Source organism: Vidua macroura, chromosome 6 (genome assembly GCF_024509145.1).
Source record: "Vidua macroura isolate BioBank_ID:100142 chromosome 6, ASM2450914v1, whole genome shotgun sequence".
NCBI classification, from domain to species: Eukaryota; Metazoa; Chordata; class Aves; order Passeriformes; family Viduidae; genus Vidua; species Vidua macroura.
This window is the reverse complement of record NC_071576.1, coordinates 59,071,517-59,215,695: the sequence shown is the minus strand read 5'-3', so window position 1 is coordinate 59,215,695 and position 144,179 is coordinate 59,071,517. Positions and strand designations below refer to the sequence as shown.

Below are 144,179 nucleotides of genomic sequence, written 5' to 3'. Positions count from 1 at the left end.
CTAAGCACGTATTGGCTATGCCAATACCCAGCCACCCTGCTGAAATAAAGGTAATTTCTCCTTACCTCCCTCCTCCCATGGATCAGTGAGTACAGGAAAGCCAGAGCATTGCAAATGATGTTTGAGAAACCTTATGAATTAAAAAAAAAAGCCCAACATGCCACAAGATGCAAAACAACTCTTCACACAGGACAGTGACTACAAATACTCTTTTTAAAATTAAACTTTATCAAGTAAGAATTATCAGAAATGTGGATCCCATTGCCAAAAATAAAAAGGAAATGCAGGTACTCTTAACAGAGACTCTCCATGTGACTATAGATCTGTTTGGTAATTAAATAATTAATGCAAATGTTAACCCTTGTTTTGCTTCATTCTGATTGGGAGAGGTAATATTTACATTGCCAATACTAGTTTCTAGTAATTAGGTCCAAAATAACTTATGAGTGTTCATTTTAAATTCCCCAGATCTGGCAGAAAAGAGACAAGTGCTCAATCCTCTGGATATTCTTCCCAAAGAAATCAGAATCATCATTATAATAATAATAATGGAATCATCAGCCAAAAGGAAGAAAACACTGTTTTGACTTCACCTCCTCCTCCTCCAAAATTAAAAGAAACACTTATTTCAGCCCTGTGACTGGCAAAATATCCCAGCTAAATATTATACAACGGACAAAGCCCAAAAGAAATGTAGAAAATTGGGATTCAAAACATGAGGTGCTTCTTAGTATGACAAAGGTGTATTTTTTTTTTTATTAGAGGATATAGTCATTAAACCTAAATGTAGTGATGGCTTCCATGAACTCACCAGAGGCTCTGATCACAACCTTACAAGGCCTCTTGAAATCCAGCAGGAAAGTTGGGCGAAGTCATGAACTAAGCTGGCTTTGTAGAAGACCCAGTAACTCTCTCTTGCCCACACTTGCAATAAATTTTGCATGTGGGCTGGCCTACTGGCTGGATAACAACTGATTAGGGAGAGAGGCAAGGAAAACCCTGCCAACCTTTGCTACTTCAGTAAGCAAATAAAACTGAGAACTAGAGGTTCACATTCTTTGTTCACTAGAACTATTAAAGCAAAAAAAACCCTCTGATATATCTGCATTAATATTTACCTCTAAATTAAATCTTGTGTGCAAACGTAAATCTGCTATACTATGTATGTCATTCCTGCATTTATCTTGGAAATTAATGAACTAAGAGAGACACTCAGATAATTACATAGCTGGTTTTAGGAAGCCAATGGTTGGAAACCTCTACTGGCTTGAGATTTCAAAGGAGCCAAACTGCATCACAAACGTGTATCCTGTCAAGTTCTGGGTCAGAATCCACAAAACTTTACAACAAAAGGCAGGAGTTTCATATTGACACTGCTTTGCAGAACCACCTGACTATCCTAAAGGATGCACACAGGTGCTGCCTTAGAAAAAGCTGAGTCAAGAAACTCTGTCAAACACAGCATTAAGTTATTAATGTATTTCACTGAGTGTCAGGCAGAACCTTGGACTAACCTCTGTAAGGGAAGAGCATTGTGAACAACACACAAAAACATCTCACCTTGCTCTGAAACAGCCATAGAGTCCTTTTTGGTCTCTATTAATGCCTGATAAACAAAATAATTGGGAGACACACTTTGATTCCATAACTGAGTTTGAAGATGCTTCTACACACAACTTACTAATACCATCAATCATTACATCAGGTAGCAGCTGAAGAGGCAGCCATAGACAGCTGAAGAAGCAGCTATAGGTGTGGTGGTCTGTATCTAAATGCATAAATAGGGCCTTAAGATGTCAAGCTTCTGCAGTCGTCATGAAATAACATCAGAAATTCTGCTGGAACCCTCTAAGTGCATGCATTTGGCAATCCTGGAGCCCTCTGTGTGAATGCATTCAGCAAACAATCAGAACTCTTTCCTCTGTCAAAAAGAAAACAGAGAAAATAACACTGCCCTTTGCATTTTTGCATAGGTAAGTGTGAGATAAAAACCTCACGACCCTCCTTCCCCACATAAATACACAAAGGTGAATGCTCTACTGTGACTTTTCATTCCCAGGTGGGAAGGAAACCAAGAGAAACCCTTCTCTCTGAGTGAGGGTCCAGCACCCAGCTCTGCCAAGCTCCCGGCACCTGACACTGCTCCTGGTGCCTGTGCCAGCACTTGCTGCACCACATCTCCCAAAGCCACAACTCCCTCCCAGGGCTGCCAGCCCCAGGACACCCTAACTCTGCTCTGAAGCACAAACCTGCCCTGCCCAAGGTCAGCATCCTGCTGAGCCTCCTCCAGGGGAGAACCAATGCTGCCAGAGGAATTACTCTGTTCTGTTCTATCTTTAACCTGAAAGTTGATATGTGAAGTAGTAATCAGAATTACTCCACAAGGAATACTAAAGGCAGTCTTTTCCTCACGATGTGCACAAAGCTGGCCTGGTGCACATTAACCTATTTTCCTGTCTGCCTATTTAAGCATCCCGGCTGCAAATAAGATGTGGCTGAGCTGTGGCACTCCGTGGTTGTGCCTCCCTGCAGCCTGCAGAGCAGCCCTGCAGTAGGTGCTGGGGAGGGTTACATTACCCACCACCCCTGTGCTGCAGCTCAGATACCTACTGCCAGATATATCCCAGGGACCCAGGACAAGTCCCAGCACACCAGTAAATATTTGCACATTGTCTCCGATTCCCTTTGCCACACAGGGCTATTTATACACCGTGGCACACGGCGTGCCTCTGCAACAGGGCAGCATCACACAGTGCTGTGTGCCAGCACTGCAGGCAACAGATTCAAACCAATCCCTGCTCCTTGACACTTTCATGAGGAAGCAGGTCACAAACAGAGTAATACCCGCTTTGTGCACTGAAAAATGTGTGCTATTCACTTCCAGAAAATAAAGCCAACCACCCTAACCCTTCTTCCCTCTCATACACAACTGCCCAACAGAACAACAGAAGGATGGTTTCTTTTCTCTTTACACAAGCTTTACTCTTCCTAATGCATTTTTGGGACACCTAATGTTGACTTGGTGCAACGGCAGAGTTTCCGAGAGCGAGTACAGCAAGAGGTATTTGATTACATTCGCAAACTCCGTTTTTGAATGCACCAATAGTTCATATTTATGGAGCTTGTGTCCAAAGCCTTAACCATGTGCATGTTTCTGACACTCAGTCAACCACATTAATGTACTGAATGCAAATATTGTACACAGGGGTGTCAGCTGTTACTTTTAAAAATCCAGATAGACATGGGAGGAATTTACACTCTGCATTCACACTCCAAAATCTTAAAAATGGCTCCAAACTTCAATATTCTTCTGTCCCTACAGCCATGTAATTACTGAAACAATTTTCTGAACTGACAGAAACAGTTGGCTGCATAGGTGGCAACCATAAGAATTTGTAGCACTCAGTGAAAGGGGAAAATCAAATACCAAGCAGAAGGCCAGGAGATCAGACCTGAATGAGAACTCATTCACATAAATTATCCAAGCCCAAATATCACATTCCATCAGAAGTTCTTTGAGTTCACCTAGGATGGAAATGAGACCTGGAGAAGTAAGCTCTTATGTCAGGATGCTCACTCTTTTACTGCCTCTCAAAGGAGAAAAGCATTGGCAATTCAAGTGCACAAGCAGATCCTGTGTCTGACCCACAGCTGGGGTGAATGATGACATGGGGGTGATTAGCACTGACTGCATATTTACCACCACGAAGTCAAGCCCAACACAAGCCCATTTTTTCTTCTAATCAGCTCAGTTTGCTATTTTAAATTATTCCCCAGATCAGCACATGGTGCTATAAGACAATCAGTAAAAAACCAGCCTGATTACAAGCACGTACAACAGGTGAATCTGTAGGAAAGGAGGTCAAACTATGAATAAGCAGAAACCAAAAAGCACCCAGTATCTTGTAAAGTTCTCGTTTAACCAGAGGGTTTCCTCAGCTAGAAAGGGTGTCAGCAGGGAACACTGCATTCCGTTCTGAATTCCTCCCTTTGCTTTTAGCAACTGCCTTCAGAGCCTGCATTTGTTTCTGTAAATCCTTCTGTGCTGCTCCCTGCGTGCATGAGTTTAGAGGGCAAGGGTATTGCACATCCCTGACACCACTAACAGATGGGGCTCACCTCAGCCAATAACACAGATTATGGTCTTTGCAATACACTCTTATCTGATTACACACAAAAAAGAATTCCACTATCTGCCAAACATGAGTCTTCTCAAAGAGAGGGGGAAATTTGTCTTCTGCTCCACCTTCTGTTTTGCTGTTTATAAAACTGTTTTGTTGTTTGTTTTTTTTTTTCCCTGGATTCCATCATGCATGATTTGCACATCATAGGTTAGGAAAAAAAAATCTTGGAAGATTTAAAAACCTTTCAGTTAGCTATGGGAGTCACCTATTCAGGTATGAAAATGACAAAATATGTTACCAGAATCAGGTATTTTAATGTCCTTATTCTTCTAAAAGTAACACGATATAATAAAAATATCATGGTTCCAGTGTCTCACCATCCCCACAGCAAAGAATTTCTTCCTGATAGCCAATCTAATCCTGCCCTCTTTCAGTTTAAAACCATTACCCCTCGTCCTATCACTACCTGCCCCTGTTAAAGGTCCCTCTCCAGCTCTCTTGTAGCCCCTTTTGGTACTGGAAGGGTGGTCTAAGGTCTGTTGAATTACCACAGGACTATTTAAAGTTGATTACAAAGCATCCCTGCTTATTCCCAACAAAAATTTCGCATGGCTCCAGAAATTCTATTTTGATGCTTGGCGATGGCAGCAGTAGAGAACGATGAACTGCAGCACCCCTTTGGGCATTACTGAAGTCCAAACAGGCAATAAGCTGCAAGCTTAAAAGGACTGAGAAGGATTTATCGTGGACTAACGGGTCCAAAGAAACTGCTTTTGAGGAAGCTGAAACTGCACAACACACAATGCCAGGCACAGTCATTTTAAAAACTGAATTGGTAATGTCCCCTTGGTAGAATGCAGCAATTGGAGAAACTGCTGCCATTATTTCTCCAGAGCACGGCAGAGGAGATGCCAGAGCCAAGAACAAAAGTTTAGATCTAATCCACATAATTCCATCACACAATTCCATAAACCACCTGCTTCACCATCACAACTCTAGGGGGCCAAAAGCAAGAAAAAACAAACCCAAGTTTCCTCCTAATTACATCAGTGTTACTGGGACATTGAAATAAGAACAATCAGAATTTAACTAAACATAAGCTATGCCAGTAGTGTCTTTCTAATTTGTGCTGTGGTATCACCTACCTTTCCTAACACAGAATGGGGTTGCTCTTGTTCCTCTCCCACACAGTAAATTGCCCACAAAAAATTTGGAGGAGATAATAAAACCTCTGAAAACATAACTCCCACTGAACACAGGGTTATCAGCCCAGAGCAGAAAGAAGGCTTGATAGCACACACAGCTCAGATTTAGGGACGAGTCTGAATTTTTTTTCCTTTCATGGAACTAGGAGTCTAAAGATAATTTTGGGGAAGTTTTTACTTGCTTGTAAATGTAACTATGCATACATGAAAGCATTAGTCATCTTCTCCAGGTCAAAAATAAACACAGCAATTTTCAGAATGTGTCACAATACAATATTAACTGCGTATCTGCACAGTCACTGAATCAGTGGACACTTAATAGCCTTAATTTAGAATATCTATCAGTCTAATGTACCCTGAACTACTAATACCACTTCTGAAAAAGTCAGTTTGCTGTATAAACACCTCTAAACTGTTTCCAGTGATGAGAAACAAAAAGTGTGCCCTCCCAGCACAGCTGAGCTGCCAGACACAGAGTGGAGGCCACACTTTTCAAGTTCATGGGCTCCTCACACAGAAAGAGCTTGAACAGGAAAGGTGCAGCCAAGAATTTGCTCACACACAAAACGCAGACACCAAATTCCTATTATACAGGTACACATCTATTACACAGATGCATGCAAGCCAGGCTGCCAGCACAGACACAGAAAGCAACCCCTCAGCCTTTCTGTACTCCTCGATTCTGGATCCAACACGTGAGCAAACTGAGAAAACAGAAGGACCATTGGGAGGCAGATCTCAGTTTCAGACACCTGAAATTGTCTTCATTTTAAGGGAATCAAAACACACCATGCCATTAAGAAGCAAAGCCTCTTCCACTAGGGAAGAGAGCTTTTCTGCTGACACCAGGGGAATCACAGTGAGGCAAAGAAACAGACACAGGTTACCAAGCATTCACAACAAATGGCACAGCCACATGGGAGAGTCCCAATGGGAAACATTCAAAGTTTTCACTTTTTTTCTCCCTTTTCAAGGTACGAGTTATAAAATACCACAGCAGTGAGACAGCTGGAGCAGATACAAGGTATGTGCTAAAAGAGGTGAAAGACTTAAAGCATACTCATGAAGAAACTGGAGAGCAATCACCTCTCCTGTTTTAAAGAACATCTCCAGCCAAAACATTGGCTCTCTCACCTCCACAAGGAACAGGATATCAACAGGAGACTAAAAAACCCTGCTTCAGCATATCTTAATAAAAATAAAACCTTTTCAGATCATCCTTCTAGATTCTAGGCGAAACTGAAGGAAATCTGATCTCCCCACAAACAGCACCACCCTGATGTCAGGGATCTGGTAATGCCATGCAACTTCAGAGCAACACTGAGGCAATTAATAAAAACAAACAAAAAAAATTCAGGGTGAAACAGAGACGATTTCCCATTTTTATATGCTTTCCTTTATACTGATTTATTAAGAATTCACCTGATTTTACAGACAGAGCAAGTAAAGTCACATCACTTGCAGCAGACCACACGGCAGGAGGAAGTGGAATGAAGCATGCTCCAGTTTTCCTTCAGAACTTCGCTTCTCCACCACACACTCTAAGATGCATCTGCAGCATTTTTCCCTAGTACCGTGAAAAGAACAGCACTAACAAACATCAAACAGCGTTTTAGAAGGTGTATTTGTCAGGTATCAACGCCGCACGTCCATTTTAGCAGTGGGGAAGGACAATCCTGCAGCAACAATGCTGAAAAGGAGAACTGAATCAAACGTATGAGTCAAACGCCGTTGTCACAAAGCAGCCTCCGAGCACAGACCCGCCCTAGAGAGGAACCAACACGTAGGGAAAGGACTGAGAATTCAGCAACCCCAAGTTTTAGGTGACAAAGCCCGTGGTGCCGGAGCTGTTAGGGCAGGGTGCCCACTCACATCAGCTGATTTATGAATACTGATGTCTTCTGGTGTGTGCTAATGGTGACCCCATCATCCCAGACCCCTGCTATTGCCACTGCCAGGCTCTGCTATCTGCCCGAGGGGGAGGCAGCAGCGATAAGGAGGAGGTGGGGTAAGATTCAAGTCACGCGGAGTAAAGTGGCTAATTACTCCTTTGAGCAGCAAGTAAAACGGTTTAACAGCTACATTTTGCATTCTAAAGCTTGTATTTTCGAGAAGAGTAAACTTGTATGTTTTCTCTATTTCTAAAGAAGTAAAACATGAGAAAAACGGAGACTAAGGTAAGATTCAGGCGGAGTACGATTTAAGATCAGGGACATGCTGAGAGTTGAGTCAACAGGTTTAATTCTTAAAACCTTTACTGACCTCATAATACACAGAGAAAAAACTGTGTAGTATCTCTAGAGTTATGAGCAAAAGTCTGTTGCTGCTTCAGCGCAATTTCTCAGATGCATCCTCCAGAAAGGATAAACCCCGCCGTTTTTAGAGAAACATCCGGACACCTCAAACTAAGCATAAGTGGGCATACACTCAGAGTGCCTGTGTCAATGACAACAGACACGAATTCCAGTTCGGCTGTCAGACAATCTGTTTTCCACCCATGTAATATAATTAGCACCCAAAATAAAGTGGCGAAATGAGGGAAGCAAGATGCCCTCTTTTCTCTCAGATCAAGGCACTTCGTGAGCATCAATTAGATGTTAATGTCCCTGGGAGGCAAGCGTGACAAGTCTTATTAAGTCATTTTAAAGATTAGAACACTGAGTCACAGAGAGATTAAGAACTTCCTCAAAACCAAAAGCAGAGTCAGAGAGGGGGCAGCTACACCGCAGCTGGGACTGGCAGCAGAGGACTGCAGGGCTCCACCTTACTGCAAGGTTCAGAGTCTCTGAAGAGAAAGAAAGGCAGGGAAGGAAAAAAAAAAAAAAAAAAAGGGAAAAAAAAAGTTCACGCTCCCACGAAGTTTCCCGTCCTTGCCAACATGCCTCCGTTTTGACCTGCAAGGGACCATCTTTAAATACAAAAATGCAGTCCCATTTCCACGCTCAGATCTCATTTTGGCTCAAGGCACCAACAAGGTTGCCAATTGTAAACAGTTTTTAAAGTCGACAGAGACCTCCAGTTCTTTTTCAATAAGCTTCAGAGAGAACTTAAAACTTTTTGATACTGGCTCAACCTTACAGGCGTAGGGGCAAATAAATGTACAATCACCACTCCACGAGCCAGGCATCTGAATTCAAGTCACATGCTGAATTTACACATGAAAAAAGGAGCGAACACGACAAGACAACCACTATTAAACACTTCTAAGCGCAAAGAGAAACTCAGCAGATGCCATTCTCAATTAGCCCAAAAGGTGAGCAGAGAAGGATGTTACGCTGATTAACACACTCATTAGGACGCGTCCAAACCAACAGCCCACTCCAGCGTTGTAACACGTCTGGAAAGCGCTCGGCTGTCTTAATCGCAGGGTACTCACGGAGCGAAAAGATTATTTTACTTTTCTTGCGTGGCCGTCCGAGCCAGCGCGGTGCCACCGTCCGGGAGGGCTCCGGGAGCGCCACGCCCGGACCCGCCAATGGGGCACAGCTCGGTACAGCCCGGCACGGCACGGCTCGGCACAGCCCGGTATGGCACGGCACAACCCGGCTCGGCTCGGCACAGCCCGGCTCGGCACAGCCCGGTATGGCACGGCATAGCCCGGCTCGGCTCGGCACAGCCCGGTATGGCACGGCACAGCCCGGCACGGCACAACCCAGCCCGGCTCGGCACAGCCCGGTACGGCACAGCCCGGCACGGCACAGCCCGGCTCGGTACGGCACAGCCCGGCACGGCACAACCCAGCTCGGCACGGCACAGCCCGGCTCGGCACGGCACGGTCCGGCTCGGCACAGCCCAGTCCGGCTCGGCACGGCACAGCCCGGCTCGGCACGGCACAGCCCGGTATGGCACGGCACAGCCCGGCACGGCACAACCCAGCCCGGCTCGGCACAGCCCGGTACGGCACAGCCCGGCACGGCACAGCCCGGCTCGGTACGGCACAGCCCGGCACGGCACAACCCAGCTCGGCACGGCACAGCCCGGCTCGGCACGGCACGGTCCGGCTCGGCACAGCCCAGTCCGGCTCGGCACGGCACAGCCCGGCTCGGCACGGCACAGCCCGGCTCGGCACAACCCGGCACGGCACAACCCAGCCCGGCTCGGCACGGTCCGGCCGGCCCCGAGCGCCGCCGCCCGCAGAGCAGAGCCCGGCTCGGGGCGCTCCCTCCCTCCCTCCCTCCCTCCCGCGGAGGGACCCCCGTGCCCAGCGCCAGCCCGCGGGTCCCGCTCCCTGCCCGGCCCCGCCGCACCTGCTCCGCCTGTCCCGCGGCCCCAGCGGCTGCAGCGGCGGCGCCGCTCCTCATGCTGCCGGCGCTGGCTCGGCGCGGCTCGCCGGGCTTGGGGCGGGGCCCGCGGCCCGCCCGCCTCAGGCCCGGCCCCGGCCCCAGCCCCGGCTCCGGCCCGGCCCTTGCCCCGGGCGAGCCCCGCAAGGTGCGCGTCCCCCGCTGCCCCGAGCGGGGCTTCTGTGGGGCTTTTTCCCGAGGCCGTTCCGGTGGTTTTGGGCCCCGAGCGGGACGAAGCGGCCCCACCTGCCATGGGGGAAGCGCTGCGAGGGACAGCGCGGCATGGGGACCCCGGGGCGCTTCCTCTCGGCTACTAAAGTTCTGGTTTTGAGGAGGCATAAAGGTTGTCATATATTCGGCAGGTTTAAGAAGGTTCAGGTCAGCAGGCAAACAGGAAACCACTGGGGAGAAAGTTCAAGATCAGCCAGCAGCGCTGGCACTGTAACTCCCCGACTCCCATCAACAGTAACATCTTGCTGACGGCAGATGTGAAGTTGTATGGAAAAGGAATAAAGAAAAAACAATCAGGAATCACTTGGAAGTGCTGCAACAGAAAGGGCAAATGAGCTAACGCCCATATCTGCTAACCTAAAGCCCCAACAGGCCCACTTTATAGGTAACCTCAGCCAGTCATCAATATTTTGACGTGTGCCGCACAGTCACTACACCTAAGTGGTGCTGCAGGAGTAAGGGAGTGGGACCCTTGGCCTGCCATGACATGAGCTCTGACCCTTTTCACACTTGAGCCAAATTTGAAGTGGCTTTTGGATAATGTGGAGGGAAAACAAGTGTGAATGTGGCCCTTTTCATCCATGCACAGCTGAATGTAACATAATCTCTAGCGACCCAAGTGGTTTAGCCAACTCTCAAAAAAAAAAATAAAAATTGTTGATCTTAAGGCAAGAATTTTGTTGTAGAAAATACCTCTCATTTGGGTTGAAATTTGTCTTCTAGTTTTCTGCAATGTGCTTGGCTGAACCCAAGTTTTACTCAATGATTAACTTTGAATTGCAATATGTTTGTCTGCTGATTTAACTTCAGGAGATTAGCTGTACTTTTTCCTCCAAGTGATAAAAGCAACAATATAGAAAAAATTGTGCATACCATTTCCTTTTATCTAAAAGACTATCATCTTTAGCAGCCTTGGGGAAGGCAAGAACAAGGAATGAGAAAATCCTCTTGGCAAACTTCCAGAACAAAAGTGATCTCTAGTTAACAAAGGGGCATGGGTGTATGAAAGAAATCATATTTATATGATTTTTACAAAGTCTTGCTAGTTTCAGTCCACCACTGAGAGTCAGAGAACCCAGAAAATATAAACTCTGAAAGACTTTAGCCCCTACTGGGAAATATTCCAAAACTTCTTTCTTTAGGATAGATGTTTCTTTTTTTAGGAAAGATGCTTACGGCACCAATCTCCCACACGTCTGTTCACCTTCACAACTGTCCTCTTCCCCTCCATGCCTCTCAGAAAAATAAATAAGTCCATAAAAAGATAACCCTTTCCTGCCAAGTTCTTCCAAAACTTTTCTGCATCATCAGGGGCTGCATGAAGACCAGCAGGAACCTTGCTGTTTATTAACTACAATTAGTGTATTTACTCATTGTCCTTAACGTTTTGATCTTTGAAAGTGGCTGAAAGATGACTGTGTAATTCACACTAAACTATTATCACAACCATCTTTAAAAATTATGTTTCATTAGATGTTACTTAACCAGAATTAAGAAATTCTTTATTCACAGTCACACCTACCTCTTTGCAAAGGAAAACATAACTGAGATACAGTCTAGTCTCTGGGCTAAGATGGACACTCATCAGTTAAAGATTAGATTAATAAGCATTAATCAGGAGCCGCCAATCTGGCATTACATGGGACTCTGTGGGATATCCTAGCCCACCCTCCCTTCTTTGAGGTGTGGGACACACAAGCATAAAGGGAAAGAGTAACTTCCCTGGGTGCTGCACAGCCTTGCCTTCCTGAGACCAAGCTCCTAACCCTGTTTTTAACAGTGTAGCTGCTTTGCAATGGTTTTGTTCAATCCTAGCTTGTTCTCCTCCACTGAAAGGAGAATGGTCCGTACAAAAAAAAAAATCCAGCCATATTAACTGGTATGAAGCTGTGCCTGCTAACTCTCCGGTAGGATATTGATCCCTCTCCGTGGCTGGTGATGTGCAGCACTCCCTTTCCTGAAGTGTGGAAGCCTGTCTATTCAAATTCTTGTTAATGGATTCTTATCTACATATCCAGCACAATAAAAGCCCTTCTTGTGGCATTCAAACAACTTGTCTGATCCTTTCTGATGAACTGTGGGTGTCTTCAAAGTTAACTGAATTTTTCAAACAAGAGGGATGGCCTGGCTGTGGCCTGACTCTCAGGAGACGATGCTGAGACCATCCCTCCTCAATCATTTATTTTCTTTATGACTTGGAGAATTCATCATGCATCAGTTTCTGACCTATAGGGTGCAGGTAATAGGACTTCCTCCCCTTATGGGGGTTGTGAGGAATGAAACCCTGGTATGAGGGTAACATTCTGCTGCATCATGTGAAAGGCCACTATGGGTATTTTCCTGTTCTTGGTTTGAAGTTGCTCATCGTACTCATCTCTGGTGAGAATCAGTTTCATGTTCTCTTCCCTCATTAATGCTTCTCTAAATTTTCTTCCTTCATTAATGCTTCTCTAAATTTTCATGTTCTCTTCCTTCATTAATGCTTTTTGGTTTATATCAACATAGAAAGCCATTAGGGTGGTTCTTGTGAAGGGATTTTGCTTTATAGAGTGAGGAAAAGAAAACAGATCTAAGGAAAGGAAGCTGGATTCTTTACGTGGGAGCATGTAATTTTCCTGGGGCCTGGAATAGCTGGATTTTCTTACCACATGTGCAGGAAATAGCCCTTCCTACCCAGTCCTGGGTGTATCAGCTAATACCCTTAGCATATAAAGGAACTATTCCAGTGTGAGACACCTTCTAAACAACATTTGTGTTCAAGTTTCCAAGCACATTAACAGATTTATACAGGTCCATTGAGGCAGAGTTCAAAACACTTTGATTCATTAGAAAAAAGCAGACAGAAATACCTGTGAAGCATACACAGCTAATTTTCTAGCCTTTTTCCCACAGGAGGCTCCAAGATCATTTGCTAGGGAAGTTTGGGGATGGGTCCTTCATCATCCTGCCTTCCTCCTGTGAGCAGTTTCTCACACACTCAGTGCTGCTGCTGCAGAAACAGGAGCGGGGCTCTCCGGGCTGCTAGGGTTTGTGTTTGCCCTGTGTTGCCTCTGTCTTTTGGGAGCTCTGACAAGCCATCCCTCAGCACACCTGGTCAGTAACACACCCCCAGGCTGGTAGCATCAGTCCTTCTTCCCTCCCTGCAAATATTCTTGTTTGGGTTTTGGGCACGCATGGAGGTGGTTTTAGTTTTCCACTTGTATTTTCTCTGTTTTTTTAACAAACAGGAGTTAGAGCTTGTTTGATGCATGTTACTGACACAAATCTAGGAAATTTCACTCTTTGGGTCACACGTCTTTGCTGGCTAAATCTCCCTGAGGCTAAAAAGGATTTTGCTTATGTGAAATTTCTAACAATACACCAAATATAGGCACAGGACGATCTCTTGCTCCTGGTATCATTCAACATTAATCAATTCATTTCCTTAGACACTTTGCTAAATGCAATTTCATAGAGAGACAGACCAGCTAGCCAGCACCAGCCTCTTCAAAATCTTCAGCTCATGAATTAAAAAAAATCTTCCTTTAAAGGCAGAAGAAATTAATATTAAAATCTCTAGGATAACTTTAATTTTAGTAAAGCATGAAATAATGGTCCTGTATTTATTCCTCTAATGGAGTCACACCTCCATTAAAGTAAAATGACAAAATGAAGTGTCATTTTACTTCATTAAGGGACGATGTTAGCTCTGGTGATCTTGTAATTACAAATCCTGGAAACATTTTTTGAGTTCTGAAAAGCAACAGTCACAACCCTAAGATGTTTTAAACCTCTCATGGGGCACATATCATCTTGTAAGGTGTATTTGAATTTTGAGAAGATTTGATAGATAATCAAATAAGGTGGACATTATGAGGGGTGGAATAAACCATTATTAAAAAGAGTTGCATCTTTTTCTTTCCTACTTGTAGCCAGTCTTTTAGTCATCTCTTAAAAGATTTAGTCTTTCATAAGGATATGTTTTTATTATTACCCTTAAGAATACCACTAAAAGCCTTCATTTTATCAATGTTAAGTCATCAGAGTTTATTCCACAGATATTTTATATTTTCATTTCTGACACTTGGGTTTGTGTGCTTAAAAGAACGAAAAAAAAGCTTTTGATTCTGCTTTGGTTTGCAGAAGTCAGTACTCAGAAATACATGAGAGATATCAAAGCCATGGAGCTGCTTCTGTTGAAATAAAAGTCAACATCTCACTGACTTCAGAGAGAAAAGGATCAAGTAATTAAGTGTTGTTTTGCATGGATTCCAATGGGCTTTGGATCAGGCCTCATTTCCCCAGCCAGTGCTTGCAGCATTGCTGCTTTGGATTGTGCTGACAAACGACTCTCTGTAAAACTAACCCACCGAGCTCAGCAAAGCTGATAAGATTTCCTTCCTGCACTGCTGTGCTAGCACCTTCCCTGAAAATGTGATCTGACTTTGGCCATACTTGGTTTCAGATTAAGGCTTTGCAGAGAAAAATGAAACTTGGATGTGATAAAGTGATAAAGGAATTTAAGTTAACGTACACTCTTCCAAGCCAAGTGATTCCAGGCTATGTGCAACTGGGAAATAAACTCTGCTTTGCTGGGGTGCTAAAACACCTGCATGAGCCAGTAACTGCCAGCTGCTTGAGGGATTGTCACATTGCAAAACAGGCAGAGAGGGTTCAGATTGTATCAGGAGAAAAACACAGTGCTATGTGAGAGACATGTTGGGGAAATTTTGTGAGAAAAGAAAAAAAAAAAAAAACCAAACCCAAACAATAGAAACAACTCACACACCTGCATGGAAACAGTTCCTAGAATGTGGCTGTCAGTGAGTAAGGGGAATATTCTATAAACATATTCTTAATACAAATTAACTTTTCTATATGTGTTGTCAGCAAGAACCTAGATTATTTCTTGTCTGTGGGAAACCTTCTGTCAGAGACAAAGATCACTTTCCACCTCCTTTGATCTTAGCATATTAAATCTTAGCAGAGACTTTATTTAATTAAATGCTATTTATGTTTTGTGGGTGCTACTGAACAAAGACTTCCCTGAGTGTCATTAATGGAAGAGTGACAGAGGGTTTGAACCAGGGAGGGCCATCATGATAAGTCCAAATGCAGAGATATTTGAGGGAAATCACCCTTTCTCGGGCAGCTGAACACTCAAACACACTTGCCTAACTCAAGGATGAAACCACAACACTTCTCAGTGCCATCCTTGCAGTCTTCTTCATTTTTAAGTTAAACACATGTAGTTGGTCTGTGCTTCTGGAGTTGTTTCTTTAATTGCTGTGACTGCACATGCATGAGCGAAGCCGTGTTACGATGTCGGTGCTAAATCTCGGGGAAGGAGGTAGTTTCTTTGGCAATGCCAGAGTTTACTTTGGGAGATTCTGGTGACTGATCATTTACTGTGCTGCATTACACTGTGTCAGAGGAGAGGTGACCTCACTTCTTATGCTCAGGCAGGAAGGAATGGTCAGGAAGAAGATACGTTCTTTTTTAAAAATCATCTAACACAAATGTTTCTGACTTGCTCTATGGAGATAATAGAAAACAACCAGCAACTGCTGGGCATGAGTTTTGTCTGTTATACATTATTGTCTGTCTTGACAGCATAAAATTAATAAATTATATGTATTCAAACCCCCTTTGTTTAAAAAATAAGGTTGCTAAGATACAAGAGTTATGCACGTTTAATGCCATTTATGGTCAGAGGATCCTGTCAATAGGAGGGGAATAACTGAGGACCCATAGGTTCCACTTAAGTTTTGCTCATTATACTTGAACATACTTCAGCAAGAAGTGTTGATAATGATAAAAATTTGGTTTACCTATGGGTTTGCATTTCAGTATGATTTAAATATGTTTATACAAATAATTGTATATGTAAACTTTGTTCAAAACTGATCAGTTGTCATGGTTCAGGAGGTAAGTGGGTATGCCCAGTGAAATGTGCATATTGATATTTTTCACTACTATTCTTATCGTTAAGAGAGAAAATTCATCCAGCCTCCTACATTTCACTGGAGTGAATGCTATGCTCATTTAAACCAGTAACCAACTTCTCTTCTGAACTTGCTCACTGCCAAAAAAGAGAAAAAAAAAACAAAGAAAGAAAAGAAAAAGAAAAAGAGGAAAAAAAAAAAAAAGAAAAAAGAACAACAAATGGCAGCACAGCAACACAACTGCTAAACCTGAAGGTATTCCTGGCACTGCCAGGCTGCCCACAGTACAGACACAGAGGAGACATTTCCCCAAACCTGGTGTTATAAAACTGACAGCTATAGGTCTCTAATCACTACCTTAAACTTAGGAAAATTATCCTCAAAAGATTGCACTTCTTCCTGGGTAAAAATAAAACCATGTTCTCAACCTACTACTCAGGAATATGCTCTTCAAAGTTTAATTGCTTTTTAACTACTCACTGCAACTCCAGGCCTTTTTCTTTTTCAATTTTCTATCCAGCTACAGCACCACTGAAGATTTCTCTTTCTTATCTGATCACAGGGGAAAAAAATTAAAAAAAAAAAAAAAGCAGCTTATTCCTGCCTCCACTCTTTCATCCCTGATTTCTTAAATGGGGCCTAAAGCCATTTACCTGTTTAACCTTGTGGGATAATTAAGTTGTTCAAGCTTAGTCAACTTCAGTTTCCCAGTTAAACTGGCCCCCCGCCAGCATTGTCAGTTTTCCATGACCCTGTGGGGAAGGTTTACATAACATCTCTGCTCCCAGGGCAGCTCGGTGCTGCCTTGGTGATGTGCACAGGCATCGGCGCTGCCAGAACCCCTCTGCCGCTTTCAGAGGGGCTCAGGAGGGTGCAATCCCCTTCAGCACTGCTAACGACAGGGAAAGCCTGTGCCACAGCCCCCCCGGCACAGCCAAACAAGGGTTTTAGCGAGTGCTTGACAGCGTGTGTGGAAGGAATAAGGCCGTGGCCGTTCTCCTCCCGGTTGTGGTTTTGGGGATGCCGAGGATGCTGCGGCTGCTGCCTCCCCCAGGGACGCCAGGCTCTGCAGGACCGCATCTCCTGCCACCACTTGGCCATTAGCTCAGCGCTTGGCACAGCGGTGCCAGCCCACAAATTGTCACCAGCTCCCAGGGTGACGCCAGGGCTTGCTGAACAGCCTCCTTTCCCTTCCCTGGCTGTCCTCAAGCGCGCACGATCGCACCGGATCGCGGCACAAGCAATATTGTTCCTGACAACCCGCAAAATATTTTTATGAACTTCACCGTTTAGTGTTTAAACATGTCATGTTAGCAACTTCAAACAAACAAGCAGAGCTTACAGGGAGACCTTTTCAGACTTGCACCATCTGCCAGTAGCTTTCCTCTTAGCGCCAGCATTAAAAAAACAAGGGTATTCTCTAATTTAAAAAAAAAGGTCTCGTGCATCGTCAAATTTGTCAGCAGGGCAGATGGCATCCCTTCCTGCTCCTCAACACCCAGAGTTTGAAATAACAGCTCCCAGCTAGTGGAGGAAGAGCCTGAACACACTGAGAGCAAAACCACTTAGAACTGCCTGGAATGGCACCAGCAGCACTTGGGGAGAGAACAAAGCCTGGGCACAAGTGCGTTCCTCAGCAGCTGAAATGAAGACTAACAACGCCACATGCCCAGGGGAAATCCTGTTCAGCACAAGCTCCGTCCATCAGCTTGCTGCAGGATTGTTCCTCGTTGCTCACAGAGCTGACATTTCTGTAAGCGCCCTTCTTCTGCCAATATTTGCCATTCACACGTGGGATGGACCTGTGAAACTCAGCACAGCCCAAAAGCCTTCTTTTGCCCTTCTGCCTTCCTGAATTGCAAGCTCTTCTTTCTGCATATGAGTGCTGCTTTTAGCTCCCTATATTGCATCCTTGCAATTCCTTAATGAGCAGCAATTATGCTGCTCTTTCATGATACGCATCTGCCATCACCCATTCACCAACACAGTTTAGCAATGTGTAAGATAAAGACTAAAAGGCATTTTCAGAATTAAAAAAAATGTCAGTTTGAAATATCTCCACTGGATTCCAATGGTTTTTTTACTTCCTGGTGATCAAGAGATCACTGGCCTTTTACTTTCACTCACAGAGACAAATATTTGTTATCAGATGGTAAACAGAACTTTAGTTGTACATGGATAATTCATACTGAACTTCAGTACAATATGAATGCTATCCAAGACTGTTTCAGAGAATGGTTTATTGTGAAACTTCAGAGAGGAAACTTCCTTATTGAAAAAAAAAAATCTGCATTTTGAGCAGGCTCCCATTTTAATGAATTGAGTTAAAGGGCTGGTTTCCTTCATGCCACTTCTCTTATCATTTACTCTAGGTAGTGACAGAGTAGGACATTTTTCTTAGCGCAGTGTTAGGGTTTTTAGCAAGCACGTACATTTTGCTGGGTGCTCATGGAGAGAAAATTTGTATTTTTGTATTTTTTATTTCACAACACACCCAGACTTTGGAAACTTGCCAGGTCTTGCATTCAGTTTTGCCTAAAACATTAGTCTACAAATCACCAATAAGCATCTTAAACTAAATTAATGTCTGCATGTCATTACTTCTAGATGTGTAGGTGCTTGCCTGGAGGCAGAAGTGCCCATGATACTGCTACCACTGACTGTTATTTATATGTAGCCTTTTCTGGTTTAGTGTTTCTGCTGTATTTTTTTGTTCCAGATTTTCATTTTGTCTGCCCCTGATACTGCCTGCAGCTCCACTTTCACCCTAACAGCTCTGGTCAAAGGGGGTCAGCTGAGAACAAGGGCTTGGAGCATCTCCCAGGGCTTGGCTGGGCTCTATTACCAGCACTTCTGAGCACAAATATGCAAAGTTTAACAAAGTCAGTGGAAAGACTCCTACTGACTTTGGATTAGCTTTGGGTCCAGCTGTAAATTATGGGAGTTTGATTTTATTTCCATTATTTGTCCACAATATTTTTTGCCTGGGTTAACAACATAGATCCTTTTTACATGTTCTGGGAATCAAAAGCACAGGCCCTGAAAACAAAAGGACTGCTATCAAGTCAGTTTATTTTGAAGTTATAAAGTGATTACTCTCCTTACACATTCATCTGAATAAAATAAAGATGTAAAGAAATAGTGTTAAGTAATTGAAGGGATCTAAATTTTTTAAAAAAAAGAGGATTTTCATTAAGAATGCTGGTGGTGTAGAGCAGACAACGTCTGTGCAGTCATGTAGCAACAGACTTTGGTCTCTGAGTAACAATTTTCCCTCAGAACATGTTCTATTTATAACCCCCCTAAGCCTTTTGCAGTATGTTTCCTGTTCAGACACCAAAAAATGACTCAGCCAATCAGTCCAATCACTTCCCAAACATGGGATTCAAAACCAGGGAGAAAATCATGAGCATGCTCAAAACTTGACTGATGAGTCAAAATACTCTTTAAACTGATTCTTTTTTTTTTTTTTTTTGGTTTTAAAGGCACATGTTAGAAATTGTTCACCTTGTCATTAGGAGCACTTAGGTGCTTGTTCTCCAAGAATGATAATACTTTGTTCGTTCATTCACTGTGAAATGCTTTCTGTCTCTGTAATTACTCTACAAATATATTATATTTCAAAAGCAATGGGGACAAGTCTCCTGCTGCTCTTCTTCGGTCTGGGGTGGGCATTGTTGTGAAGAAGTACTTTATACTTATAGCTTCCATAAGTAACTATATTTGAGTTACAGACAACTGGTTAAAATCGTAATTTTCAGCTCTAGAATATGAGAGATGTTGCTACATTTTCTATGTACAAAAGTGAACACTATATAAATAATCATCCATAAAGCTCCTCCAGCAAATTATTCTGCAAAAAAAATTGGAGAAGGAACGGGAATACAGAGCAGAAACATTCCCAATTCTCCTTTAAAGACCAGAAGCATTATCAAAACCTAAGGATGGAGATCCATCCTAAAACAAGAACTGATGTATAACTGCAATCTGCATGATTCATCATGGCTACAACCACAGAAATTCTTCCACACTCCACATCTGAAAAAGAGAAGTATTTCCTTTTGTCCAGATGTAAAAGCACCACATTTCTGGCATTTCAGCCACTTAGCTTAAAGAGAGCATCACCTGCAAGTCTTGTCCTAATCTGTTTGCACTAAAATATCCCAGAATATTCCCGACCCTTTCGAACCTGAATAATGTCGTAGAGTTTATGAGACTGTGGTCTATTAATCAGAAGTACACACATGATCCACAGCTAGAAAATTGCCTTCATTTGATATCTACTTCAATTTATTTAGTTTTTTTTTTTTTTTCAGAGAGCCTAAACAGCCTTTCTCTAATGCCACTGTCTCTTGGAAGTGGCAGAGGAACGTGGTAAATAGCTACAAATGAGAGAGGGGTTTTGAAATTAAACCTTTTCCACATTAACTAAGTTGAATTCATATTGAGAGTCTTCACAGGCCATTTATGGGCATATGCCTGGCATGGCAATGGATGCCCCCATCCTGCACTGCCCTGATTTCGTGCCAGAAGTGGTCGGAAAAATAAGGATGCGGTGTCGCCTGCCTGGCAATGTCACTGTGATAAACGGCCGAGGGCACATTCCAGCACTATCACTGCTGCTCTTTCATCTGCAGGAGCTGCTCTCACTGCCACAGCCAGCACCAGCAGGGCTCCAGAGCAGATGGAAAGCGTGCAGGGATAACTACCATAGAACCATCAGGGGGAAAATCAAAATACCAGCAAGTTTTCAGCTACAAGTGCAGTTTCTCACGTGTTAACACCCATCTCTACTCCAAGCTTTGTCTCAAGTACCAACCTTTGCACATCACTGCAGGCTCACTGGGGTTTCAGTATGGAAAACTGACAGATGGGAGCAATGAACTTGCTCTTACAAAAGAGCAAGTGTGTGTCTCACTCTCTTCAGAATGCTGTGGCTTCTCCCATTTTTTCTTGGCATTTCAGCTTCCAGTTTTCTGCCTCAGATACCCAATAATATTTTTATGGCAATAATGAAACTGCTCATTAACTCTAGACATGCTTTGCTAAGTCTTTTAATCAAGAAAAATTATGTTTCTTAGGTAATATATACCTACCTTCCCTCTTTTTTTTTCTGAGCCCAAGTTCTTTCAACTGGTCCTATATGGGACAAGGTCACCTTGACTTCTTCTGAAAAATAACTTTTTTATAGCTTGACATCATGCACTTATTTACTGGGAGTGGACAGAGAGATGGGTCTGCAACATCATCACAAGTTTTGCTGCTGACCCAGGGCAAGCACACGTGACCCTCGCCCTATAGCTGCAAGAAGTTTTGATTTAAATTTTTGTTTTAAAATAGATTTGGACAGCTGCCTAAGTCTGAATGCCTGTGCTGCATTCTGCAACAGAGAGGAAAGAGGCAAAGAAGGTGGAAGGAGGGAAAGAGGGAGGAAATTGGATTAAAAGAAAACTCCTCAAGTAAACATAGGTGAAATAATTAAAGAGAGACCTTGGAAAATTCCATCTACTTTAAAATTCTTAGGAAATAAGGATTTGTAAATACAAGCAAGTCAGCCAAAGTATAATTAAATGGTTCAACAGTGTACTTTTTATTTAACAAAAAGTCATTATACAACTGCATTTTTCAGATTAGATGGAGCAAAATAAGTTGTGTGCAGAACAAAAAGTAACGCTGGGCATCAGTGTTACTTTCCAAGGCCCCTGTTTCTCTTGTGTTGTTAAAAAGTCCTTCACTCTCTTCTGTGCAGGGTAACTTGTCTAGTTTCTCCTTTGCACTTTCATACCATTCCCTGATATGATGAGTTTGGATGTGGATGCAAAGAGCAAACCTGCTTGAGTTCAGCTTGGTCACATACCCTCCACAGGCAATTCTGTGCACCTCTCCTGGGAGATCACAGAAGCAAACTTCATTGGGACAAGGCAAATTAAGATACACAACAAACAGCTGTTGATATAAATGTTTCCTGTCAGACAGAACAACTAAACCCCTCACCAAGGAACAATATATCAGCCGGCCTTCGGTTAAGAAATGCTTAAGAAGCAAGGATCTCTCAATTATGCCAGAAATAGTTCCAAAAGCAGCACAAACACCACAGGAGAAGAAGCCTTTACTGAGGTAGTGACAAGTCAGATTAAAGCCTTGTGCCTCACTTGCCCTGAAAGATCCTCACTGTCCCCTAACCTGCAGCTTGAGCACGTTTTTGCACACATGAAAAGTTCACTAAGACTAATTAACACCCATTTAGCCTCATCCCACTTCCACAGACTTCACTGCTGCAGGATCAGCTCTGCATCTGGGTGATGAGAAAATGACTTATGTTCTGACAACAAATTATAACCATTTTCTTCAGTGCCCTTTGGGGAGCTGGTCTCATCTGACAAGAAGGTGAGGCTGCAGATAGGACAGGCTAAATGATTTCAGAGCTCAGTTATGTCCTGTTGGCTGGGGGTTGCTGCTGCCACAGAAGCAGCACCTTATCCAACAGTAATGCAATTGTCATGCTAAGTAAATGGATCTTAAGTCATGCTATTTACTGAAATTGGACATTGGACCACTTAAAGTAATGAATTACTTTAAAACAATTCGCTACTTTACCAGTCGTGATAAAATTCTGCGTGAATTGTTTTATGTGTGTGTGAAATAGCAAATAGCAGGAATGGAGTCATGTCTTCTACCAGTTCAATACAGGTTGAATATACCCCTGATACCAGAGATTAGTGATAATCAGAAGGAAAATAGGACTCAAAGGAAGATACATACATAAATGAATACCTGAGGAAGTTTATCTTAATTTAATTTGATTTTGTAACACCAGTTGTTAATTTTTAACTATGTACCTTATGTATATAGCATTATAGTACCCCTTTTAGAAGTATCTTAGCCTTAATTAAAAAGGCTGAACTATTAAAGAGCTTCTGAATACCAAAGAAAATTGCACCAAGCGCTGGCTTGCCTCAGAATAAAAAAAAAACTCCTGATGCTGCAGGTTATTTGTAGCTTGAACATATCTAGTTCCTACTTCCAAATTTAGGGTGTTTCTTCTGCTTGATTATGGAGCTGACAGTCATCTTTCCTTTACTATCATTTAACCAGGTATTTAACATTGCATTTCTCTCTTCTTTTTTTTTTTTAATCAGAATGTCCAATGCTCTTAGGATAATTTAATCATATATTCAATTAACATAGGTGTGTTTATAAGCCACACTTACAAATACATGTTACGTGTCCATTGCAAGCTCTATCACCCATAAAACTTTGTCAACTCATACTGTTTATGTTACCATCAATTATTTATTTTCCTTTTGCAAACCATCTTGATTTTGGTCTGATTTTGCCTCTGGCAGTCTTAAAGTAACTATTCTGAAGTTCCTGATCCATGCCTTTTGTCCCAGTTTAAATACTGATATATCACCTGGTTTTAGTCCATTTTATCCTACAATTCAGTAAAAATGCTACTTGGTCAAAAAATTCTTTATTCATCCCAGCTATACCCCTGAAATATTGGACTACGATCAAAGCTGAAAATATGTTTTTGTGTATAAAATGAATTACAAGAGGGACAGGTCATCACACAGTGCAAAGAATCAATAATAAAATGACTTGAAAATTAAAAAATACTATAAATTTCTGCTGTCACTGTGTTGACTGTAGTAAAACCTTCTAACAGCAGTGACTGAGCAGGAAGTCTGGCAGGGCTCACAGTAATCCAGCCTGAAGTAAATAAAGGTGTGGGCAAGTTTCAAAACATCTCAGGTGGTGACAGGGTCAAAGCCTAGGACTCTCCTAAAAGTGGTGAAAAGAAAATGTTCAAATGCTTGAAATACTGTTCCTCAATGGGAAGATTAAAAAATAGCACAACAGCCTGAGTCCAAGAGGGTACAGTAGCTGAAAAGTAATTCCATATAAAGAAAAAAAAAATAAAATCAGTAAATTCAGTAAGTGGTTATATTTAGAAGGCCTCAGTACCAGATGGTTTTCTGGCAAGGAATTGTTGCCAACCCTATTCCTTCTAAAGATACGTGATATCAAAGAGGCAGCTTTTGGTCACCAGAAACAAACACAAGGGTGATCAAGGCTTTGCAGAAGCAGATAGGGAAAGGCTGCACTGCATCACACACAGTAGCTATGCAGGGGTCAAAACCTGGTATTATGGATTTCTGTGGCAGAGTTACATCTACCAGAAGAAATAATTTCATTGACACTCTTGGTTCTCACACAGTAAGTCCACATTTACACTGGTCTTAAGCCTATTCACCCTTGAACAAAAATGAGTACAACACTAATAATCAGGGCAAAATCAGCACACAGACCATGACAAATAATGTTTGACTTTGAAAAGTCACAGCAGTATTTTATGTTTTATGAAGAATTTAAATCTTCCAGTAACTTGCAGTTCATATTCTGAAACCTTTTTCTGAGTTAAGCTCTGTTCTTGTCCCATTGATAGATTTAGTTTGTATAATTTACACAGAATGATTGAGAGGATTAGGAGTCACTGGTTATCCACATGGGAGAAGATTCTTCATCTAGTTAAGACTTATTCTTGTTCCAAACACTGCTGGACTGATATGCTGAACTGGTAATGCACTTTGAACAAACTCCAGCGTGTGAAGAGAGCTGTTTGTGGGACAAGCAAACAAGACAGCTGTGGTAACACACGTGACACAACAGAATTATGTCTCTGCACAGCAACAGAACTGTGTCAGCTGGAGATCCTAAATTTAAACCCAGCAGCATCAGGTTTCAGATATGCACCAAAACCACCTACATGTCAATATTTATTTGGTCTTTTGGATCTGTAGATACATTTGAAAGGAAGAAAAATGCTCAAGGACAGCAGATGCATCGAGTTCTAATCCCAGTTCCTGTCTGAGTAAACTTGGCTTCTCCTCTCATCTTCTACAGGATGTAAAAGTATTTAGAAATATTTCTTCTCTGTGAGGAAGACTTTACTCATGTGATTAGTGGGTTAAGAGGTAAAGATTAATGACTGTAAAGTGCTTTGAAATCCAAGATGAAAGGTAAAGGTATTATGCAAGAATGATTATTTTACACCGGTTAATATCATTTGTTCCTTGTGATGTAACATAATGAGAAAGGAAGTATTCTTAAACTAGACACTGAGGTCTGGAAAGGGAACTTGGATTCTGGCTGCTACAAAGTTGTTGTGCCCATATGCTACACAGCTACATCACAGACCCTGACCACAAAAGAGAAGTGATAAAAGGGTTTTTTTTTTCCCTTAGTGTTCTTAGCAGTGTGTTTGTGATGGGTGTGAAAGTGATTGGATACACATGCACACCATATAACACATCATAACAGGGCTATCATCATATCAGACAAGACAACATCATTTCTGTAGGTCTGTGGCAAATCACATGGGGGAAAAGAAATATCTTTTTTTCTGCACATAAAGTCTTTCAGTCTAGCATGTTGCTTTCCTTTTCTGGGCCTCCAGCCTTTCTGGTGCAATAGCAGATTTACAACACACACAAAAAAAAAAAAAAAAAAGACTCACCACAAGAAAAAGAGATTTGGGAGGGTTTTTTGCCTAGTCTTCAACCAGCTGGTTCTTGGACATTCAGGACATCCTTCTCCCACTGTTGGCTGTATCTCCTGCCATCAGGTGAAAGAAAAAAGAGCCAAATCTCCCCCTTTATAATTCCCCCAGTTCTGCTTGCCACACCTGTGAAACAAAGGGGAGTTCCTCCTGACACAGGGAAAGCAGCAAGGTAAAGTGAAAGGACACAGGTGGATGGAGGTGGTGCCCTCCCTGTCAGTGCAGCAGGTGACCCACTTGTGTCACACAGGCACTGGCAAACCCCTGACACTTCTCCAGGACACGGCCTCACACGCTGTATGAGGAAATCCATCTCTCTGTGTGCAGCCGCACGGAGGAAATATTCACACTGCTAAACATTTGGATGATGAAAGCATAAACAAAGGGAAAGCTACTGGAGCCACTGCAACCCATCAAGGGGGGGTGCCAGCCCAAGCAGGGTGAGCTGCTCCACATAATGTGCCCTGGATATGTCAGACACTGGACTGTGCTTTTAGGTGAACCATACCTTCAGTAAGCACTTGGCAGCATTTTAATCCCCTTAGTATGGCTCTGATACACTGATCACCAAAATCTAGGGCAGGCCTCTGAAGTAGCTGGATCAGGCTCTAATACTCCTTTAGATCATAATCCTGCAAAGATTTAACATTTGCAAATAATTTTATCATGTGAGTGGTTAAATGGGATGTGGGAGGACCTGGGTCAGAACTGGAAAATTCAAGAAATTCCAGCTTTGGTTATCTCTATCAAGGGTACAGAGGAAAAAAGGAAAAAGTCAGGATGGCTGCTGAGAGAACCTGACTATTAGGAATATGCAGCATTTCAGGCCTTAGATATCAGCTTAAATTCACCCACAAGTATTCAGTCCTATCAGCCTCAAAGGATTTTAATCAGCGTGCAATGCCAAGTAAATCTGCAAAAGACAGGGACTGGGCTATAACAGTCTTTCTTCTGACACAAATATTCTGCACTCTGCCCTGACCCAATGCCTATTTTAGTGGTTTGCCACTTTTGTTTCTAAGCTTCCCTTTTTTTAACCTTCATCCTCCAAACTGGACACCTCAGCATGCAAATGCTGTGAGGCTTTTACCTGCAACAACCATCAAGATAATGCTGGAAATAGGAGAGCTGAAAGAGAGAAGCTGCTCTTTAATTTAAAAGCTGAGCAATGAGTGCTTGCAGCCCTCAGCTGAGCTAGGCTACCCTGCCCTCGTCACCTGAAAAATTCTGGCTGTGGATTTGGCCTTTTGCCTTCTGGAAGTTTAATTTAAGGGAAAATAGCTGCATTTCTTGAACAAGTTTTGTGTGGTTATGGGAGGGGGGAGAAGGGAGGAGGAAACTGAGCAGAAAAAGGTGTCCAAACAAAATATATTCTAAAAAATTGGGCAGATTATAGATGTGTCAGGTGAGAAGTATTTTTGGTCACTGCTAGGTTTGATATTGGATAATTGAGAAAGTTATTTAATTTTCCATGGGTATATCTGCCTGGGGATCTGCTACAGCCCTGCTGTGTTTAGGCACGTGTTTGTCATTAGAAAGCCTCTGCCCTGTTGCCTACACATCTTCTCTCACAGGGAGAATAAACACTCACAGAAAAATTAAAAGTATTCTGGGAATAAAACAGGAAGAAAACAACTGCTTGGATCTGCAATCTGCTTTATTCAATTTATGCAAGAAGGATGAATGCCAGTTATTACAAATATTTTTTTAATTTTTTGCTGCAATAAAACTGAGACCAGGGAAAAAGCCCAACAGTAATTAATGCCAGTTTTGTAGTGTGCAATTAAGATTCAGAGGAATCTTAGAGGAAGAAAAACTGGGCAAGACCAGAGTATGAATAGTAAGTTCATAAATTCCTGCCTGTCTGAAAACTATGTGTAGTCGTTCAAGTACTGAACAGTGCAGTATAAAGGAACAAGCTTTAGCATGTAATTAAGAATCTAACTTTGTTCAGACTCTGTCCTTTATTTATAAAATCAATCCATCTATTTTATAAATATAAGTCAAACATATTTGCCCTGGTGAGGGAAACATTTGGGGCGGATGTTTCTTCAGAAGACATCACTTCCTGTTGTCCTTCTTAGCTCATTTCCAATCGCTGTGTAATGAGTCAACTCTTCTTTTACAGCCTGCAGAGACACAGGGTTTGTAAAATCAAAACTGTTTTACAGCAGCGTGTCCCTGCTCCCACGGCAGATTCACAGCTAAATGTGTCATCTCTGCTTGCTTGTGTATTGATTTCTGTCCTGATAAACAAATGAAATTCCCCCTCTCTCAATACAGGAGGTTTGGTGCAAAATTCAAGGTTTTGAACAAAGCTTCACATGAAAGTAGCTTATTAAAAGCTTCAACCCTAAGGTCTTGAAAAGCTGCACGAGTCAGAAATACAGGAGCAGAGGCAAAAATCAAAAATGTCATAATATCATAAAACAACTGACCTTGCTAAATTACATCTTAGAGTCCATCAAAATCCCTTATGAACTTAATTCCTTGCAGACTAAAGGTCTATAGTAGTACTTTCCCAATGTGTGAAAAAAGTTTCTAAAATTTAGTTTAGACAAATGAAAAATCAAGGCACCAATTGAAGTATCTTTCTATACTTTCTGAGAAGGAGATGTTGCCATTATTTACTGCACAGAATTCTGTGTTAATTAGGTTAGAACTGAAAATTTGAGTGCAAGGTTATTTGTTTAAAATAAAGGTGACGGTGTATAAAAATAGGTTGCTGTTTTCAAGCCACACAATAGCTTGGAATAAAAAATTAAAACGCTCACCCAAGCAAAACCTTGAGTGTTGAGGGGTTTTTTTTTACAATTCTATATCTAATAAAAAAAATATTTTTAAAAAGCTATACAAAGCCTATTTTTTTTCCAGTCATTCTGTAAAATACAGTGTTCATTGTAGGTGTTTCCCAGTAACTAAAGGCCACACTCATTAAGTAGCTCTGATATTCCTGGTTTAGAAAAACTCATAAGCAGGAGATCATCTGACCAGCCCATAAATACATTTAATTTTTATAGTAATTGGCTAAATTATTAGTCACATTTCTAGATATGTTGAAAACTACCATGTGCCTAAGACAGCACAGTCAGTAAACACAGTCAGTCTAAACAGTCATTAAATTCCTAATCCAAAATGTTTCAGTAATCCTATCTTGTTGCTTGCCTGCTAACAAACAAGAAGAAACTGTGCATGAAATATCATTGATCCCAAGCATTTTATAATCATGGCCCTAGTCTGAAGCTTTCTCACAATAAATATGCCTGTAATTTGCTTTTCACATAAAACTGGGCAGGTTATTAAGTGCTTTTCAGCAACCACAGCTCAATAGGTAAGGTATTTTCATATTTATTTTTAGGTAAAAAAATCCAGAAGCTGGAGCTCAATTAAAAAAACCCACCAAAAATCATGATATTGTGAAAATCCATTGGTGAGTCATATGGAAAAATGAACTGATGCAAGGGGTTTAAAAAAGCTTCTTATTTATTTTCATCCTGGCATGGCAAATAGACCTATCCAACAATTTTAGCAGGCATGATAAAAGGCTCTTTTATCAAAAGGAATTAAGGAAAGGCAGGCAGGCTATAAAACAGAGTCTTGAGACATCAAAAGGAAAAAGGAAACTATTTGCTGGCCTGCAGGAAAAAGGAAAGCCTCATTTAACTAAGCACCCGTGAGAAAAGGCAGCAGGCAGGGAGCTTGAGAAGTTCCATCCGTGGTACATTTATCCTCTTGATTTCATGCAAAGGTGTCTGACTGGACATGAACAGGAGGCCAGGCAGCCACCCTCTGCTCCCTGCTCAGTGACACAGCCCAGGCTGGGCAGCCAAAGCAGAGCCAGAGCTGAACCAGGCGCTGCTGTTTTACCTCCCTGTTTGTGTGGATGTGACAGTCAGCAGTGTTTGTCCTGGGTTTCTTCCTTGCTGCATCCCAGGCCATTGCTGTAAGACAGATTCAAGGCTCTGTGGAGAGAAGAGCAAGTGATTCTGTGGGGATTTAAATGACCTCCCCAATTCCCTGCTGTAAAGGTGAGCTGTGAGTGCTCATCCAGCTGTGCTCCAGCCCCATCCTCACACGTTCACCACACCTGGATTTCACAAGAGCCCCCGGGGCAGAGTGCAGCGCTGGGTTTCAAAACACTTGCAGAATGTTTGGGCCTAATTCTTTGAGGAGGATTTAATTTTCTTAATGAGTCTGAGGAAAAACATTAGCTTCCAGAGTGGCACAGGGAATACTTTGGGAGATTTTATGAGGCATGCTTCAGCACAGCACAACAACACAGACAAAGTCACACTTGTTAGACATGTGATCTCAGAACAGAGCGAGGTGTTTTTCTAATATCTCTACTGCACAGTGTGTTTGGAGATACTGAGCAAACCAATCACACTGATTGATTTTACTGCACCAGAAATGATACACAAGTTTTTTTCTTTACAATATAATTGATATTCCTTTTCATGCCATGATTTTACCACAAGCACCCATACTGAAGTGCCTTCATCCCTGGAATCAAGTAAGGAATTACTTTGGAAAGTGGAAAAGTGGGAATCTTATGCCTTTTTGGAGCCAGGTCCTTCTCAGTGTTCACTCAGCATATACCATTTTCTTGCTCTGTTTCAGTGGCCAAAGATACAGAAGCCACTCTCTGGAAAACAACTGTGCCTGCATGAACTGCATTGACCACGAGTCCAGCACTTCTGGGGTCTAGGTGAAGGCAGCACGACTGGGTTGTGTCACTGTCCACATCACCTTTGTGACACTTTCCCTGCCCTGACTGGTCACACTCACGCTCTGCCACCTGCCTGGCCTCTCTCAGCAGAACGCGGCTTGTGCAAGCAGCAGGCTGCTGCAATCTCCCAGCGGGAAGCAGGAGGCCCATGGGAGCAGTGGCACCCTGCAGAACAGGGCAAAACACTCCCTTGAAATAACCCTGAGTGGGACCTGCTGTAAAAACTGGCCCTCCTGGAGTTTATTCCTCATTGCCTCGTGTCTGGCAGCAAAGAACACGACTCTTTCAAATCAGCCCCAACTTAGGTGGCAGGGAGCCACAGGAAAGGTAGCACTTCAGGCTAGCACTCCTTTCCCCCTGCTCTAAGCCTTATAACCAAATATCAAAAAGAATGAAAACAAACTGTGCCTGCAGCCAACGGTGCATTACATTTTCTGTTCTCACCAGCACATTTTACAGGTCAGTGTTTGGCCAGTGAAACATAACACGGTGTTCCTTCACCACTTCCCCCTTGCACCTCTTTTTAAATTTGAAAACAGGTATCTTCTTCCAAGTTAAATACTTTTAACTACTGAACTTCACAGAAAAGGAAGGTCACAAGCTGACTCATCAGCAGGCTGGACTCTTAAAGAGCCTGGACAGGACACCAGGCACGAAAGTTATAAATGCCAGGTACAGAGATACTCACCACCCAGGGAAACAGGTGTGTGTGTTCTTAAGGTTTCCTGTGATTTATGAAGTAATAAACATATTATGCCAGGCCAAAATGTCCTGGGCCTGATCTTCCACTGCTTATGATCATGTGCATGTATATACATCTTCTACAGCCCATGCACGGAGTGAGCTTTCAAATAAATCAGAGTAGAAGGGGTCATCTCCCTTGGTGTGAGGCATAAACACACAACAGTTGACTTTTAGAAGCTGACCTGCTAAGTTCACTGTGAGTGAGACGGGCAGTTGCTAAAAAGAGTCTAAGACTTTATCCAAACAATTTGTATTCAAAGCATTCAAAATGCAGACAAAATCTCCTTTGCAGTTACTATTTGGCACCACCAGCTGGATGCTCTAAGGAACTAAAATTGAGATTTTTTTTTTTTTTTCCCCTGCTTAAAACTGGAAATACCAGCAACGTGATCCTGTGGTTTATAGTTCTGTACTTTATTTTGCCTTGCTGGTAATGTATAAATACCCGGTCCTTTTTGCATGAGAAGGGGACTCTGCAAGAAACAGAGGAAAAAAATCTGTTCAGACCCTGCAGTAAGAGAGGAAAATGTTAAAAATCAGCATATCAGCTCACAGGATTTTTTACAAAGGCCAAATTTGTACTTTTTTACTGTTACAACTACTTGGCATATTTCATTTCTTCGGTGTAATATACAAGGTGAGCTGAGTAGGAGCAAAACACATAATTCAATTTCTTTCTGTAACAGGGTGTACTAGAATTGTGTGAGCTGAGGGATGCACAACCTCAGTCCTCAGTGAGGAGCAGCACATCATGTGTTCTTCGTCATCATCATCATCATCATCATCATCATCATCATCATCATCATCATCATGTGTTCATCAGTCGCCCAGCAGTGTTCTGCTGCCCTTATCCCTCTGCCAGGGGTGATAAATGCCATGAAAGGAAATGAAAGTGACCTCCTGCAGATTCAGAGCAGGTGTGGTGGTGGCAGGAGATTGCATCTCTACTCCCAGTGCCGGAGGCACACAAAAGTCCATTTCGTCTGGAACTGGGTCCTCCTCTCTGCTTTGAAAGGTGAAGTGGCTCTGCTGCAAGCACAGCAAGAGAGGAGTGAGCAGCTGCATGAGATTCCCGGTTTTATGTCCGGGGAGCTCAACGTCACCATCCCTCCTCCCAGCAAATTTTGGTGTGAGCCTGAAGTTTTCAGAACGATCTCCCCTCCTCGGGCTGAGCTGCAGTGCAGTGCGTGGCAGGCACAAACCACACGGTGCAGCCCTGAGGAAGAAGGTCAAGTGGCACCGTGACAAGGACTGGGGATGGAAAAGGATTAGAGAGGCTGAGTCAGTCATCATAAGCAATGATTAACTTCGGGATTCTCTGCTTTTGGCATTCAGATCATGTAGAGTCATGGGATTAGTGCAGTGCCAGCCAGCCTCACAGCAGGCACCAAAGAGGAGACCAGTCCAGCCAGCAGAGGAAAAGGTGAAAGCTGAAAATTCACAAAAGATACTCACAATAACTCCTTCCTCACTGTAAGCACTGCTGTAGCTGTAAACAAATAAAATTTGGCACAAGAGGGGCCCAGGACTGGAATAGCAGGAATGCTGCAGATCAAGATTAATGTGCACTGGCAGAGCTACTCAAAGAAACATGCATGGCACCTGTCCCCATGGTGCCTGCCTTGAGCTAGGGACACTAATCCCCTGCTTTCACAGCCACAGAATTCAAACCTGCAGTTTAAAACAACACCTTGGGCACTGGAAACTGTTTTGAGGGAGATTTTGCTGAAAAGGAAAAACATGCATTCACGGAACAAGCCAGCTGAGTAAGAAAGCAACATGTATTCATGGATGTGTTTGTAGGGGAAGGATCTTACCTGTTCTTATGAATATATGTATGTGTATAAAACTAGGTATGTTCTGTGTGTTGATAACAGGATAAGCATTAAAAGATGTGACAGGAAAGATAAGGACTTTTTACAGTTCCAGCCACCTGAGGTGCTACATGGTTCATTCCAGAAAACCTTCTCAATTTCTACCTGGGGTGTGCTGCTGGATTTAGGGCAGAAATGCCTAGCCTGGATGGGATGATGGAGGACCTGAAGCCTTGCTGACAAATATCAGCAACAGGCATCTGATTAGTTAGAGCCATTCTTAAATAACTATTACACCATTGCAGCCACTAATCCTTTCCGAGAAAGACAAGTAAGAAAGCGTTAACTGGGTGACCATTGCATGAGGACTGTACTTTCTTTGGGACTGAATGTACTGCCATTTTTGTTGTGCTCTTTTCCTTCCTGAAATATTCCTCACTAAGCCCTAACTCTATTAATGTCAAAACTCCTACTAATTTTAGTGGGTCTAGGAAAAAACCATTTTTTTTCCCCTCATCAGTTCAGAACAACTCCCTCAAAAGAGGGATTAGACACAGGATTTTGTAGCTATGTTTCACATTAGGATAATACTGAATTTTCATCTTTTCACATTAATTTGTCTTGTACACAGTAACAAGTAAGTACAAACATAGCAGCTCTCAAACCCTAATAAACCCCTTCTTCTTATGTAAAATATATTCTGAGAAAAGCATTAATTTTGGGGAGAGTATGTCAAGCCTGAAAAGTTTTCAGTGTTTTCCATTTCTTTTAAAACTGATTCAGAAATTTTCTGGGCAAACCATCAGAGATAGTTTTGTGGGTTTTAGGGATAATGGACTCTGCAGTGAAAAAAAGCAGAGCAGTCTATAATGGAAAGTCCATACTAACTACTGTATGTGGTTTTGGAATAGCCATGTAAAATTGGAAATAGTTTTACAGACAGTAGGAGGTTCCTAATTTCGTTTCCATTGAGGAAAATAATAGATGTGCAACTGCTGTTGAAACAGCGGGCAGGCAGTGTCCTGGTGTGTCCTCAGCCCGGGGACCCCCACTAGATGGGGATATTTCCATAGGACACTCCCGGCTCAGAGTGCACCACCACCAGCTCATTCACCTTTTAGATTCTCCACTTTTGGGCAGGATCAGCGTTAATTTGTTATTAAGTACTAATTCAGGGCAGTAACTAATTCAGTTTGGGGCAGGCTTTCTGTTTAAAGAACAGCCAATCCAAATATATATATTTTTTTTATATGAGACCAGATGAGCACGTGCCTGTGCACACACACACACACACACACATGAGCACACACATACTTGCACATGTAGATACATTCAAGAGCCTAAATGGAGTGAAAATCCCACTGCTCCTTACTTGGAGTAAGTTCTACAACCTTTGAAAGTTAGGCAACTCAGACTTTGGGCACAGACTAGTTTTTCAATGGCCTTCTGGTTTTTGTTAAAACAAGATTTAAACTCAGTTACGCATTTCAGAAGTATTTGCAGAATACTTCTAAAAGGTTTGCTTGAAAAATCAGAAGCTTTCATATTGTGTGTATGTGTAAAATGCTTTTCTGCAGCCCAGTATTTTCCAGTCTGTAAGAGTCTGGTCTCTGTGCAATGGGAACAAGGCCTACATGGGGTAGTCACTTATTCTAATAATAAGAAACTACAGAAATTTTGAGTTTTATGAGGTCCTTTTTCCTTCACAGGTGCTAGCATCAGAACATGGAAATATACCTTATTTTCACCCTATGTTGCACACAATTGGGGATCTGCTGGAGATCACTTTCTGTTTGCAAGATTCATAGAACCATTTAGGATGGAAAAGACCTCTAAGATGGTCCATCTGTTAACCCAGCACTGGCAAATCCCACTAAACCATGTCTTTTAATGCCACATCCTCTAAATCCCTTCAGGGATGATGAATTCACCACTTCCCTGGGCAGTCTGACCACCCTTTCAGTGAAGAATTGTTTCCTAATATCCCATCTAAACCTCCTCTGAGGCAGCTTGAGGCCATTTCCTCTCCTCCTATCCCTCATTGCCTGTGAGGACAGGCTGATCCCCACCTGGCTACAGCCTCCTTTCAGGCTGTTCTAGAAAGTGATAAGGTCTCCTCTCAGCCCCTTTTCCTCCAGACTGAATACATATAGTCATGATTTTAAAAGATTTCTGTCTTCTTTTACCAGTATTTTATCCGTGCTCTCTCCGCCTCTCTGTGTCCCTAATGTGTCATACCCAAATTAACTGGAGAACGAATTGTTTGGTATTTCTTGAAACCACTTTCAATTGAAATGGTCTTTCTGTGAGCCTCAGGGAAACCAGGTGGTACATGAGCTCCACAGGTCCTGCGTGAACTTCACACACTCCACAGCACAAAACAGATTCCAGAGACCCAGGAAGTCATCACAAAAAACACTGAGCTGAAACACCGCAGAAATGTTATCTTTGTTAACTATTTATTCCCTAAATGTTACCTTTGTTAACTATTTATTATTCCCTCACACCTACAAACTGGATAAGAGCAGAGGAACCCACACCTCGTTATCAACAGGGACACACTCGGGTTTTTTTTGTCTCACCTCTTTTCCATCACACTGATAACTGTGGATTTTTGCCAGCTGCAAGTAGTTCTTGGCTGGCATTTGACAAATAACTCAGCTGGTGACTGGGAAAAGTATGAAGGGATGATCCATCAGAACAAATTAACTCCTTGGTCTCTGCTGTATTTCTGTGACACAACTAGCTTTTCTTTTAGTATCAGGTGCAATTCAGATTTGTTTATTCAGAAGTATCTTAAATGGCAAATTGGAGGCATGCTTTAAGCTAGAGGATGGATGAAACCTCCCAACTTACAACCCCATCTCCTTGCTTGTACACAGCACAAGTAAGAAAAGTGTCAATGTATCCACAGCCTGCAGTTTTTCTGAAGTAAAACCATCAGTCAGTGATCAATGCAAGTTTAATTCTGGACAACTTTCCAGCATCAGTGATATAACCCAGTGGAACTACCAGAAATCATTGTCCAAAACAACCTAAATAAAGTTTTTATTTTAAAGCAAGCTGCTCTTTGTGACGTCACATTTTCAGTGAAGTGTTTGCCTGGTCTCTTTTTGGTTTTATCAACATATTGCTACTTTTTCAAACTGTAGTGTTCCATTAACTTAAAATAATCAACTTAAAATAGCAAGTGCTGTGGGGAGCATCTTATGTCTCACTTTGACTATACACCATTGGAAGAAAATAATCAGAAGCTCTATTTTAAAAGCTTCTCTTGATAATTATAATTAATAGAATTAATTTTCTTGATAATTACATGTTCTTAAAAAAAAAAAAAAAACACTAAATTAACTTTATGCATGTGCAATGCTGAGGTCCCTTTTCCAATACATAGCGTGAAAGACTCCCAGAGACCAAAATACCTCGGCTGAAAGCCTGCTGTGATGCAGGCAGAGGGCATGAGATACAAACTGCAAAAGAGAACACCATAATCACAGTCCAGCAGCTGTGACCAAAGGGAAAAAAAGGTCAGCACGGGGGAGAGGCGGGATGGCAGCACCAGGGACACAGTTCAGCAGCCTTTGCATTGAGGCAGGGATGTCTGTGGTGGTGCAGACGCCCTCTGGGACACACTCAGGCATCAGGGATGGACCTCTGCAGTTCAGCAGAGGTAACAGAATTCCCCAGATTAAAAACCACCTTTGTTTTCCAGCCCTGCAGAGCTGGAAAGAGAGTGGCACACAGCAGCTGAGAACTAGCCCGAAGCAGCGCATGAATTATAGGCAAGAGTAAAGACAATCATTTATAATGAGTCATTTTTAACACTGGCATTTACAAAAAAAAAGTATTACTCACTAGGAAATGCTTTTGTTACAGCTTTGTTGTGTTCCACACTGCAAGTATGACCTTCTCTTATCTTTTTATGAAAATGCTACCAGTATCATGGTTTGTGCTGTTCAACAGCAAGTCTCGTCCTCATAGCTCCTTATCACACAAGCACATCTTTATCCTTCCACATCATTCCCACCGTGGGAGAGAGGGAAACAGTTTTAATCAAACTTCTCAGAGCCTACAACTGTTTTTGAATGTCCTTTAAAAGGACATTCTCACCAGCTGAACAGCTGTAGAGATACAGCTATACAGATATTCTGAGATACCAGTGATCTCAGACCAAGCAGACCCAGTTTTGACCAGGTTTAGGCACAGCAATGAGCTTGGTGTGTGGCATGGATCAGCCTTCAGCCCAATCCTCCCACCCTAATTTCAATTATCCCTGGAGAAACCAGAGAGAGGCTATGACTGAAACAGGAAAAAAAAAAAAAAAAAATCAGAATGGATTCAATATTACAGTGCTGCAAGAGTAGATAACTTAGGGTGAACCCCTTTTTTCCCCATGACTGACCCAGTCCATGCAGCAAATAGAGACAAATCCACCCACTTCTGTGAATTATGCTGGAGAGAAACATGTGTATCTTAAAATTCCATAGGAAAACCTGTCCTTTGAATAGCATATTATTTTCCTAATAAAACCTTGAGAAAGAAGGCTTATTAAGCTATCCTTTAGTTTATTAAACTGTCTTTATTGCCCTAAATAATGGCACTATTGTAGCCTTCTGGGAAATGAGACACAAGTGTGTCTGTCCCTTGCTATTTCTGTAGCACATGTACATCCCAGAAGGATGAAGGATCAGAAATTGGGCTTTGCTTTTGCAGGACTTGACAGATCAGTGATGGTCAAAGTGTTTGTCTGACTGGAGGCTTGGGAGGGGTCAGTCGGAGATGTAAGCAAGGCTGCAGCCCTGTGAGATGGAGAAGCTGAAGTATTGAATGTTTTATTCCAGCTCAGTGACAGTGACATGTCCCCAGTCAGCTCCTGGCCACAGGGCTGCCTCCCTGAGGCTGTGTCAGCCTAGGAAAAAAGTGAGGACTCAACTCGCAAATCACGAGCGTTGAAATATGGAAGGGTGTAAAAATCAAAGATTCCTTGCATGCCTGGAGTACTTTTTGCTCTGACAAGGAGAAAACAGAAACTTCTAGCTGCAGCATTTACTTCATTACTCATTTATTTCTGCAGCAAGATGGCACAGATACAACAGAATTGTCAGGTGATACAGCCCAATTTAAAGATTACCAAAACCCCAATAAATGAAACCCCTTTTTATTTCCTTCCCAGATTTTGTTCCAGAGTACAGATGATAGGGGGGAAAAAAAAAAAGTCTTAACATGAAATTTCAAAATTTAATTAAGTTTCTACAGTGTTTTGCCCTTATGGTTTCTTACTGCACTGCAGGAATTGTTTCCTGCCACCACCACCTTACAGGTCAGACAGCTCTTAGGGGTCTGTGGTGCTGTCAGCCCCTTTGCTGGTGCCAAACTCCTTCTTGTGTCAGGACAGGCTCTGCACAGTCAATATTCCATGCTGCAACTGGAGGGGCAACTAAAACCTGAAGCATTCACTACTACAGCAAGCACCAAACCCTGTGGTGAATGCAAAGGTTTCACACAAGTGTAGGAAATGCTTCAGCACATGGAGCTGATACATTCCACAAGGGGCAAGGAGTAATCTGTTGATGTTCAGAAGCCCAGAAAGATGCTCAAAGATGCTGAAACAAAAAGTAGGCTCTTGGAAGACTAACACACCTCCAAAGGCCAGGGAGGTGACACTACTCAGAACTAGAAAGGCTTCACAGGTGAAAAGAATGTACTTCGTGTCACTGGCCCAGAAAATGACTCAGTCATCTTGGGCAAATCCTCAGTGCCGTGAATCCTTCCTTGTACTGTCTCTGAGAAGTTGTCTCACACCTGCTCTGCACCTTGATCTCATCTCCAGAAATTTGCCATGATTGATTTTGCTGCAGGCTGACAACTGTGGTGATTCATTGGTTTATTTTGAAGCATGACTGTGTTTGAATGACTGTGTCAGACACCTCATGTTCCCTCAGTTTCCCCAGATTATCTCTCTTTTGAAAAAATGGTGATTTCTTTTACCCCTATATTCATTTTGGGCAAATCCTGAGTGTTTCTTCCTCTCTTGAATACGCCCGTAATAAAGTGGCTGTTATTAATGCTTTTGAGATATTCTTGATGAATATTCTTCTCTAAGTAATTGCTGTCTCTCCACAACTTGTACTTTTCCTCCCTGTTATTCCCTACAGCTAAAGAACATTCTGCTTTTCAGCAGGCATTGTGATTTTATTGCCTTTTCTTTGTTTAAAGCCTAGTCCTACATGAGCCTTTCTTTTATTCTTTCTGACAGCCCGTTTCTAACGACAAATCCCGTGTTATTGAAGCAAACTCTCTCCAACCATCCTTCCTCTTCCTGCGCTTGCACAAGTGTAAGATCAGCACCAGGAATACATCTCCAGGGCTTGCAGCTCCCTGGCCAGGCCTGTCTTTGGGCTGAATGCTTGTCAATAAGGCCATGTGGCAGCTGGTGATCCTCCTCAGCTGCTGCCGTGCAGCCACACAAATTCTGATAACATTTATGGCAAATCCCTCCTGCCCTGCCCGAGCTGCCTCCGTGTCACTGCTGCCGCTCCCTCCAGCTGCAGAGCTGCACCATCTGCTGCTGCTAAACCCTCTCCTGTTAAGTGCTTATTTGCAGTTTCTGATGATCATTTCTAGCAGCATTTTAGGGTCGATGGCAACCTCCATGTTCCAGGAGCTTTGGCCAGATGGCTTTCATGATATCGCTTGTTTATTTTCACAGTTCTCGCAGCAATTCTTGTTGCCATTGCTACCCACGTGCCACTCCTCTAGCACATTTTATCCAGCACATTTTATCTCTCCTTTGTGCCATTTGTGAAGTCAGTGTCACCTAGGGGTTTTTTTTGCACAGGGCTGGCAGGCACTGTTCCTTTACTGTGACCACAAAAATTCACTCCACAGTAGCACTTTGGCCCACTTGTATCCAAGCATTTCAAAATAACTTGTTTTAATTTTCATAGTTTTGTCCTTGCCTCTGCCCCAGATCCTTCCTGATTCTTAAACACAGGACTCGGGCCTCCATCAAAAGTGGAATCCTTCGTTGTGTTGAACTATGCAGAAGTATTTTATTTTTTCAAAAATCAGGATGCTTATGAAAACCTTTCCCTGTAAATAACTCAATCTCAATTCTGTTATCTCAGTAGATTTATGGGATTTTTTTACATAAACAATAAAAATTTCATGTCAAAAACTACAAAAGATACTACAGTCAATTGCTAGTCAATTGCGTTACTTTCAATTTTTAAAAATCCTGAATTTAAAAGAAAATTGCTTCAAAATGGTTTTTGTGCATCATTAACTTCTGTTAAAGAAGAATAACAGTTCCAATAGGTTGCAGATAATGTGCACTTACAGAGGGATGTGCTTCAGTGTTTTTTTTTTTTTTTTGCAGATGATATTCCATATAGATTATGAATTTAGCCCTCCATATTTCAATAGGAACTTATGTAAGCATCTTGCCAGGAAAATATTGGGAAAAAAAAAAAAGCTGGAAAAAGGAAGCCAAATTCACAGGGAAGCGCTAAAGTAAAAGAACATACTAATGCAAGGAAAAATGGATTGCATAACGATTCACAAACTCAAGAAAGTCAAGATGGAGGGGGCACCTAGATTTCCTTGATGAAATTTATTTCTTTGTTCTGAACCACTGCGTGGCTTTTTCTTGTGTACTTTGACAAAGACCACGTGCAAGTTAAATATCAGTATGGCAGTGACTTTGCACTGGCTTTTGCAGCTCTGAAGATACACAGTCAGCTGAGAACACCGGCTGGCCCTGCCTTGAGCAAAGGGATTAGACCATCTTTGATTTATGGATTTTAAGTCAGATCTTTCCAAATGAAGGATTCATGTGTTTTTGTAGCCTCGGGGAAGCAGCCAGCTGTGAATGGCTAACCTTTATTGTGGGATTTCTGTTCTCTTTCATGTAAGACACAAACTTATTCACCATAACAACCACTAAAAACTGTGTGGTACGAAACAGTAAAAATAAAAAAGGCAGCAATACCCATCTTTGAAGGAATATTAATTCAAGCCAGCTTCAATTCCATAATGGAAAGATGAAAATACCGTAATTCATAATGGCAGGCAATTTTAAACTGGAAATGTTGGAGCTGTTCCTCTTACATGGATATAAACAACGGCAAATCTACTACAATCTGTGAAAGTACAATGCCTGATTTTGGCTTGGATTCTGTTCTGACTTCTGTGAAATTAACAATGTGATGTTAGATACACACAGGTGAAATATGTTCAAAACATTTAAAATAGCAAATGGGAAATCAGAGTGTATGAATGATTTTTTACAAGGTTTTATCACTTTGTTTGCATTTTTCTTTAATTTGAAATGACAATGATAGTAAACTAAATTTTGACTATGTAATAAACAAGAAAATTTGAATAATAACACAATGTATTAATTAGAAAGACTTTTTTTTAGGTCTTAATGTATTAAAGCTTATGTTTTGGATGAGTTTATATATAATTTTGTATTCCTCCTAACTTCATAAATGTTTATGATATCGCTAAATATCAGGAGGTACAGCTTCTGTATTCCACTCCCAGTTTTCTTAACCACAAAGTCTTAAAAGCATGAAATACTACCACAGTCCTCACGAGGGTGTTTGTAGCTGTGGATTGTCAGTTGTCACTCTCCCCCCTCTCCAGGAAAAACATGTGCACACTTGTGCAAAAAAGAATTCACTTTTTCATTCATCAGACAATACTGTACTTCCTGGGAAGTTGGAAAAAAAATGGCATGCAGGAGTTTTAAAGCGTAAACTGATTGTACAGAATCAGAGAATCATTGGTGAGGGAAAAGATCCTTACAGTCACTTAGAGACCTTAACAACTGCTAACCCACCACTGCCAAACCCACCACTAAATCACGTCCCTAAGTGTGTCCCTGAGTCCACATCCCCATCTGCATATCTGAATGCACATGGACAATACATTTGAGAAGCAAAAAGATTCCCATCCATTGCCACGGACTTATGCATTGCAAGTAAAAATAAATAGATACTTTCTCAAAACTTTCAGAGTCTTTGTGCCACACAACATTATTTTTAAATGGAGGCAAAGGCTTGGAGAGGCATTTCAAGCGTCTGGGCCAGGTATTTCAGTGCAGCTGCTTGCCTGCATACAGGATTTGCTCTTGTGACAGCAGAAGAGAGCCCTTAGTCTCTGGCAGTAAGGACACACAGGCTGTGCAGTCTGTGTAAGTCAGAGCAAATTCAATATGCTGTATTTCTGTGGGCTGGAAAGCAGATCCAGGTTAGAGGTTTCATCTGGTCTCTTGTTGTCACGGCTCTGACAAGGTCAGGTGGTCATGAGGAACCCACACAATGCAAGGCACACTAAGGAAAAAGCACTGAGGATTAGCTAGGTCTTCACCAGTTAAAACCCAGAGTACCTTAAAAAGAAAATACAGTCCACAAAGCAATAAAAATGAGGTCAAAGTATGTTCATATATCAGATCTATAGCTGCTACCTTCCTAAGTAAGGAGCTGTTAAAAGCGAGCAATATTTGTATTTGCATAATTCTATTTTTCCTGAGTAAAGTACAGCTGCCACATGAGGGCTGTGTTTGAGGAAACTGTTAAGGGCGTACTGTGTGCTGGTAGGTCAGTGTTTAATGACTCCCTGACATGTAATAATCCAACTACTAGAAAATTTTACAATAATCCAGTAACTTAAAGCTCTTGTCCCAACATTTACAAGTTTCCATACTGCAAAATCTCATATGAGTGGAAAAGCATTCTTACAACATCTTGCTATTCCTTTTTTCTGCAGCTGACCAGCTGATAGATTGTCCACAGTACAACTGTCGGAGAGGGAAGAGAACTATGAAGTAAATCAGTAAATGGACATGCAAAAACCCAGATGTGTGAAACATGGAAAGCAGAATATAATATACTGTGTCTAAATGAATAAACAATGTGTGGGAAAAAAAATAAATCAAAGATGTACGACTCCCTGCCCTGCTGCTTTCAGGAACGTGATCTTTTGTCTGCAAGCTCATCCAAGCAGAAGGTGATTTCTATTCTCCAGAATCACTGATTCAGATGATGCCTTTGACAAGAGTGCATTCCCCATGACAGGGGGCTGGTTTTGCCTCAAATCCACCTCAAGGGGCTCCTATTGACACTGATCTAAGTCTTACAAATTCCTTTCATGTAATAGCTCTGAAATGTACTTTTTCTAACTACGTGTGTGTATATATTCTAAGATTATTCTGCCTCATTATGTTCTTTCTAAACTAATAAATTAAGGCCTAAGAATAAATTATACCTCAGCCAAAAGATCATATGTATTTTGGTGTGATGTATGTTTTTTGTGCTGTATATGAGATGCTTTTTAGCTGTGTTCATTTGCCTCAGAAAAAGTTTAGCTCTCTGGGCTGCACCTTACCTTTAAAAATTTGTTATAGTCCGAAACATATTCTCAAGCATCCATTACCTAACATCATTTTGGACAAGACTTTTTTCCAGTCCAACATAAGGACCTATGTTTGCTTTTCTACAGAAGCAGTATTTTCAATAGACATGACTTTTTTCCCACTGTAAAAAAAAACAGTAGTGAGAGCCTGATTACAAGGGCTCCTTTATATTAAATAGAGATGAGTAGAGGTTGTCTCTGTTGCTTTAATCATACGAGACAAAAACAGTAGAACAAATTACCAGAAGAGGTGATTACTACAAACTCCTTCTGATCCTCAGTTATTCTGTTTAGAGTGTAAGTCCCTCTGGGATTTATGGGAATTTGGTTTGAGGCCCAAATTCACAAAGATATAATGAAGAAGTATCTAACTTCTAGTCTATTTCCTCGGAGTCTGATGACCTTTGGGAATGTGGGCCTAAGGCATTTTTTTAAATATCTTCATTGTACCTAATCTAACATTCAGTTGCTGCTCAAAGCTGAGTTAAAAATCTAGATGTTACCTAAGTGCCACCTGTACATTGTCAATATTATTAAGCTTATTTGAGGCAGTGGATGAGCTGGAAACCTAACTACAAAGGCAGAGGTGGAAAAGAGGAATACCTGTCTAAGAATTTCTCTGCCAACACAGTTTCATGTGCCTGTATGAAGTATGTATGTTTCATACATACTTCCTGCGATGTGATGGAACACTGTTGAACTCTTAATTGATTCCTGATAACTGCTAATAATCTTTATTCCTTAAATTGTGCAGTCCAAGAGGTTTGCATCTGAAAAAAAAAGTCAAACTATTGTACCAGCTAAGATTCATGGCGTGTCCAGAACGAGACCTTCTGTGGCACTGAGCAGAAGCATGATGTGTGGTGGCTGGGAGACTGAGGGGAGGGTTTCCCTGTGGGGACACAGGGACATCCCCAGCTCTACTGCATTTCTGCCAGCGTTCAGAGGTGCCTGAAGCTGCCCTAGCCTGCCAGGAGCACTGGATTTGTAGTGGTGATTATTGCAACAATGCGCTTGCAGGAAATTTTCAGGACTTTAATAGTTTACTCACCATTACCCCTCACCCAGTCTCCAAAATAAGATGAGACCTATAGAACAGTTCTATCCTGGCACAACGGTGTTGTCCTGGAGCTGTGAGCTGACTGCAGCAAAACATGTCTGTGGAATGCTTGGGGTACATCACAAGGAGGAAAAACGACGTGGAAAATGGGGAAGACACACACAGATACAAAATGATGATGTTGCCTGAATATTTTTTAGAAAAAATTTGCAGGGAATTGGCCAGGCAGAGCGGGGTGCTGGCCAGCCAGATGCAGGTCGTGTCACCCTCTGAGCCGAGAGCATCTCTTGAGAACCTTCGCCGGAAAGCAAAGCACACGGTGGAGCTGCCACGCAGCTCCCACCGCCCTCTTCCTTTCAAACCTGTCCAAAACACCGAGAGAACGAAGGTCCCGGGTCTGAACGGGAAAACTCGCACCGCTCCTTTCCCTCCACATCTCCCCCCTTCTCTCAGCATCCTCACCGCCAGCAGGGCGGGGGCTCCGCCGGGGGCTGCGGCTCCGCCCGCTCCGCCCCGCCCGGGCCCGGCCCCGCCCGCCGGCGCTGAGCGCGGAGGGACCGCGGCCGCGGAGGGACCAGCGGGGCAGCCGAGGGGCAGCGGGGCAAGCCGAGGGCCGGCGGGGCAAGCCGAGGGCCGGCGGGGCAAGCCGAGGGCCGGCGGGATGCGGCGCTGGGCGCTGGTGGCCGCGCTGGTGGCCGCGCTGTGCGCGCCCGCGGCGGGCGGCGGGCGGCGGCGGGCGGCCAGCCTGGGCGAGATGCTGCGGGAGGTGGAGGCGCTGATGGAGGACACGCAGCACAAGCTGCGCAACGCCGTGCAGGAGGTGAGGGGGCGCGGGGGAAGGGCTCTCTCCTCCCGTGCCTCCCCGGCCGCGCTCCGCATCCCCGCGCCCGCCCCGAAGGAGCCGGGGCGGCCCCGCCGGGAGCTCGCCCGGTGCGCATCGCGGGATGGGCCGGGCCGGCGCGGCAGAGATGCGGGCCGGCATCCTGCTGGAGCCCAGAGTGAGGAAGGGACCGTGCGTGGCGAGGGGAGGAGTGGAGGGAAGAGTTACGGGGTCGTCTTTGTGCGGCAGGAGCCAAGGCGCACGAGGGTGTCCCCAAGCCAGGATTCAGGGCTGTAAGTGTCCTGAAAATGTGAGGAGAAGCAGCTTGCTTGCGGTGTAATTGCATGTCTTGATCTCAAATTGCTGGCCCAGAATTGCACAGGACCCGTTTCAAAGCCAGAAACTGAGACCAGACCCTAAGCCATTGTCTCATATGGCTGTCAAAACACCTTGTCCCTGCACTCCCCTTTCTTGTGTGCTTTTCATTCCCCTACCCGTTAAGAATCTTCCCTTCAAGTTCTCTTTTCCTCTCATTGAAAAATACTTAGTCTACAAAAACCTGTAACTGACAACCTGCTGCAGAAACAGACCTTGGTTTACTACAATTAAATGATTTCTGATGTTTTGCTGCTCTCTGGACGGTTTCTGAAATCTGCCGCTGTTATCCACTTCATTTAGACTGCAAATTGGGACAAACATTGGGACAAACCATTCTTTACAATGCTGCGAAGGTGCTTAAGGGTGTAATCAGAATTTCTGCCTGTTTTTTCTGTAGTCAGTTCTGGATTGCTGCCTGTGTGCAGCGCAAAGTGTGAATTGTTTGAGCAGAGTCTTAGGACATAAATAGTATGCATGTAGAAAGATTTGCAGCTGTTATTTAAAATAAACAGATGCACCAAAAGGAGAGATTTTGTCTTGGGAAAAATCCTGTTGTTCATCCTGGTTGAACTTTCGGCCTCCTAGCTCTGTTCCAGTGGTTGCAAATAAAAGGACAAGATTTATTCTTGCGTGTTTACAAGATTCACGCCCTTCCTCATCCCACAAAGACAGTAGGAACCGAAATAGAGAATTAAATTCTGGATGTGTGTGCCCTCATTTATAGGGCTGCCTCCGTTGACTTCAAGGGGCTTTTGTTTCTCTCTCTTGCCAGGATATTTTCTCTTCTTTGTCGGAATGGAAAGCCTGCCTGAAGTTCTCAGTGGTTTTCTGTGAAGAGCAAAGAGCTGGGCTCTCGACTGACACCAGCCTGTGCAGATACCAAATTGCCAGTGGCCTGCACACTTTTTTTCCCTCAAAGGGACTGACTTTGGCTTCACCAGCCCAGAGCTCAAGGGTTTAGCTCAGCCCTGTTTTTGTGGCCCATGAAAAGAGCAGCTGCAGGCAGTGTCTGGAGCAGGTAGTGTCTGTCACTGGGGCCTGCACAGGAAGCGTGGCTTGGTCTCTTTTGTGACATTTTTGCTGATTTTCAGTTGTTTTGGTATTTTTTTTTTTTATTTTGGCAGATGGAAGCTGAAGAGGAAGGGGCAAAAAAGCTGTTAGAAGTCAGCTTTGAGGACTTACCTCCCAACTACCATAACGAGTCCAACACAGAATCCAGAGTGGGCAACAGAACTGTTCAGACTCATCAAGAAATCGATAAGGTATGAGAAAACTTGTGTGTGGTGAGCTCATCATTCTTAAGCACATTTTCATCAAACCTCCCCCTCCCCCCCGCCCAGTTTTACATGTTTATTCACAAAATAATTTGGAGTGTAAATTTTCCTGATGATAATTACTTTGGGGTTTGATTGTATCTTCTGTGCTTGACTAGTCATGGTGTTAAGGACACGTGTCATGAAAGGTTAGTGTGAAATAAGAATATAACAATTTATTTTGGAAAAGGGCCTGCTAAAAATAGGACACAGCTACAGCTATTACCTGGGGAATGAAAACCCAACCATGTCCTGCTCAGTTGGCTTCTTGACAGTGTCATTTTAAATAGACAAGGAGGTAGCTCTACTTTCCCCCTCAGATTACACTTTATTAAGAGTGACAGCAAAATGGGAAAAAAAAGAGGGGGTGGGAGCGGGTTAATTGTTGCAGGATGTAGGACTGAGAGTAAAAAAGGACAAATAAAAACTGTATTTTGTTCTTTTCCGGTATCAGGTTACAGATAACAAAACTGGATCAACAGTTTTTTCTGAGACAGTTATTACATCCATAAGAGATGGAGAAAACAAAAGGAATCATGTAAGTGAGCACATTTCTTTCCTTTTGAAAATCAAACAAAGACTTTGGGTTACTTGTTCAGAAGACTGTGACAGAGTTCACCTAACAAAATTTCAGAATGTCTTGAAACACACAAAACTATTGGGGTAAGCAGTCAAAAATGTTTGTGTTTTTTAATTAGTTTAACTTAGGAATATTATGACTTGGAAACAGAGTTCCGGTGTTGTGGTTAATAGACATGTTTGACTACTCAGTTTGTCTGTCAAATGTAAATGTTAAATAGCAAAGATAATTACACAGCCCTTTCCAGTGAGTGTGGATAAATCCTTAGTATCAGTGATCTTGCCTTCCATTAAAAAAATCATTTCATTGATTTTAACAGTTGTAAATAACCCCAAATCATTTATTTATGAGGAATCTTTGGAACAACATATGGCTCTGTTTGCTTTTCAAGCCCAACACAGTGATGGACAACTGGTTATGAAATGCCACTTTGAGGAGAAGGGAGAGAAATGGGACAATAAATCCCCTTCCCCTCAAAATATGGTTGTTTAAGGACTCTCAAAGGAGTTTAAAAGATCAAGAATATTCTTTACATGAGTTTTGCAAGCACAGATACATTTGTTAAATATCAGTAGTCACATGAGAAATTCAGCACATACCACTACTTTAAAAGATTGGGTTTGCTTTGGTTATAGTCTTACCAAAATTGATTTTTTTTTGTGCTCTTACTAAGGCTAGGCTTGCCAGGTTTCCTCTGGAACTATCTGATAGTTTGTGATTTGATTTACTTCAACATACCCTGGCTTTTTTTAGAGCAACTTACCTCCAGTTCTTTCACAGAAGCAGCTCTGTAACTATTTTATAACTATAATTATGGAAATTATTTTATAATGTAATCATGGAAAATTATGTCAGTAGTTCTGATTTTTAGTGGATACAGAACCTGAAATTAGTGCCTCTTTTCTAAAGGTTTTCCCTCTTGCAAGCTCATGTTTTTATACTGCTATTTAAGCTTGAAAATGATAAGTAGCAAAATATAGCACACACAAGCAACTTCACTTTTTTTCTTTTTACTATTTTGCAGAACTTGTAGCTTAAGTAAAAACTCAAGGTATAAAATAAATTGTAACTATCCTAAACTACAGCTGATTTTATACAAAGTGCTAACATCCTACACATTACTTTTTAATAATGAGATTAGGTGTAAAGAAGACAATCCAAATGTTTTTTTTTTCCTAGCAAACATGATCATCATCTTCAAACCCAGTGTACAAAGGCAAACTTTTTAACCTTCTTAGCACTGCAACACAACACTAGTGATGTTTCATGATGTACTTGGCTTGCCTGTGGTGTCTAATCATTCTCACAGCTGTAAAAATTATTTCTAAATTAACTTTCTCCAGGTTTCATACAAAGTTCCTTGTAAGCTTCATATATCAAGGTACAGCTGCATTTTCCATCTGGGAAGTTTGCCTCCCTGACCAAGCTTGGTCAGAGCTTTCACACTGTTCTTAGAGCTCCAGCTGAAGGATGAGGGGGCTGAATACAGATTGTTTTTTGTCTGATTTCATGGTGGCAGCCTCAGTGCAGCTCTGAAGCCAGAACATCCAGAGCTGGTCCTATCAGCTCCTCCTCCCTTCCATCCTGCCCCCCTTGGTCACCAGCACCCCGCTGCAGGGCTGCTGGAACAGAGCTGCACTTGTTAATGCTTATTTTTTCCCCCCTCTCACTCACGCTGAACTTTCAGCATGCCCACGGTACAAACACCTTATTTAGAGGTTGCCAGCTTAGAGGAAAAGCAGCCTCCAGATGTAATTGGTCCTTATTTAAGGAGAGAGTGAAATTAATGTGACTAAGAGATGCCTAACAGGAGTAAATCTGAAAATGCTTGCAAACTTTAAACATGAAGGAGGACTGTGAATCACTTTTGCTATTACAAGGGCAAAGAAATATTGTAGGGGTAATGCAGTTAAGAATTGGAAGATTTGGGTTACAGCAAGGAAAGAAGTGGTGCTGTGGAGAGATCTGTGAAGTAGAAGAAAGATTTTGTCCAGATTAAACGGTGCTGTTGCTTAGATCTGTAAACTTAAGGTAAAAGTGTTGGGAAATGAGTTGCAGAAAACTTTGCAGTGGGCCCTTAGGTCACTTTTATGTACACAAATTTTCATTCCTGAAGTTTTGTGTGACATTGTGACATGTCCTGGTCACTCTCCAGGTCACAGACTTCACAGACCACGGGTGGTGGAAGAGTGATTCCACTGGTTTCCTAGGCTCAGTTTATAAACTTAACTTATAAAAGTTAAGGATTCCCACAGCTCCTGTTCTCTACAAATTTGGTTAGTAGAAGGAAGAATTTTCCAGGCCCTGTCACAAACCATGTGCTCTGAAATTTAAACTCTGTGTAATTTATTGCTGCAGTAATTTGTGATAACTGGAACCCTACTCCTCCTCAGTTTACATTTATTTTCTGTGCTGAGTTATAAGCCTCTGAAATCACTGAAGGTTTTTCATGTAACGTTTTTGGGCTTTGAGAGATGACACCAGAGCCTCACAAGAAGGCAAAGAAGTGTCTGCATTGCAACAATAAATCTGCTTATTGGCTGGAATGAGAAATCCAGCACTAGAGAAGCAGCTTCGTGGAAAACAGGTTGTGCCTGCATTTTAAATCACAGTGCTTGTCCTCCTGAAGCAGGTACCAATACACACACAAATAGTGCATATAAATAAACACACACAAGCATGTACACGTACATAAAGTGCAGATATTACAGAAACACGAGGGGGAATCCTCCACACACAGACTTCTCCTTTCAGACTGTCTCTTCCTGGCTCTGCATCACAGCAGCATTCTCAGACTTCTCTTTGTTAGTGGTGGCTCCTTTGACAGTGCCTTTGTGGCTTTGGGTGTTTCAGTCTCCAGAAGTGGAGCTGGGCTCGTTGCCATTTCTGGCAATGCAGTCCAGTTCCTCAGAGGCACGGCATTACTGGGAGGCCCTGTGTACATTCCCAGACTCACATTCACTTTCTCAGATGTCACTGAGGGCTGGCAGTCCCCCCCTGTAGATGTCAGGCTTCAATCCAGCAGCCTTCTGTCTTTATAGGGGCCAAACACAGCCAAGAGGTTGCTGGATGGGCATAAAGTCTGTGGAGGGCTTGACATCCATTTGTTCCTGGATTTAAGGCTCAAATACTCTGTAATTTGCTTCTTCAGGGAGCATTGGGTAGCTTGCAAATTAATAAAGTATTTTCAGTCAAAAGTTCAAGCACAGAGCGCAGCAAAAATAAGAGCATTTCCCATATCCTATGAAAATCAAAATCTTTTCTAGCTTGTTGGCTAGGCCTATTTCAGTTGTGAGATATTAGCCTAACCAAGGGAAAGCAAGGATGAAAAATAAAAGGAAGCAAAACTGGTACTGGTTTTTGCTACAGAAAGATGAGTTGCATTTCTTCTCAATTCCATTCAGAGCAGTATTTTACTCTCTCTTCTATTATAAGCTCTATCTTCTAATTCAAAGCTAGTGTACCTGAGCTTTTTTCTTTTCTCTAGTAATATGATAAATAATAAAAAAAAGCAATGCCTCTTTTTAGCTAGGTTGTTTTTGTGAGTTTGGTTGTGGGATTTTTTTTTTTTTTTCAAATTTTAATAGAAGTGTATCTGTTAGCTTTCAGTTCTCTTTTTTGAAAGAGATTTTAAATGATGCTTGTTTCTAGGGAGAGTGAACCAGGGAACTGGAAGAATAAGAATGCATTTCTCATTTCACTTTGGCACTGTGGATTCCTTTCTTTTGCTTGCCCCTGGTGGCAGAGGCTGTTGAGGGCAGGGCTGTGCCTCCTCTTTGGTTACACAGCACAGGTCAAAGTTTCTTTGTGGGAGGGTGAGGAGAGGTGCCCTCGGTGTGGTTCTGTGCAGGGTGCTTGCTGTTCCTCCACCAGGGTGGGGGTGCCTGTGTGCACACTTCTACTGGGGCCACACCTTCTGCAAACACAGCAGCTGCTCTCTCAGGGATTTCAAACACCATCACGTCCTTCAGGAGGAGACCCTGGCGTGCCCAGGCCTTCATTTCCATCATGAAGGCTGCAGTTTGCACCCCTGGAGCTCTGGGCAGGGAGGTATCACTGTGAAACAGCTTTTACAAGCTGACCTGGCTTATCTGTACAGGCAGAATGGATGGCATCCCTTTTTTAACAGCCTCATTTAAACCTTTTGCCAGCCTTTATTTTTACTCTCAGCAGGAAAGTACTAAAAAGAAAGAAAACCGTTCAATTTCCCACTTTTCTGGAGAAAAAGAGTGGTTTAAATGGTTTGAACTGCAGCTCTTCAAACTCCCACTTGCTGCCAATATCCAGGACTGCCAAAGTAACCACTTGGTTCCTCTTTGGCACCTTGTGTATGATTTCACCAGCCATGTTCTCAGCCACATGTACTGGAGCTGCTCTCTTTGAGGCTCATGCTGCTCCAGGGAGAGGAGTTCCTAGCAGTGCTCTGTAGAAAGGAAGCTTTGGAAATTGAGAAGGATGAATCAGTGGAATGGAAATTGCAATTTTTCCATCAGCAGCACTGCAGGAGAGGAGTCAATGGCAGAAATTTGAAAATGCAGCATCTTGGTGTTGACTTCTGCTTCCTAATATCTCAGGGAGGACAGTTGTTTTGGGCAACCTTATATTTGGGCCCAATTTTTTTGTTGCTTTTTTTCCCAGAACTTTTAGTCCCTGGTGACCTGCACTCAACAACCTTTAACTATCAATAGACACAAGTAAGTGCATTCCTGGGTTGAAATCCAGGTCTCTGTCTAGCCAAAAATCTAAATATCTAAATCTGGTAGGTTTTGTATATTTAATAATTTCATTCCCTGGTACTCTAAGTCTGCTTTTCTGTTAGCTGTCCAGCCTGCTCTGCTCCATTAATCATTGGGTCAGTGCATTGTATTCTGCACAACACCCACCCTTTAGGGAATCCCAGGTAAGGCAAATTGTACTTGTTTTAGAGAGCCATGGCTCCTCAGACAGGTGTGGTTAGACATCCTTAACCAGTTCTTAATGTTTTACTGAACCCCCTTTTTTGGTTCCCTTTTCAGTTTTGGTCTTGGCAATGTAGAATATGAAGCTTTGGGGCAAGTGTGAATAGTTCATGGGGACAAGTGTAGCCTGTGTTTGTTAGAGTAGAAAATGATGTGGAGAAGGGTGCAAAGGGAAAGAGGATTTAGCTAAAGATGAGAAGAATTGTTCAATTAACATTCTGAGTTGCTCTTATTAATCTGGAGTGTTTTCAGGCTGTGAGTCTTTTTGTAGAGAGGGACTTACTCTTGTATGAAAGGAGTAATGGGCTGTGTGCCTATCTCTGAGACTTCACAGATAACTCCATAAGCAGCAAGTGCTCCTTAGTGATGCAAAAGCTATTAAGAGATTTAATTTAGGTCATGGATGAGAGGATGGCCTTATTGCCAGTCACAGTGTATCTAAACCCAGTGCTTTTGACAGTCATCTGATATTCACTGGGCTACAGCCAAAAAAAAAAAAAAATCTGAACATCAGCCTCAGTGAATGGAAGGAGTTTGAAATACAAGTGTCACATCTGATTCTGTACAAAGAAACTTCTCTGAGGAGGAAGGTGGGAAATCCCTGTAATTACCAGCTGCCTGACGCACTCCTCAGCGTCCCCGTTCTTGTTTGCTAGGCTTGGTCCACCCTGAGCTGGTTTTCTCTCCGAGAAGGCTGTGTGGGAAACTGTGGGTGCACACAGAGCAGCAGGAGCGGACAGTGTGCACAGAGAGCAGGGGCTGGGGTCACCCTGCAGGGTGCAGTGCCCACGGTGTGAGCACTGAGGCTCAGTTCCCACACGCTGGGGCTGGGGCTCGCTGACCCTGAGCAAACAAGCAGTGGGAGCAGCTGCCAGACCTTACCAGGGGCAGGAGAAACAAGGTGCCTTTTGCTGAGAGGCGAGGCAAGCCAGGCAGGTGTTCTGGCTGAAAACACAACACGGTCAGAGAACACAGGTCAGTATAACTTTTTTTTTTTTTCCCTCTTAAATAGTGGCTTAGATTACCAGGCAAGCAAACTGATGGAACAGCAAAAGGGTTGGTTAGTCCTAATTAAAGGTATCAAATCCTGCTCTTGTTTGTATCAGTGGGAGTCTGAAGCAGTTTAGAAAACTTTAGTAAATTTACTTGGTTAGTAATGAAAAAAAAACAAAAAACCACTAGAAGAGTGACTAGGATTCCTCTTATATTTCCTGTTAGTCTAATTTAGTTTAAGTTGGTTTGTTTTCTGTCGAGTTAGGGAAACAAAACTATGTAGTACTAATAGATATTCCAAAAGTCTTCATTAGCAATTCCAGTCTATGTTAAGAAATTTGCCAGATCCTCATGGGCTGTAATGTGGTATTTCTATTCCAGCTGAACTCCAAAGAAAAAGAATATTTTTATCAAGTTGGCTGAAGAGTCACCTAACAGTTTGTCTCTCCCTGGACTTCCCTTTGAGTAGCTAAATACTGAAGAGAGAAAGCTCTTCTTGTGATGAAGTTCTCCTCACCAAAAATGACCTGTCACTGTAATACACTGACAGTGCCTAGAGCTGATTCAGTGTTCTGGGCATGGTTAGTGAGAGAAGATTGGTAAAGCAGTGAGTTCTCCTGAAGGGTACAAAACTCTGTCTTCCAGACAGTGTCCATGCACCACTCCTAAAGCTCTCAGCGTTCTTGTTGGTTGTGGGAGTAAATCCTGCCTTCTCTGAAGCTGTCCATGTACAGGGAGGAATGAAGCTGCCTGCCTCTCCCTTGCTTGCACGCTGGTTGCCACAACTCCTCTGCCAGCAAGCCCTAGTAAGGGAGCAGTGCAAGTCAAAGGGAGGGTGTTCACCTTTTCCCTGGGTTTGGTTCAGTTTTCTCACTCACAACACGCTGAGTTTGGGGATCCAAGGCTGTGCAATTGTATTTTGTAGATCATGTCCAAGTTGTAGGGAGATATAAAAACAAATCATCGTGAATGATTTTACTTTCTGCCTCTCCTAGATCAACCATTTATTCTAAGAGAAGTGTTTGGGGTTTTGTTCTCTTTATGGTTAAATCCATTCAGAAGAGTGACTTTTATGTGGGCTGGTGGCAATTTTGTGATCTAGTGACATCTGTTAAAAGATCATAGTACTGATTTTCGTTACTGAGGTTCATCAGCAGTGTTTCTTTCCTCTTGCCACACACATGTAGCAAATTAATCATGAGAGGAGAAGCTTTAAGGCAAATGAGATTTTTTTTTCCACTGGTTTTGATTATGTGACTTAATCCATTGGCTCCAGCAGCTGTTTATTTGAGATTTTAGCTGAAACCATGTTACCTAATTAAGCAGCAAACCTTGGCTGGAAGATAACAACAGTAGCTAAGGCTTTAGGAAATACAGGCTACAGCACTGGATGTATTGCAGAGTTGTTTTTTTTTTTTTTAATCTGTTATTTGCATCTGTTACCATCTTGGAATGGTTGAGATAGATACAGAGGATGCAGATAAATGGGTTAAAGCTGCTTACATCATAGGTAAGGTGGCAGAATTTGCTGTGGCTGGGAGGTTGGCCCAATAACACATTGTTAATACATGATGAGCCTAAGTCTTATGTAATCTTTGCCTGGACTTGAGGAGGGTTAGAGTCTACAAAATCTTTAGAATGGTACTGGTTTTACACCAGTGAGTAGGAGGAGAGAGAATGAATGTGATTGGTGATTGCTCAGCCTTCTGTGCATTTGTGTAGAGTCAGGAAGAGGTGTGAGGTGCTACCAGTCCAGCCTGATGGTGTTTTGCACTATGATTTAGTAAGCTAAACAATGGAAATTGAAGGAAAGTGGTGAATTGAAGTTGTTTCTGTTTAGTTCTGTTTCATCAAAGGTTTGGCAGATGTAAGAAAGAAAGCAAAAAAGCTCTATAGAAAGATAACCACAAAGGGATTTTTTTATCCCTGACTGGAAACTCTCATAAAACTGAGTGTCTGAACTGGTGGGACTCAATTCAGTAAGAGGAAAACATTTGTTGGTGTGGGACTCATTAAAAAAGAAAGAAAGCAAAAAAGCTCTATAGAATGGTGGTTTGAAGTGCAATGCCTCAAGAAATGCATTTCTGTGTCAGCTGAGTGAGTCTCAACGTAGTCCTTCCTCCCACGTGATTCACAAAGAGCATTTTGGCTTCTTTTGTGGAGTGAGTGTCTGCCTGGCCTGGGAGGGGCTGAGTTTTTGCACTAAAGGTACACAGGGTGCATTCTGGGTGCATTCTGGGGCTGTTTACTTCTTACTCTGCATGGAAATGACTCAGACCCTGCTCGTGAATTTATATCATGTGAGGAATACTCAGACTTCTTCCCTTAGAAAGTCCAGGGGGAAAAGCAGTATCTTAGGACATGGTGGTGTCAGGCAAAGGGGAGCCTTAGTGGTTTTCCTGGGTTCCAAGACATCTCACATGTGTCAGCAAGGGAAAGTTTTGGTCCCCTGGTAGGTGTTTGTCTTGGACATCATACATGGTGGAAATCTGCAATACATTCATATTCTTACGTTCCTTTTGGAAGGGCAAAAAGAGTGTGCTGAGACCTTTTTTCATTTCTTTCTCATTTGTGTTTGTTTAGGAAGTGGGAATGAATATTCATGAACAGTCATCATCTCATGTTATCGATATCCTCTAGGCACATGATTTCAGATGGAAAATTAAATTAAGGGAATAATAAAATAAAAGAGGCTCTTTTGTAATCCCAACAAATGCCGCAAAGAGGAGGTCTTGACAAAGCTTCAAAGAGTCTACAAACACCTATGACCCAAAAGCCTATTCCATCCTTAGCCAGACATGGATCTCGTGTTCCCAAAATCCTCACATGCTGGAGATGATTTCTTTCAATGCTGTTGCTATAATTCAAACCTCTTCTTCTTCCATCTACAGCTCATGGAAAAGAAGCTATTCCATTTCTTAAAGCAGTCTCCTACACTGTCAACTCTGCCATGGGCAAAATCCATTGAATGTGGATCCTTACCAATGTACTTCTGTTTCAGTGTTATTATCTTTGGCTGGCACCTTAAACAGAATTAATAAGTCTGTTGAAACCGTAGACTACCAAAAAAAGTATATTATAAAGAAACAAAGGCCATAAGATACAGGATTTGAAATCAGTTCAGTGGGAGATGGGGCACAGGTCAACATCTTATTCTCAGTGTGCTGCTACTCTTAATTTAGTGATGAAGATTAGCCAGCAGCTATTAAGTACAGAAATCTTTGTTTTCAAAGGCTTTTCTTTTCATCCAGCTGTTTCACATCCTCGCTGTGTACGGCTCGTCTGCGTTGTTTTGCTTTTACAGATTTGCAAAACTGACATAGTTCAGGAGTGAATCACAGAAACTTTTTAGCTGCCAGTTGCAGAGACGAGAGCGGCCTGCGTTCGAACTCGGCTCCCGGGGAGCATCACTGCCTCAAAGCTGTGTCTTTGTGTGATCCCTGCTACTCACAGATAATGGCACTTCAGAGGTTTGTGGCACAGCCCTACAGTGGTTTCACAGCTGCTACTGGAGCTCAGGACATTTGGGAATAAAACCCAGGGTCTCTCAGACCACGTCTCCTGGTTATCAAAGATCAAAGAGTTGTTCTGCCATCAACAGATCCACAGGTAGATGCATGTCTCAGTTAGGACCATTAACTGCAAACTCATTAGGAAAACTTCATTTATAAACGTGCATCAGTATTTCGACCTCACATATACATAAATATATATATATATATATATATACACACACACACATAGACACAGTCATTTTCTCCTTTCCTAGTTAGATAGCTCTTTGTTTCCAGACTAAGTTAATTACCTGACAGATATATAATTTATGGGGGTTTTTCTACTAAATTAGAATAGTTCTCATGTGCCCTCTTTGATACCATTGCAAAATAGATTGAAATGAGTACTTGGCACTGTGTTTCCTACACGGGAGCATTTGCAGAAGCTGTAGTCCTGCCAAGATCAGGTTATCATTACTGAGAAAAAAAAAAAGGGGTGAGGGGAGAAAATGAAATGGCTGCTTCTGCAGAGTGACCTGCTATTAAATTATTACAAGGCATACAGAGAGATGTTGACCAAGAGTGAACAGAGCATGATCTGAGAGAGTACCTAGGCACCGTTTTTCTCACTATTACAAGGCATTTGCCAGGACTTTTTTTTTGGTTTTGTTTCTTTGGGTTTTTTGGGGTGTTGCTTATTCTTTCATTGGAGTCAGTTCCTTGAAGCTGTGGATAAGATTATATTTTATTTATTTCCTCTTTTGACATTGAGCATTAACTGCATAGGAGTCTGATCAGTGACAAGACCGCTGTTAGTGTGGTGGGGATAAGCAGGTGGTGTAGAAAGGGATGCAGTTCTTACAGAGTGGTGAGCAGTTTATTGGGGATCACAGCCTGCCTCAATAATTCCCTTTTTGACAGCATGTTAAGGCTAATGTGGCTGTGTTGCTTTGGGTACCTAAAGCCAAGCTCAAGCGCCTTCAGGCCACTTGTAGTTATGCCATATAGACATATTTTGTCTCCATTTATATTGTGTCATGTGGAGAATCAGAAATGAAGTTTTTCCCAATAAAATGTTTCTGGGAAATGGGGGAGAAGGAGTCAGATGAGATTAGCTCTATGGAGAAGTTCAAGACAAAGCCTAGGGACTTGTTTTCTCTTGTTTATTGGTTTGGAGCTCAGCAGTCACGTTCCTGTTGAACAGCCACCCAAAGAGCTGGCTTTCCCTGCAGCACTGACCCCCAGCACAGCTTGCAGCTCATGGCTGCTCTTCTTAGGACGTCTTTTTTTAACAGAAGTTCCTAATTTTATGAGTGTTGTGTGCTTGGCAGGACAGCAGTGAGAGACTTGCACTGCTGGAAAGTATTACAGAGGTTTTGAGGTATTTCAAGGCAATTTAATCCATATCTCATTAAAGACAAATGCATTACGTGCCCTGTCTAGACAACTGAGAGATTAGGAACTGGAATGCTACTGCATTTCAAATTAAGGTAGTAGTTTCCATAAAACAATATTCCATTCTATGTAATTCTGCCTTTTTTTTTTTTTTTTAAATACATGTAGGATATAAAACAGGTTTTATGCTTCTTTTTTTTTCCTTACTACTCAGCAGTTTTTGCCATCTGCTGCAGTAATGGAGAGCAGCCCTGCGTGAAACAACTTGCAGAAATTGAAACAAAACCTAGGAGGGGATCTGTAAACACAGAAATGTTAACTCTTGGAAGGACTCACTGCTGAGAGATGTCAGTTCCAATGTGAGCATGGCACTGCAGCTGCAGCTGGAATTGTTGTTGTCTCACGGATGCAGTTGGGTGAGCTCTGGCACAGTTTGGGAAGGATCTGTAGCTGTGGTTTATGGAGGCTAACACTGAGTTTTACAGGTTTTTGAAAAGGGAATTGCTTTGTATGAGGAGTTTTTAATAAACATGTAAAGGGGCTTTTGTTCAGAGAAACTTTTGAAAGACAGATGTCCCAAAATACAGTGAGAGGTGGTCCCATGCATTTCCAAGGTTATTACTAAAACTCATTTTCTAATTGTCATACCAATTGCTCTAGTGGCATTGTTTCCTGTGCTGTGTTTCTGCTGGCAGAACTTCCTCACCTCTCCAAAATCACTGATTTTTGCCTCTATACTTCATGGCTCGGGAACCTGAAATGCATGGAGGGTTAGGAATGAACGCTTTGGAAGGGCTGGTTTGGCTTACCAGCTGTGCAGAAAACAATCCTGCCTCTCCCCTCAGCACCTGCAGGAGTTTATAGGCACAAACTTTACCTGGATCACAATAAGCCACCAAACTGGGCAATGTAGATTACCCAGGGAGGGGAAAAGGGGTTCTCTTGCTTGAATCTCACTGTTCCCATGCCAAAGAACCACGGGAATGTTGTATATTGTCATGGCTGTTCCTTCCTCTGCTTTCTTGGGTTCTAAACTAAAGAGTAAAGATCCCAGGAGAGAAAGTCCCACTCAAGACAGTCCCTGACAAATACTGGCTGAAGATATGAGTAGTGAAGAGTTTTTCTTAAAGTTGTCTTTGAAGAAGAACTTTCTGAGAGCGTGGAGGCAGGGTGAGTGTGAGTGGGGAGAGGGAATGGATAAATCAAAGGCCAGTTGTGAATTTAAAATCAATGAGTCCATTTTGAAGGTTAGGCATCATCAGAATATTTTTTTAGTCTACCACTGGGGTTTTAATTAAGGATTAAAGGGAAAAAGATCAAAGCAAAATGAGTGTTATTTCAATACATACTGTACGACCAGCAAAACAGCATTAAAATACTGCCATAGTGAGGTACAGAAACCAGATGAACACTGCCAAAGACAGTGGGTTTCCCTTTGAAAGCTGGTTAACTCTGGCCTTGTTGTTCTGCTTTCATAGCTTGAAATGGGAAATCCTTGGCCTGTCCCTGCTTATCCTCCTGGGAGTGCTGTATGGGCAGAGGGTGGCGTGGCCCCCGTCAGGGTGGGATGGATGCAGTCGGGCAGCCGGCCCCTCTGCGGAGCTGCCACCTCACACGGAAAGACAGCTCCTTCCTCTTTCCTTTTGTGCCTTTCTTTTGTGCAAAGGCCTGAGGGAGAGAGTGCTCCTGCCAAGGCTTGTCCCACCAGCTCTGACCTGCACAGTCCTGCCCCAGCTGTTTCAGTGTCAGGGAGCTGCCACGTTCAGCTGTCACCAACATCACTCAGTGCTTTATTTTCAAATAAAATGGAGACTAACCATTCTTTATTAAAGTAATAATCTTTGACATAATCTACCAAAGACAAAAAACCTGAAGTTTCTTTCAGCAGCAGTTGTTTCAGCAGACTTAGGAACCTTTTCCATGATTTTCATTTTTTTTGCTGGGTGTTTTTTTGGTTTTTTTTCTTTTTCTTTTTTTTTTTTTTTTCCTGTTGGTTTTGGAACAGATCCTAATGCTCAAATAGCTTCCAGGTGCTGCAGGATATTCACTGCAGGGCACAATATTATAATAAGAATCCATAGGATGCTGAGTGTGTCCTTACAGGTACATGGCATGGGATTCTCCATCCTGGCCTCTGTTGTTGATGGGTTCCAGTACACTCATTAATAAATAGGCAGTGCTGCTTTCACTCTGTATTACTCCCTAACAGCCTATTCCTTTGCCACAGCATTAACTGTTATTACGTCAGAATGGATTTCAGAGAGATGTACATCATTATCAGTGTGGCTAATTCTGTCTGTAAGTTACCTGCCCAGCTTGTACGTTCTGCTGCACATCAGAAGCCAGCACTCCCTCTCCACAGTTTACCCAGTTGCTCCTGCAATGCCAAAACATTCTGAGAGATAATTTAGTTTGCACAATTCCAGGAAAAAAATGGATTGTTCAGAATCTGCTGCGGCTGACGAAGGTGTTCAGATTTACTCCTTGTCCAGCAACTATTCTATCTAGAGGTAGCTGAATTAGAAAAAGTCTGTTGCCTGATTAAATAAGGAAAAATAAATAATTTTAAAAATATATGGTTACATATCTGCATGTAAGCACAACTGAGTTCTGCATTAACTATGGGTGTCTGGGTGAGGTAAATTGGTGAGGAGTGTGGCACACAATTTCACAGAGCACATATGAAGGGAAGCCTTTGCCATGCCAGGAAAGAAAACCACAAAGGGATTTTTTTTTTCCCTGACTGGAAACTCTCATAAAACTGAGTGTATGAACTGGTGGGACACAATTCAGTAAGAGGAAAAATATTTTTTAGTGTGGGACTCAATTCAGGAGAAAGCAGCAACTGGAGAATTGCAGCTTTGGTGTTAGGTGGTTTTAGAGCTAGAGTTATTCCATGAGCTTAAAGCAATCATGGCAAGATTTCTCCTTTGTGGAGAAGGACAATTGGAAAACCTGACTGCAGAAAGACCTGGCTGTTTGCCTGACAGGGGATGGAACAGGGGTGAAACAGTATAGTCTGTTCTGGGTATGGTTTATACAGGCATTCATAAGAGCAGCTGACAAAGCCACAAACAGAAAGTTGGCCTAGAAGAGCGTAGCTGCTGAAGAGAAGAGGCTGGCTGCTCACTTGGAGCCACAAAACCTCCAACATACTGCATGACATTTGGATTTTTGGATTTTGATCCACCTGATTACGTAGCAACAGAAAACAAAAAAAAAAAGCAGAACACACCCAGTACTGGGATAATGAAGTTAAAAAACATTGCAATAATTTATAGCAGCCTAGGCCTGGTTGTACTAATTCCTTAAAACAGCTAAAGTGACTTCTGAATTACAAACACATCGCCTGAATGTCGAGTTGTGGACTGGAAAAGAGTCAGAGTCAGGCCCCAGACTGTGTTTAGCTTCTGTTCTGTATTCTGAGTAATCAAACAGGTTTTAAACAGGAAATATGGGTTGAATATTAGGAAAAAGTTTTTCACAGAAAGAGTGGTAGAGTTCTGGAATGGTCTGCCCGGGGAGGTGGTGGAATCACCATCCCTGGATGTGTTTAAAAAAAGCCTGGATGTGGCACTGGGTGCCAGGGTTTAGTTGAGGTGTTGGGGCTGGGTTGGACTTGATGATCTTGAAGGTCTCTTCCAACCCAGTCATACTGTGAATTTGCACATAAATGAACATAGTAAACTGTTGGAAAACATCTGAGGTGGCCAGAATGGCTAAGTTAGACAAGGCTGATTCCTGCAGAGCAGCCTTGCCTCACACAGGGCAAGAACCCCCCAAAAGGCTGAATTTGGAAGAGATCTGAAGAAAACAAGAAGCTTAGTGGGAACTTTCAGTAGAGAAAGGTGCACAGATGATTTGCTCCAGCAAGTGAGATTAGTGTCTGCCAAAGAGCAGTCAAGTGCTTACTTCAGAGAATTCAGGGATTTTTGTGTAATCCCTTTTCCTTTTTTTTTTCTTTTTCCTTTCCACTAAAAATGGTACAAACCAGTGCTGGACAGATCACAAACAGGTGACTCAGAACAGTGCTATGAGTTATTCTTCTATTGACTAAATTGTTTCCAGCCTGGAGAAAAAAAAAAAAATAGAGAAGAGGGTTAATCACACAATTTTTGAGAAGTAACCATTAGATGGGAAAACACCCCCTCCCTGTGAACCAGCCATGAGGGTGCAAAAATACATCACTCTCTCTGTGTTCTTCTCACTACCACGGGCTCAGGAAGTGAAGGCACCCAGCAATTTGAGGCCAGAGGATTTAGATAAGCCAGGGAGAGGGCACTGGTCTGTTACAGAACTGTGACTGAGCGAAGAGCCCCTGCAGGCTTTTTGTCTTGGTTCCCAAATAAAAAACATAATCAATGAAAAGCTGCTGGTATTTCAAGGAGAGGCATGAATTTTGGTAAATCACGCTTTTATCCTTTCCTCCAGGAGTGTATCATTGACGAAGACTGTGAACCAGGGAAATATTGCCAGTTCTCCACCTTTGAATACAAATGTCAGCTCTGCAAGCCCCAGCACACAGTAAGTCCTGAATGAGATGGGATTTCGTGTGATCTTTAGAAACTCAGTAAGTGCATGTAGTGACAGGATAAGGGGGAATGGCTTTAAATTGAAAGAGAGTAGGGTTAGATGGGGTATTGGGAAGGAATTGTTCCCTGTGAGGGTGGGCAGGCCTGGCACAGAGACGCTGTGGCTGCCCCTGGATCCCTGGCAGTGCCCAAGGCCGGGTTGGATGGAGTGCTGCTACTCTGCTCTGGAGGTTCCTGTCTGGCAAAATAGTTCCATGTGTGCTTCAACTGAGAAATGAAGCAGTTCTACTTAAACAGTGGGAATATGACATGTATTTAAAGTACACATTGTTGTCTTCAGGCCCAGGGCCCAATTCTGGGTGTAGCTGTGTGTGTTAATGTGTGCTGAGTGCTGAAGTGCCAGTTTTGTCCCGTGCCTTTGCCCTTGGCAGCCCTGCTCACGGGATGTGGAGTGCTGTGGGGAGCAGCTCTGCGTGTGGGGCCAGTGCAGGAGATCCACTTCCAGAGGGGAGAACGGCACCATCTGTGAGAACCAGCACGACTGCAACCCTGGGACGTGCTGTGCTTTTCACAAAGGTACACCGGGCTTTATCCTGTTCATCTCAGCATGCAGGAGCATTGATACTTGGCTCTTTTTAGCCCAGGGGAAGTGGTTAAATCTCTACAGAATCAGCAGGTTGTTCTCCCTTGGCCTGTGGAATGCACTGGGTTAACTCCATTAGAAAACTTTGATAGAATTAGGAGTGAGAAACAGTCTGATGGGGTACATGCTAGTGAAAGCAAAGCCTGTTGCACGCTAGAGATGAGACCAGCAGCAGAAACACGAAAATGTACGTTTCTAAAGGGGAGTTCTGTGTCAAATTTACACACAATAGAGCAAAAATGATAGGATTGCAAATGTGCAGAAGAAATTAATGAGCTGGCTGAAAGTGGCTTCTCCTTCCTCTCAGCAAGCAGCCCATCAGAATCAGGCTGCAGAGGTTCATGTGAGCCTTCCAGGGCATCACACCATGCAGTGGTGACCAGGCAGCCAAGAGACACAGAGGAATGATGTCCCAGATTATGCTGTCAGTCCGCATGGGAATGTGAAACTTGATTTACAGAAAGGAGCACAGAGGAGAAGGTCTTGGGCCTGAAATCAATCCCCAATCCTGTTTGGCTGGGGTCCAGTTTCTTCTACTGTTTTATACCCACCAGCTCCTCACTGCATTTATCACAGTTCACCTTCTTTTAGTAGTGACAGGACACAATTCCAGCCAGCTCCCTTCACCAGGTACACACTTCCCCAGCTTTTTTCCTTGCTGTGAGCCAGGGCAAACCTTGTAGTGATGGTTGGGCCTGTCCCACTCTCAGCCTGCTGGTGGATCAGGCTGCAGGGCATTCCGTGAAAACGAAGGGGAAAGCTCCAGCACCATTTAAAAGTGAAGAGGATCTGCTCAGCTTCCCCATGTTGATGCTGAGCATTACAGTGTGGATCTTCAATGCTGAGTAAGTTTGGTTGGGAAGGAACAAGATATGTAGTTATTGAGAAAATTTTATATATATCTGTATTTCAATAGGTAAGAATATTGATGAACATTGATAGAATACTCTTGTTAGAACATAAAATAGTGCTGTTGATTAACAGCAATGAATTTTTATTCTCTATGGCTGTCTGCTTTAGCAGGGCTTTAGGGTTTTTCAGGTTAGGTCTAACCTCAAGGTCTTTCTCCATCACTAGAGTATTGCAAATGATTGTCCTAATAAAGATGTGTATTTTTATATAAAACTATAGTAAACTGTGGAGTGTTGTCTGCTCAGTATATAATGTTTCGAAACTGGGAACTGATAGGTCATGTACATTAAAGCACAGGTGTCTGTGCATACACACACATGTATGTGTTTTTTGACCAAATCTCATTTAAAAACTTAAAGAGTTTGAATTCTTCTCATATTTCATCCTGCCACATGAGGTGACTGAAGACAAGAGGAAGAAGGGAGGTTTTCTAGGAATATCTGGAAGAGCTGAATTCCAGGCTGAGACTGGGAGTTACTGACATGAGGAAACCCAAAGGACACGGACTTCTTAAATAATTTCTTACACAGGCTGAAATTCAGCCCTGTGTAGCAGCAAGGGTGCCAAGCCCCAGATGCCACCAGAGAGCTTTGCCCACAGCAGAACTGATAAAATGAATTAAATGTCTGAATTGTAGTTCTTGTAACCTCATTCGTTTCTGAACAATTGCTCTGTATTTGCAGCCTCTGCAAAGAAATAGAAAAAAATAACAGAGTTTAAGATACAGAGGTATGTCTCTATTCAGATTTCAAACCATTAATGCTACTCATTGCAAAGGATTCCCTGTAATGTTAGTTTTCTTGGGATTAGAAGAGTTTGGAATCTCCAAGGGATGGAGCTGTACTGCCTTGACAGCAGTCTCTGAGTCAAGCTGATCTTGCTCATTGAGGATGAACTTCAAATGTCTTACTCCCACCTACTGGAAAAAACATGGCTATGGCTCCCTATCACGTAAGGGAACTTTAAAAAGAGATTGAGCCTGTCTTTTTATATCTTGCATACAGAATTAAACATGGGGTGACCCCAGTTTAGCAGACAGCTAAGGACTTCTCCTAAAATGCCTTTCCCTTGGCCTGCAGAGCTTCTGTTTCCTGTGTGCACGCCCTTACCCGAGGAAGGTGAGCCCTGCCATGATCCTTCAAACAGACTTCTCAACCTCATCACCTGGGACATGGAGCCTGATGGAGTGCTGGAGCAGTGCCCCTGTGCAAGTGGCTTGAGCTGCCAGCCTCAGAGGTAAGGAGCAAAGCTGGGCAAACAAGTTGCTTGGAACTTTTGAGGGGTCTATTTATGTGGTAAATAGCTACAGAACTCGCAGATTCTGTCTCACTAGAAAAGGTTTTGAGTTTTTCCCACCAGTAGCATTGAAACCTTTAGTTTTGTCCCACACAGATGTGCCTAATTGAGTTTGGCAATACATTAATCCAGTGTGAATTAAGTGTGTGAATTAATGAGGCTGGTACAGCTTTTTAATCAGTCAGTGCTACCAGCTGTTGAAATGCATCATTCCAATTCCATTCTCTGCATACAGTCCCTGTCCACCAACTCTGTATGTGAGACTGGGCTTCTGTCAGAGTTTTGCTTGTTTCAGAATGTAAGATATGTTAAAGGAATTCTAATACAAACTTTTCAAATAGGTCATGCCTTTAATATTTCTTTAAAAGGAGTTATTTTTATCATCAGCAATTTCATTGGCAGAAAGTGAGATCGTTTCAGTTTTGCTGAAAGCATTTTTAGAAAGCTAATGTTTTCTGTGAAATAAACTCTCCAAGTTTTCTCCTACACTTCCAGCATCCTATTAACTTCCAACAAGACATCATAGCTGGGATAGAGATGCAGTTTAATACTTCTCTCTTCTGTGTCCAACTCTTTCTACATTTTTTCATGCTTGAAAAGGAATTGGGTAACATTTTTGTTAATGTGCCATTAGCCTCAGGGAAGGTCTGTCAGCAAATGTCAGGTCCAGTAAGAACAGCGTCTCAGATGAGGATACAGAAACACAGAAATTAATTGGGCTGTGAATATAGCTGAACTGCCCAGAAGTTTTTATCTGAATTTGAAGATTCAAGTGACTTTTTTTGTTACCTGTTTGAGGGCCACTGCTCTTATTTACCAGGATCAAACATTTTGTGTTGTTAGGATCTCTGTATGTGGAAATCATATTTATAACTCACCAGCTGTCAAGCATGTAAGAATCAGGTGCTTGTGAAGTCAGCTAGGGTAGATCCATTGTGCATTTAACATGTTTTCATATGGGGAGGGAATGGAGAATTTCATAGACTAGCAGAAGAACACAAAAATGATGCACTGTGTGACCAGATGTGCCTCTTCCCAGCAGCCACAGGACTACATCTGTGTGTCAGCTGTCTGCCAACGAAACGCAGCACACTGAGAAAGAAGATCCCTTAATCATGGATGAGATGCCCTTTCTCAGCTTGATCCCTCAAGATCTCCTCTCCGATTATGAGGAAAGCAGTGTCATCCAGGAAGTGCGCAGAGAATTAGAAAGCCTGGAGGACCAAGCAGGTTTGAAGCCTGAGCCTGAGTCAGCTCAGGAGCTGGTTTTGGGAGATGAAATCTAAAGCCCAAAGCACCATTTTAGTTAGTTTAGATATTTTTTTTGTTTAGTGTCTTGCTTGTATGAACCCTGAACACCCACTACTGGATAGAAGTGCAATAAACGAGGTCTTCAAGGAGCATCCTTCTCTGTGCACCAAACCTGCATGTCCCTGTGGAATTCATTAAATCCCTGTCTTCAAACCTTCTGCCAAATGGGAACCATAGGAGTGCTCTTCTGGATTTGTATTTTCCTCTTGTATGTCAGAAATAAACTTCTTAGTACTTGTACTCATTAAAAAATACACACAAGCATAAATCATTTTAAGTTATTAGAAACTATAGAGGTGATCTTTGAGTACGGATGTTCAGAGTTGTTTTATTTCTCTAGGGAAAAGAACCATTTACTCTGACACTGTTGCAGTCATAAATTTTAAGGAATTTTTAAAGGAATTTTAATTTTTTCCTTTAGAATCATTTTGTGGTTTTAATACACCTCATAGGCATAGATCTGTGCATGTAACAAGATGTGATTATTTTTACCATCTTAAAAGGTCATTGATTTAAAAAAATCAATAGCAAGCTAAGAGTAAAATCTGACCCCTGAAACTCCCCAGCTACCAGTTTGCTACCATGGCTCCTCCACTATTAATGGTTTTCTGAGAGATTTCACCATCTGTTGTTGCACATGGTAAAATAAGATGTGAGGTTCCAGCCAAGTAACTTTTCATGGTGCTTTTTCCCAAATAATCCCTATTGCTCATGTCTAGTTTGGAACAGCAGAGTGCAATAACAAGAGCAGGTGTAAGACTCTGCCAGCAATCTGCACATCTTTCCCCACTTCCAGTGTAAAAAGGCTTTTCAATAAATTCCTTGGGTACCAGAATTAATAGCCATTATCATTATAAACAGGGAGGATAATATTTCATTTTAACTATCTTAGTTTTGGTTTAAGGATTCTACAACCCGTTCTCACACCAGCACACACACACACAGACATCATCTCTGAGAGTTCACTGAGCCTACCCTCCCTTTCTATCCCTAATAAAATTATTGTGCTTTAGACAGCCCCATCTATACAAAGAGAAGGAATTAAATGCCACTCTTGTTTTCCTGTTTAAAAACATATCCATGAGAGCAGTAACTCTGTAAATACTGCCCTCTTAAGGACATTATTCTTTCAGGTTCTTGGTGCTGCCACTACCAAATTTAGTCTCTACATTTTTGCCTTTCCAAATACCCGAGTTTGAGGAAAATTCATGATCCATTTCTCTCTTCCAAAAGCTCTAAGGATGCTTTAGCAGTCTCTTGTCTGTGGTAGATGGTAGTTCAATGAAGTACCCTACCCAGGAGATGGTATTTCCCTCTCTGCTCCCTTTGCCCCCACTTCCAACCTCACATATGTTGGCCAAGAGGCAGAATAGGACAGTCCAGAGAGGAATAATGAAGGAATGCCTCTGTGCAATCCCTGCTTCTCAAGCTGCCAGATTCCTCAGAATTTTTAGGTTGCTGTGGGCCAGCATGCAAGGAAGAACTGAAGGTTCTGTTATTGAACACCCCTTTCCTTTGGAGCAGAATTTAGCTGCCAATCATACTTGGAACTTGGAGGTTTCACTGGTGAGAAATTCAGTTCTGGAAAAGGAAACTCACAGTTGAAAAATTTGGTGTGAATGTAAAGAGGAGCAGCAGCCAGACTAGAAACCAGTTCCTGTAACACTCTGTACATGGAGGGGGATGTGCACATACACACAAACACACAACCTTGCAATTCCAGCACTGCCTTGGGGAAGTCTGTATTTCCATGAAACAATTCCGTAACTTTTTAAATAAAAACCACAGCATTTAATGATTAAAATAACACAACAGAATGAACAAATGTTTTATTGGCATGTTCATTGTTGTAAACAGCATCTGGCATGAAAAAGTTTACCAAAATCTTTTGATTGTTATAAATTAGGTGGCTTTTCCAAAAACTATGGAGAATTGTTCTCTATTGATCTTTATGGACCAAAGCAAAAAATTGCTGTTCCTAGGCTTTGCAATGAAATCATGTTGACTGCATCAGTCTCTGCACCACAGCCTGAACTACGGAGTTCGTACGTTGAGGTGTTAAGAGGTTGCCCCAGTATTTGACTACATATAGCTATGGAATCGACTCTGGGAAAAAATAAACTGACTTTCAGCAGGTGGAGAAGATGCAAACTTGTCTTAAAAACAAAATGTACAAAAAGTAGCAGAACAGAACAAAACTTCATTAACAAGGGGAAGTACAACCCTAAAGTACCCAGCATCCTCAAACATAAAATGAATACAAATTTAAATAGGGAACTATACTTCCAAATGTACACAATGAATGCTGATATGTGTAAAGAATAGCATGGTAAATAGCTGAACTGCAGTTCCGGTAAATGGATAGGGCAGATTTTATTTACACATTGAATGCAATACACTAGAGCTGCTCATTGGTAACCTATTAAAAACCACTTTACCTTAACAACAGCACTTCTGCAAACAAACAACGCCTGCCAGCAGCTTCCTGCAGACACCTCTCAGACCCCCTGTTTTATGGAAGAATATTCTAAAACCTGACACTTGCAGCACTCCCACGCCCGGCCCTTCCCCGCTGCCTTCCTAGAACCAATGTGTTAACATTTACTCCAGACTCTCTGATGAGGTAATGCGTGTATCAGTGAAACAAACAGAGAAAAGGATTCTTTCATGGCCTTTGCACAGCTTTTATTATTAAGCTATGAGTATCCTGTTGGAGGCTAGTTTCACTAGCTACTATGTGCACACTGTCCTCAACAATTTCCACTCGTTTCCCTCCCCGCCCACTTTTGAGTTCTAATCTTTTATTTGCACATCCCTTTTAGCTTTACAGTACATTTGACTCTAGTGCACAACATGATTCCAAGTCCCACAGTGCCCAGCGGGGCCCTGCCTGCGGCCGGCACCGCCCGGCTGTGCTGGTGTCAGCGCTTTACACCTAATGAATGTCCTGCCGTAATGGCACTACACAGTAGTAGTGAACCTTTTGATTGGAAACAAAAAAAATTCCCCAGGGAAAATGCTATAGCAAGTATCAGTCTTGAGTCAAATCTTTATTTGGTGCTCCATCCAGATAAATTTTTAGTGCTTTTTCTTTACGGGGAGAGTAGGTTACCCGGTGTCCAGTTTTCTGGAGTCTGCTGCTTTCTTTTTTCATCAGTTCATTTCTTTGCTCATCTGTTAATTCCATTAATTCTTCAGTTTTATCTCTAAAATGTAAACATAGGTTCAAATTCAGATTAATACAGTAACCACAAGTAGACTTCTGCTTTTTTTTTTTTTGGTTTGGAGCAACTTAGTAAAAACCACAACTAAGCATAATACTTTTCAGGGATTGCTTTATTCTGAAGGAACAGGCAATGTGCCTAAACCTGCTTTTCCAGCAGAAACATTCAGTGTTCTGCCTGTACAAACCAGGGCAAGAAACAAGCCCATACTCCTCCATCTCTCTTACTCCTATTCTTTATAGACAACCACAGCTCTGCTCTGCTTTTGGTCTCAGTGCCAACAGCTGGAAGCTGTGTGTCAGCCAGTCCTTACCAGATGTTCTCCCAAGTCATTTTCATCAGGACCAGCAGATTATTAACCAGCTGTTTTTCTCCAGCTCACATGCAATTATGCAAAATGCCACAGCAATGTGCCCCATGAGGTTGCCCCACCAACCAAGTTTAGGAGAAATGACAATATTTAAGCTCTCAGTCCTCAACTCCTGCCCCAGGCTACTGCCACCAGCTGATCAACATTTTTCACGTTAACAAAATTGTTAGCAAACAGGCTTTTAAAAAAGAATCCATATTAATTTCTCAAAGAAATAAACTCAGACAATAAAATCCTTGCTCTCCAAAACCTACAGCAAGACTCTCACTAACTCCACATGGAATATGGTTCTATTTTAAGAAATTAAATCCAGATACACACTCAAGCATAGCAACTAGCTTGAATTTCAGTGGTTTGGGACAGAGGATTGAGTAAAAAGATGCAGTGCTTGTTTTCTTAACCTTAATTAATATTCAAGCTTTTAGGAAGCTGAGGAGCTTTTAAACCTTTAAAACCTTTTCTTTTTAAAACTTTCAAACCTTTTTTTTTAAGGTAACAAAGAGTATTTTATGTTCCTCTCCATTACATCACCCCACAAATGTTAACCACAGGTTTTTTTTGCGTTATTATACTGTAATGAAATACATACCTATAAAATATTACTGCACCATCATCACAAATGTACAGGGGCCAGACGTTCAGTGTGGATACTTTCGGATTCCAGTCCAAGTCTTGATGAATCTCTAGTATGGAAATGTCACAGGGAAAGGTTCCTCTACCCTGAAAAAGCAATTACTTAGTGAATACAATAAAACTCATAATCACACATCTGTGCCATTAAAAGGTAAAAAACCATAAAATCTTTCTTACCTTTGCAAATTCGATGTTTTCTAAGGGTATTCCACTTATTTCACTTAGCTGTGAAGAGAAATGGTGGATTTAATACTATTCCAAAGCAACATTACACAGTGTCTACATAAAGTGAATAATTGCCAAATCTAGAAGTCGAATTATCTGCAAGTCCTCCAATGTACAAAATTAAAGTGACAAGTACACATTCTTAACATTTCTGAAGTGACCTGTGTGTCACAAGTGACGCTTGCTGTGACAGCATTTTATCACACTCCTCTTAATACTGAAGGGGAGACAAAAAAAGTTCATAGAAACAATTAATTAATAACATTCAAGTTCCAAGATACAAAGAGACCAAGCACCTCATGTTAAACCTCTGTGACATGAATGTGTTATCCAGTCAATTTGGGAGCAGGCACAGCTGGAAAATATGCATGACTAAGATCCACCTCCACACACCTGCACTTCCTACCAAAACTTCAGAAAATAAAATTGCTCCTTGCACATCGATTCTTAAGGCAAGAAAACAAAGGCAGCCAACTCTTTTCAGATGTAAGTGAGGAGGAATTCTTGACTGCATGCAAGAACTTGTAGTCATGACTTCATTTCTACCTGAGGAATGCAAGAAAGCAGCCCATAGCTTAACCTGTGTACAACACAAACCCAGCCTGTGAACTAACACCCCTAATTTATGAATTCTCAGGGTCACTGACACCAGCATTTTTTCTGACCTCAACATCCAAGGTGACCTCCTAACAATTGGGTATTGCAATGTATAAATAAACATTTCTCCAAATGTGGAACCCTGTGATACAATGCATTAACAAAACAGTCTCAACAGGAATCACTCCTGCTCCAGATTTCTGCTGGGATGACACAGGTCTGCTGTGACAGGTCTGTTTACCTGTTAGAGCACCGTGGCCTTAAGCAAAACCAAACCATACCACAGCCATACTTCTTTCCAACCAAAACAGTTCAGCCTACTTGATACAGCAACAGCTGTCAAATTCAAATATGAGGAGGCTGAAAGGTTTGGTATTTTGGATTAACAAAACATTATCTTGAAAAAACACCAAGAGGCAATAGCTTAGCTTTTCTTTCATGTGTTTTTTGAGGATAAGGGACAAAGGTACTACTAAGCTGCTTAAACTTTAAGATATGACTTATTTTACATGTATTCACTTGAATACTTTCAGACCAGACCATTGTCAGAATCTAAGAAGTAAAGTTGATAATTCATGTCGTTTGGTAATGGGATGGGATAAGTTATCAGTTCCTGGGGAAAAACAATCACCATGCAACAAGATTTTTGGAGCTATGACATCCTTGTGCTTCCCACCAGAGAACATCAATAAGGGTCTTGGTCATCACAAGAAACTTGCATCGCATTGCACATTTTACCTTCTCTTTTAATTCTTCGACACTGCTGCTTTCTAGTACTACTTCCTGGAAAGAATCTAATTTCATCTCTGACGGCCTCCATCGTCTTGATAAAACAGCAAGTTGTGACATGGATTTCATCTTTTCTACTCCTAGCAAAGAAAGAGGAATTTTTTGTATTAACATTGCAAAATATCCTGTTTTAAATTAGGGTTTGTCTATAGCTTCATCATACTCTAATATGGAAGACTGCCCTCGAGATACATGCACAAATTAAGTAACCCAGTGTGCTGCAAGCACTTCACTTGTAAAAAAGGGCAAGAGGAAAGGACTATGATTTAGTTGAAGTTTTCTGTTATCAGCTCCTATAAATGAATTTTTCATGGACAGAATCTTCTTGAAGCCATAGGGCACAGTTTTCCATAACACCCAACTCAGATCTATCCTCCTAACCAGAGGCTGACTCCAGATCTGGCATCTGCACGAGACCTTCCTCAGCTATCTGAATCAGGTATTTATTCATGTGTTTCACCTCCTTTACCAAAACAAGCTTTTCCCTTTTAACTTCTAGATTTCCCTCACCAACTCCACACTTGTTATTGAAATCTTCTTTCCACCCACCACCTTCAAGAGTTTTAGTATGTGCTGCCTCCATCCTTTTTATACCTTGTTCCAGGTTTCAGAGCAGTCTCTGGCTGACAGAGCAATATTGTTTATATTACAATTAGATAAGCAGAAGTGATACCTAAGGGATGATTTATTTTTTATTTTTAATTAGTCTATAATTTTATCATCTAGCATGCAGAAAATGTGGCTTAGACATTTATGTCTCATATTACGTGGTTGTTTTGCATGAAACTGTTGCAGAACACTTGGAAGCCCTGTAATCTACAATCAGTCTGTGAATTAGGTGGGCTGCAGTGTCTAAACCTGTATCTCCAAGACCTACTCACTACAGAAACAGTACAACAGTTATCTAAATCTAATAAAAATTTTAAACTGTAAAGTTTGAACTGCAGTGGCAGCTGATACATATGCCCATAGGAATCTGAAGGCTTCCTGAATCTCTCAGGTTCATTTCAAATTTTGATACTTTCACTGGCACAATTTTGTTAAAACTGAAAATACCAGAATTGAACACAGCTGCCAAAATACTTGACTAATAGCTAAGTGAGACTTCTTAAACCAGGTATGCTTGGGAAGAAAATTCCTGAGTGAATGGAATTCACATTCCTCATGTATACGTTAACTTCAATATCCGTTAATCTAGAGGCCAGAGAGCATGGCCTACTTTTCTTACCCTGAAATTACACTTTTGAATTCAGAATCAAAATTGTAAGTGTACATGCAAAGGAATGCTTAAGAAATGGCATAATTTAAATTATATTTAAGCAGAATTTCAGAAACATTCTGCTCTCTAATATTTGATTCCAAAATTGTTTTGATGAACAGAAGTTTCTGTTCCAATTTCATGACAGAAGTATTTTCAATCCTGTCTGAAAACTACTAAATGACTGAACTGCTGTGCTGACTTAAATTATACAAATGCGTTATGTATCTGCACGCACACATTTCAGCTAGCTAGTCATCACCAATATTAATTTAAAAATAAATCAATACCATCAAGTATTTCTAAGAAGACCTCCCAGTTGCTGGAAATATTGATATCTTCTTCATAGATATGATAATCCAGAAACACAGTGCCTGGATTCTTCCAGGTTTTCTTTCGTAGGCGAAACCTATAAATACATCACAAAAAACCTAAGTGAGTTTCTATCTGCTCATGAACACTTAGCACTGGCAGAGATCAAAACTGAGTATTTTCTGACAAAACTGAAATACTATAACTCATTGATTCAAGGCTTGGGGAAGTTTAACAGGAACAAGTTTAATGTTCAGAAACAGCCCTGACAGCAGGATGTCACTGCTGGCTTAGTGCTGAATCATTCATAAACACAAGGGAAATAAGTCTGTATTCCACTTGTTCAATGCAGGAAATATGTAGGGATTTAAAGGAAGAAAGCAGTTTCCTAATTAGGGATTACCCAATTATGGTAAAGGGCAGACAGCCCAGATCAGTGCTGTACACACACACGATGATGCTGCACAAGAAGTTTGCTGCAGTGATCTATGCTGGGCTTGCATGTAGAGAGCAGATGGCTCTTTTAAGAATTGACTGACTTAATGTTCCCCTTTCTGAAAGAAATCGTCATTACAGAGATCTAAAGCTGCAGACATGTTGCACACAGGCAATTCTATGTAAATATTATCCCCTAAAAATTCATTCTGTGTGAGATGAAAGCCAAGAATTGCTGAATTAGTGTTTGCATTCACAAACTGATTCAAAGACCACAGCAATTTATTTGTGCTTCTTTCATTACTTTCTTTCTCCACAAGAGGAAAGAAATCTCCAAACACATTTTAAAATTATATTTCATCAGGTTTACCTGTCAATTGTCAAGTCTAGGCCACATTGTTCTTGAAGCTGAGGAAGCAGCTCCTCTTTGGACTGTCGGACAGTCATTCCTTTAGCAAAAACTGCATCTAGAAGAAACTTGCATGGCTGTGAACATAAATAAAGAGAGATAAAAGACAGAATTCTTTTGAACAGAAAACTGTACCTCTGTTTATGCTTTGTGACCAGTCCCATCCACCTGGCAAAAAGATCATTAGGTTTCTCGACAACAAGGCAGGCAATGAATTCATTAAAATGGGGTGTAACTAATTAGTGTAGCAGCAGCCCTTTGGCAAGGCACTCCAACCCTCATGACTGCCTGTGCAGAAATACTGCCTTTGCTGTGCTGCTAACTGCTACTGTTACATTCCACACAATGGCAAAGGAGCTTTCAAATTAAATAAGCCACAGCATCATAAAAAGCCACTTTCTTGGCTTTCATGGATCAGACACAGCTCCATCCATGGCAGTAGCTTTTATATTTATCTTATTCCTTGCTTTAGCAGTTCAGCTTAGTCTCTTATCCATTATTAATACATATTCTGCAGTTTTGTCCAAAAAATAAAATTAAAGTGCATACAAAGTCAAGTTATAAAGACTGCAATCTATCCAGTCTACAGTCTATATAACCACTTCTGTATTTTTCATGTCCCAGAAGATGTAACAAGCTTATGAGCTGCTTTACTGCAAGAGAGGCACTTTGTTTCAGGCTTGCCTTACACAGAGAGGACCATTACCCAGATAAACTCCCTGACTATCTGCAGAACATGAATGGGATGAATTAGATCAGTTCAGCATCACTGAAAACCACAGCCACAAGAAAACACAGTTTTTTCTCTGGAGAGAATGCTAAGTGACTGTCACGCATTTAAGGGAAACAAAGAAACAATTTATTTGTCCTCCATTTACACTACAGAAATAAAGACACTTGAGAGATAGTGTAAATCACATTCCAACTGCTTACTTGGAACAGAAATAATCTCAAACTTCCTTTTTAAATACTTTCTAAATCCCTTGCAGAGAAATGTGAAGAAAAGGAGAAGTTTCATTTTTTCCAAGATTTCAAAGCAAAACCTTGGCCAAGGCACATATTAGTATTTTCATGAATCAGCCTTGAAACATTCAATGCCTTACCTCAGGCTCATTTACCAAGAGTTGATAGACTTTAACTCTGTATTCACCCTTCTTAAGGGCTCTTCCAAGTCTAATAGTTATCTAGAATGCAAAAGGAATATCTGTTAGAACTGGTATCAAAATCAGAATTGTGTTTTGTAACATGCTACCAAGACCAAAATAATTATTTCACCTGTTGTAAATTAACTTTATCTATATTGTACCAATATACTTTCAATGATTCAAAAAAACTTCTAAATAACCTTATTGTCATCAGAAAATGACGAAAGGGTCTCATTCAGCCGAACACTCTCAAACTCTTGATTGCTGGCATAGACTCTAAAGACTTTGAAGTGAGAAGATGGAACTCCAACAAGAGGCTCCAAATGTTGCTTGAAGGCAGACAGTGTAATTCTTTTATCAACATGCACCATCAGCCCTAAGCAAAAATAAAAATGGTATGAAACACCTTGCTACCAAAAATGAAACACTCTCATGTACAAATTCCACATATTCAGAGTTAGCACTTGCAGCAAAACAGTACTGAAAAGCCTGAATTATGGTTAATGGCTACATTTACATTTTATCTAATGATGTTATCATAACCTTTAAAAGCTTTATTTTAAATACTGTATTTTAAGTGTTTATGGGCAGATATTTCTGGGGGACACAGCAGTTCCAAACTGCCCTGGTTTGCATTCAGTGAGTAGCACAGCGGAGCAGTACCTTGTCTGTTCAGAAAGAAAATGAACATGGAGCAACTGCTAAATCCTCCTGCAGCTTTCTCTGCCTCAAGGGACAGGGAATTGCTTGGGTGCTGGGAATGGCTGGGCACAGGCCACTCAACCCCTTCTATTTTCCTTCCTGGCTTTCAGCATTAAAAAGGTAAATTCTGTGTTCTGGAAGGCCACGAGGTATCACAAGACAAGCTCAAATTCAGATGAAGGGACTTTTTCATGGAATAATGTTGTAATTAAGGAAAAAAATGTAGTAACATTAAATTCTAGAACATAAAGGGAACAGTTCATCTTTAGAAATTGTGTTTCTTAATACATGCAATTTGTAGTACACTACAAACTATGTTGTGATTATATAACATCATGACACTCTAGAATAAACTATTCTGAATATTGAAGTGAACAAAGAATTCAAAATTATTTGAATTATATTAGAAGTTTTCCCCTCAGGATAATAATTTATGCAGTGTACTATGATAACATCAAAATTACTGCAAACAAGTAGCTTCTGAATCCAACTAGGCTGACCAAAACAAAACAGGAAAAAATGAAAGCAGTTCAGAATTAGCCCTAGAGAATCACCATTCCAAGCTAAAGGAGTAATTTTATCAAAGCTAGTAGATGCAAATCAATTTCTCTGTGAAAAATTCTTATCTATTACTATTACAATCAGATTTGTGGATTGACATGAAAGCCTTTGCCTTTGAAAATATTTATCTTACATCCTGCTATTCTTTTATTATTATTCTGTTAGTTAAAAGCACATGCAGGTACAGAGCATTGTTGAAATTATTTATTTTTATGACAATTATATACCACTTAGGCTCTTATACTGAACTTGTTTGGACACTTTCATGTCAGCCATATGCTTCACCGTACCCACTGTATTTCAGTTAGTGAATTAAATTGTCAATATCAAGTATATTTGAATTTTCTTTACAGTCAAATGACTAAGGCTTTTCAGGTTTGTTAGTCTAAATGGTAACAGAAATATGCTGTTTTAACCACATTAAATAAGTGCATTCTGAAACATGTGAATCAGCAGCAGCAGATGCAACTATGATCCTTTCACTAGAAGACAACTCAGCTTGCTCTCCAGGGAACACTATCAATACACACAAGTAAATGTTCATTTTCTCAGAAACAGAAGAGCAAGACGCTTTTCAAATATGTAATCACTTACTACAAGATCAAAATAAGGTTAGATTTTTGCTGAACATCACATCCTGTCTGCACTTTCATTAGCTTTAATTTGACATTATAATCAAGTTTTTCAATACTGCCATTAGACTTTTTTAACACAGCATATGAATTAAGTAGTAAAACCCACAGAATTATTTCAAGGCACTTAAAAAAGAATACATACATTTTTGCCCTTCTCCTGAACCCTCCTCTGCAGTGTAGGGTTCTGATTTAAAGTACATATATTGTGCTTCTCCTCTGCTCTTGCCACTTTCATCATATTCACTGTCTGTTCCAGAATCCTCTTCTGCTGTGTCCCAGGTTTCCTTCTTGCCCTGATTGGCTTTTGATCGCCTGCTACTCGTGATGCTGTGAGAATCCAGTCCATTAGCCAGGGGGAGGGGGGCATTGTCCACGTTGCACAAAGTGTCACTGCTGTGGCTGGAGCTGAGGATGTCGCTGTCCACTGAACTCGTACTCCTGTCGTTATTGACATCCGAGTCCGACCGCTCCTCAGACTGCAGATTCTCTGGATCAGAAACCTGAATTTGGTTGTCAAGTTCTCTGTTTTCTGCTGATGCTGAAGAGTCTATTTCATTTAAAGGTGACTCAATGTTTTCAAAATCACTGGCTTCTGTGCTTTTGCTGCTGTCTCCATTATCTCCCTCCTGCTGCTGCTGTTGCTGCAGGGACAAGCTTTTAAGTTTTTCAGTGCTTTCTTCCAAAATTGCTTCTACAGATTTCATATTACCTACAGGTCCTTTTACTCTTTCACAAGGTTCATCCAAGTTGCCTGCACCCCCAGCAGACTTCTGATAAAGCGCCCGTCTGAGCTGAGATCCAGGAGCTTGCTCTGGCAATGAAACGTACAGTCTGATCGTGTTTGCATGGCGATCCAGGAGTTTCCATAGCTGTGAGTCTGTGTATGTCACATGACGGTCCAAAGACTCTGAGCTTTCAATGAACACCTGACCAGAAAAGAAGGGTTTATTTTAAATAAATGCAACAACAGCAAACACAGGGTTGAGCACACATTAGAAATAATGCCATAAAGAAACATCACCTTTTATCAGAATGTTAAAATACATGCCTAGAAAAAGACAGACCGAGGAGTCTGTAGCACAATAATGACTTCACTTTTCCTTGTTTTCATAACCATGTTAAGATTAGAGTGAACTGTAAGCAAGGTGCAAGTGCAAGTTCACTGTAAGCAAACTGACCAGCTGCAGGAAACACATTCAGAAGTGGATTCATAAATCACTCCATGTGCACCCTTCACCTGTGCATAGCACCGTTATGGCAGCAATGAGCCCCACCACTGCAGCAGACTGTGTCCTTACTTTCTGGTACAGTGTCATAAGGAAGTTTAAAATGTATACATGTTCAAGCAATAGTGCAAATTAAATGCCTCTCTTCTCTTTGTCAAAGGGCTCCATGTTGTAGTGACGCTGATTGTGAAAAGTCTCTGAGTAACAACTCAGTGCCACTGTTCTGCTCAGCTGTGAGCCATCAAAGCCTTCCTTAATCTTTCTTCATCAAGAAGATTTAACATTGAGCTTCAACATCAGAGACAGAGGATGTGCAAAATGTGCTAAAAGATGGGCTATTTCTACTGTAGTAAAAAAGGGCAATGTATGCATTTAAAATTTTAAAGTTATTTGAGTGCTAAATTACTCTTCTTCTGAATGCATTATACAATTATTATTGGAAATATTTATTAGAAATTTTTTTTTAAAAAAAGAATGTAAATTGTCCAGGGGGAATCTTCATAGTGAAAACTACTGAATTTAAGATAGAAACCCACCAAAAACTTGCTATAGTTTTGATATTTGTTTTTTTAAGAAGTTTAATAATACTGAGATCAGGTACAGTTGTTCAGGTGGTTTTAGGCTTCATAGCAAGATACCAATCTTTGTTCCCTAGGCATGCATGACTATTAACAGTCTTCCTCTTCGTAAGGCTGTTAAGCTCAGCATCATCTGAACCTGAGTAACAGCCAGATGTCTGATTCTCAATCCACTCTCTCTTATGTACACTTGGTTTCATCCATAGCCTAGAGTATTCATGAGCACCACTGTACCAGGCACAGAAACCCCACACACTACAGAGCAAAATAAGGGACAGTTATCCATTATCAACTCTGTACATACTTCCATGCCTTTTACATAACAGGTAAACACAAACACAAGGAATGAACAATTTAAAAACCACAGCATGTACCTTGTTGCTTCTAAAAAAGCCTTCAGCTTTCAGTGTTTTGCTGGACACGTTGAGCAGACGCAGGTCATTGTAGCACCTCTCCAGCACCACCCGCATGGTTTCGGCGGGCAGGTGTGTGGCCTAAAACAGGATATGGACAGGGAGATAACATGTTCATCAGACATACCTTCAAAACTGAAAAAAAAGTGCTTCATTTCTGGGATTATTCACTAGGAAAGGAGCAGGTTTGTTTATCAACTTCAAAATTGCAAAAGAGAACACCAGGGGAAACCTCCCAAACCTGTTCAGTCGCAGTGCCTTTTCTACACCCTTTAATATGTAGCAAGTGTCAGTTTTTCCAAAAGGTCAGATGCATAAAATGGCCTGGCTTTACAGAGAACTGAAAAATCATTTATGACAATGGTCTTATCTTTAATGAATGAACCAACTGAAAATTAAAAATATTCCTGAACAACAGGTTTTTCACAGTGTTCACTTAAATCTTAGACAGAACTCAAATTTCTGGAATCATATTTTATAACAAATATTAAGAAGTTACACCAACTACTGAATTTTTGCACAGAAATGAGCAAATGCAATCTCTGTCTTCCAATGCAATGGAAGCAGTAATGCCCCTTGGTTTCAAACCACGTAAAAATCAATTTGCGTCTTGGTAACAAGTGACTACTGGGATGAAAAGGAGAAACTACAAAGAACATGGACAGCTTCGGATGTTAGGTGTCAAATACTGAAGCTGGGGGGGAAGTTACACTTTGGTTCTGTTGCGTGGTAACAGTTCATTAGTTGTGTCACCAGCTGGACTCTCAGTGAGGTTGTTGAAGATACTAACTCTGGATGGAAGCAAGAAGCAGCCTGCTGCTTTCAGCAGGCGTGAGCAGGTGGACAAACTCAACTGGTGCATCTAACAGAACCCTGCTGGACAGGACTCACAGCATCATCTGCAAAAGGCGCAAGCTCTCATTTTAGATATGTAAATTATGACACATTTCACAGTCACAATGAGTGAAAACTCTTTAATACAAGTCCATAAGGACTGTAAATTACCTTTGAAATTAGCTGCTTAAACTCTGAAACAGTTTGATTCAAATAAGCTCGCACACTTATTGGAGGGGCAACAGATTCAGTCTTCAGGTCGACTACGTGAACCTTTACCATGACCTCTGCAGGGAGGAGAAAAAAGAAAATGAAGTCACACATGCACACAGAGAAAATTCAACAGACAAAGAAAACACACGTATGCTTGTCTGATGTAATAATTAAGGGGTTGCATTAAATACAAACAGTAAGAACTTGAAAAGCAGTCCATTTCAGAATTACACTTTCTGATCAAATTTAATGCCAAAAAATAAAAAACCTTCCAGTCTGACAAATTTTACTATACCTTAGACCTGTTTAAACTAGAAGCAAGTCAGCAGCACAGCACAGTACATTATGTAGTTCTGAATACTGACTGTAGAATTTAGGTTTTCTTCTTTTGTTGAAAGAAGAAAACAAAAACAAAAGCTGTTTTACAGCTCTGTGCTTGTGCCATCAAATAACATAGATAAGGATAGACTAAAAGCATATATGTAATTACATGTCTTACCACCAGGTTTATAGCACTGGAAAATTTGGTCTGGCCTTCTTGTTTCCAACAGTAAATCAAACATGTAGGTTGACTTGACCCCTCCAAGTAACAAACCCATTGGGGTATCCTCTTCTCCTTCGTACGAGCGCTCCAAGTAGTCATGGAACTCATCATATTTGACAAGGCGACAGCAATTCAAGGGAACAGCCTCTTCTAAATCCATTAACTACAATGTGCACACACAGAACCCCCCAAACATTAGAAACAGCTTAGCTGTGAGCTTAGTTCTTAACTTGCAAGTTAGAAATACCTCACTGTGTGTACATCCAGGAATCCCTTGAATTCACAACAGTCAATTTGGTTTTAGAAAATACATCATAGATATTTTACAGTATATATACATGTTATATATGTATATATACATGCAATATATATATGTTTCCAAATTCAAATAGAAGCCTTCATGAAAATGCAGAAAATGGGGAATTTTGAAAAGTATGTACAGAGACACACGAAGACAGGTCCCAGAAGTATTTTCAGAGGAATACATTGCCTATCACTTCTACCAGATGGCATCTTAGAGGCCTGAGGGAGTCACATCCACTAATTACTCTCTGTGCATCTCCAGGAGATGTTAGCACATCCCAAATAGGTAAGTACCTTGCTGGTGCTCTCCTAGCCAAAAACATACACAGCAAGAACCAAAGAGTACAAGTAGGTGAGCAAGAATTGATGTCTTCAGCCCCCACCTGTCTGAGGAATGCAGAGATCAATAGATGCCTTTGGTGTTCACTCCTGTTACTGAATTAGCTACCCAAGAAGATTCTCAAGAACTCTGTCATTAGGTATCTAATACAAGGTTTCTACTGCAATGCCAATAAAAGTGCAGAATTCTTTCAATTTGCTGAGGCCATGGTGAGTCTAACAGCAGCTCTCACTGTGTGATTTTAAAATAAGGGTATGCCAGATCATACTGCCTTTTACAAGGGCAGGCTGCATCACTCCAATCAGCAATCAGCTGATGGCTACTGGCAGAAAACTTAGTCAATAATGGCAAACTAGAACACCTGAAAAAAAACCATAACAAAAAAAACCCATCATACAGAACTTCCCAAGAATCAGCCCCCAAAACCCACCCCCAAAAAAACCCCACAGCTAAGACCTCTCAAACACTCCCACAGTATTACAAATTTAAAATCTGAAGACACAAGGCAGAAAACACTACATCAAACAATTTTACTATCCTGTTACACATGGCATACCTTGTAAGCTATTTCCACAGCTTCCTTCAGTGTTCTGTCCTTATGAACTTCCAATTTGTTCTCCATCATTATTTGCTTTGTAGGATGCATGCAGAATAATTTAATCTATGAAATACAAAAGGAAGAAAAATATTCATGAAGGCATTTTCAAATGTCTTTCCATTTAAGCTGAAAACACCATATTCAAGTAGTAAATGCACCTTTAGCTCTGCTTCAGCTGTGGGGTGGTTTCCTTTCAGCTGATTACACAACTGCAGACAGAGTATGTCAAAGGCACATGAGGTATATGTGTGTATCTGAATCTTTCTATAACCAGAACATCTTGTAGCCACAGGCAGCGAGCAAATGCTCCAAAGCAAAATGCACATATGAACAATGAATGTGAAATTCCTTTTTCACATAGAGAGTTACACATTTTACAATGAGAGAACTTCCTCATAAAACAATCACTTGATTTATAGATAGAGCAGCTGACTGCCATGCTTGTAAGACACTGAGGTCCTATTTTGTTTGTTACTATTGAATTTAGGGTTGGAAAATATTCTGCTCTTTCTGCCAAATAACTATTTAGAATTAGTGTAAGAAACACCATTGCACAAAGTCAAGGGTCACAAAATGAAAAGATTTAACAGTACGAAACACAATGTGCAGCATTACACATTCTTTGGAAGTACTTTTGCTTAAAATAAGTGATAAATATTCCTTCAATCATCTAAAGTGTTTTGGTTTTAATACCAATTCAATTCCACATGCAATACATGAATTCAACAAAAACGTCTGGTGAATACCTCTAACAGATGCCTGCACTATGTACAGCTTTCCAACAGGTGTGCAATTCATTTGAAAGAGTTGTTAGTGCAAACATTTATCACAAAGGAGTCCTTGTATTGCAGTTAAAAACCACTGTTTACTGTAGAAACATTCCCACTAGCAGTGTATTGTTACTCTGTCCAGCAGAAATTCTAACCTTGCACGTGTTGCGTTCAATTTCACGTTGCCTCTTTTCTTGTTCTTCTAATTCTCTCTCTTTCTGTACCAATTGTTTGATGTGCTCTGGATATTCATGTGCCTCAAGAAACTCTGCCAGTAAAAACAAAGCAACAGTTTTAAAAAAATACAGTTTTTCCACAGCAGGCATTACATTTCCACCTTTAGGCATTATAGGTATATTTGAGTTATCTTTCCTGCCTTTTCACCCTGTTCTTTTTCCACACAAATTTCCCACTATACCATACTCTGTTCTCTTTTTCATGATTTAAATTAAAGTGAAGTCAACCTCTTATTCCCCTTGCTTATGTTATCAGCAACACAAGAAAGTGATAGTAGCAAAAGATCCCAGTACCAGTACACAAAGCTTTGCTGTAGTAGAGAACAGTAAAGATGAAGACTGCCCTTAATCCTGTTTTTACTATAAATGCAAATACTCTTCCAGAAAGTGAATTAGTTGATAATCAAAGTCTCAGGTTATCATCTATAGTGTGATAAAATAAATATTGCACTTCATGCAGATTAGTGTACTTTGCGACATTGTTTCACAACAACAAACAAAACCACAACATGCAACACTTAAGTTTAAAAAAAAACCCAACTTTTGCAAATACAGCTGTCGAACTTACTTGCATTTCTTGTTGGATCTTTCAGTCTGTATATCAGCATGTAAGCATTTGTGGAGCTGGGGAAGAAAAGAGACAGCTGAATTTATCACTCGGGAGACAATACTGGCATCAGAAGCTGCTCAGTTTCTTTATCTTTCAGTAAGGAGCTATACCATATCTAAGTTATACACAAACCAAGAAGGATTTTCAAAAATAAATATCACATTATTTTAATGAGCTGAAACAGCAGTCAGGGTAGCTCGTACAACTATCTGAAGCATCTACTAATAATTTTAAGGTAACATGTTAGGCATATGCACCTTGGCCATTCATTTCATTACACTAAAACACTACCAGAAAGAAAAGTAAAATTACAGTAATACTAACCTAGCAAAAGCACTGGAATAATATCCTCTGCTTCCAGAAGATCCTCCATATGTTTTCTTAATATCTTCCTGAGTTATCTAACAAAAAATCAATGTAATGATTATTTGAGAAACTTGCACTAATTGAGATGTATTTATTCTCACTAGGAAACATGGCATTACACGACACACTATATTAATCATTCCAATTATAAAAATATTTCTGCTTATTTGCTGACTTCCAAAAACAATTTCAAAGTGATTTGTTTCTCCGTTTTACAATGAATGCAAACATACTTTTTTTCGTTTTTAAAGTAGGAACTTCTTAGAGGAAAAAGATACAGGTTCCTGATTGCTATAGTACCTATGGGTGATAGCTGGAACAATTCCATCAGCTGGACAGGTTTAACAGCACAGTCTGGACTGTAACAGATCTACAAACACTTCTCTAAGCAAGAAATGTTCTTCCCATGTACAGAAGACAAAATTCGAAATACAGCCTGGTCTGTACATGAATGAAGGTTTCTTTAGGAACCATCCCACCATCACTGCCAAGGAGAAATGCTCCTTTCCCCACCATACAAAAATACATAGATACATAAATAAAAACTCTCCAACCCCTAGAAATCAGTTATGCTAATGAGTGAAACATATGTATATGGCAGGACATTAGGATGAGAGGATGAAATCAAGGAAATACTTGAAAAACGTATAATGAAACTGGTTTTATGGGCAGCTAAGTGGAAAACTGCAAAACAGAAACTTAGTGGTCCATTTATGAGTAGAAAACGTAACTAAAAATACTATTTTTACCTTGCTAACGTGCTGATCATTAAAGCTGTACCACTGATCATCACTAAAAGATTTTATACAGGCATAATAATGGCCACCAGCAGCACTTCCAGAATGAACCATGACAGAAAAGAGCTCATACAGCAAAGAACTCTGTGGAGAGAAGAAAAAGGTGTGAAATGTATCCAGTGAAGAAAAGCTAAGCAAATGGTAATTTAAAAAAGTTTTAAAATAAGGACAGAAACCCAGGTATGTAAATAGTTGGATGCAAAGAGTGGATTTGTGTAATATAAATTAATTAATGCAATAGGCATTAAACAAAACCAGAGGTCTGCTCTGCTAAACTTTACTCAGGAGTTTGTAGCTACAAAGCTTAGGTCTATTTGCTATCACCCTTCTCCACACTTGATGTCATACCCTTTTTTTCATAGATAAATGGATGGAAATACAGGGCACTAAGCACTTCAGTGCCTTCAGTGCTTAATTTAATATAAATTAAAAAATAAAACTGAACCATACTGACTCACAAGTGTTACAAGGATATTTTTAGACTATGCAGAAGAAATACTGTATGTTCTCAGCATATCCATTATTAAGATATCCAAACCAAAAAGCTTGGCTTGACAGCTTGTTTGCCTGGAGAACAAGTAGTATGAAATAGCTGGCCAAAGCTACTGTCAATACTTGGATGTCCCACTTGCATACAGACATATTAAAATATTCTGATCTTGTTCCAGTCAAGTGACTAGAATTAATTTTTTCATAACTTCCAACTAAGACTGACAGTATTCAGAACATATACCAAAAAAAACCTCTCAAATGGTTTAAGGTAAATTCAAACAGGCCAGATGTGCAGATTAACATGCAAGTCAGCCTTTAGAACTGTTACTTTACAAAACAAGGTTTTGTAAAGCTGAAGCCAAACAGCTCTCTACCAAGTTTGAATGAAAGCTACTGGCCTAATTTCAGATTAATTCACTGAACAACAATACATGAAGTACATACTGCAGACATTATCATAAAGTTCAAACTTTTTGATGAAAATTGCACCAACTTTATCAGCAATTTCTACCAATCTTGATGTCCCACAGCAGGATGGCTGCTATCCTGGACTGAGACTTGCTATTTAATTCCTTTATATTTAGATGACTGAAGGAATATTTAACATTTAAACCCTTGGCTTCACCTACAACACTGATCAAAACTTCCCAATCTTCTCCTACTACTCTGCAAGATGCTTTTGCAGCTGCATCTGGTAGACCTTTGACAGCTGGCCTCAAGTAAAACCACTGCTCACAAGGCAAAACAGGTCTTCAGTTTAAGGGTCTGCTGCCAAAACAAGTTACTGGAAATTCTCAGTCTGACAAGCTGGAAAGACTTTTATTCTCAGGTGACCTCCAAATCAGTTGAATTCTTTGTTGTAATGTCAATTTTTGAAAATTGAAATAAACTCACACACTCTCAACCTCTCGCCTCCAATGTCAGAATTAATTATATTTTTATCATTTACATTTGCGGTGAGTAGACCCTAGCAAAGAACAAAGCATCCCTCCAGCCAGTCAGTCATTACCCCCCTCAAGTAGGATGGTGGAGAAAATCAGAAGAGCAAAAGTGGGAACATTTGTGGTTGGAGACAATGACAGTTTAACAGATAAAAGAAACACAAAAACAAAAAAATAGTGCAGTGATGCACTAAAGGCATTTCTCAGCACACCCCCCCACCCTCCCAGCAGATCAATGCCCAGCCAGTCTCTGAACAACAGCAACCTTGGAAAGCCCTCAAGCTTTTCCTGCTGAGCATGATGCTGCACAGCAGGGAATCTGGCATGGAATATCCTGGTGGTGAATCCAGGTCAGCCTTTCCAGCTGTGTCACTCCTTCCAGCCTCCTGCCCACCCTTCTAACACCCCAGTGTTATCATACCTTTTCACTGCCAGCTTTAGAGATCCTCTCTGCTGCACTATTGCTTTCAAGGCAGATTCCTTCATCAACTCCATCATCATTAGAAAAATCATTGCTCATCTGATCACTGTGACAACTGCCTTCATTTTCAGCTCCACTATCAGTACAACTCTCAGTCTGAGGAGACTTCTTAAAAATAAGACACACACACTAACATTATACAAAATAAAAGTTACATGGAACAAGAAATAACAGTGTTTGTGAAATGAAAAAATCCATTCTGTGAAGCAATTAAATTCCTCAAAAAACTAGAGACCTCTGCAACTGAGCACCAAGAACAGACTTGTTTCTGTTGGTGTCTTCAGTCCACCCCTTCAGTATTCCTGGCCTTTGTGTGCAACTGAACAGTAAAATGAGGAGCTTTCAGACTTGGCAAGGTTATATTTATTACTAGCCAATTCCATGCACTAGCTATCCTAATTCAGTACCTGGAAGTCTGATACCAAACAACAGATCTGTTGTAACGTGGCCCTGTTAATCAGAACTGACTGAAAATATTTTCAATCACAATCAAAGACTTTTTTTTTTCCATTTCAACTCACTGGACCAAGCCAAGGTATTACAGTAAGACTGATTAGTGTTCTGCTAGCTTAACAGCATGGTGTCACCAACACTGTAAATGCAGCTCACTCAGTATATTCATTGCTTACCTGAGCCTCTTGCCTCTGGATAATTGTTCTGATTTTCTGACAGTCCTTAATTTTATCTGAGTTCTATTCTCCCACATCAATCTTCATTGTCATTTATCCCACTCACTCTGAGAGGTATCAAATTGTCTACATGGCATCCTTCCTAAGACAAGGGTTTGCAGAGAGCCAGAAAAGCCTCTCCTCCATATGCACATCCCGGCAGTATTTCTCTTATACCAGTGCAAGCCAACAAATGTTTTCAGGAATGAAATTAGAGGAATGGTCTTCAATGCAAAATGCACAGTAAATACTTCTTGATGAATATAACTGCACAACATGAATTTTGGTTAAAACACAAAAAGTAAAAAGCCAGAAGACTGATGGGAAAAAAATATTTTTTTTTTTTAAATCTTATTTCTAAAGTATACACTACATGGTGATTCAGAGGGAAGGAATTCATTACTAATGATTTCTGGACTAACTTCAGTGAACAGAGTTTTGAAAATTTACATCACCTCTTATGACCAACACGATTCAGATAAATCTTCCCTTCTGGAATTGCGGTATATATGTAGAAGCCCTGAGAATCATGTCTTTAAATCTGTCGATTGAAGATGTAAAAAATCTGAAACAGCTTCTTTATGGAAGCTGGAACCCCAACTACAGAGAGCATGTTTGTTTGCAATATTAAAGAAAAAAATAAATCCACATGGACAGATTAAAAATCTTCAAATTATAGCATAGCATGGCTAAAGGACTTTTTATGTAGATGAAAAATGTTGTTAAAATGGGTTTATAAGTCTGGAATTTTGATTTTCTGCATGAGAAACTTGAAGGAACTTAAATGCTTTTCTCTGAAACCAAATACTTTACCTCATCTTCAACATCAATAAAGACACTCATGTCCAACTCCTCTGGAAAAGTCATGCGATCATTGAGTTTAATTCTGTGCATTGTGGTGTAATCAAAGTCAAATCTCTTCAGCTGTAATGTCAGCAGGTATGGAAAGTGCAAGAAACGCAGACCCTAAATGAAACAAGGACAAGATTATGCCCGTTATCAGGATTGGTATTACTAAAAGTAATTTTTGCAAATCATTTGACCGGTCTTTACCTTCCTTGCATCACATTTCTTCTTACATCGCTCACAAAAGTACTGATTTGGGCCATCAAGGATCTCAGGCTGAATGAAAGCATGCAGTGCTTCTTCCTAAGAATAAAAACACGTTACCCCATTTTTAAAGAGTGTTTACTACGCAGGTATAAATTTACAATAAGATTGCAAAAACATACAAATAATTAATTTAAATCTATCCCCAAAATTTGATTGACAAATTTTGGTACAGCCACAATATTCAGGTAAACGTGACCAGAAATCAACCTTTCTACCCAGCCCAAGGTAAATAGTAAAAACACAATTACTGTTAACCATATCTCATTCAGTATTTGATGAATCCCAACTGTCTTTGGTTCAATAGTTACATTTGCTCCTGTTACCTTGCACATCACATTTAGTCATGTCTGTTGTGGATGTGACAGCCTGGTCAGAGAGTGAGAAAACGAGGTAAGTTTTCTCACAGCGGACTTGTGAGACTTTTAGGAAGTTGTAGAGAAATGATGATAGCTTGTTATTGTAAACAACCTACAGGTGGTGTTTTTCTACTCTTTGTTTTTCTGTTCTTCTCAAGGATTGTTTGTGAGAAAAGTGTTTTTGTTAATCAGCCAATCAGGTAGAATGTGTCGGAACAGTCTATAAAGAGAAGAGCTTTTCACATTAAAGTTGCAGTTGTGCAAAGCAGCCTTCTTGGAGTCCGGTCGCTTTCTTACTCGATAGCGACAGTCTGTGAAGTCATCTGCTGTGAAAATGAGCTTATTTTTAAACCCTGACTTGTCCTTGTTCTCCCAGAATTTTGAGATGGCTCTTCTGCGTTTCTAAAGGAGTCTTTCTCAAGAGATCCAATCTGATATTTAGAGGGAGAAAGAGGAAGGGACAGAAAAAACCTGTTACTCAGTTTCTCAGTGCCCTGCATGAAGATACCCTTAGTCCTGCTCTACCAAGGGTCTTAGGAAACTACATTTGAAGATCCTATTTTTAAGTGAAAGTTGGGGAAAGGACAGAGGAAGAGTATTTGAGTTTTGCTCCCTAAGGATCAAAATGACCATCTCCTATAAAGACAGAAGTAGTTTCCTAGCTAAACCTCATGAGGCAACTAAACAATAACTGGAATTTTGTCCTCTGACAGCTGCCTAGTTTGGGGTAGTTCAAAAAACGCCACAAGTTCTGTCACTAATGCTTACATCCAGGACTTCAATGATTTCTATTGTGCTCCTCACTACAGCAATCAATATTCAAAATACAACCAAATTGATCATTATTCCTCTCCCGAACACAATTTGCAGCAATGACACTGCACATTAAGGTGTAAATACTTGAGAACAAACTTATTCAAACAGAATTCACTACAAGTATTGAGACGGGTTCACTGAAGAATTTTACCCAGAGACTTTCAAAGTTAAAACCTATGACACAGCCAGCTTGCAAGCCAAAAGCCTCTGGGTTTCTGAACTCCAAGCAGAAGCCAGAAGTTCTCTGTTCACCCATGGAGGTGAAAACAAATACAACTTGCAACAACATTTTTAAAATCAACATCTGTTAATGAAGGTCTGTGGCTGTTCCCCTGAAGTCTGAGTAAGTAAGAAGGGGCCTAACTGGGCAGAGTAAACTCAGCAGTCATAACACAGCTGGCAAAGAACCAATGACTGGTATCTAAATTGTGTTGTTTTGGCAAATCCCACTTTGGGAACAAATCAAGGATATGCCAAGTTCTTCACAGAAGTCCTCAATTCTTCCCTCCTCCCTTCTTTCTTCCTAAGAACAGAGGCAAGCAGCAAGAACAACAAAGCAAGCATTTTCCAAAAGCTCTGCTGCTGTTCTAGGAGAATAGACTTTTAAAAAACGGACTCTGTTCCAGGTGACAACTATTTGCAAATGGAAGACTTGCCAGAATCCACAGAACAACTGTACAGTGAAGGCAGTCATCTCAACTGCCCATTTTTGGAGCCAGCCAGAAAGGCCTTTGAACAGCCCTGAAATCACAGCTTTTGGGCAGAGACTCTGCAGACATGTGAAAACCTCTTAGAGCCTGAAATGAACTGCTGTCTATGTCTTTACTTCCTAAATGCTACAGAGGCTGAGTTGCTTTTTACTCCAGGGCCACAGACAGCTAATGTTTAGTAAGATTATGTACTGAAATGTGAGGAATCTCATTCTAAAATGTAAGAAAAAAGACTTAACAAGTTAGAACCTGCTTAAAAAGAAAGCAGAAGAAATGCATTGCTGTACTTTGACTATTATTCACAACTATTTCAGTGAAAGCAAAAAATGTAATGGCCAACACAGAAAACATGAATCAGAAAACATCACATAATGACATCATAATCAGTGACAGGACTCTCTTGGAGCCAAATGCCAGTTAAGGCAAGGAAAATATATTTCAAGTGTAAGAAAAAAGTTGCAGCTCATGTATCAACATGAATATAAATGGGAATATATGGAGGATAGGACAAAAATTATTATGTAATGCTTATGCAGACTCATGTGATGTGCAATTTAACAAGGAAGCACCCTACAAATTTTTACATAAGGCAGGAAGTGTTGATGCTTTAGACCCCTGAGAAGGCAATGAAGCATTATTACATCACTCTTGAGGTTTCACTGCTTAGCACACATAGTGAGCTGTGCTTTGAAAGGCCTGACTGGAGCTCTTGGGACCTCCATTACTTTTGAGCTATATATACAGCCATGTGTTTTTCAATCCTTGGATAACGACCACTGCTGTTCCCCAGGCTGACTCTCTTGCCTCTTACACAATCTTTACACGAAAATTAGGAGGTTTCTTAATACAATTCCTCTTCTAGTGTAGTTCACTGCCCTCTGCTCTGACAGTTTACTTGGCAAAACCAGGGACAAAGCTGCCAAGCTGCACAGCCTATCACAGCACACCCCCCTGCCCTGCAGTGCCACCAGAAGCCAGTGTTACCTTAGGAGTTACCTTCAAAGTGGCAGCTGTTATCTACCCTTGGAGTTACTGAGCATTTCCAAAATCCCCTACACACACACTTCAAAATAAAGCCTAAGTGATCAAGCTACAGATTAGGATGACAAAAGCTATTTAAACTTCTTTCTAGTTCAAAGAATCAAAAGAACAATACAGGCTGAAAGAAATTTCTGGAGATCATCTGATCCTAATCCCTTGCTCAAATCAGGTCAAACTTTAAGCATATTGCTCAGAGCCTTGTCCAGCCAAGTTCTGAGTGCATTCAGTTTTTAGTATTCTGAGATTTCTATCACTTAGCACACTAAAATGCTGTAACAATTCAGCCTAATTATTGTCTGACTTAAGAGAGGCACTGCAGAGAACTTTCCACTCCATAAAAATGCATTATGATCTAGACAGTAGTTTGACAAGTGTTATACTGCAAGCATTTGTAAATGTGTAAATTTGTAAAACCTGTGAATAGGAGCAGTAGGACCTTTACGAAACCTTACACAACAAATGGCATTTAGGCAAAACTGCTGTTGGAAAAAGCTAGAAACTAACTGCCTTCTCAGGTTTTCAGAGCTCGTCAGTTTTCCTGTGTTCAAAGAGTAAGTTCAATGAAAAATACAAGACCTCGTTGTTACTGATCTAGCCTTAAAAACAAAAAGGAATTATCACATCATCCATATTCTGCCTTCAACAGTTTGGCAAGGACACCACAAAGTAAGTTCACATAAAGTTCAAAGTAATTTCTGCCCTAAGAAGGACTACTTGTACACATACTTACACTCTCAAAAGAAAAGCTATGTATAAAAGATCTTGAAAACTAACAATACTTAACAAAACACAACTGCACTTGCTACACCTCCAGAATACTTGGATTATGACCCGTTTTCTGGTATTACAAATCAACTCTCTCTGTTTTAGTATCATAATTTCAGCATTACTGTCCTGCAATTTTTTTTTTTTACTGCAAAATATTTCAGCTTATGCCTAGTGCTGTTAAATTCAGTCATCTATACAAAAGACACTAGTACCTACAAAAATCAGAATGTGAACTGTTGCTCCTGTTTGCCTCCCTGAAATAAGCCAAGTGTTTTTATGCCTGGATTTCTACTGACCTCAAGAAAGCCTGATTCAGGGTTTTTTAACACCATAACCTTGAACAATTCAGATTACTTGAGTGCTTTTTCAGAAACCATCTTGAGTCACACACTGACAACATCTCAATGCCCCAGAGCTGCCCTAGTGAGTTTGCAGCTATGCTACATGGAGTTGGGAGATAGAGTGGGGAATCAGAAAAATTCCAAATGCAAACCTTAAGACCACACTGAAGAATTTCAGAATTGCTTCATAGTAGGAAATAAAGAAAGTATGACATTATAGTTCCCAGTTCTTCAATGTCCCCGTGTATTGAGAAGTAATGCACACATTAATTAATGCAACATTTCAAGTATCTGCATTTTTTTGGTAATACACAATGTCAAACAGTGGGATAATACTCTTTAAATGGCATTCTACAGATTGACCTTATTCAAGGCTCATCCATCCATTCTCTCTTATTCAAAAGTAATGGAAAATCACTTACCTCTAACTAGAGTTCTTTGAAGGTAGTATCCTCCTTAGATCCCCTATCTTGGGTTGTGTCGCCTGCTGCAAGTTCCCTCAGGAGCTGACTAGCAAGGTCTAAAAAGTTTTACATTCCCTTCCATAAGCCCTATTAGCGCATGTGGGAAGTTTTTGATCTCTCAGACCCTTTTACCTACACCTACTAAATCACATCACCTATGGATCAATGGAGGATACTACCTTCAGAGAATTCCATTTAGAAACAGGCGATTTTTCCCTTCTCCAAAAGCAAGTATCCTCCATATCTCCCCACTGCTGCAGACTACAGAACTAAAAATTACATCTGCTATTGATCATACATATGCAGGGAGGAGAATCAACTGAATGTAATCAGAATAGGAATTGAAAAAGCTCAAAAATTGAAGCATCAATACAAGTCGCAACCATGTAAGTTTGTGTAACAAAAATCTTAAAACTACTTTCCTCAGTGTAGTAAACCCAGTAAATGCTGACTGGAAGGAAAAATATCATATACTATTAAAAGTAATCTGATCTTTAAGTTCTTATTCATTCAAATTTTCTGTTTTTACAAATAGACAAAGTCTTTTTTTAGCATTGCACTACAGACTTGTCCACTAAAGAAAAAAACTTTCCATTTGAGACATACAAACAATGCATTGTTAAATGCAGAATTAAACTACAGGAACTGAATAGTTTTCATTACTTTTAATAGATAATAAAAATCTAATTATTGAATAAAAATTACAACAAATAAAATTTAGTTCAGGGAATACTGCTAGAAATTAGGGTTAAAAGGCTAAAAGGGAAGCCATCTGTATATAATATCAATCTGTAATAAGACAGCTTCAATTAGCTGGACAGTTCCAGAAAATTTTCATGCAATCTTAAAAAGAATTCAAAGGACGTTACTAACTTGAATTCTTTTCCCAAGATCAATGTCCCTCACCTTTACTATTTCTCAAGATTGGTATTTAAAGTTTCAAAGTATGAAGTACTTTGAAGCTATACTGCAGTTTAAGTTAATTCTACCAATTCTTCACAGAATTACTGTCAAGAATTATGGACTATTAGTGCTTTAAAAATATTGCCAGCTCACTAAATACAGAAGGAAAAATACTTAATATTTAATAAACAAGCCAATTACACAAGTGTTTGTTTAAAACAACCTTTACTGAGAGACTTGTTTGATTTATTCTTATTCTTTCTCACAACTCCATTCATAGTATACTGTAGAATTTCACAGTTTGTAGGTTTTTTTTTCAGGGTGGAAAAACTCAAACAAAAGAACTTCCACAGATTTACTAAGCAATAATTATGCTTGCCAGCATCAGTAAAGCTGGAGCAAAAGAGACTACAAATATTGATGCAGAATAGGATTTTTTAATCATCATTAAACTGGTGATTAAAAGGATATGGTATTTAAAAAGTGATCTTTAAAAAGCACCGCAACAACATGGCAATTAAAGTAAAAATTTTATGCCTTTCACTAACACTTTCAATAAGGCTATGAAAATTTAGCTATGTGCGAGTAAAAAAAACCAACCCAAATAAAACTTTGTGATCTCATAAAAATCTCTCAAGTAAATGCTGAATATTTTATCAGGAAGAAAATAACTGATTACTACAGCCCTAAGGCAATAAAGTTGCATTTCCCCTCCCCTTATACATGCACCAGTAGGACTCATTGAAGGGCAAAAGAAAAAAAAAAAAAAACAAAACCAAAAAATAAACCAAAAAGCCAAAAAAAAAGAAAAATCTTCTAGAACTTGCTAGCTGGTTCACTGCACAAAGACGAACACCCCAAGATGGAGTATCTAGGATGATACTTACCAGGGAACCAATTCTACCACTGGGGCATTATGTATTCTATGTGTGTATGGATGCACTATTAGGACCATAATAGTACACACCACGCTAGCAAACGCCTGGCTGGAGCCATAGGGCCGGATGACCAGAGGGATATCCAGGTACGTGTCAATTCTCCAGCCTTCATAGCCACACTCTAGGCACCTCACATAGTCCTTCAGTTTGCCTTGGTACAGTTGATTTATAAGATCAGCCTGAAACAAACAAATGCAGCAACAGGGATTTTAAAAAAAATTACCAATACCGTATTTCTTTGGTTTTACAAGAAAATACCTTTTTGTCAATTAAGCTACACATTTAAAATACCATTCCCCAGCAGGACATCCATCTCCTGACTTCTTACTTTCCCCTGCCCAAAACAGGTATCAAACAAGCTTCTCAAATCATGTTACATAAGTTTCAGTGTCCTTTACAGTCATGTCTTAAGTGACTACAAAAGCACCGAACTGAATTTTAAAAGGAGCTTGATCTTGCAGACACTGTTAACAGACTGACCCTGCACTCCTTTCCTGTGTTTCCAGAGACAATTTACCAATTACTCCTATTTACCAAAACTGGCCTGCAAGAAGGTGGCCATTTATCAGAATGTATCCTGGCCAGGAATATATTCCTGACTTTCTCCTGCATTAAGAAGGGAGAGCTTGAGCTTCAAGAGGCCACAACAAAGCCTAATAAATACTGACAGCAAGGAAGTTATTGTGCAAGTTACACAATCACTTTCTGTGCTTCAAATAAAGACTGAGTATAATATTCCAGAGTGTAGATTATTCCACTTTTAACTGGGGGAAGGAAACAGATGCAACACACTCTTGAAAGTCATATATCACAGTAGCTTAACTATTGCATCAAACCAGAAAACTGGAAAGTACCACAGATTTTCAATAAGCTGGTATTTAAAATTTAGTAAATGATCTTTATAATCATGAGAAAACCCAACAAATGTCCACAATACTACACCACTGAATGAAGTCAGTTTTTCCAAGCTTACCTGCTCCGTTTGCTTCCATTTCTGCTCCAAAGCATCAAACATGACTCTACAAAGCTCCTGCACATCATGCTGCTGCCACGCTGTTAAAAATTGAAGTTATTATTAGTTAAAACAGGAGATGTTATAAGCCCCAATACTGACTGTAGCTTGAGAATGCTTCCTAAAAAACTAATCATTAGTTCAAGTGTGTACCTACTCTATTACCTATTCACTACTGGGCCAGTGTTCAATTCCACAGGCAGCTGCCTCTCAGTGTAAGCCAGAAAAATAAGCAGCCAGCTTGTTCACTGTGTTTACACATAAACAAGAACTGTGTACACAAGCAAGAATATGTGAATAATACAGAACTGCTAATGTACTCTGGTATAAAACAAACTGCTTCTGATTTCTGTCCCACTTTGTGCTGATTCTCCAAAATCCAACTTTCAACTTCTCATCACCATGTGCTAATGGAAAAATCAACAGGTTATGGGGCAAAATTACACCACACAAGTATAAAAAGGACACACACAGTGCTTGATTTGAAGTAGACAATAATATGGGTAATTCCATAAATGCAACATGGGCATTTGACATTTGTGATTCAAAACAGAAGCAAGTTTCCTATAAAGAATTACTTTTTTAGAAACAATTAACATGTGCAATGACTCATGTCATTATTTTTGTTTAATTACAAAAACATAGTGCTTTTTACTTTAGCAGCCTAAAACTCACAGCTGCCATTTCTTTAACAATCAAACACACCGCACAACAAAGAATCCAGGTAGGCTGTTTTGTTTCCATTGAAAAAGTCGATTGTATTAATTACTCTTAATTCTGGTATTTTCCCCCATGAACAGCAGCAGCTGAAGCAAACCACAGCAGTTTAACAGCTGCACGTTACCTTCACTACTGTCCCATCCAAAACTCCGTGTAACGTCTGTCGTTTCAATTGCCCTTTTTTTGCTGGTCTGCAGTAAAACAAACAGTCTCTGAAGCTGGTAGGGGATACTCCTCTCAGGATCCTCTTCAGATTCCTCAAATTCCCACCTATTTGGAACACAAGATATTTGACAAATAAAACTGCTTTGAAAGCATTACTCAAAAAGGCATTAAATCAACATTTATTACATTTCAGGTCTGCCAGGTCACAGGTTAACTGCAGCTGTTTCCTGGGAGAAGTCAAATGCAATTGCTTTCCATTTCTGCAGTAAATGGCAATGATACTCTTCAAATGTTTAAACATAACACCAAAAATTTTGAAGACATTCACTGTACAGACATGAACTGCACTTCACATCAAATTTAACTTTCAGTTTGATGTTTTCAAGATTCTTTAAAAAGCGTCCATGCCATAACCAGTAACATATTTTAATGAAAAGCTGAAGCTTTTAAGCAGATATAATTTATAAGCTTGACTTTCATTATGATTTCAGTATCCAAAAAAGGAAATTTTAACACGTGAAATTCCAAAGGGTCTCCTACCAATATGAACCAGCACAAATTTAAGAAGTTTTTTATTCTATATACTCACTTATACAATGCATTTCTAAATTCAGGAGTCATGAAAAGTGTTTGCAGAAGGCTGTTCAAGTAGCAAGTCATTGCTTGATTTACCAGCCCCACATAACCTAAAAATATGAGAATAATGAGATGGAAATAATGCAAAAAGAAGGCACAGCAATTCAAGACTTAAAACACTTGACAAGAAGACAATTCTGTGCTAGTGTTTAAGAACTGCATTCGTCTGTTGTTATTTATTGTTATTTACACTATAAATGAAGGGAATGTTATAATTTCTGAGAGCAACAGGTAATAATAGTTTATATAACAAAAATAATTCTCCTGAATGACATGAAGCTGGTTTTCTGATCACATTAAAAAGCAGTATTTAATGCTGAATACTACACTAATGGGGATGTAGGTAACTATAAATAATAGCAGATTTATATTTTACAGAATAAACTAGAATTTTCTAAGAAACAATTGTGTATCAGCTTGCTTACTGTTTTATGTCTGTTAAAAGTCTCCTAGTAATAATTTTACTATAATTTGTATCTGCACTGGTTTTATTATTGTTTTCAAATCAGAAATAAAAAAAAAATCCCAAGTGCCAACACAACACTACTATTCTAAACCCTTCCACCTTAAAAAATTAATTAAAAAAAAATAATTGAACTACTGAAACACTGTCATTTTTACTAGCTGAAAATAAAATTGTTTACTTATATTAATCTAAGCTGCAATTTTAAGATTTTGTCCAAAATATGCAATATTAGCAACAACTGATAAGCAAGGAGCATATACTGAAGCATTGTATAATAAAGGAATTAAAAATTCCTGTTTATACTCCAAAAAGTCTTGAAAAAAAAATAATCTCAGTACCATACTAGTAATGAAAAGGCAGCTACTTCACACACAGGCATTTTCTGTGAAGAGACTGAATCAGAACATTCGTGCTTTACTTAATACTCTACACTATATAAATCACCTTTTCAGTTTCAATAAATGAAAAAAAAGGTAGATAAACTTCCTTATTTGCCAAAAAGCCTTAAGCAGGGGGAAGGGAAGGGAAGGGAAGGGAAGGGAAGGGAAGGGAAGGGAAGGGAAGGGAAGGGAAGGGAAGGGAAGGGAAGGGAAGGGAAGGGAAGGGAAGGGAAGGGAAGGGAAGGGAAGGGAAGGGAAGGGAAGGGAAGGGAAGGGAAGGGAAGGGAAGGGAAGGGAAGGGAAGGGAAGGGAAGGGAAGGGAAGGGAAGGGAAGGGAAGGGAAGGGAAGGGAAGGGAAGGGAAGGGAAGGGAAGGGAAGGGAAGGGAGAAGGGGAGAAGAGGAAGAGAAGAGGAAGAGAAGAGGAAGAGAAGAGGAAGAGAAGAGGAAGAGGAAGAGAAGAGGAAGAGAAGAGGAAGAGAAGAGGAAGAGAAGAGGAAGAGAAGAGGAAGAGAAGAGGAAGAGAAGAGGAAGAGAAGAGGAAGAGAAGAGATGAATGTCAGTTTTGTGGCCACTCAGTGCCTTTACTCTCCTGGCAGCTGTAATTTGCTGTCTCCTCCTGCCCTGCCGAGCAGCCTCCCAGAACCCTGGGCACTCCCCTCCCCAGGGGGGCCTGCTGGATGGGGGATGCAGGAGGAGTCTCCTGGGGAATCCTCCCTCAGGCAAAGAAAACTGCAGCCCCTGGCAGGAATTCCCAGGCCAAGCAGAGATGTGGCAGGAGCCCCTGCAGTAACAGGGTATCCTTCAGCTGAGAGTGAACACAGCTGGGCACTCTGCTGATCCAACCCCAACTACGAACTAGGGATGAGCAGCACGCCAACACTGCAAAGGGGGACTCTGAGAGAGTCTGAATTACCCTGTCCAAGGTAAGGAAAGGATGGAACATGGTTCTTCCATTTCTAAAGTGATGGGAGAGTATCATAAAAAAACATGAATAAAAAAATGTAGCAGCGATGTGGGTATTTTTAAAATAAATTGCAATTTATTTAAAAAAAAATCCTGAGGTGCTGCTATGTGAAAATGTGCTAAAATAATTACAAACTCGCATTGCCTTTACAAGAGAGAACAAAATACCTGTTTCTGATTTGCTTAGGACTGAAGAATAAGAATAGCTTTGACTGACATAATCATGGGTACATCCAATGGAGCCTTCTCTTGGAAGGGGACCTATAAATCTCTCCTGTGCACCATCCTCTGTTGCACCTGACTCCTCCTGGAAACACAAACACACCCATCACATGCACAAGTTAGACAGCACATTTCTGCTGAAGTACCTATGAGATTTACTTTTCTCTCATGGCTAAGAAACCAATTTTCCTAGGCACATCACACAATTTTTTCAACATTGCAGATGCACAGTGTAACTTTAGTTCTGCCCTCCAAATTCTCAAGCCCTTGACACATTGCTCTTAGCACTGGCAGAAGGACAGGTCCTTATGAACACTGCACATCCAAATACACTATTACAACGTACACAACAAGCAAGTTGGCAATTTAGCATCTCCTAAGCCTCAAGTTTTCTGTACCGCAATACAGAATAAGATTTTTTTCTAAGACACATAAGACATATATAATCTAATAAGATTTTTCCCAGACATATAAATTTCACTCCATTAATCTTCCAGGACCATTCTTAAATTCTGATGTTGAGCATAATTATTTACAAATGGGTTTTTCCCCCCTTTTTCAGGTAATTAAACTCCCCAACAAAGGCTAAGTAAGCCAGCATTATGCTGATACAAGAGCTAAGTAATAAAACTTAATATATCACTAGTCTATCCAATCCTTGATTTGAGTATATTGCAGCTGTGTGCATCATGTATTTGAGAAACAGAAAATTTTAAAGTATTTGAAATGGCAAACAGTGGCTTCTAGAAACACTGCCAACTCTTCTTTTATATTATCCATAAGGATAAATGTGGAAGCAGCTAACTGCTGTCAATGCAGGGCTACCATTTCTGAGAATTCTGCCAGAAAGGCCTAACATTGCTTTCAAACACCAAGAGGAAAGGGATTGGATATATGATTAAATATGTATTGTTAAGACTTATCTCTGAATGTGTCAAAGATTAATTAATTATATAACCTTACAAAATTGCTTGCAGCAAACATCACATAAATATTGCTGAGCGTGAACAGAATGACAGCAAATCATTACTAATGGAATTGGTCCCACTCAGGAGAAATGTGAACACAGATGCAAATATAGTCAAAGTCTGTTGAGAAGGTTCTCAAAGAAGCTTAGGATGAAATACTCAGCCCGGTTTTATTTCATGTTCTGATCTTACACAAGCACTACAAAGAATACACACCTCTCCCACAACACTGGCTTATGTAGCTGAGTGAAGATTTTACCTGCATTACATGAGGCTGCTCACCATCCTTGTCTGTCAAATGCAGAAAGTTCTTCTTCCCTGGCTCAAAACCAGCATCAAGAATGGTTTTGTCACTGTTCTGATCTATTGGAGTCTGCTAAAAAAGAGTAAAAAAACAGAAATAACACTTTTTATAAACAGATCTATATGCAATTAACAGATTCCATCCAAGTACATTGCTTTCTATGGTTGCTGACACAGTAAAACCACATGAAAATAAATAATTATCCAGTAAAGAAAACACACATCATCAGTAATGAAATAACTTGGGAACAGTTTAAGAAACATTACAGTCTAATGCAGTTATTTAATCTATTCAGGGGTCAGACACCAGTCTGTAAGTTTCTTGTGAACATCACATTATCCAGAGTCTTCTACAGCATGCAGACATTTTTTTTTTCTTTAAAAGAAGAAAAAAAAAATTACTTTCAGCAGGCATAAACATGACCTGAAATAAACTAATGTCTATTTCTTAACAAATCTTAGAAAGTTTTCTAGGTGCATCTACAGAAATAATATTAACTAAAATCAACACTGATTTACAATAAAGCATAGGAGTAATATCATTTTTTTTTAAATATAATATATTCAAATAGGTCTAAGAAACATCAGGACTTGCTAAACAACATGCTGCTGCTGAGAAGAAAACATTTCTCAAACAAGACTACAGGAAATTGAGACTATTTATCATGGGTATTATTATTAAAAATACATACTGATAACAAAAACTAATATTGCATCTGAATGATCAGATTAGTTTTTGCTTAATGATTAAACAGATGTATCATTAAAGAGCACAAAATTCAGCCAAATCAACACAGTGGCATCAGCATGCTGTGGTGCACCCAGCACAAAATATTACAGGAATTAAATGAGCATCATGCAACACAGAAGAAGGTTTTCTGTACTGTCAAGTGTTTGCTACCCAGAGGGAGCAGAAAGCTCAGCTGCCCTACCGTGTCAGTGACATTGTCTCCGTTGCTCCACAGCAAATCAAAAGAGCCATTCACGTAGCCCACTTTGGCAGCCACGTCTTCAAAGAGCCGTTTGAGCGGGGTGGAAGCGGGCAGGTTCAGGGTAACACGCTCGTTCACCGTCTTGGAATTCGTGGTGTCCTGTATTATACACAGCACCCTGGGCTCCTCAGCAGCACATTCTGCCTGGAATGACAGCACACAACAGTTCAGGAGCAAAAGTAGGAACATATAGGAGTTTAACTGAAAAATCAAAACAAGACTTCACCAATAAAATGTAGTATACTTTTAAAATCTAAGGTTCCTAAAACTGGACTTTATTTTCCGAAGTGAGTATGAGAAAATGAAGAACCGTCCAGTTTTGAAAAAAAATCTGTAAAAACAAGCTCCATTTTTATAGAACAAGAAGGAATTTGTACGGGTGTGGGGACAGAGAAACCGCTCAGGTTCCACACAGAATTTCAGCTAGCAAGCGGATAGAAGACTGCTTCAAAATCGGGAACAGACTTCCAAGTCATCACTTCCAGCTTTGACACAATCATGAATCCTGCTGAGGCAGAATATACCTTTTGTGACTTTCAGGAATGCAACCCAGAAAATTTGCAAGCTCTAAGCAATCTTGGAAGCTGACCATTAAACAGAAAGTTTCATAATCAAGCCACCAACTTCCTACTAATTCCACCACTGTCTGAATTGCAGGAGATATTCTTCTGCCTGAACAAAGTAAGAAAATTAGCACTGACAAATGGCTACTGGACAAGGCAAAGAGTTTAAACAGAAACTTCAATGTATCTGAAATCAGAACAATAATGATCTTTAATGAAAGTGGTAATGGAACAATAATAAAAGTTTCTAGACCCAGGTAAGTCAAGAAAAACAGCATTTTTCCAACACTGAAAACCCAGGAAGTCAAAAATCTAAGCACAATCAATTAATTATCTTAATTATCCAAAATTGTAGAACAAGACGGAATAACTGATATTTAAATACACATCTCATAGGAAATAATCAGGTAAGTAAAAGGAATTAGTCCTTCAGGGACTCAGCCTCTTCGAGCTCTAACACACAGAAGCATTAGTAATGCATTGTCAGAGTGCCCAAATCTCAGTCCATGGCTAAAGGCCACAGCATCCAAAAAGGCAAAAAACCCACATGCGGTGCTATCACGATTCTCAGTTGGTAAGAACAACAAATGGCAATAATTACGTTCATGCTCAAACTCTCAGCCACATCACAAGCAGCTTCTAGAGAAAAGAGAACTACAAAGAAGATCTGAACATCTTTAGAATCCCCTTTATTTCTACACAACCAGCCTCACAACACAGATGAGCACCACCAAAGAGGTACAGCCCCTTTTGAGAGCTCTTACATCACCAAACCCTCGGAAAAGAAACACGGCCATTCTGCTGATGCTGCATGCCTTCATTACAGGGGATTGCAAGATCTGCTGGCAGTGTTCACAAAGGGGTAGAATGAAATGCTAGCTGACTGCAGCATCTATTCCTATCAGCATCACAAAAAAGTTGTTAGAGGAAGGCAAATAAAACCACCCTCGACCCAATCTGACTGACGTTAGTTTGCTTTTGACTGGGATTTCTTTTAAGACTTTGGAGTCCAATTTCTTTAGGTTTATCAATTGAAATATCCTGTGTGGAATCCTTCATTAACTGCAGGCTCAAAAAGATTCGAAGTGTTATTTGCAGCAAACCTGTAACACTTCATACATTTCATCTTTATGGGAGAATTTTACATTTATGAACTGCTTTCCAAGAAGACAAACAAACTATTCCTGAAACATTAACCACACATTAAGAAGAAAACAGAGTTTGGAAGTCAAAGTAATTCTGACATATTACATCTTCACTTTCATGTACAGCACCCACAGAGACACACAGGGCTGTACTTAAGTAGACTAAAATTAAATTTCACCAGTGATTACTTCTCCTGGGCTCTTCCCTTGAAATCTCCCAGCACAGCATCTTTTTGTTGTTGTTTTTTTGTTTGTTTATTTTGTTTTGGTGTTTGGTTTTTTTTTTTCCTTTTTTGCTGAAGAAGCCAGTTCTCTCTTTCACTGTGTGGCTAGGAAAAAGGTAAAGCTTGTTCAGTGGTCTTCTTTTTTGAACCCAACAAACTTGTAAGATCAACCCATATTTATATGCAGGTGCCTCAGCAATGGTAAAGGCTTGCTCTGGGTGGGAGCCTGCCCTCCTCTATAGAACACTGCAGGGGGGTTAAGAGGCATTTACTACTATTCATACAGGATTATCTCAGAAAACAGAAGTTAATTTGGATTTAATTATCTCCACACTGGTTTTGTATTGATGCTGTAACTTGATGGACTACTGTGTATAATCATGTTATGAGCAGTTCTCCACTGGAGACTCAATTCCTTGTGCTACTGCCTTTACATAACCAACACTGACTCCCCTCCTCCCTGCAGGAGTTCCCTGTGAAGTCAACTCCTCCCACTCCCACTTTCCCTGGTACTCTGGATGGTGAATCAGTTGTGACTTGCATTAGAATTGCTACTGAAAATAATTAGGCACACAGTATCTGAGGGATGGAAATAACATTAAGGGAACAAATTACAGACGATTACAGAAGATTTTCAGGTTGGGTTGCTGGATGTTGCACGTCACACAAATCCTCTCTTTCTTGTTCACAGATGTAATTCTGACAGACTGAACTGGTTTAACTCAGGGTCAGTATAGCAAAGGGTATTAAGCTGTCATTCATTCACACTGCCACCACTTCAAGTCGTTAGTAGTAAATAGATAAAGCAAAAATAACCTCAGCCCAACTCTCCTCATTAAGAACATTCACACACACCAGCTGAACTAGGAGACAACAATCCAACACCTTGTCTGGGGCTACTATACTACAGAAATAGTGTGAAAAGCAAGACTGGCCAGTGATAGACCCCTCAGCTATTCTGACAGGCTGTTATCAAACCAAATCCACAACAGAAACACTGAAATTAATTTAAACCATTACATAATCTGATATATTATGAGAGCAAAAGAATTCCTTTTTTTAATGCAGAGACAGAGAGAGCCAAAGCCTCACACACCAGTGTAAAAGCATATCAACACATACTCAAATTGAAGCTACCATTAAGACTGAATTTAATATGTACATCATCTTTGTATTCAAGAACATGCACAGAGTTTAGTGTCAATAGCTCATGCTCGTGTTAAAATAAATAGAAGCTACAGCATCATGCTGTTACTATGTTTCTTGGTTATCATTTTATAAAGCTGATTTCATCTGTCTACCTGTGAAAACTTCTTCTTCATTTCAGCAAAGATACTCTGTCTGCAACTCCAAAACATATCCTACAGTATATAAAAACAAAATTAACAAGTCATAATAACTGAAAGTTGTAAATTGACTTTTATTTTATATAAAATCAGTTTTAGACTATAAAAATATCATTACTGAGTTTGGAAACACCATTCACAGAATAACTCAAGAAGGAATAGCCTATTTTAATATTTAAATTATCATAGAAGCAGTTACAGACAATGTCAGTTAAGTTGCAATACACAGACTACATCTCATAAAGAAAGAGTGAATGGATAAGAAAATGTAAATAACAATTCAAGATATAAATTCATACTAACACTTTCCTTGATTATCTTTAAAACATGCCACAAACATAGGTAAATATTTTACCTCAAATGGTTCATGGGTAGGATTAACATATAACCCTGTAATTCAGTTATTAATGTATTTCTAAATTATGAAGCTGTCCAGTTTCATATGAAAGTGTTGTTTCATGCCTGAATTATTTCCTGTAGGGAAGTTTTATTATTATGAGCCCATTTTGAAGTATGCAGCCGAAGGTAGTAAAGAGATGAAGTTACTGATTTTATTCCTACCACTCTTAAAGAAAGCCTGCCCTGGTATCTCTGATGTATCATCAAAAATTCAACAGCAAACATTAACTGCACAAAATTGTTTTCTGACTAAACATCAAATTAACCAGTTTATGAATCTCAAGTGGTGCACTTTGTATTTCTCCAGAAAGGAAAAACAGGAAGTGAGAATGAAGATGCTCATAACATCACTGATCTTCTCCAAATTCCTTCAACCGTGCCCTCGGTAAAGGTTATCAAATCAAAACAAAAAGCACTGACACGATCTTTACTGACGTGCCCTATTTGCCCCACCAAAATGACCTACAAAAATAGCCCAAATTAGACTACTGCATTTAATTTCCCAGCAGGATGACATATAAGGCAAGACTTTTTTCTGTACGTACCGAACTGAAGATCCAGTTTGGAAGTTTTAATATGACAAGACTGTGTCTAGCAGTTTCCCTTACAAACCAGTCTGTAATTTTAGATTTGAGAGATTCCAGATTTAAATCACACAATTTAAATGTTTTGCTGCCTACTGGTTTTACCCGCTCTTAGTCAAAAGCCATATACATTTTGTTAAAATGACCCAAAGGTTAATGGAGTCCCAAACTCACAAATCTGAAACTGCTGATTTGTAATATTGCTATCAAATACATTCCCCTGTGTCAAGGACTTAATTAAGACTTCAAATTTTCCTCCCAGCCAGGGACTCCAAAGAACCCTGACTTCAGCCTGAATTCCTTCTCCCCAGAGACAGGCAAGCTAAGTCTGGCACACACAGGGGCATATCTAATTTTGTAGTATGCTATTTGACTTGGTGCACACAGTGGAGAGTGGAAGGGGAGGCAGGCTCCAGGTATCACCTGCACAGAACTATCTATAGGTTGCTTCTTTTATCAAAATATTCCTTTTGATATTATTTTTTATATATTTGATAATATTCTTTTATATCAAGAGCCGGGTTCTCAGCTCTTGCTTTTTCAGTTAAGGTCTGCTAGAAGATTTTCAAGAGCTACTTCACTAAACAAATTTCATATAACAGATCAAACAAATAGATTTACAAATTATACTGTTTATATGATGTTCAGAATTTTTAGAAATAACTGAGAGCTTCTCTGACAAGAAAAATCAGAAGTCACAGAATCACAAAACCAACTAGGTTGGAAAAGACTTCCAAGATCACTGAGTCCAACCTTTAACTGACCATTACCATGTCAACTAGACCATGGCACCAAGCGTCTCATCCAGTTGTTTCATGAACACCTCCAGAGATGGGGACTCCACCCTCCCTGGGCAGCCCTTTCCGATGCTTAACAATTCTTTCTGTGAAGAAATTCCTCCTGGTGTCCAACCTGAACATCCCCTGATGCAGCTTGAGGCCGTGTCCTCTCATCCTGTCACTGCTTGCCTGCGAGAAGATGCCGATCCCCACCTGGCTCCACCCTCCTGTCTGGCAGCTTAGAGAGTGGTGAGGTCTCCCTTGAGCCTCCTTTTCTCCAGGCTGAACACCCCCAGATCCCTCAACTGCTTCTCACAGGGCTCTTACCCTCCAGAACCTCCCAGCTCCATTGCCCTTCTCTGGACCTGCTCCAGCCCCTCCATGTCCTTCTGGAACTGAGGGAGCCCAGAACAGGACACAGCACTGAGGCGTGGCCTCAGCAGTGCCCAGTACAGGGGGACAGCCACCGCCCTGCTCCTGCTGGCCACACTATTGCTGGTACAGGCCAGGGTGTCATGGGCCTCCTTGGCCACTTTCAGCTGCTGTCAATCAGCATCCCCAGGTCCTTTTCCACTGGGCTCCATTCCACCCAGTCTCCCCAAAGCCTGCAGCAAAGCATGGGGTTGTGACCCAAGTGCAGGACACGGGACTTGGCCCTGTTGAAATCACAAGGATGTGTCCATCTCTCAAATGCAGCATTCTCTGCTTTTTAATTAAAGTGTTCACTCAAACACTCCAAATAAACTTTATTATAATAACCACTAGTGCAATTCTACATTTTACAAAAAAGCTCCTCTCAGCATGCAAACATATTTAAGGTACAATTAAGAGACCAAAGATCTTCTATAGAGTTGCTTAATATTACCCGATAAAAGTTACTCTGGAATGCGCCAAGACAATTACTTATTACACCTCACAAAATCAATAGGCAATTAACTACACAGTTTAAGGCTTTCAAATTAACATACACAGTATTCACAGGCAAATGCAGAAACACCTTAATGTCTTTTCCTCATAAGAAGTAAGAGCAACTACTCAGGCAGCAAGCACATCTATCCAGTACTTGAGAGATGTCCTCGAAGCTCCATGCTCAAAGTTCCACGCTGCTACTTTGCCAAAGTGTGACACAGCACACCAGTGGCTTAGGAAAACAAGTTACTGACCCTCAACTGCATAAGCACCTAAAAGGCAAATGCAGACTGTTAATTAAGGCTATAATTCACAAAATCATGCTACGATTATTTTAGCACAGAAGTCTTCTCAGGCTAAAATTTTGGTCAACAAATAATTTCAACTGTTAACTGTAATTTAAAAAAAAAATATTGAAACACTGACACTTTCATCCCAAGTCACTCCATCTTACTGAGAGTGGGAATCCCACAGGATGGAGAGCATCCTCAGCAAGTCTGCTGATGACAATAAGCTCTGTGGTGCTGTCAACATGTTGCATGGAAAAGATGCCATCCTGAGGGACACTGACAGCTTGAGAGGTGGGGCTGTGTGACCCTGATGAAGTTCAACAAAGCAAAGTGCAAGATCCTACACCTGAGTTGGGACAATGCCAAACACACCTAGAGGCTGTGCAGAGAAGTGATTGAGAGCAGCCCTGAGGAGAAGGACTTGGGGGTGATGGCTGATGAAAAACTTACCATGAGCCAGCAGTGCCAGCCAGCAGCCCAGAAAGCCAAATGTACCCTGGGCTGCATCAAACGGAGTGTGACCAGCAGGTCAGGGGAGGGGAACCTCCTCCTCCACTCTGCCCTCATGAGCCCCCACCCCAAGTGCTGGGGACATTTCTGGTGCCCACAGCATAAGGAGGACATTGAACTGTTGGAGCAAGTCGAGAACAGGGACATGAAGTTGATAAGGGGACTCAGGTACCTCCTGTACAAAGACAGGCTGACAGAGCTGGGGCTGTTCAGCCTGGAGAAGAGAAAGCTGCACGAAGACCTCACAGCCGCAGTATCTGAAGGGCATACAAGGAAGCTAGAGAGCAATTGTTCATCAGGAACTGTAGTGGCAAGACAAGGAGTAATGGGTTCACACTGAAAGGGGAAATTTAGACTAGATATATGGAAGAAATTGTTTACATGAGGGTGGCGAGGCACTGGCACAGTTTACCCAGGGAAGCTGTGGAATGGCCAACCCTGGAAGTGTTCACAGCCAGGCTGGATGGGGCCCTGAGAGACCAGCTCTAGTGGAAGGTGTCCCTGCCCATGGCAGGGGGGTGGAACTAGATGATAGTAAAGGTCCCTCCCAAACCACACCATTCTATAGCCCTTTACACTGTTCCATTTTTAGAAAGGTGATGATGATAAACCTGCATGTAGAAGATTTCTGACTATTAGACCAGATTTTAAAAAGACTCTTTACAATAGGAACATGCAATCAACACAGAGGTCTGACCTGGGTGGACATTCTAGAGGGCCATACTACACAAGAATTCACATCCCATGTACCTTTCTAAAACACATTTCATCTTTCTTCCATGAAAGATCTGCACTTGCAAGCTGCAGAGCATAAAGTATGTTGTTGCACTGAAGCAATTCAAGCTGTATTTCTGTATATACAAAGGCAGCATTGCTATTAGTGCCATCTGCAAGACAGACATTTGCTTTGACCATATAGGTTCTGTATTTGTTGAAAATAAAGGAACAATAAAAATAAGTGTTACTAGATCTGTCACAACAATATTCAAATGTAGAACTGCAGTGGTTTTAACACTGCATTTAGATGTGGCTTGCTATTTTTCAGCCCTGAATCACTAAGTTAATTAAAATTCTATAGCAGCATTTCACTATTTTAACTCCAGCTTCATTTTTATAAAATTAGTTTCAGAGATTGAAAGCAAAACCTAAAGCTAAGGTCAAACTTCATACAGATTCTACCCAGTATTTCCAAATTCCAGGTCAAGAGTTGAACCAATAGATGTGTGAAGTTTTATTGCCAAGTAAATTTAATGGCCTATTGAGACTTGAAAGGATCACCACTAGAGAAGACTCTACATGTCCACACCCCGTAAATAATTCTCACAAATCACGGCAATACCGAGGAAAGACAAAGAGATCAGCAGCAAGCAGCAGACATCAAGCTCATATTCACAGAATTTCTGGGATCATTAAGCCTAAGACAGCAATTCTCAAACCTAATACAGCTTCAGCAACTTCAGACTCCCATATGAAGTGCACAGTGACTACTGCCAGTCACATCACTGCTGGGCAAACTCTGGGGTGCACATTCCAGGTCTGTGTAAATGACTGGATGCACATTTCCAGCAATAACAAGGATAAGTGAAATCTGGGACCTTCAGTGACACACAAGTACTCTGCATCTGTACCTTTTACTTCTGAAGTATAATCACATAGTTGAAACAAGCTTCTGTTCAGCTGAACAACTGTTAGCTGTTTCTTTCTCTCTCATGTGTGAATGTTTCTTTCTCTCTCAGCAATGATCAAATACTATCAAATCAGCTCCTTGAGAACCCACAACCATAATTTAGGAATTTTTCCACCTATTTCAAGAGGTCCAATCCATTAAATGCCATACTGGATACATGTTGACAGCACTGCTTCCTGCAAAAAATGATCAAAGATAAATATAATCTGAAAATCTTATCAGCTATGAGGTAAATACAAAATGTTTGAGCTTTTATGATCCTGATCGAAGAATTTCTTCTTGATGATACTGTGTCAAACATGGGAATCACTTATTACTTACTGAAGCAAAATTCTGGATAAAATTAAGTGATACCAATACATATGAGCAAGTGTGACTTGCTGCATGTCCCATTCCTGCTGCCATGTGCCTCTGGAGCTGCACACCAAAAGAAAGATCAAAGATCTTTCCAATAGACAGCAAATAAGGGGAGAACAGTCAGTGAGCACTGGGGTACCATTTCCACCCATTCCCACCATTTCCCCTCTTTCTACCCTGTGCTTTTGAACCATGGACTCCAGAGAGTCCTTAGAACCCAAGAGTGCCTTCTATCCCCAGCAGTGCTACTCATGCTCCATGTTTTTTTCCAAGCCCAAGGAAGCTCTTTTTAGAGGCCAACTTCCCTGGTACAGCCAGGTAGAAAGGGTCCGTCCCCTGGGAGGTGAACACAGGGTGATAAAGGTCCTCATAATGAAGGAAGCATTGAGCAGGCAGTCTCGGACTCACATCTGGCTGTATTTTAGAGGAAAGAAGCACCTTCTTGAAGTACAGGTTACTAAACTAATCCTGTCAGAGCACTGAGGTGTTACTCAATGCAGATGCTTTGCAACAGCCCAATTGGAGTTAATGAGAGAACAGTGCACTTAGAATCCTGTTACAAATGCCTAAACAAAAATACTTAAAAAGACATATTTTACAGCACACTTGCGGCAAACTGAATACAGTTTTTAAAACACAGATCCCAGGAGGTCCTAAACAGAGAAATTTTGAGCTGTTAACTTGATACACTGTGTGTTGGAACATTTCCTGAAACAAAAAAAAAATCTGCATAACTATTGTTGGTTGGGATTCTACGTATAAATCATGAATAGGATGGGATTGCTGAGGAACATGTCTTGGGTTGTTTATTTTTCAGCATCAGTCTCATTACATGGTTATGACAATGGGAAGATGCCAGCAGCTCATGTCCCCGGTAGCAGACGAAGAACTCAATGTTATAAGTCACCTTAAAAGTTTTTTGACCAATCCCACAAAGTAAAAGTGTATTGACAGTAGTTCAATTTAATTACTATAAGTACACATATTTTTGGTTAAAACAATGTTTATTTATTTTGAATACAATACTCATTTGTAAGCTTTAAAATACAATGTATAGACTTCTATTATTAAGCCTAGAACTTTTTAGTATCTTGTTAAATATACTTTTTTGTAGCTTAGGGAGTTATTCTAGCCAAGAGTTAACACACAGAACAATACACATTGTTCTATTTGTTCTTACTTTCTACATCTTATAGAACTTTTCTGCTGATAAACCTTATGGCTACTTCTTAGGTCTAATAGTAGCTCTGCTATCTCTGAGGCCTGCCATTTGCAGCTTTCCCAAAACCCTCTGATTTTAAGGAGTCCCACAAACAACCTTTAGACACAATCATTGAATCTTGAATCTGACTGATTTTAAAGTATCAGGTTTGTGAGTACCTCAATAACATACTTTATCCACACCTTTGAATTCTTCATTGTACCTGGGGAGACTTCAGGCAGAATCCAACAAAATTTTGAAGCTAGTGAAATGAAACAGAGGTCTTCTGTCTCTTTACAAGTAAGGAAAAAAATTGCTTCACAACAAGCCTAAAATACATCAAAATTCAAGAACATATATCCTGACTCTGACCATTTTCCTAATTATTGGACAAGAAGAATAACTCCCCCTTCTCTTTGGAAAGGCCTAGAAGAGCTAACAGTGTCACTGCTGTGGCAAGGCCATTGCTCCCGCCTGCATGCCACACTTGCTGTGTTTGCCAGCTGCTGTGGCTACAGGTAACTGCTGCAGATCCCAGAGGGAAGGTGGGCCACACTGACACCCATGGCCCTGGCCAGATCCCAGAGGGAAGGTGGGCCACACTGACACCCATGGCCCTGGCCAGATCCCAGAGGGAAGGTGGGCCACACTGACACCCATGGCCCTGGCCAGATCCCAGAGGGAAGGTGGGCCACACTGACACCCATGGCCCTGGCCAGATCCCAGAGGGAAGGTGGGCCACACTGACACCCATGGCCCTGGCCAGATCCCAGAGGGAAGGTGGGCCACACTGACACCCATGCTAAGCGAACCCTACAAATGCTCTCCCTATGGGGCATGACCCAAAAAGGAAGGGAGGAAATAAAAAATCAGTTCTGTAACAGAACCTCTGTCATCTTGTTCCCTTTGGAAAATGGGATGTGTATTTTACTCTCTTCTCTGTCTTGTGTAGATTATTATTGGCACCTTCTCAGAAAGGCTTCCTTAGTAACAAAATTTTAGTTAAAAAGAATTGGAAATGCCACCTCACTGAATCAGCTGCGTGCCAGCTGTCAACTGTCACTCTTGGAAAATGCACAGGGACTAATTATTTGTGTAATACATATACACTTCAAAGTCTACTATTTCCAACTTTCCAAACATGTCCAAAAATAACCCTATGCCTCAGAAATAAAGAGTGTGTTATGAGACTAATGTTTCCCTTTGAGAGTTTGCTCCTACTGCTGTGTATTACCGGGTCATTTGTAAAAAACACTAACAAAAGAATACAAATGACAAAAAAAGTTGGGATGGGGCCAGAAATAAGTATAAGCCTGGAGGTTGTTCCAAAGACTATAGAAAAAGATACAGTGTAAGGGGACATGTGTCTGAGGAGAGCTGAACTACAGACCAAAATAGCCACTTTTCAGTTTTACAGAAGGTATTTTTCGTATTTAAAGTAAGACTTTAAATACGTCTTACTAAGGATATCTGAAGAACCAGTCTTCTTACATTTATCTGCTCATGGTCTTTTAAATACAGTAAATTAAAGTGATTCAAGATTAATTCCTTCCCTTAAAAAAAGTCAAACTAAGCAGCTGTCAATAACAAAAGTGTGCAAGTATTTCCTGGTCATACCTGCAGATCACACAAGAACAAAGTTTTCTTCAGGCATAACAAAGAGTAGTTTAAATATCTATAGCTATCTCTTAACCACTGGACATTGTATTTCACTCTCTTACTTTTAAAGGTTTTAATTTCAGCTGATCCTATTTTCTTTCCTCTGACCCTAAGCTGTTGAACTTGCAAAGGGTTTTGTAACCACACTTAAAAAATTGTGATAATTAAATATCAATGAAGTTCTCTACATTCACAATCTATCTGCCAGACTCTCTACATTTATTACAGTATAACCTTTACACTCAGATCTGAAACAGCCTCATCTCTATACAGCTTCCTTTGCTTGTAACTTCTCTCCATCTTCCTAAGCAGCATGCTCCTTGGTTTTCCTTAAAAAACAAAACCCATAAAAGCTAAAAATGGGGATATGAGAACACCACAAGAAACTTACTACACTTTTATATATTACTTGATACTTGCAACATTTGTCCCCTACTGAGAGTCGCAGAAGTAGTGGATGAACTTGCCCTTCATTTCTTCAAGTATGATTTCTATGGAAACATTTTCCTTTGCTGCTCTTATTCTGAAGAACTTTCTGCTGGATTGAATTACAAATACAACATTAGCATAAAAACAAATTAAGAGTCTGAGCAAAACCAGTACTCTGAAGAGTTTTCTCTTAATGGAGAATTTTGAAATGAAGGTTTACTTCCCTACAAAATCACCAACAGACATGTATGCTAAAAATATAAATCCTGTACAGTTCAGATATTAAAACATGACTAGAGGCATAGTTTTTAATTCTTTAACAACTCTCTAATTTTAAACTGTCCAGCTGCTGTTGGGGAAGGAAAGAGAGAAACTGAACAGCGAGGTGTGTTAGCAGGCATGCTTTGTGCAGCTCTCTGGGAATTCTGCACAGAACGAAGGGTCCAGCTCAGAATGGAAGCACCTGGGCATAAACTCTGCCTGCTGCCACTGCCACCAAGGGCTCCAGGGAGAACACAGAACTCCTGTTCCACAGAAGGAACAGGAATGACAATGTGTATGTGAGAAAGGACCAAGACAATTTTTCCATATATAAACTGATGAAAGCATTTTACTTACAAAACAAGAGGTACCACGTAAGAGTTTCTGTATCTGTTGTTTTCTCTTTTCCTTCACCATTACTGATCTCCACCCAATACCTACACAAATCAGTGAGTATGGCTGCCTTCCATTCTTTAGCTCCTGTAGTATGCTGCCAAACTTCTTCAGAAAATGCTATTTACCTGTTCAGACATTATTTACTGGGAAAACTCTCACACTATATCAAACTTATTTGTCATGAAGCTCCAAAACCAGAGTATTCACCAATCCTCAGGAATTCAGGCACACTTGCTCGTGTTACTGAGGCAGCTTTCACCACATGTGCTTATTGAGAAGCTACACCTGAACTGCAGCACGATACCCAGCTCTAAGCTATTCACAGAAATGCCAATCTAAAAATAATCTGTTGCCATTTTTCAGAAGCACCTAAAGTATCCTTGTGATCACAATCTCAACAATTACACTGAATCAAATGATCTGTACCAATTTCACCCCTTAGTATTTTTAGAACATGCACGACATCCTTTTTAGAAATTATTTCATCTGCCAATGCTGTGCAAGAGCATTTGCTCAGTGCAAGCTGACTACATGCCAAGCATTGCAAAAACCAAAGAAAATAAAAATCCCAGCATTTCACAGTGCCTAAAACTGTGGTCAAGTTCATTGTTATTTTATCAGAGCTCCACAAAAAAATTCTGTGACTTACTAGAATTCACCATTATCATTTCTTTACTAACTAGTAGCATTGTTTTATGAATATTTCATTCAAGACAAGAAAAATAACAAAATGCTAAATGGCAGCCCACCCAAAGGTACACCACATTAAATATTAAAGGGCAAAGTTTAAAATAGCAGCTTTAAATGTTCACAAAGAAATTAAAAACTTTTTCAAACTGAATAAAAAGGCTGAATATGTACATGTAACTCAATCACTCCATTTTCTACAGACATAACTTTCACCTTTATTTTCTTAGATAAAACCCAACATATTTTCAAACATAACAAAAAGAGTGAAGCTGTGAACATTTATGAACATATGAACATTTATGAACATTTGTACATAATATAGTGCATTACAGTACCAGCTGTAATGTACTGGGGGGGAAGGTTTAGAACAAAACCCTGCCCCTACTCCCATTTAATTCTGAGAATGAAACATGTAATTGAAAGCATAAATTCAAGGTACTGGTTTATTTCATTAAATCACCACAAGTTCTAATGTTATATTGATAACACTACATTCTATCAGAAAATGAGGAAGCACAATAATAATTTTAATCAGTATGTGTGTGTTTGTGCAACTAACATTTTAAAACTATAATACAAGGCTACATTGATTATATCCACAGGTTTTAAAAAGACCAGGAAATGGCACCAAAAAGAATATTAAGGTTTATACTTTTACTACTGAAGCTTTTGATTCCGAAATTTTAATCACCAGCGACACACAAAACAGTAATGACATAAAATGGCATTTATTGTTTGTGATGGTGTTCAAAATGTATCACTGCAGGAAAAAGAAGAATTATTTAGTTATTTAGTTGTCAGATTATTCTCCTGAGTAGTAACTTCTGTTAGCAGCATTTACAGTCTGAGGCTCCAGTACCAAGTGCTGCCCATCAGGCAGTTGGTACCTCTTAGGCAAAAACATTTCATCAGATGATCTAGAGGTGCTGATACTTCATTATCCTGATCATCTTTCTATGCTGCAGATTATATACCCCAATGACAGCAAGGGAAAGTAAACGCTAACTGGGAAGCCCAATAGCTGGAAAAAAGCAGGGAAAGGTCTTGAATTCTATGCCAAGCTTTATTCACCAAACTCAGTAACTACATGAACATCATTCAGCAAGTGTCTGTTTGCAAGGAACAAATTATTTGATGGACTTCCATGTGGATTTTCTGTTCGTTTCCTACACTTGATTTCCAAAATACCTTCTCAGTCAATGAATTACTCAGTTTCTCTAGCTGTCACAATCATTCCTTTATGTTTTCTAATGGAGCACACAAGAAGGAAAGCAGGAAAAACTGATAAATTATGCAAGCTGTAACAACTTCTAGAATCTTTTGATAAATGAAAAAACAAGGATATCATCAGCATTGAAAAGAACAGCATGGCTTTACTAAAGAGAATTGTAAAATATCTTAATCAGATTCCTGCTCTTCTAATGAGGAAGTCAGAATGATATCCATCAAGAGACACATTTGATTTGTTCAGTGCAGAAGATTAAAATGGATTCGTTAGTGTAGGGATGAAAAGACTCACATTAGTGAGCTGAGAGAGAACTCACAACACCTTACTCAACTTAATGGCAGCGAGTATATTCTTTTATATATATATTCTGAGAGGTGTACTTTAGATAGTTCATGATGGAACATGTTGAAAAAGCATCTGCACAGCATTTTATTTAACCAGCAGCACAAACACTTCAAAAACCTCATAGCAGAACACACTTCTCATATTTTGACCAATACTCACTAAGTTCTCATACATCTTGATTTTCAAGATAAGTCTTTGTAAAGTTCACTTATTTTACCAGTAAACACACATAGGCATCTTTTTCACCAACTGTGTATATAAGAATATTTTATTATTTTCTATTTGAGATGGATTTTCCCAAAATAAGTTTCAAGTCAACTTTTCCTGTAAGAAACACTGAGAGCCATAGTTTTTCCCTTCTGATAGCATCATTTTCTTATTTCCATATTTATCTTACTCATACTATTCACCCTCCCTTCCCACAGTTACTGGGTAAAAATCCACACCTATTAATACAGCAATTTTTATAGAATATGCTCAAATTTTGCTACCAGGGTGCAGCAATGAACAGTGTTTTACTCAGTGACTTCTGTTTATTGGATATAAAAGGATATAAAAATGAATCTTTCCATCTTTTAGATGAAGAAAGCAAAGTAATTGAGGATTAGGAAAAGGAAGGAAGGAAAAGGAACAGAGACCAGTTTACACTGAACCCCAGATGCAGTGAACAGGGATTCTCACTGCCCCCACCATAAGGAATTACTGGTCACACTATTACAGGAACAGCTGGGAAAGCATTAGGCTGCAGTAGGGATGCAAGAATGAACTTACTAAGTACCAGCATAGCCCAGGCAAAAACCTTCATGCAAAATGAAATCCCAACACTGGTTTATTAGAAACTGCTTTAATACATCTCTTCCAAAGGAAAAAGAACTTTGTCCCAAAGCTACAAGCAGAGAAAATAACAAGGCCCTGATTACTTGGACTTCAGATATGCAGCTGAAGCTATTCAATATCCAAAAGAAAACTTTTCATAAGAGAATAATGAAAGATGAACCTTTGTATCCATAAAAACAGTACTACTCCTTACAAAACCTAATGAAAAAAATCCTAGCAATTCTACTTTACAAACAGTAACCTGAGCTCCTGTTAATATATAAAAATATGGATAAAAACACTAATTGAAGACTCATCATTAATTTAATACCCATCCTTCCACTCCACCACACAGACTGGTAGTGTTAGAGACACCTCCTACCACTTATCTACGAAGGCATCACTAACTTGTAGACAAGAACCAAAATTCTTTTCCCATCCACTGCTTTGGATGATTAGTCATTCCTTAAACCGGCCTAAAGCAAACATCATTACATTTCTTCTCCTTCTTTCACACTGGAATGCCAAGGAAAATCTGGCTGCGTGCTCATCTTTAGCAGATGCTGGTTCAGAGCCCAGCTGAAATCTCTAAAGCAGCACCAGACACAGAGCTGTACAAGTGATACCACCCAGCCCACCAGGAAGGGACAAAACCATGGATTGTGGTCCTTTATCCATCCCTGGAGGGCACAGCTGAAACGCCAAACGATCTGCTTTGCCTCCAACTGCTCCTAGGGGCATAATAGGAATATTTAGGAGCAGGCTGTTGAGAACTCAAGAGATTTGGAGAATTCTGTTTCCCCGTAACTCAGTGTTCTCTGCAATGGGACTATTAATGAATCTCAGAAGAACTTAATGGAAATGCTGCAGTGTAGCATTTGTTAAAACTCCCTGTCACTAAAAAAAAATGAGAATACTGAAAAACACTGGAAAAGTTGAAGACAAACTTCTGTTTCAACATATATATAGATATAACCAGATGGGCTTAACACAAATAGTTAATCTGTTTTCTTTCTCAATTTGATTTCATCAATATTCTGTTCAGTTTCATTTACCTTGAAAATGCATAGAGACACAACAAAGAACTTGGCGAAACTTGCTGAGAAAAAGCAACTCCTCCCGCTAGCATTATCAATGTACAAAGTTTATAGATTGTTTAAGATACCCATATCTATAATCATATATATTCATCTTCCTTTCCCCATACTTCCCCCCCCTACAGATAAAAGTGCATTTAAAAGCCTCCTCCAATGAGTCAGTTAAAAATACACATCTGAATCATAAGTATATTCTGAATACAACTCTAAAGCCAAGGGGGATACTATTAATACATATAACTAAAGACACAGCCTTGGCTAGCTGCTTTTATTAATATCTTGTCTATGCCACTTAACTACAGCTACTGCCACAATGTTTCTCCTGCCACTATCCATTATGTATTTATTTGGTTTTAAAATGAAATCTTTAAATATATCAGCTACTCTGACTTCTGACCCTGGTTTTATATTTTTGAAGATTTTTGTTAAAAGCTAATATTTAAGTATATTAGCTACTACACTCCATCTCTTTTTTTAAAGTTTCTGGAGATCTCACTTTCCTGTAAAAAGACAAAACGTAGTCCTTTAAACCTTAGTATTTTAAGAAAGGAGACAAGGTAAAGTTACCTTTTTCCTACATATATCTTGTGTTTACATGCACAACTGCTCGCACAAAAAATTGTTTCCAATATTCAGCGCTGTTATTTGCTTCCCAGATCTATTCAAGAATACCATTTAAGGATCAGCACCTCATTTTGCTAAGCTCCACAAAAACGAAGCCCTTGCCTGACAAAGCTTCCTGTAAGAACACACAACAGAACAGGTAAACGTAACACCGACATTTAACGAAAAAGCAATGGGAAAGGTTTGAGTAATTTATCAGAACTGCAAAACTGTCAGAAAAATTGGCAAAATGTGTACCTGCTCAGCAAACAAAGTTTCTGCTGATACTACTTTACCAGTAGCTGTTTCCAAACATTTCATGCCATCACCCGAACTCCTTCCTCTGCACGGTATCGCCCCAAGTTGACACGTGTCATTCGCCTATCGCTGCAGGACAGCGGCTTCGCCTTCCTCTTTCACTCGAGCTCTTATCTCTAGCCTATGGCCAAAACCAAGCCTTTCCCCTTCTCCCTACAGCAGGGGAGAGATGAGGGGCCCAGAATAAAGGAAACAAGCCGCTGCTCAACTCGTTCCCTCCGGCACACACCGCGGGCACTGCCGCCCGTTCTGCCCCGCTCCAGGAGCGCGGAGCCGCCTCGCACCCGGCCCCGGCCCCTCGGCAGAGACCCGCCTGGCGGCCAGGGCCGGCTCCCCGCTCTGCCCCTGGGCGCGGGGCCCTCAGCCGCAGCCCCGCTGGCCGGCAGGAGCGGCCGCGCTGCCTTCCAGCCCCGTGACACCGGAGCGGCCCGGCCCGGCCCCGCCGCCGCGCAGGCCGGGCTCCCCGCATGCCTCGACACGGACAGGTGCAGCCCTCGGGCCGCCCGGGGCCCTGCGCAGCCCGGGCTCAGCCCCAGCCTCCTCCTCCTCCTCCCCTGGCCAGCCCCTTTACCCGCGCACCACCATCACCCCGGGCCCGCACAAAGACGGGCCCGCGCCCGCCGGGCCGCGCAGGGAGGGAGCGGAGCCGAGCCAGGCCGGCCCGGGCTGGGCCTCCTCCACTCCCTCCTCGGTCCTGCCTCGGCCCTCCCGCCTCCATCTCCCGCCTCACCTCTTTGGGGACGAGCTGGTTCTCCTCGCTGGGCACCATGGCCGGTGGCGCGGCGCGGAGCCCGCAGCAGGCTGAACCGAGCGCCGTCGTCAGCAGCAGCGGGAGGCGGGGGGACGCCCGCGGCTCATCCTCCCCCTCCCCCTTCTCCTCCTTCTTCTTCTCCTCCTCCTCCTCCTCTTCTTCTTCCTCTTCCACCTCCTCCTCTTCCTCCTCTTCCACCTCCTCCGCTCCCGCGGGCAGCGCCGCGGCCCCGCCCCGCCGCCAATCCATGGCAAAATGGCCGCCGGCGCGGTTCTCGCGAGAGCCGCCCCGCCCCGGGCTCGCTGCGTTCCGCCGCGCTCATCGCCTTCGGCCCGGCCGCAGCAGGCCCGGGCCCGGGTCCTGCTGCCGCTGCCTGGCCCGGCCGGGCCGCGCGGTGTTCACCGAACGCGAGGGGCGGTGTCGGGGCCGCAACGCGGAACCTCCGTGTGCGGCCAGGCCAGAGCTGCCCCGCGCACGGGTTAATCCGTGGCGCCGGGCCGCCGCGCCTGCCCCGTCACGTTATCCTGCCCTGGGGAACGGCATAGGGCGCCCGGGCCTGCGGGGGAGCAGGGAGTCAATAAATGGAATGGGCGCCGTCTGCGGACGTATTTAGGGACAGACTGCACGTGGCTCGGTGGTGTTCGGTCGTGGGGTGGACTGGATGATCTCAGAGGTGTTCTCTAAGCTAACTTGAGACCGCGCAAATGGAGCATTAGGAGGCGAGCGGGGAGGGAGCGCGCCCGGGTCGCTGCCCCAGCTGCGGCTCCGGGCTCGTTAGCACACGGCTCGGAGCGGGGCTCGGAGCCGGCCCGGCCGGGAGCGTTCAGGCAGCGGGGGCTCGGAGCTGGGCCAGCCGGGGGTGTTTAAGGAGCGGGGCTCGGCGCTCGTTAGCAGCCGGGCCCCGCCACACGGGCTCCGTCCCCTCGCAGCGCTCCCCCAGCGGCCCTTCCCGGAGCCCCGGGCTGCAGGGACACCGCAGGCTGTTTCAGCGTGACTCGCTCCTTTCCAGCGTTGGTGCCAGGCTGGAGTGGACGCGTAAGCACAGCCCGGTCCCGCTGGCATGTGAGCCCTTGCTGGTGCCCAGAAGTTGTTCCTTGAAGTCATGCGATGAAGTTCAGCGTGTGCTCGCTGTAAATCCAAGGTTAATAGCTCGTTTTCAAGCGGAGTGCAAGGCTGCTTCTGTGGCGTTGCTTAATTGTTGATTTTTGTCCACAACAAGCTGAACTGTAGCTGGCTTTTTGTGCCACTTGAAACACACTGAAAACCAAATCACTAGAATTACTAAAACGCACACTTAGAGGGAAAGTAGTTGATGTCTACTTCACTGCAAAATAGTTTGTAAGTGAAAAACATTCTACTTGGCTAATGAACGACGCTATTTGGTAGCTGTACATTTCTGCACAACTGTTTTTCTTATTATTTTAGTGTCCTCTTGTGGAAAAATGCAGTACTGAGGATAGTTTTTGGTTTTGGGGCTTGGGGTAATTTTTGAAACCCATTGTACTGGAGGCTACTGAAGATTTGATAAAGTTGAATGATCTCATCTTCCTTTTCATGTTCAAAATATGTAACTTCTCAGGTTCCCCTCTGCTTTCTCAGAGATAAGTGGCAGCTTTTAGAATCAGGATATGTTACAAGTGTTTCTATTTGTATAATATAGTAATGCTTTAAAGAAAAGGCTTCAAAATGGTAATTCCTGTAAATAATATCAGTAAATTTATTTTCCTTTCAAGTATGCTGTGGAAGTGCTATGTTTCTGGCTTTGTTGTGGTTTGTTTATATTTTGGTTTTTTCTTGAATTTTTGCTCCTTGAATTAAGCACAGAAATCCTCTCACTGGAAAACTTAAAGCAGTTTTTAAGTGTATTTCTAACCTGTTTTGCATTATATAACTTATTGGGTTCAAGTTGTTTATCTTATAAAGGTCAGAGGGTTCTTTGGCACAGGAGCTCTTGCCCTGTGGGTTTGAAATATGTTGCACCTGAAAGCCCCTCATCTTAGACCTTTGAGCTCTATTATGATAAAATCAAGTACTGAGACAGGAGCCTGCAATCCCTTGCTGTTACTTCATGTTAGCTTGGGGTTTTGTAGAGCTACCCCTCTACAAGAGGAAGAAAAACATCTAAAATAGTGGGGATTTTAATAGGAAAGGCAATATGAAAGTAATGAACTCGTGTAATTCTGAAAAAAAACCAGCTGTTTTACTCATGCTTATTGGCTGTGTTGTGCATGAAAAGGTTTGGAGTTTAGTTGGGGTTTTATTTGAGGGGGACTTTTGTAAGCATCTAGGTATGAGAAAAGGTATAACTGCAGAAGAAGTGAAAAAATGATGTCAAGATCTGTAGCTACTTGAAGGAACACAGCTGCCTGGAGATCTCCAGTTGTCCCGTGGTGTCCAAAGATCCAGGAGATTAGCGGGCAGGTGCTTGAGTTGAAGAGCCAGAACAGAGCCAAGCTTCCAGTACAACAGATCCAACCATTGAAGCAAAATTGTGTGTGACTGACTGGTCTGCTGTAATTTCCCCTCTCCCCCCACTTTGGGGACACACCCCACAAAACCTCACCGACTTGGAGGATTCTTTCTGTGGGTTGTAAGGAATCCAGAATTCAGGGACAAGAAGCTTTCAGAGATGTCACTTCGGAAAGTTCTTTTGACTCTCTAAAATGTTGTGTTCTTTTTTTTCTTTTTTTTTTGCTGCTATTTGTGCACATCAAGGGAAAAAGCTACAGAACTCGATGACTTTATTTGAAATATATTGTTCTATTAGAATAAAGAGATAGCTACCACAAATATGTGCCTGCTAGATAAGAATCAGGAGTTGTTTTTTTAAGAAATACTTTGTTAGATCCTCCTGTCAGCCTTTAAAACTGTGCAAACATCCAGTGTAGCATGTGTGCATAAAACATCTTTAATGGAGTAATAATCTCTAGTTAATAATTAAATCTCCAGGAGCTTTTGTAATTTGTGGATGCTACAGTATTAAATCTCTTTATGTGAGACTTCTTAAAGAGGAATATTCAGTATTTGAGTTTCATGAAGGGAATCCTGGCCTTATATAAATGCTGATTTAATATAGCACAGATTTAACCTGTTATTAGTGTGAAGGAGAAAAACTGATGTCTCAGACTACAGTTGATGCTGGATTTGCAGGTAAATTTGTTGGGCTGTTGATTGTCAGACTTGCTCAGAGACACATTAATGAGAGTCACAAGTGCTGCAGTGTGTCAGTTTTCAGTCAGGACAATGCTTGTCACACTAATATATGTGTGACATATATTTCCATATATTTCCAGTGGACATATATTTCCAGTGGATTAATGGAAATACAGTCATGCACTGTCAGTGTGCTGAAGTAAATAGCAAACTTCTATTTTAAATTGTAAATTAGTCTGTAGGAATGGGATACCTCTTTAAAGATGGTGCTCTTATCATTCCTCCTTCTCTGTAAGGAGTCACTGAATCTTGTCCCAAGATTAGCCAAATAATTAGTAAAGTTTTGAAGAAAGTTCTAAGAACGAAATGGAGTGCTGCCATCTAGCTCTTTCATATGTGCAGTTTGATGCTGTAAACTGATGTCTTTCCCAAAGTAATGTTAGCCTACCTCTTTGAAATGGAAAGCCTATGGAAAGAGGATTGTGTAGTTTAATGCCGTGGGTTTGGGATGTCTTCTCTGAAACACCTAGTTTTGATTTTTCAAATAGGCTGGGAGATCCATGTCCTGTTTCAGAGGTGGAGCCAATTTGCTTGGTTTTTTCTGTATTGTCCCATTGAAAACACCCAACCAAACAAAACCACAAAAACAAAACCTCCTTCCCACCAACCAACTAAAAGAACCCAAAAAATCCCCAAACCCTCAAAAAACCCTAAACCTGAAGTTTGCAGTCCTTGGCAAGTTGCTGACACATTACCCAAATGGCCCAGCCACTGTTTGCCAGCAGTGCCAGTGCTGAAGCAGTGTTCACTCACCGCTCGTCTGCACTGTCAGCACTCTCAGAAAATACAGCTCAAGGTCTCTTCCCTTTTCAATCTTTGGCAATTCCACATCTACTGATAGAAGGGGAGATGTGTGAAAGTTCAGGATACCGCAGTCCTGCAGGTCATTGCACTGCTGGTTACTTTGCTGTTTGAGCCTCAAGTAACTTTTGCCCAGTTGCACGGCAAAATCTGGAGTATTTCTCTGAAAATCTGCTTGCATCATCCAGTCCTTTCAATAAGGAAAGTTAAAAAAAAAAAAGAATCTGTAAATTCAGCCATTAGATGGATGGAGGGGAGAGCTAATAGGAAGAACAAATAGTATTAGTAGAAGTAAAAAGAAAATTATAGAATTCTGCATCTTTAAATGCCCTTTTTGCTAGATAGTAATCTCTTTGATTTTAACTCCTTAAGTATGAAACAGATCAATAAAAGGCTAAAGAGCAAATTAAGGTCTTTGAAAAAAAAACACTGATTATTTTTAATTCTTCTATATCTGTTAAGAGGCCTTTATATTTTCATATTTTATGCTGTTTCTTGAATGTGTTAAGCACTTGAATCAAGACACTAATTTAAAGATAAAAAATTTAAAATTATTTTCCGTGATACGTATTTTAAAACCCCCATATAGACTTTTGTGTCTGAAGATGAATATTTTGAAACAGAATTTTAGAAAGTAAAGAATTAATTTGAAAGAGTTAAGAATTGTGTGGAAAATTAAAACATTAAATAGGAGGTATACTATGGAAAATATATTATTTTGCTTTAGAGGGACCAATGTTGCAGGTCTTGTGGTTGTAGTAGGTAGATAAGCAGCCCTCTGAAGTTAAACATCATGAGATTAAGGAAAAAAATTGTTTATGTTCAGTGCTAAACATTGTGTTCTGCAGTTCTTAAGCAGTGTTTTCTGCCATAATCTTTATGAACAGACAAGAACTTTTCTCTCCTCTGACGTGGTGTTTCACACCAAGATATTTTTGATCAAAACCAGTAGGGGATTATTTTAATTAATTATAAATCAACAGCCTAGATTCATTAACATTTTTGTTAAAGATTATCTTATTACTCTAGTTTCAAGACATCAAGTGTTCAGATACTAGCTTAGGAAGTTAGTTGTCTTTTCCATGATAGCATTAATCTTATGCATGAGTTCCCACAAGAGTTTGGAACTCAAATTACAGTTGTAAAGAGAAGTAGAAATACTGCAGAGAGTTTTGCGAGACCACGTATTCCTTTATTAACACTGAATTCTTTTACCACCTTGGCTTAAAATTTTCAGCATTGTGTGCTTGTGACTACAGAGTAGTTTCTGGCATTAGGAGCGTAAACAAAACACAGTTCCAGGGTGTTTGACCTCTTGATGCACTTGTCAAAGCCTTCCTGGTGTCACTGGGGGTAAAATTGTGTGGTAGCAGGCCAGCTTCCACTTTGTGTGGTGAGAGTTTGGAAAGAGATGTGGGCTGGTGTCAGGTAGAGTTTGTGAGTTCCAAGTGGATCTCACATGGAGTTGGCTGGCTTGGTCACGGGGCCAGGCCGGCACTGCTGGACCCAAAACACGTGCAGCAGCTTGGAAATCTGCTGTCTTTTTAAATGTGCAGCCCGGTGGAGTGCATGCATCCTTTCTGGAATGTGGGCTCCCACGTTATCCAACCCTCCAAGGCTGGGAGGTGGCAGTGGGGTGAGGAGTCTCTGTGCACAGCACAGGAAAGGCTTGCCTATGGGAAAGCAAGAAGGAAGGAGAGCTGCCTTGAATTCATACCATGACAGGAATTAAGTCATCAACATGGTTCAGTAACTTTAGAGGTTCAAAAAGAGCTTGCTGTGACATAGCCAGTGTATTTAAAAGCACTGAATTAACACTTCCTGCATGTGAGGAATTGCTGTTGCACAGTCAGCCAGGGAGCACAAAGGCAGCAGTAAACAAGAGGCTGTCATGTGCAAAAGTAACAGAGCAGCCTGGATTCAGTACGCCCTCAGGAGCTCTCAGTATGGACAGTCAATGTATTTATAGCTGCCCTTGGCTCCTGGGGAATTTAATAGTTTGGGTTTGCACTAGGGGTTCCCAGTGACCCTTCAGATTACATCTGGTGATGTTTAATATTCCGAGTGAGTGCTAATTATGCTGCTTGCACCTCTTTGGGCAAGCAGGAAGTGGTTTCCCGTCCTCAGCATGCCCTAGCACATAGAGAACATTCCATCCTCCCAGAGCTAGGTTCCTCGGTGGCCTTCCCCTGGATGAAATATGTTTTCTTCACCTTTTCTTTGTAAGGCGTCATGATAATCAGTGTAAAGAGGTAGCTCGCAGCTGCCTGGGCTCCACCCCATCCCTTCACTGAGAAGAGGGAAGAAAAGGCATCCTTTGAATGTCTCAAATCCCATGGCATGGAGTGCCAGGACAGCAGCTGCAGCAGAATCTTGATGTGATCTGCCTTTGGCCTCAGCAGTGCCCAGCAGTGCAGACCTGCCACCCTCTTTACTGGGCAGGGCTGGAAAGCAGGAAGGGACTGTCACCATCTCCCCGTTTCTGCTTGATTGGTGCTTCCTCTCAGCGCTTGACACCACTCTCTGCTTTGCTCTGTGCTCTCAGATAACTTTCTTCCACTGATGATGGGAGGAAGTTTGTATTTTGAGGAGTATTGGGCTGGACCTGGTTATTTCATAGCTGGTTTAGGACCTCTGAGGGGAGGGGAGATGCTCTTCATCTGCCATCATTCCTCATGCCAGGGCTTGTAGCAGGCTGTGCTGAGACCTTTCTAAGGCAGCTTTTAGGCAGTCTGTGCATAGCTGGTGGGAGTCTTGGTCTAAAACCAGCTGCTGTTTTTGTGGTTCTCCACACTCAACCTTGTCCTTGTTTTGTAATGTGCTGTGTCCTGAACATCTTTAGCCTTCTGGGGCTTTAAGGGCCACTCTGCTGTGGGGGTTGCTGACCTCTTTCTTGCATTAATTAACGTAGCTTTACCTTTGGCAGCAGCAAAGGGAGCTGCCAGAGGTCTTACATAGCATTTAAAATGTCAGCTGCCAGTCCACAGCGGCTGCCAGTGCTGGAGTTCTGGCAGGGGGAATGTCAGTGTGGACACAGCGTGAGTCAGTCAGGGCAGGGACTTGTGTACAGAGTATCCTGATGTTGGTGAAATGCCCTTTGAAATCTCGCAGCAAGCTGGCACTTGTGTTGCTTTGGTCATATATACGGAAATGCTGCTGGCTCCTGGCTGTTGTGGTTTGTGTTCAGCCCTGACTGTAAGTAGTTGTCAGAGTGTGTGCACTGATAAAGTAATCCCGTGGTGCTGGGAGTCTCTCTTCTGTGTGAAAGAGTAGGACAAAGCATGGGTGGTAAGAGTGTTGAGAGAATGTAGTTTCTGAAAGCAATAATTTTTGTCACATGTATCTGAATTTTAATTCTTTTTAATGGGCTTTTTCTTTCAAATGTTTGTAATTTATCTGTTGATTGAACTGAATTAACATGGGATAAATAATAAAAAAAGTTTTAACTACTGTTCTTGCTTGTCATCCTTGCCTTTGTGAATAGATGTGTCTGGAGAGCAGTTGTTTCTTCAACATTTGGATTAGAAGGCTTGGCTGCAGAATTTGAATCGTGTATTTGCTGTTAGTATAGGAAATAGATTTCTTTCAATATTGTTACTTCTTTGCAATGAATTGTGCTGGCTGTTTAAAGTTAGATGCATACCCATTTACCTCTCACTGTGATTTAAACCAGGCTTCTTAATTGGGCCTGTTGGATGTAAGCACATCTTCCAGAGGTCTCCACATAGGCAGGAACAAGTTCCAGATAATCTGGACTGAATCCAAATCCTTTCCTGAGACTTAAGTCTTCAGCATAGCGTTCTTTTCTATGCAGATGTTAAAGGAAGAGGGCTCCTGGGGTTTTGGGGGTGGCTGGTTACTAATGTAGTGTGCATCCATGGAATGCAGGGGTGCATGAATCAGCAGGGTCTCAATGCCAGACTCAGGGATATAATCATAGGCTGGCTACTGTAGTATTTACCACAGTGCTTTACCTATGGAATTAATCTACGCCATTCCTTGTGCTGGAAATGTGTGCCTTTGCATAGGTGCTGGCTTTGTATTCCTTATGGGAACAAAAGATTTATGTTAAGCAGCCCAGACCAATTTTAAATTCTTACAGGCACATCGAGCTGTGCTTTTGATACCACCAGCAATGCAAATGCTTACAGGAAACCAAATTCCAGACTTGCTGATGGGAATGCTCTTTACTAGGATTAGAGTCAACTGTAAACGTTTTGATGTTCTAGGTTTGTTTCTGCCTACAAGAAAACTTGCGTACACAATAAAACTCCCCTCCTGCTCTGCATCCCAGATCTGGGCTGTTTGGCAGATTTGTCCTTTTTAAGTCTAGGAGAGTTTCTCAAATGGGGAAGATGCAAGCCTCAGACCATCAGAGGCTTCTTGTCCCTACTGCCCAAGAAGTTATAAACAAAGATAATCAAAGCAGTTGTATTTGTCTTTTAGCGTTTTTATCTCTTCTGACCTCTGAATTCTAAGAAAAATGATGATAACATACTTTTCTAACTGCAAATGTTCTGCTAATACCCTGATCATTCTTCAGTCTGTTCCTCCTTGTTTTTATGGCTACTCCCTCAGCCTCTTCTTTCAGGGACAGGCTGAAACTGTAGTTTGTCTTGTGTTAATCTGCTTTTTGTATCCTCATGCTATTTATTTTCATGTATTTTAATTTACCCAGGCTGGCACTAATGTAATACACATTTCAGGCATGAAGACGTTAATGAAGCTTTAACTGACCATCTCATGATAATATCCATGTTCTTGGCAGCCTTGGCATGGTGGACTTTTATCATCTTTGATTGCCACATTTCCATATAGTCAAAGTAGATTTAACAGGATCTTTAGGGGAGTCCTTTTATATGGTCCATGGCTGTAACAGCACTTTCATACTGCCTCTTGAAAAATGAAAGGGCAGCTTTACATGAACAGGTAATGAAACCAAGAATTCCTATGTTGAAATGAACAAAAATAACGTTCATACAAAGGTATTTTGAAGATGCTTTTGTCATTTAATTTTTGGAAATAAATTTGTGGCATAAGAAGTTATTCTCAGAACCTCACTGCTAGTCTGATTCTGGCCCTTTGTCTGCTTAAACCATGGCACTACCTCAGGATGAAATATTTAGCTGTTTTTTTTCTTTTTAATTGAGGAAGGGGGAAAACTGAAAGCACTAAGAATTAAAGTGGACATGCAATTTTTAAAAAAATCTTTAATCAAACTGATTATGGAGATTTCAGAGTAGTTACTAGTGCTGCTCTATTTAAAATCCATCATATGACTGAGAATGGTGCCACTCAGTTCACTTGGATTGCTTAATGCCTTTTTTCTGGGCACTGTTGTGTTGTAAAACAGTAGTTAGGTAAGGTGTTGTTTCAACCAGAGTTAGTTTGGTACTAGTATGCAGTGTGAAGAAATCTGGTTAAAACTGTAATAGCTGGGGGATTTTCACAGGCAGAGCTAAAGGGAGAGGTATGAAATACAAACCCAAGGCACTTTCTTTTGCAGTACTCACCTCATCAGTCTAAAGCCTTGAGGCTTGAGTGTGAGAAGTTTGATTTTGAATACAAGGTTATGTTTGGTCCTGTTGTTCCCTTGACGATTTGCTTCAGTACATTGCAGCAGTCTGTAATTTATTGTTTAGGTACATGAGCTGTTCGGTGTATCTGAGTGTTGCTGCAGCTTTGAATCTTGGAAATAGCTGAGGTTTACGATTTGGAATATCCGCTTACATTTCATTAGCAATTTTGCATTTTCTTATATTTCTAAAAGGGAAGTCCCTTTACCTATTTGCATTATTTATTAGCAAACAGATCTAAGTCCACACTGTCACAGCTGAAGTAGTTGAGCTTAGAGTTTTGTATCAAGTATACAAATCCTGAGATTATTAGTGATGAGTGCTGCTATTTTGAACCCAGAGAAGGAAATTTCTTGTTTTCAAAACTGAGAGTTTTGAACTCACGCAGTCTCTTCTGCTGTAAACTGGATATATCTGTACATTAGAAGAAGTTGAATATTAGAGTCCTTTTGTGAAATGTTAATTGCAGCTTGATGTTTTTTCTTCTTTGAATTTATAACATGCCTTAATTTCATTTAAAAAACCAGCAACTTTAGGTTTTCTTGAGAGCACCATTAGACCTTCCTCTATCACTATTTTAAGAGGTTTGATGTGAACAGATTCACATTTCTTAGGGTCTGCAGGGAGACCATTTTTAATTTAATAGTATGCTCTAACAGCATATTAGCTATGTTTCCTTGTGCTCAGTGATCATATAGTCAGAAAGCACGTGAAAAGAATATGGAAATTTTAAGTGTGGGAACACATGACCCATGACATAGATGCATGTGAACATTAGTCTTTACCATGCATGATGCAATTTGTGACACTTCAAATTTTGCAAATTACCGTATATGCTAGTTTCTTTTCACAATAATTTCAAGACTTCTCTCTTTTCCTAAGCTCTTCCAGTTAAACCTGGAAGAAGGAACTAAACTTGCTTAAGTTATGTAAATTTGAAGGTTAACGTGATGGTAAAGAATTTCCCAGAAATGGACATGGCAAGGTGAAAGACAAATCCAAAAGGTTTGGAAAATAATGAGAGACAAAGTGAGAAAAAGAGAAAATGAAATGTGATCTCTACAAATGAAATCTGTGTGCCTGGGAAAATGCATGGATAGCCATGACGCTGATCATAGAAGGAATAAGCATCTTCCAAAGAATAAGTAGGAAACCGTCCAGATGCTTTTTTGTATTGTTTTTATACCCAAAGACATTCTGGGAAGAACCAAAACATTTGCCCAGGTGCTTTTATAGGACAGAAGGCAAAAGCAATAAAGCTACTTCCTGATACTGCACTAGACAGTGATAACTGAGAAAGCTTGATTTAAACAATTATAAAACCACTAAAACATTAATATCGAGTGAAAAAAAATCAATCTCTGTGTCCTTTCTATCTCACAGTAGTCTTGTTGCTGAAAAGCTGAGCCTAATGCATGGGACACAGAGGCAGCTCTAGGTGTGGGACACCTTGCAGCCAGGAGCTCTGTGGCTCTGCTGGGAGCTGTTTTGGTGGTGGAGTTAGAGCGAGGTTTGAGGAGAACAGGAAATGGCATAAGGACGGCTCTGTTGGTTGTTTACTGGCAGCCAGTGGCACTGGAATAAACAGCTGTGCAGCAGCACAGTGTCTCTTTTGTCATCCAGCCTGACAGGACTGGGAATGGAAACTTGGAGCTCAGGCCCTGCGTTCAGCGAGGGAAGCCTCTGGGATAAGGGAGCTTGTCACAGACCCTTGGAAACTGGGTAATATTTGGTGGTTTTGATCAGAGACCAGAGCTTTTTAAATCCAGAAGCTGGTTTTGCCAGTATTGCTCCGTAAGCTAACTTTAATAGACACACATAGAAGTTGAAAGCCTTGCCCGCTGCCCTTACCTCTCCCTTCCCCGATGGTGTAGAGGTATGTTACAGTTTTCTTAAGGTTCTTTGAACAGAGAAATGTGTGGTGAAGAGAGTCAGGTTTCTCACTGCAGCCTGACAGTGAGATGGGGAAGAGAAATTCCTCAGCAAGAGAGTGAGCAATGCAAACAGAGACCATTCACAGTCCTTCAGCCTCAGCCACCTCCTCATTAAGTAGGGAAATACCTGCAGACTGACTCAGCGAGCAGACCTCAGTTTGCCTTGCAGAATTAGAAGAAGTGATGATAATGAGTGCTTTCCTCACTAGAAGTTACTGGTGACATTTTCACGTATTTTCTAAGCATATGTTAAATATTTGGACCAATTACACATCTTGCTGCAGGTGTAGTATTTTCACAGGAAAGGGAAAATAGTGATTTCACCAAGTAATAAATATTTAATATTATGATCAGATCCTGCTACATTAATCTTGTTTCTTTACAGTCAAAGATGATTCAGATGCTGAGTTTTCCAGAACACGGGACATGAATCCAGTGCCAGAAAACAGGATAAAAAAACCCCAAACCCACCAGGAATTTAATAAGACTAAAACATCTTTGTGTTCCACTGCTGAGCAAACTACAAGGAATGTATTTACATGGATTCACTGGCAGTTGTTAGGGCTGATTTATTTCAGTATAGTAGAATGTAGTGAGTGGATTGTAAAGAAGTGTGCCCTTATATTGAAATTATTACACCTCTAGCAAAGATAAAGAATGTTTGATTTATCTTACTGAGGTCTGTGTTCTCCCCAAGCCTTCTGCACAATAACATGCAGAGACCTCTGTGCTCCATTGTGGCTCTATTGCCAGTTAGGATGTCTTATAAGAATATACTTTTTTCTAGTTTCTCAACTGGGAATAGTTTAATTAGGTTCTAGCTGAATAACTCAAGCTCAACAACCATGTATGTTTCAATGTTAATGTTAGGTTCTGTAACTGGAAAGAAAGGTCAGCTAAACAGGGAAGGATTTTGTCAGCATTACAGAAAAACCCTTGTGCTGTTCTCTTCTGATACTGTAGGAATTGTCCTTGGTACCATGTGATGTGTTCATCCTGGGCATCTGTGAAGTCCTACAATAACTCACTGTGGGCTATATTTAGGCTGTTTTAAAAATGTATTTATTTTCAAGGAACACCTAGCAAATCTCTGCTTGTGCAGTTGGTTTGTTGGGAAACGAGAAAAAGAGAGGCAGAAGGTTGAACTGAATGTTGGATTTGGGTCTATCAAATTGAAAGGAGTTCAGAGTGTGTCAAAGAAATGCTGTGTGTTCTGGCTATTAACAAAAATACTAGTCCAAAAATAATGTAAGTATTAGGAAAATATTTTACTTGTCTTGTTAATCTTTTATGGCAAATTAGTTTCTTATTCATCAAAAGAATTCCTACTTGGTTTTGATTTAAATAATGCAGATATTTAAATAAAGTTCTTTAGTGCTGCTTATATATTTTCTAGAAAGCCCTATATTAATGTAAAATTCAGTGTTGCATTTGTATGCAGGGATCCTTCTCCTTCATCTAGCAATCTGCACCACTGATATATTCTTTTTTAAACCTTCAGATGTAACCTCCTTAAATATTTAAGGCATAGCTCCAACAGAACAGTGGTAGGCTGCTCTTAACCTTGCCCTGTCTTTTCTAGGTCTTAGTGAAATACTTAAAGGGCTTTACTTTTCACAGAAGAACTTGTTATTCTAGAAAACACAAGAAGACCTCAGCACCACTGCTTTGCTCTTCGGACTTTCTGCTGGATGGGTTACACTTTTTGAAGGTTTCCTGCTGTTATAGAGAAGTTCTGCAGGTCATATCCTGCATTCCCCAAAATTCCAAGTAATTTGGGATTCCTTTTTCCTTTACTTCTGCGGTGAAAGGTTTCATTAATTTTTGCCTCCTCTGTGATTATTTCACAGTGTGTATTGCTGTGTGTTTATTTGCTGTGCAGAAATAATTACTACAGCCAGGAATGATAACCAAAGAAGAAATTAATAAAGAGGAAGTCATTTAATATCCAGTACAAGCTTAAGTATGATGAATAGTTCAGGTGAAGATAATTTAGTCTAGAAATTAATGTTTTTGAGCAGCCTAGTGGTTAAAAAAGTTGTCTTTCTTTGGTAACTTCTCTTTGTATTTTGTTTTCTTTAATGTCTGTTGCTTTTCTTAAATCTCATTTTGGACAATAATATTCTTTGAAGTAGTGATATTGGTTGTGTGAAGCGTTGACAATTGTGGACATTATAAAGGAAAATATCCCTCTTAAAGCCTCCATTTAGGTAAGTAGTCATTCTTTAATTGATGTTTGCAATACATTAAACTATACCTGCAAGTTGAAGCACTTAGTATTTTGGTTTAATTTTTTGAGGGAGGGCCAACTGTAGCTTGAATAGGTCTGAATCCTTAACTGTTGATTCAGGAAATAATCTTTCTTTCCAGAAACTGTCCTGGAAATTTTTAGAATTCTGCATCCTGTACCATACTTGTATAAACAGCTAAAACCAGTTTCATCACATATAATGCACCAGATAATAAATGCATAGAAAGTTTTTACCACAGTATTCTCAAGATGTACTCTGTGAATCAGAGGGAACAAGATGTCTCCTACTGAGTCACGGTTTGGCTGAGCAGGGAGCTATATCTTAACTTACATGGATATTTTAAGTTGCTGAATTGCATTACTGAAAAATGCTTAGAAACATTCTCATTCTAATTTTTTTTTTTGTTTTTGTAAGACATCCTCCAGTTTGAAAAAGTGATCTTTCATTTTGCTGACAGAACTTTTGCTTTAAGAAGTCCATTTAGAATACGAGACCCAGGCAGTTAAAATCTGAATATTCATGATGGTGGCCGATACTGATAATGATCATCTCCCTGCAGATATGTTGGATACCTGGCTCAGCTTAGCTGGAGATACTTTTCTAGGTCTTCCCCACGAACATGTAACCATGGCTGACACTCCTTCAAAAGAAGAAAGGCAAAAAAGGCTTTAAAGAAAAAAAAAAAAAAAAAAACCAAAACCAAAAAAGCCGGAAGTAGAATTTTGTAACTCTGGATGTACCTTAGTCTTTTCAGCTCCTTTGCACTTCAAGTAGAGTTGTGAATGTTCACTGCTTGCCAAGAAAAGGTTTTTCTGACATGAGAATTCTTGTAGGAAGCTCAAATCAGCTCAGGGGAGCTCAGGGATTCAGACCTCTTAGTTCTCGTTCTGGTTCCCAAACTTCTGGAATTGTTTGGAGCAGAATTTGTGTTGTCCAGGTTGTCAGAGCTGTTCCTGGGTCCTGTAGGAGGCTGCTGGGTGTGCCTGACTGGGTACCCAGGGTCACTGAGTCCCCACTGGGCATTTACTGGCTCTGGAGATGTCCTTGCTTGGTCTGCTGGATGGGCTTTTTTTTTTTTTTTTTTTTTTTTTTTTAGTAGGTTCAAAACAGCACAGTAAGTTCAGGTGTGTAGGAGAGGTGAAATACCTGAGGGCAGACTAATATTCTGAGGTGAGATACAGAGATAAATCACATTAAAAACAAAGCCCCTTAGCTTTGAAGGGACACTTGAATGCTGGCAGCCAGAGCTGCTTTCCAAGTGAAATAGGTACATCTCCTGAGTCCATTTATCAGAGAGTTCTCAGACTCCAGCAAATTAAAAAGTTCAAATTTTCAGCTGGGTAACCAGAACCAGGAAATACGAGCGGGTTTTCCTTGTAAATGTGGGTCACATCATCCTTTCCCCTTACCTGCTCCTCTCTCAGGCCAGAAACATTCGTATTTGCAGGAATTAACATGGGCATGTGGAGCATCAAAGGATTCAGAGGCTGTTGCCCACAAGTCCACAACAGTTTTGCAGATGGAGGAAAAGTACAACATATTCTAATCTCTGATTAACACAGTTTATTTTAGGCTGTGACTTCAGCTTAAATAATTGAATATAGAGTTTAGAGACTCCAGACTCACTAAGTATATTGAATTAAAAATAAAATTCAGGGTCATTGTTGTCATGAATAAAAGGCAACATGTTTTACAGAGGAGGCAGTCGAATATATCTCTGGATTCTGTGCACTTCCAAGTAATTACAAAGAGCAGATCTTGCTGTTAAGTCAAGCAACAAAAACATTTTATAATTATATAGGGCCAGATTGTCTGCTTTACAGTTTCCCAGTGAAGAACTGTTCTTTGGAAAGCCTAGGGTAGAACTTCCCCTCTTCTGCCAGCCCTTCTGAAGGAGCAGGCCAAGAGAAAAAGGTGTTCTTGGCTCACACCATGCATGCTGGGGTGGTGACAAGCTAATGAATACATTACACATAGTTTGCAACTGGTAAGTGCCAAAATATCTGATAATTGAGGCTGTAGTCCTTTCTTTCAGAAGATAGCAAAACATTTGTGTGAATAGCTGTGCTGTTCAAAGGCAGGGCACGGTGGTGGTTTATACTCTTTTTCCAAAGGAATAAATGAAGACCCAGAGCTGTAACAGACTGTGACAGAGCAAGAATAAAATCTAACAGCAGTGGTGGGCACTGTCTCCTCACCAGCTGCTCCAACTGCAAAATAAGAGATTCATTTCACCTGTGAGGGATTATTAAAATAACTTCTTGTAACGTAACTAATTTGCATATTGGGAGAGCAGAGAGGTCACTGCTTATAGCTACAACTCTAAACCCAAATAGCAGGAAGCTGTTTCTGTGAGAGGCTTGCAGGAAGGCATGGATTTTGCAGCCAGGAAGAGCAGGTGATTTTTTTTTTTTTCTAGCAACAGTAAACCTTTAGGCGTGCTAATAAAATTAATTTTAGGACATTTCTCTGTACTTCCATATGAAAACTGAATCTGCATAGACTCTATGGTGTATGGTCTCTAGAATACCATACATTTTCTAGTTCCTTTCAAGAAATGAAACATAAAATTGTATTTTCTGCATTACATATTATAAATGTGGAAATAGAAGATTTAAATACTCCATTCACAAATAGGAAGTCAGAATATTTTGATCATATTGAAGCTACTTTATTTCTTTTTCAAAATAGATTCATGCTGAGTGCATGCAACACTTGAAGTGGCATTTTCAGCTGCAAAAGTATTGTTGGAAAATTTCATTCTAGATTTAATAGCAGTCAGTGTTTCTTTAACCCATGCTATTAAATTCAATCCAACTGTAGGTGCTCCTGGTTCTTGTCTTGAAATCTGTTGTGTGTGCATTAGGATGTGAGTATGGAGAATTAGAATAGAGAGATTTAGAAAAATGTAAGAGATTATATTAGAATTAGAATAACAATGATGTGTTATTTGGTGAAAAACTCAAGAAATTACTTTGTTCCCTTTAGCTGTACCCTATCCCTTGATCCCTAATGTCAAGGACTGATGGATGGATGTAATATCTGGCCATGCAAAATGCATTTTTTAAAATTTGCTTGGGTTTCCCAATCTAGCAGCACAAGGTACCGGCTGCACAGTGGGATTTAGAAGAAAGGAAGTGGAGTTTGCCAACTTTTAGCCTGTGGTTCCTTTGCTTTCATTTCCACCTGAAATGCAAGTTCCCTTAGTTTTGAATGTTCTGCTCGACCGAGGGTGAGCTTGCTTTGAAGAATTCTTAATTCCTGGACAGTGTTGCTTGTCCTCTCCCCTCTGTGTCCAAAGACCTGGTTTTGGGGAGGGAGAGCAAATGTCCAGCTCCAATTCCCGACCTGTGTGTTCCAGATCTCCAGTCGCTCTGGATACATCTCAGGAATGAAAATAAAAGTGGATTTAAGCCTTTCCCTCACAAGATGGCAGCATCACTTCAGGGAATAACATCACCTGCACCAGTCAGGAGGCCCCGGACATTTGACTATTTCCATTTTATCCAGTATGTGAAAGAAACTCGGGTAGCTGTGCTCATTTGTGTAAGCTGAACTTGTAGATCAGCAACAGGCACGGGACTGAATGTGTTTCATTCATTTGCTGCTGTGTTTACGATGAAAATGATGAACTGTGTTGAAACTATGTCATTTTTATTGGGACTCTGGTTAATACTGTGGTTGCATTCCTGAGATTTCAGCAGCAACATTTGATTGTTTCAAATGCACTAAGCAGAAGTAGCTTGCAGAAATTTAGTTTCAGATTCACACATATTTCCCTCCATGTCCACTGAGTGTTTTTATTCATTCAAGGCTTGATCCCTCTCTCCCTGAAGTCAGTAGCTGAGTCAGAATTTTAGGGTAAGAACATAAAACCAGAGAAAAGAAAGGTCATTAAATTTTGGGTTCTAATGGGGTTTTTAATATTTTTTTCCCTCCCCATATAAATAATAAGGAATGATGAAAGAGCTGCTGTTTGAGCCATTAGAAGCATTGACCTTCAGTTAATCTTGGGGTAACATCTTTATTTTATTTCAGGGCAGCACGGATCAGCTTCTAGAAGAATTAGATCAAGTTTGTTTCTGATTCTAAAAACAAGTCTACCAATTTGGCCTTACCCATTAGTTACAAAAAGCTTGGGAATACAGGAATCCTCACTGTTTTTTGGATGAAGTTGAGCTTCCCAAGACTATAGATACCTTTTTGTTTGGTTTTTTTTTTTTATTACCATTTTGATTTTACAGCATGAGTTGTGAGCTGAAGAATAATTTCTAATTCATATGGTTGTTTTATAGCTTTCTTCAGATATTCCACTAACAAGACCATTTTTATTTTAAAATCAGGACAGCATTTTTCATGACAGCCTGGAGAAATGCCTCTTTTATAGTAATGAAGATGTACTTTGCTATCCTGGGTAGCAACTGTTATTATTTCAAGGAAATATTGGCTGGTGTGCAATAATACTTCAACAAGAAATTATTTAAAGTCTTGTATTTTCATTTTCTTGAAAGCTTTTGTGCTGAGCACAAAAGGAAATTCTTACATTTCCTTTCAATTTCTCAAAATCCACCATACTTAAGATGGTTTTATTGGTAGGTGGTCACTTTGCACTTCTAGGATTAAGGCAGGTTTAGTCTGCAAGTATAACTTTCTAACAGCTCAAGGTGTTGGACTTAATGGTCAGAGAGATCAAAATTAATATGTTTGAACTTTACCAAACTGGAATGCATGACCTGAGTATTTAATTTGTTCTTTAATGTACCTAGGGTGCAGTTCTCCTCATCTTCAGCAATTCTCAGTATAGCCTCCCAAAAACAAACTTGCCATCAGTATTGTTTACTTTGTGGCTTTGAACACTTTTTCTAAAATTGCTGAAGGAAGGAAGCTGTGGATATAAATGATACTGGGAGAATAAAGTCAGGTCTTTGGGTGATAATGATTGCTGAATTCTGCTCTCTCCTCCCTACCCAGCATGGATTGTAAGGAAAGAAAAGAAATGCACCTGATATTTTCGTTTGTAGAGCCTGGTGTCTCCACTCTAACATACTTTCTGAGATGCTGAAAGGACTAAACTGCAACACAGGGAGAGCAGTGTGGGAGAGCTTCAGAAAGGCAGCTTCAAACACTGGAGGTTGTTTTGGCTGCTGCAGATCAGCACACCTCCATCATTCCCCCTCTCCTTGCTTAAGAAAGAGAGAGAGCATGGATCTGACCTCCTGGTCACACAAAGCCTGTGATATTCTCCAGGAGCCTCCTCCCTCGCTCATCCTGGCAGCAGGACAAGGCTGGCTTTCAAAGAAAATTGAAAGGCATCCTGCTTTAAAGAGGAAGATAATTCAAGGGCTAGGCTGTAGCAGAAAATTGAGAGATCGTTTAAGGAAATTAAATAATTAAGGTGATTGGTGATGAAATGTGCTATTGATCACATTCAAATCCCACCCACACTGGTAAAAGTCAGAAGCGATTTTTTTACTAGGCTGTGTGAAATTAATTTCTCCCCTTCCTAGTGGATGAGAATTCTGGTTATAAGTGGGTCTCACTGGTTTAATCAGCAGTGATCCTATTTATGGGTCACTGTCTTTTCACCTAGAAGTGTTAGTGCTTGTGTTTAAGTCAATTTATTTTTCCAGAAGGCATTTAAAAAGGGTTTGGCTTTTACTGTGTTTTTCAGGGCTAGTTGGAAGCACAGTTGAAAGACACAGGGCAATGAGGTGTTTCTAACCCTTACAGTGGCACTTGTAAGACAAGTGCAAAACTTCCATTATGCAGCTTTTATCATGTGTTAATTCCAGAAGCATTTGTGTCTACCTGACCCAAAACAAATAGATTTCATTTTTAAGGACTTGAAAGTCAGTTCTTTCCACACATGCTAAGTACAAAGCACTAAAAGAAACTACGGGTAACATTGTTCCCTCTGGTTATTCAGAGGGTGTAATACAAAAGCAGGCAACGAGGACAATACAGATCTCAGATGGTTTAAGGAAATGATGAATTTTTACTTTATACTTGGTTTTAGTATGGCCTATTTATTTTCATTGCTAGAATAATACTAATCCAAGTTTATATTATGATCCATGTGTGCAATTCTCATAGAATATCTTGGTAGTGGCTTGACTCTTTACTAGAAATTTTCAGAAGAAACATAGAAATAATTAGGAACATTTCCTTTTTCAATATCTCACTTCAGTGATGAAAGAATTTGCAAAGACACTGTTGACTATGACCAAATTACAAAATTTACTTCTCCCTCAAAACCAGTGATATGTTCTGTTTCAAATTGCCATCCCATTTTAATTCTCTGTGCTTTAAGGGTTTATTTCAGAATTACAAGGATAGACAGAGGTGAACATTTAAAATTCCATTCGTTCATATCCTGATAAAGGTGCACCATTGGAAAATAGATTCTTCAAAAGTCTACATAATGTTAGAATGTTGGAAAATCATAAAAATTATTTTGAATATCTGAGTACTGCTCAAAATAATTGGATGGGTCTTTATTTGGCTTCTATTTTACTGCAAATAAAAGACCTTGAAATCCCAAACTTTTAATTAAAGTTTCTGACCATTTTATAATGCAAATGTCTCAAAATTCCCCAAACTTACTCTGAGAAGGATAACTAGACATATGGCCAAAATGCCATTAATACTTTTGCTCAAAAACATAATTAGAGGAACATATGCTCTATGGTGAATAACATTGTTTCTAATAAAGGAAAGGATTTATTAGAAGTAGTCCTTGGGCCAGACTCCACTTTCTCTTTCTGCTATAACAGATGTGGAATGAAAAGCTGAAAAACGCCAGAAAAACACAAGCTATTGTTTGCAAAGATTTTATACTGGCATGTTTGAGATTAGTGTCTGTTCTGTTTGCTGTATATGAATTTTTAAGTGGTAATCTGTGTGGTGACTACAATACATATTACTTAGTCCCAAGCATTGTCTATTATATTGGCTTGCCTGGAAAGTAGCACAATAAATTAATAATTGTTATGCTTAACACAGTATTGCTAAGAAGAAATTTGGTAATATTCTGCCATTTGTAGATGGGGGAGAGTTAAATAAAGCCCAAAAGCATTGGTATTAAGGTAAAGTGCTTGGCTGTTAATGTAGAAGAATATATAAGTTAATCCTCTTTTTAAGTCCTCAGATCTTTGGGGTGCTTATTCAGGAATAACTTGTAACAAATTAAGCAAAACAGAGGTTTTTGGAAGATCTTTTCAGGAAGTGTGAACTGTTACATGATACAGCAGCTCCAAACCTTGCTAACAGACCAACTTCTTTATGGTACATGCTTTGCTACACCAGAGCTGTAAAAACAGACATCATTTAAGGTTACAAGTGATATATTTGATATAAAATTATATATTAAATATTTATTTAAAGTTCATCACGCCTGGCAGGTGAAATATTGTAGGTGCATGCATTCCACTGCATAGTTGAAGAAGATGTAGGAAAGAGAAAGTAAAAAACTTATGATTATGAGCTACAGTAAGTTCAGAGATGTTGGAGAAGAAGCTGAAGGGCCTTAGAATAAAAAGGAAGGTAAATTAAAAGTTGTAAAGGAGTTTGCAGATAGAAATGAAGCCAGGAGAAAGGCTGAGTGAAGACAGGAGCTTCTGCAGAAATCCCAAGTAATGGAAAGAGTGGACAGAATATAAGGGAATATGGGACTGGAGATGTAGGAAGCTTTCAGTCTTTGAAATGTGAACTTACCTGGGAGAAGTGTTAATATCCCCTAATCCATACAGGTTGTTTAGGACTCCACACAGTCCTGGGGAAGGGCAGATTATTTTGTTCCATTTGTGTGCAGGCCTCTGTGGATGCTCCTCAGTGAGGAGCTGCAGGAGGGCTCTCACCAGGCTTGGAGCAGGAACAGGAGCTGCACATTTGACTGCAGTGGTTTCATTGTCTATGGCTGGGCTGTTACAGAAATCCAGGATTATAAATATACCTGTCAGGGAAAGATACTTGCAATGAATTTTCTCACAGGTAACAAAATGGAGATAAAGCACCTGACGGTATCCTAACACTTCATATAAGTAGGCTGAAAAAAGAATGTGCATTTCAATGTTCTGGGGGCAGTTGTTTCTTCGTTTCCTTGTGAAAGCCCTGTGCAAGAGTTAAAGCTGAAAAGCAGAACTGTCTCGGAGTGTTTGCAGCAGAAGGAGCAGCCAGAAGAGAAAAGGATGTTTGTGTCCTGCACTGAGTATGGAAAGCTGTGTTATTTCCACCATTACCAACAGCAAGCTTATGTGGTCAGATGTTATTGAAAATTATTGAAACCAAAACATGGTGAGGGCTCTGAGAACTTCTCTGCAAGACACAGAGCTGTGCTACATATGCAGGGAGAGCTTTTGTAATTCCAGTCTCAGAGGGGAAGAGAGACGTGTTCAAGTGATGTATATTGATGGCACTGCCAGCAGCAAAAGTTAGCAGGCAGCAGGTTTTGTGGAGAATATTTGAAGTAAGATTGGAAGAACAATAAACTGAGAAACAGAAACCTTGACTGTGTTTTAAAAACAAGCACTAACAGCTGCTGCAAGCCTAAAGCCTTTAATTGTGTTTTCCTGAAAGACTAAAAACTCCCCAAACCATGCAGTATATGAACTTCCAGTGTAACAGCCCGGGGTAAGCAGATACCTCTCACTTACAAATTGCCTTCATGGCTTTGAGCAACGCTGCTGCAGAGCTTTAGGTGCATGGCACAAAGCAGGCTTGTAACAATCTTTATGACATGCTAATCCCTTGCTAAAAAATGGATGGGTGTAAGAAGACTGCAGCATGTTTATGATTTCTCTTGAATGAGTAACATGCATTTGTGAAAGGTATGGATGGCATTAGCTCAGAGATTGCTCAAGGAAATCCCCAATACCTTTTGCAATATAACAACCTGAAATTCTGTCTTAATGCCGACATACTGAGTTAAGATTTACTAGCAGGGTCCTGACAAAAGGCATTTGATATTTATTTAGATGGAGTACAAAGTGGTGGTTTATAACCATTCATTGCTCCTGAAGATCGTTTCCATGTGTCTCCCATGTTAGTTCAGTTCTGAAATGTGCTGCTCAATGGCATTGGACTGTGTTCTGATTTGTTCCTTTGCAGGTGAAATACAC

The 144,179-nt window shown here is 40.7% G+C and overlaps 2 protein-coding genes across 7 annotated transcripts; one reads left to right on the top strand and one right to left on the bottom strand.

Annotated features, from left to right (window-relative positions):
- Window positions 1-44,727: 44,727 nt before the first annotated feature.
- DKK3 (dickkopf WNT signaling pathway inhibitor 3) lies at window positions 44,728-67,005 on the top strand. 2 transcript variants are annotated; one of them, XM_053979188.1, is made up of 7 exons: window positions 44,728-44,912; window positions 46,415-46,552; window positions 47,058-47,141; window positions 62,455-62,547; window positions 62,987-63,131; window positions 65,190-65,346; window positions 66,449-67,005. In XM_053979188.1, exons 1-7 carry the CDS (start codon window positions 44,754-44,756, stop codon window positions 66,690-66,692), a joined length of 1,020 nt encoding a protein of 339 aa, XP_053835163.1. In that variant the 5' UTR covers window positions 44,728-44,753; the 3' UTR covers window positions 66,693-67,005. The 2 variants fall into 2 exon arrangements, with proteins under 2 accessions (XP_053835163.1, XP_053835162.1); XM_053979187.1 differs by having other exon boundaries at window positions 66,446-67,005.
- A 1,510-nt stretch (window positions 67,006-68,515) lies between these two features.
- On the bottom strand, window positions 68,516-121,505 carry USP47 (ubiquitin specific peptidase 47). Of its 5 annotated transcripts, none has more exons than XM_053979182.1 (28): window positions 121,267-121,505; window positions 102,641-102,844; window positions 101,665-101,781; window positions 100,384-100,522; window positions 98,359-98,455; window positions 97,729-97,874; window positions 96,846-96,925; window positions 95,902-96,051; window positions 89,476-89,571; window positions 89,236-89,388; window positions 87,695-87,883; window positions 85,793-85,924; window positions 85,002-85,078; window positions 84,636-84,691; window positions 83,987-84,099; window positions 83,020-83,124; window positions 81,776-81,983; window positions 81,235-81,350; window positions 80,191-80,310; window positions 78,155-78,938; window positions 76,315-76,490; window positions 76,073-76,153; window positions 74,931-75,046; window positions 74,104-74,222; window positions 72,505-72,635; window positions 71,122-71,169; window positions 70,901-71,031; window positions 68,516-69,923 (listed from the first exon to the last, which is right to left on the bottom strand). In XM_053979182.1, the coding sequence occupies exons 1-28, from the start codon at window positions 121,303-121,305 to the stop codon at window positions 69,749-69,751; spliced, it is 4,098 nt and encodes a 1,365-aa protein (XP_053835157.1). In that variant the 5' UTR covers window positions 121,306-121,505; the 3' UTR covers window positions 68,516-69,748. The 5 variants fall into 5 exon arrangements, with proteins under 5 accessions (XP_053835157.1, XP_053835159.1, XP_053835161.1 ...); XM_053979184.1 differs by having other exon boundaries at window positions 87,695-87,862; XM_053979186.1 differs by having other exon boundaries at window positions 87,695-87,859.
- Window positions 121,506-144,179: the final 22,674 nt, after the last annotated feature.

Bases quoted from the DNA above. Each gene is read 5' to 3' on its own strand.
- DKK3 (XM_053979187.1), top strand. From the start codon at position 44,754: ATGCGGCGCTGGGCGCTGGTGGCCGCGCTGGTGGCCGCGCTGTGCGCG. The intron at 44,913-46,414 runs GTGAGGGGGCGC...TTATTTTGGCAG, and splicing joins TGCGCAACGCCGTGCAGGAG to ATGGAAGCTGAAGAGGAAGG. The intron at 62,548-62,986 runs GTAAGTCCTGAA...TGCCCTTGGCAG, and splicing joins TCTGCAAGCCCCAGCACACA to CCCTGCTCACGGGATGTGGA.
- USP47 (XM_053979182.1), bottom strand. From the start codon at position 121,305: ATGGTGCCCAGCGAGGAGAACCAGCTCGTCCCCAAAGAG. The intron at 78,939-80,190 runs GTACATGCTGTG...TTTTCTGGTCAG, and splicing joins GCTTTTTTAGAAGCAACAAG to GTGTTCATTGAAAGCTCAGA. The intron at 69,924-70,900 runs GTATGTATTTCA...TTTACATTTTAG, and splicing joins GGTGCAGTAATATTTTATAG to AGATAAAACTGAAGAATTAA.